Raw genomic sequence first — 122,569 nt, 5'->3', positions numbered from 1 at the left:
CTCTCTCAGCCCCACCTGGAGATGCCTGGAGCCTTCTGCATGCAATCGTTTAGATCCTCTTCCACCGGGCTCTGGCCTCGCCCCCCTGAAGCGGGGTATCTCCAGCACGCCTGTGTAGCCATCCAAATGCAAACCAGGGTAGGCCCTGTTTAGCCAAGGGGACAATTCGTGCCTTCCGTTAGCCAGCTCTCCTCCCCTGGTGACGCTTTTCAAAGGTTGCAAGGGTCTGTTTCCAAAGAGGGCTGGCTCCCCCTAGGGTTGTGGGGCAGGCCCTCAGGCCCTGAAGTATCTGGGGCCACCCTTATTTCCCTGTATTCCAGCCCAGGCAGAGAATACCGTGGACACCGGCACCTTCCAGGGTTGCATCGGAGACTGCAGAAGGCTAACAGCGTGGGAGGGCTGAACCCATCCCTTCTCAAGAGGTAGTCCATTTTGCCCCCTCACGGAGGGTGCCATTTCTAGATCCGCTGCATTAACCCGACGCGCCACTCGCCGCTTCCAGCTCCCCAGGTGATCGCCTTCTCGGGTCAAGCGTGTCGAGCGGCATTAATCTGAAGCAAATGGCTGATGAATAATTGAAGACGGAAAAGCGGCGCGTTCGGTGTGGAAATCAGAGCCCCGCCACCGCCTGGGATTCAGGTTGCAAATTAAAAAGGAAATAAAAATGCAGACTCCTTTATGAACGTTGCAGTGTGTGTGTGTGTGTGTGTGTTTAAAAAAAGAGAGAGATTTGCGGTACTTAAAAGGAAGAAACGCATGCACAAAATTGCTCAACCCAGAGATGTAATTCTTGCGCTGTTAAATACATCTTAGCGGCTGTATTAGCCTGAGGCCAATACTAGTTTTCCGCCCAAGTTTTTTTGATGTTTGAAATAGCAGGGTCATCTTAAATTCAGAGGCCTCTTCCTTTCGGGGAAATACAGGTGTAACCTGGATTTTGTAAGGGTATCTGTTTAAATTCAGAGTCATCTTCTATTTGGGTAAATATGGGTAGTTTCCTGTCGATATATTATCCTCTGTCGTCATTCGAACATGCTTTTTTGGGCTGCTAGTTCCTATTTTTAAATGCAGACGTAACAGATGAAATTGTAGCAATGACGCTCAGGCTGAACGCTGGGCGGGTTGTCAATTCACTGGACATTCCTGCGATTGCTTTAGCTGTAGGTCTCGTGAGAGGCCAGTTGGGTTTGGCATGGAGAATCCCTTCAAAGGAGCAAGTCAGTGCACACAATAGTACTGAGCTAGATGGACCAAGAGACTGACTCTGTATATGGCAGATTCCTATGTTCCCGATTGTTCGGATCCGGTACGCAGGAGGTAGACATTTGCAAAAGGATGCAAAAACAAAAAGGATGTTTGCAAAAACAAACAAATGGATCGTAGAACAAATCAATCCAGAATTTCCACTCGAGGCACAAACGATCAGGCTCAAACTAACATACTTTGGACACATTATGTGAAAACTCAGCTCCCTTGAGAAGGCCATATTGCTGGGGAAAGTGGAAGGAAAGAGAAGAGGACATAGGAACATAGGAAAGTGCCATATACTGAGTCAGACCATTGGTCTATGTAGCTCAGTATTGTCTTCACAGACTGGCAGCGGCTTCTCCAAGATTACTGGCAGGAATCTCTCTCAGCCCTATCTTGGAGAAGCCAGGGAGGGAACTTGAAACCTTCTGCTCTTCCCAGAGCGGCTCCATCCCCTAATAAGGGGAATATCTTCCAGTGCTCACACATCAAGTCTCCCATTCATATGCAACCAGGGCAGACCCTGCTTAGCTATGGGAACAAGTCATGCTTGCAACCACAAGACCAGCTCTCCGCACAACCCCACTTAAGACACACAATCAGCGACCCCACTTAAGACACACAAACCCTGTTTCGTAGACCTGACCAGGGCAAACGTTCCAACAATGGTCTGGAAACGTGTGTCCCCCCGCTAACAGCGATTCCCAGATGTTGACGGCGACGACTCCCAGAATCTATCTATCTATCTCCTGGATGTCATAACCTCAGACTCAACGTGGGAGGAAAGAAAAAACAACGCCACACGAGACGGCCAAGCCAGCTCATGTCAAACTGCTTTATTACATCTTAAATAACAGTACATTTTAATATAGTATCTATCTTGCATCCAGCTTCCTTGAAGTACACTGACTTGAAAATTAAATACAAAAAGAGTGAAGGATACAAGGGTGTGGAGAAAGCTCTACGGAGAAAAGTTTCATGAAGTGGGGGGGGGGGGAGAAGGGGAGGGCTGTGGTGGTTTTTTTTTTTTAATTAAAAAAAAAACTTTTTGAAATGCCAAATCCAGGCCTAAAAACGCGCATATTTTTTTTGGTAGAGAATGTTGCAGAGGGAAAGAACAAAACAAAAAAACCCAGAATGGATCGAAAGCAGCGAGGGAGGCGAAATCCTGATATGGCGGGAGAGAGAGAAAAGCGGAGAAAGTTTGACAAGGGGAATTTTGCTGCCCAAATGCTGTTTGCTTAATTAAAAAGAAAAAAACACACAATTTAATCTGACAGAAGGGCTCATTTGGACAGAGCCAATGGGCGGCTAGGAATTTAAATTTATGAATAAGCATGGTCTGTTATTCCCCGCGCCTCCCCACCTCAAAAATCAAAATCAGTGATTGTTTAAACAGGCAGTTTCATTAAAAAAAAGAATTAAAGGGACGTTGTGCTACTCTGGGGGCGTGCAGAGCTTCAGATGCACTTTTCATTCTTTGTAGATGGCTTATGCACAGAGTAGTGACAAAGAATGGAGAGATCGGTGCAATTGCTACAGCTTTTTTAAACCCAGGTTATTTTTCCTCAAAAGAAAAAAGGAAAAAAAAACACAGATAAGGACGCCTTAGCCTCAGATGCACTTTAGCATTTCTACAGCATGCGATTCTAAAGAGGAACCCAACCCAAGATGGCAAACAGTAAAAAGGAAAGGAAAAAAAAAAGATCGGTTTTCTTTCCATTATTCCCAATTAACTTAGAAAGTTGAAGATCAGTATTTTCAAAAACATTGATTTGTACATTTTTTCATACACAAAGAATCGATGGAATAGCCAAGTGCTGAACAGGTCCCCCCCCCCCCACAAACCCCACAGAATCTGGTTGGTTTGTTGAGATTATAGGGTAGTGTTAGGGTAAAAATGGCCCTCTGACAAGGCCTTAGTAATCCAAAGTAGGCAAAAGTGGGGGGGAAGTATGAATAATGTCTGGGGTGGGGTGGAAAAACCTAGAGTTTGCATTTTGTTTCCCCATAAAAGGTGAACTTTTTAAAAAAGAAAACAAACATTCAATACCATGTACAGCATGTGCTTGGTTATCTTATTTCTTAACATTCTATATATGCAATATTTGTGCAACGATTTGTGACACTAAGACAAAAATTAAAAATAAAAATAAAAATCCAGGGACTAAATTTACAGCATGAACAATTCCAGAAGATCTGGGCTCTGACTCTCTCACCTTGCTCAACATTTTGGCCATAAAAGCAATTTGCATTTTTTTAAAAAAAAGGGGGGGGGGAGGGGAAAGGGAGGGGGAGGGAAGGAAATATGGACAGAAAAGTAGATCTCAATCCTGCTACCAACACGACTTCAAAGTCTGAAAGTGAGATTAAAACATAGGCCCTCCCACCCGCCCAACTCAAAAAAAGTCAGTAAAACCAGATCAACGGTTTGTAATCTTTAAACTACAGTGATAGTTAAAAGCTGTCTCGTTTCACAATGTTTTTATCCCCCCTTTCTCTCTCTCTCTTTTTGTCTGGACATGCTTACACAAGTGTGGATTTTTTTTCTTTAGTTTCCTAGACGAAAAGTGGTCCCAAAAGGAATGCACAATTTATACTTCTTTCGCTATTTGTATAGAACCACAAAAATTCTTCTCGGAGAGATTCATTGTGCTCTTGGATTTTTTTTTCAGCAGTTGCGAGATGGTGATGGTGGCTGGGTGGGACAGGGGAGGGGTCCAAGTTAGTATGATTGGATACGTTATTTGTAAATTTTCAACCGTTGGAAAAATCTTCCAGTCAGCGTGGAGTCCACGGCTATTCTGACACAAACAGACAACACAGAAGTTTGTTAAGCATCAAGATCATCATCAACTTCTAGGGCTAAGCCAGTAAACTCCCCCTTCTCTCTCCCCCCCCCAATTAATTTTGGGGCTCGTGTCCTCTCCTTGCTGCTTTTCCCTGACAAAAGCCAGCTTAAGACTGCACTTAAGATGCTGAAAGTTTTCGCCCGCTGGGACCCCGCATACTTAACTTGGGCACTTCCAAGGGTAACGGAATCAGGCAAGTTACTATTTTTCTACCATTGCAGCCCTAAGCAAATTCTCAAGTCGATATCATCTATACCCACTGACGAGAGGACATCGTCTACTATCAGGTCATTTTTTTTTTTAACAAACTGCTTAAATATTATCGTGTCCGAGATGTGAAAACCCATCTCTGAGAAAGTTTTTTTTAAAAAGTCCAAAGCCACATTTATCCACCCAGGTTTTTAACGAGACTTGTGGTTTTCGATTGTTTTTAAAAGTTGTAATTCCTGTTTTAATTTGTTTGGTGTTGATGTAAGCTGCCCAGAGACGGCCGTGTGGGGGCAGTGTAAAAATCAAATCAAATACAAATTTAAGATGTAGTTCAGCCAACGGAATCAGAAACAGTGGCCAAGAATTCTGATCCCGTCCACGACGCAATTTGTGCATTTGACACGATCTTAAAAATTACAGAATTAAACTGCTTTGATTCCCTCTTTTCACAGAGGTGTCACTTTAATTATTTAGTTTCAATGGACTGGGGGGGAGCATGCACAAGACACTAAAATCTCTGCTCGTTTGGCCAACACAGACCTCTCGATAACCCACAGATCTCCTTCTCTGGCTAGAGGAATGAAGTGAAAACCCCAGAAAGGACGGATTTAGGAGCAGAGGAACTTTACTGCTGCGCCTTAGCAAGCTGCGTTTAATCTCCCTAAATTCCGAAGAGACAATGGCATCTTGAAGGCAGAAATCGGAGGTTCTGGAACCTGCCTCTGTGCATGGGAATGATGCTCGGCGGAGTGGTGGAAGTGGGCGAGTGGGCTTCCCCATCACCAATTCCACCGAAATGAACGCAGGATACAGAGTCGTGGGCCTGCAGCCGGCACAAAGACCTCATGCCGACTGGTCAGTGAGGATGCTCGGGTTTGTGTGAACGTGTGTGGGGCTTACCCACCTCTCCCCACCCCCCCGGGGCTTGGAGGTACCTACAGACTTTAGTTCCAGATCTTGAGGAAGCTATCCCACGAGCCCGTCGCCACGGCCATGCCGTCGTCAGTGACGCCTAAGCAACTGACGCGGTTGTCGTGGCCAGCTAGGACACCTAGAAAGAGAAAAAGGGATGGATAGAGAAGCTTAATTCAACAGGTGCCGAGAATTGTTGATCTTACCCATCTGAAGCCTGAGAAGAGATCCCTGGGGCGTTTGGTCACCCTGTGCTCAAGGCATCATGAGTGTCTCAAGACACACAAAGCATGCTGACTTCTGTCTGTGATGCCACTGCAGCGATTGCTCTTTTCTGGGATGCGTTAAGAATACTGATCAGAATTATATTTTAAGTTTTGGATCTGCCCGTTTTCCCCGTGCGGGTCAAATGGGCAAGCAGATCTAGACCACCGAATTATTAGCCCGACAGTTGCTCTGCTGTGGCAGCGGCCACGCCTCAACAGACGAGGGGGCGGATTTATAGTGTCTCCGTTTTGATTCCAACATCTGTAATGGGGATCCCCGATGACGAAGACAACTCCGCAGTCAGTGTAGGCCAGGGGTTCCCAACCTGCGGTACGCCAGAGGTGCTGAATTACAACGCCCAGCCACAATACATTGCAGCAGGGGATTATGGGAGTTGTAGTTCAGGAACAGCTGGAGGACCACAGTTTCGAAACCCCTCGGGTAGACCAGGGATTCTCAACGTTGGGTCCCCAGATGTTATTGGACTCCAACTCCCATAATCCCCAGTTGCAGTGGCCTTTGGTTGGGGATTATGGGAGTTGAAGTCTAATAACATCTGGGGACCAAACGTTGAGAATCTCAGGTGTAGACAATACTGAGCTAGATGGATCAATGGTACGACTCTGTATACAGCCGCTTCCTTTGTTCCTATATTCACTTGGAATGGGCAGACCCGAGTTCAAATCCCCACTCCACCATGTAACTCACTGGATGACTCTGGGCCAGTCACTTCTCTCTCTCTCTCTCTCAGCCTAACCTACTTCACAGGGTTGTTGTGAGGGTACATGTAGCCATGTATGCCCCCTTCTGGGCTCCATGGAGGAAGAGCAGGACATAAACATGTGTACAAATAAACAGGCAGCTCTGCATATATTTGAGGAACTCAGCATTCCCAACCACCACAATCAATTGCAGCAGGGGATTATGGGAGCTGTAGTACAGGGGTGGGGAAACTTGGCCCTCCGGCTGTGGTCGAACTACAACTCCCATCATCCCCAGTCACAGCAGCCAACAGTGAAGGATGATGGGAATTTCAGTTCAACCCCAGCTGGAATGGGCCATGTTCGCCCACCTCTGGTTCAGCACAATGTGAAGGAGCCTAAAGGGGACATGAAACGCATGCACGCTCGCCTCTCACGGGCGAGGAGTAGTAGTGAGAGCAGGGGACTTACGAATAACGAGGGATATTTATATTCCACTTTTTGATCACAGTTCCCAAAGGGGTCAACATAGATATTGGTAAATAAAATGGCTCCCTGTCCCCAAAGGGCTCACACACTAAAAACGAAACGTAAGATAGACACCCGCAACAACCACTGGAGGGAGGCTATGCTGGGGATGGAGAGGGCCAACTGCTCCCCCTGCTAAACAAACAAATAGTTATATACCGCTTTTCAACAAAAGTTTCCAAAGTGGTTTACACAGAGAAAGACGGAAACAAACAAAGACGGAAACAAACAAAGACGGAAACAAACAAAGACGGAAACAAACAAAGACGGAAACAAACAAAGACGGAAACAAACAAAGACAGATCCCTGTCCCCAAAGGGCTCACACTCTAAAAATGAAACAGAAGATAGATCCCAGCAACAGCCACTGGAGGGATGCTGTGCTGGGGATGGAGAGGGCCAGTTAGCCCCCCCACCCCAATAAAGAGAACCACCATGCTAAAAAGGGGCCTCTTTGCTCTGTTAGCCGGGGACTTCCGTCTCACCTGAACTGCAGTCTTGTGTTAGGTGCAAACTCGGGGGAAACTGGCTTGCTAATAGACTCGGGTTAGAACAAACCAGGACGAAACCAAGGTTCAAATATCCTGCCGTGCTCTCAAACGGAGGAATACAGGAAGCTGCTGCCTACCGAGTCAGACCCTCGGTCCATCTAGCTCAGCATTGCCTGCTCTGACTGGCAGTGGCTCTCCCAGGTTCCAGGCAGGCGTTTTTCCCCCCAGCCCTACCCGGAGATATTGCCGGGGACCGAACCCGAGACCTTCCGCGTTGCAAAGCCGATGAGCCCCCGATGAGCTCCCACCCATCCCGACAGAGGTTTGATAGAGACTCCGAATCGATGGGACAGTCCCTACCAGCCCGCAACGGCCTCCGGTTCCCCGCTCTTGCTTCGCCTTCCGGGCCCCTTCCCCTCGGCGGGCACACCGACCGACCCACTCACCGGCTCTGTCTGCTTTGAGCGTGTCCCACACGTTGCAGTTGAAGTCGTCGTAGCCAGCGAGGAGGAGGCGCCCGCTCTTGGAGAACGCGACGGAGGTGATGCCGCAGATGATGTTGTCGTGGGAGTAGACCATGAGCTCCTGGTCGGCCCGGAGGTCAAAGAGGCGGCACGTGGCGTCGTCGGAGCCGGTGGCAAAGGCGTTGCCATTGGGGAAGAACTGGGGGAGAGCAAGGCAGGGCGGGCATCAGCACACACAAGAGGGGAATCAAGCCCACAAGGGGCTTCGCAGGGGCCGCGGGAAAGCTGTTTGCCCTCCGTCCATAAGATCTCCCAACCGCTTCCAGGGTGATGGGTTATTTATTTATACAGACGGCCCTGTGAGGCCGTCTCAGGCAGCCTTGCTCCGAGTTCCGGGCCCAGGGGAGGTACGTGGGGCCCGGACCCATGGAAGGGCCTTCTTGGTTGCAGCTCCCTCTTTATGGAACACCTTGCCTCCTGGGATTTGGAATGCCCCCTCCCTTCTGCCCTTTAAGAAGCTCCTGAAAACTTATCTATTTTGCCAGAAGAGATAAAAACTTACCTAGTTTTGAGTGAGTAAGTAAGAGAGAGGGTTTTTGGGGGGGTCTTCTCTGTTTTAATTTATGTAAACCGCCTCGCGTCTAGAAACTGATCTAGTTTTTAGAGCGCCTTTTGTTTTTGTTCTGAGCTTCGCTGTTTTAATTTCTGCAGATAGCCTCAAGTCTAAGGAAGCTAGGCGGCCAAGACATTTGCTACATAAGTAAAATAATTACTTAATTCCCGACTCTGAAGGCGTTAGGCAGTTCACAAACGTAAATACAACACACACACACACACACACACACACACACTAAAACAAACTATTAAAACCAAACAATTTAAAACATTCGAAAGATTACTAGAAGCCAGGGATTTTTTTTTTTTTTAAGTGGTTTTAAGGGCTCTTTTAAAGTCTGATCAAGACGTTAGGTCGTGCATATCTATAGGGAGCTGATTCCACAGCCCAGGAGCGACTACAGAGAAGATGTAGTGGGTTAAAGTGTTGGACGGGGGAGAAGCGAGTTCAGATCACCGTTCAGTCATGGAACTCGCTGGGTGACTCTGGGCCAGTCACTTCTCTCTCAGCCTAACCTACCTCACAGGGCTGTTGTGAGGACAAATATAATCTTCGGTATAGGAGTCAGCTGGGGCAGGCAAGAGCATCTGAGCGGGATCAATACTCATAGCAATTTCTGACAAGCTCTGCACCCCTAGAGATGGACGAGAGGCTATAGCAATGCAAGACGTTCGATGGGTAGCAAGACCATCGGCCTTCGGCGGGTTCCCGTGCTCGAACCGTCCCGAGCATTGGCTGCCAAACTAGCAATGGGGTGTTAAAAGCTTTTAAGTTTTCAAAAACTACTATAAAGTGTCATTGGTGCTGCCGGAAGAATGGAGATCAAAACGGGGCAGGAATGGCCTCTAAAGATGACTCCTTCAGGAGAGTATAGCTGTTGCTTCACCGTTGCCCTAATTCCGAGCTGGTCTGGTGGTAGCCAGCAGGAATGGCTCCCTTTGCTAAGCAGGGCCTGCTCTGGTTTGCATTTGAATGGGAGACGGCACGTGGGCGCACGGTCAGATATTCCCCTCCAGGGATGGGACCGCTCTGGGAAGAGCATCTGCCTGCTTGCACGCAGAAGGCTGCAAGTTCCCTCCTTGGCATCTCCAAGATACTGCTGAGAGAGAACTCTGCCTGCCACCTTGGGGAACTCGAAGAGCACCTACATGTTTGCATGCAGAAGGTCCCAGGTTCACTCTCTGGCAGGATCTCCAGATAGGGCTGAGAGAGACTCCTGCCTGCAACCTCAGAGAAGCCGCTGCCAGCCTGTGCAGACCAGGGATTCTCAACGTTGGGTCCCCAGATGCTTTTGGACTTCAGCTCCCATAATCCCCAGCCCCAGTGGCCTTTGGCTGGGGAGTATGGGAGTTGAAGTCCAAAAACATCTGGGGACCCAACGCTGAGAATCCCTGCTGTCGACAATACTGAGCTAGATGGACCAAGGGTCTGCCTGGGTAGACGGCAGCTTCCTACATTCCTGGCTCTAAACCCTTTCCTCTGCGCAAAAATGACTGCAATTTTACCCTAATTGGTTGGGGGGCCGGGCAACAGAGAGAACGCGATCGACTTCCCCCCATCTCTAGGCAGACGCTGCCAAACTGTGAGCAGTTCCACGATGAGCATTCGTCCGAGACAACACCAACGGCCAAAATTCGGAGGCCTGGCTCATGGAAGACATGAATTTAGGGAGAGCGAAATGTCGGTGCAAACACAGAGCTCTCCAACGCCTCACCGTGCATCAAGACACACACACGGCCAGTTTACCATCCCGGCTACCCGCAGGAGTTTCTACGTACGCAGATGGCGTTGATGTCCGACTCGTGGCCGGTGAAGGTCTGCCGGCACATCCCTTCTCGGACATCCCACAGCTTCGCCGAGGCATCGCAGGCACCGGAGACGAAACATTTGGAGTCGGGCGCGAGGGACAGGCTCATGACGTCCCCGGTGTGGCCGGTGAACGTGGTGGTTTGTTGGCCGGTCTCGATGTCCCAAAGGGCGCTGGCGGGAGAAGAAGGGTTGGGGAAGGGCCAGGTGAGAAGGCGGCCAACTGGGGAAACCACAGCCTTCCGAGTAGGGAGTTTTAGGAGCCACAAGAGGGGGTGACTAGTCCCCCGAGGGGCAGAGGCGGGCAAACCCGACCCTCCAGTTTGGGGCGACAACTCCCGGCGTTCCGAGCTGGGGAAGATGGGAGTTGGTAGTCCAACAACAGCTGGAGAACCAGGTTGGCTTGGAGAACTCACAAGGGTGCTGAGAGTCCTCCTGACTCGCCATTAGTTTCAGTGGGAGAACTCTTGAGCAACTCAGCCTGGGGGTGAGCTGGTGACTGGTAACCCTAACCCTAACCCTAAATGTAATACTCTTAAGTGTGTAAGTAAGTGTGTGTGTGTGTGTGTTCATTCATACACACACCAGTTATGAGACAGGCTCCTCTAGTCACTGGTTGCCTTACATCCAAAATAAGCTACTCATAAGTAGTCTTATTGGAATTCATGGGAGAAGTTGCTTTGTTCGATTAATTTCAATGCGAGAACTCGTGGGCAACTTCGTCTGGATGTGAGCCAGTGACTGGAGTAGCCTACCTTACCTACCTTATAACTAACATTCACACATTCACACACACACACCTGAAGGTTTGAGCCAGAAGGGGTGCGTTTGCTTAACGGAAGTTGGGAACTGGGGCTTTAGAGCGGTGAAGAAGTGGCTTCATGGACATTCTCTCGGCAGTCCTGACAGAACCCTGCGAGGCTGGGATGTGCGCGGCAAATGCGGAAGCAAACGGAGGGGAAAAAGGCAAAGGGAACAGAGTTTGCCTGCTACTGTGGTTCCCCCTCGCCTTAGTTCTCAATGCGGCAACGTAGCAGACGCCGCAGTTCTACCGGCTAGAAAATCCACCGACTCCAAAAGCCTAGTTCGCTTCCCTTCCTCAGTGGGAAAGAGACGGCGTCTATTTACAAAACTTTACAGTAGCGATAGCAACCAAGGAGACACACACACCGTTGCTAGTCGGAGATTTGCATCGCCACACATACCCCGCCATGCATCCGTGTGTTTGTCTCTCTCTCGCACGCACACGCACATCACATTGCTAGTCAGAGATTTGCATCCATCTTTCCAAGTCTCTCGCTCTTACGCAGACACACACCCATTGCTATTCAGAGATTTGCATCCCTCTCTCTTTCTCTCTCTCACAGGCACAGACACCCCACTGCTAGTCAGAGATTTGCATCAGTTCTGTTCTTCCTCTCCAGGACTAGTCACTTTCCAAGCGGCTCACGCTACCCCACTCGCTGATGCCGAGGCTTCTTCCAGGAAGGAAGGGAGGCCACGCCCACTTCCGACACCACGCAAAACTCCGAGGAAGCGAGGTCACACCCACTTCCGACACCACGCAAAACTCCGGTTCACCCACCAGTCAATCCCTGCAGAGGTTCTGGTCCCTACCAAGCCCGAGGGCGGGGCTGCACAACTGCAGCCCTCCAGCTGTTTCCGGACTACAACTCCCATCATCCCCAGCCATCGTGGCCAACAGCCAGGGAGGAGGGGAACTCGGGCGTTGCCTGCTCTAGGGTCTGCTCTGGTGTGCCACAGGTATGGAGCTGGTGTGGTGGTGTAGTGGTCAGAGAGTTGGACCAGGACTGCGGAGACCCGAGTTCGAATCCCCGCTCAGCCGCAACACTCACGGAGGGACTGGGCCACTCACTTCTCTCTCAGCCTAGCCTACCTCACAGGTTTGTTGTAGGATAAACGTAACCATGTACGTTCCCCTCTGGGACCCCTGGAGAAAGAGTGGGACATGACGTGCTCGTTTTCCGATTGCAGAGATCTCTTTGAATGGAGGAGCACACAGTGGGGCGCGGTCAACAGCCAGCGCTTTACTGAGGGTGGACGAGAAGCCAGCTTGCCCAGCTTCTGCCTCCCGCCCGTAGGCTCCTCTCTCCTCCCGTAATCTTTGCAAACACACGACTGTTGACCGTGCATCGTTCCCCGACCGGGCGCTCCTCCGAATCCGCTTCGGATCTGCAAACAAGCCTACTGTTTGGCAAGGGCTGTACGCAGTGTGGCATACAGCAGCCTGGGACCCAACACATCACTGTTTTAAGCAGCACCAGGGAACCAAACTCTCCAGAGGAAGGAGGACTCCTTCCGGGTGTGGGGCGTCAGACTTCACATCCGGCACGGCATCACATGGTCACAGGAATTAAGAGGAAGCATTCCACCCCATTTTGGCCGGCGCACACGTCCACCACTACAGTAGCACTACGGGCCTGAGACATAAATCTGGGGCGGCGTAAAAATAGGTAAAAATAGAAAAATAAATAAAAGAATTACCAAGTGGTATCTCCAGAGCTGGTGACAATTTGGTTATCGTCCACGAAACGGCAACATGATAGGTAGCCTGCGATGGGAAGAGAGAGAGAGGGGGAAAAAAAATATATATAGAAGAAATGAAGCCAAGTGCGGCTTAGCAAAGCTGCCAATTCCTTTGGCTTCTCACGCCCACTGCATGTCTTATTAGCTACCACCTTCTCTTCAGCAGCTAGACAGAAATGCAGGCCAGACCAGCGGACCCAATCTTAATACAAGTCCCTGTTTAGGATCACGGAATTTGCCAGTGGCCACAAAGAAGCTCTTTCCATACATTAAATAACTAAAAGAGGACGCAACCCACATATGACTGAGCGGAGGGGGAAAAAACAAAAAACTATGGGGAAATTCCAAGCAGAATCAGGCATGGCATCACTTTGATTTATTTCGATATAAACTGCTTTGGGGACTTTTGTTAAAAAGTGGTATAGAAATATTCATCGTCGTAATAAGCATCCAATTTTCAAGTTGATATTATATACACACTGGTGAAAGAAAATCTACAGTAGGGCCGTATTTTTACAAACCCGTTCCATATTATAACGTCTGAAACGTGCAAAATGGGTCAGTAATGGAATCAGAAACTATGTGCAAGAATTCTGATGCCGTTATAGATGTATTTTGCACATTTCAGACACTATACTATTTCAGAGTTTTGTACAAATACGATCTGCTAGTAGATGTTCCCTTGCCAGTGGGTATATACTGTATTTACTCGAATAGAAGATGGCTCTTGATTTAAGACAACCCCCTAAAAAACACAAAGTTTAAATACAGGTTATATCTATATTTACTCTAAAGGAAGATAACTGAATTTCCAACATCAAAGTAATTGGAAAAAACCTAGTCCTGGATTCAGGAAAATATGGTATAATATCAGCTTGAGAATTTGTCTAGGAACATAGGGAGCTGCCATATACTGAGTCAGACCATTGGTCCATCTAGCTCAATATTGTCTAACCAGACTGGCAGTGGCTTTGCCAAGGTTGCAGGCAGGAATATTTCTCAGTCCGATCTTGGAGATGCTGCCAGAGAGGGAACTTGGAACCTAGAAGCTCTTCCCAGAACAGCTCCATCCCCTAAGGGGAATATCTTGCAGTGCTCACATGTAGTCTCCCATTCAAATGCAACCATGACAGACCCTGCTTAGCTAAGGGGACAAGTCGGGCTTGCTACCACAAGACCAGCTCAGCTCTCCTCTCCAGTCTATGGCTGCAATCACTGAAAAAGTGGCAACATACCTGATTCCGTTACCTTTGGAACTGCCCTACGGGAAAAAAGTGGTAAAATTCCTAATTCCGTTACCCTTGGCGTTGCCCTACGGAAGGCATTCGGCACAAACACCCGTTTAAAGATGGCTCGATAGATTTCTTACTCATGTCATTAAAAACTGGGCCTGGATTATAAATAACCATGCATTGCCGAGTAACCTCAGTTCCCCTCTGTGAGCCGTCCTCAGAGATTTCCCTTTAGTCGGAATCAGCAAAGCCGTGCCGCGGCGGAAAGCCAGCAAGACACAGAGCTCGCCTGAGGCTCCCTCTTAAGAAGCGTTAAAGGTTTTTCCGGAGCCCAGCTGGCCACCTCTGGAGGGAGAGGTCTCCGAGCTGGGCTGCACCTCCCGATCCTGTTTTCTGGCAGAAACAAAAAGCGCCAAGACGCGGCAGCGCTCGTGGGAGGTGAGTGGAAGGCAACCTTGCAAGATGAGACCTCTCCTGAGCCCAATTCTCTCCCGCAGCTCAACTGACGTAAGGACTACCGATCTCAGGAGCCAGTATGCAGGGGCTTTGTTCAATGCATATTGAAGGGAGGAGAGCTGGCCTTCTGGCAGCAAGCATGAATTGTCCCCTCTGCTAAGCAGGGTCTGCCCTGGTTTGCGTTTCAATGAGAGACTACATGTGAGCTGCGTAAGATAAGCAGCTCTGGAAAGAGCACCTGCCCTGCTTACATGCAGAAGGTTCCCAGTTCCCTCCCTGGCATCTCCAAGTAGAGCTGAGAGCGTCTCCTGCCTGCAACCATGGAGAAGCCGCTGCCAGTCTGTGCAGGCAATACTGAGCTAGCTAGAGCAAGGGTCTGACTCAGTATACGGCAGCTTCCGATATAGTGCCTTCTACTGTCCCTACTGCTATCAAGATTTGCCAAAGAGCATCGGGAGGGAGCACACGCACTCACCTGTATGGCCAGCCAGTTCGCGACTCACGCGCACATTGCCTTCACGCGTTTTCAGGTTGTAAATGGAACAGATGTTATCCAGACCGCCACAGGCCACGTAGTTCCCGGACGGGGCATAGGCACAGGTCATGACCCAGGAGGAGCGCAGGGGGATGGCGTGGACCTAGGGCGAAGGACACACCAAGAGTGAGAGAGACAGACCGATCGGACCCATGGTGGAGAAGCCACCAGGAAACTTCTCCAGAGCAAATGGTCGCCGATGTTGCCTCGCCAGGAAGGGACACATTCTTACAAGCACCTTTATTGTCACTCTCTCACACACACACACACACACACACCCCGGCACAACTGCAAGTTTGCTTAGCTACAGCCGGGCTGCGGGGAGATATTTTTAGACGCGACTCCGTCCATGTAATCTATTCAGAGACTTATGAAAATACTAATCTAAATCTCCATTCTGGTTATTGCGGCACTGTCATCCAATTTCCTGGATCGGATGAATACTCTCGGCTGACAAAACTTCCCTTCGCCCCGATTCGGGGGCCGGGGAAGAGTCAGCGGTGGAACCGCGGGCGACGATCAGGCGACCGAGTGGAAACTCCCTCTCCGCTAATGACTTCCTTTGGCACGGAGAGCTGGCCAACTTGCCATGCGCGCTCGCTTGCATTTGAGATGATCTCTGTTGGGACAGGGGCTCCGGTTCAATTCCCCACATCTCGACTTCAGTATCTCAGGGAGCGGGGCTGAAAACATCCCAGCTTGAATCCCTGGGGTTTCCGATTAAAGATTCAAACTTAGAAGCTGGTCTTCGGAGTCATGCTCGCGATGGCTTCCGACTCCAACGAAGTGCCTTCCCTTTCCAAGACATGGGTCCCATGCAGAGTTCCCTGTAACGGGGATCCCCAGAGGTTGCCAATTACAACTCCCATCATCCCCAGCCAAAGGCCACTGCGGGCAGGGATGCTGGGAGTTGCAGCAGGGTGGATTTGATTTAAATCAAACTGATTTAAATCACGATTTAAATCACGATTTAAATCACTAGCAGGGTGGATAAAAATCAATGATTTTTTTTAAAAAATCAAAAAAATCGGATTTTTTTTATTTAAATCAGATTTTTTTGATTTTTTTTTTAAAAAAAATCATTGATTTTTATCCACCCTGCTAGTGATTTAAATCGTGATTTAAATCAGTTTGATTTAAATCAAATCCACCCTGAGTTGCAGCCAGCCACATCTGGGAATCCCGGTTACTGATGTGTCACCAAAGCTGGTGTCACCGAATGCCGACTCTTTCAAGGCGTTGGCCAACCTCTTGTAGGACCGATTCACCCCGAATCACACTCGGCCGAACCGCATTCACCCCGAATCACATCCTTGCCATATCTCCGACTGTTGAAACCTCGGCGTCCACGTGACGTGTGGATCTTGGTTTGTTGGATGTAGCCAGAGCTGAGCTTCCCGGCTGGGCCCTCCCGGAAAGGCCCTGGATGCGATTCCCAAGCTGCCTTGCAGTGCCCTTTGACTGGCAAGCCTTCCCTACGCCATCCATTTTGTAGTCGCTGGGCCTGACGGCCAAGCTGGCAAGCTAACTTCAAAGCTCGGTTTCTATCTATCTATCTATCTATCTATCTATCTATCCATCCAATTAAAAAAATGTTAATAATAATAATTTAATAAGAGTTGGGCATCGCCTCTGCCCGTAGCTTCTGCATTATGTTGAGAGCCTGCCCAGAATCTGGATCTATGGTGAATGCAGTGGCGGGAAGGATATGGAGGCTAATCTCCAAGACATACATCCCCGTCAAGATTTCCTTTGCAAAGAGCTGATGCTGCAGCACATGTTTCTAAAAAGGGATATACCCGCTAACTTCTCTTCTCTCTGTGCTGCTCTGCTGGAGGATCTGCCCTCCAGATGATCCTCTAGGCCAATGTCACTGCCTGTAAGTCTCTGTCTCTCTCTCAATCTCATTCTCAATCTCTCTCTCACACACACACGGCTGCAGAATTCTGCTAGTCTACTAGTCTGTGTGAAAAATGATGCCCGACGAGTGGAAAAAAAAGTCCTGATGAGCAACGTACCAACCTAGCCTGACGAGTAAAACGTTTTGTCTGGCTGATCAAACTTCTTGTTTACGTATTTAACTAATGTTTCAATGTTGTTTTTATCTTGGTGTAAACCCGCCCGGAGACTTAAGTTTTGGGCGGTATAAAAATATGTCAAATAAATAAATAAACGAACTGAGCCAACGTATTTTGTGTGTGTGTGTGTGTGTGTGTGTGTGTGTGTGTGTACGCACCCCGCAGCATTCAAAAGATCCCTTGATAAGTTCTCTCCCTTTGGTCCTGACTTGGTTTGGACAAGTTGCAGTTACGTCATTTATGCTCCTACTCGTCCCTCTCACCTTGTTTGTGGTGTAGCTGTCCCAGATGATCAGTTTGCCATCCTGTGATGCACTAACCAGCAGCCTGGGGGAGGGGAGAGAAAAGAAGAGAAGATCAGGACTCCGAAGACTCCAGAAATGCAGCAAAACACCCCAGCTGTTTTGTTAGGAGCTCGACAGATGATGGTGCACATTAAAACCATGCCTGGAGCTTTTTGAAATGCAAAATGCTTGGCTGCCTTTATGGGAGCTGCCCTTGGAGACTCTTTAAGGTTTGGAGTTCCTAAAGGGGGAAACTAAACAGAGATAGTGTGACCTGTACAGGTGCTCACTGCTGCTAAGCAAGACAATCGACTCAAAGACTAACCCTTGCTAGGTACTTAAAAGCTCGGGGCTCCGGGCCCTGAAATCTGTACACACACACACCCTGGCAAGATTAATTATATAAGTTTCAAAAGTCGAAATACTTGAATACGGCACCTATAAGGGTGGAAGCAGCAGAGGACCAGGTGAGGCTAGGACAGCGTTGGGCAGACCAGGCCCTCCGCCTGCTTTTGAACAGCAGCAATCTTCATCCCCAGCTGGGGATGATGGGAGTTGTAGTTCAACCACCCAGGGCTCAAGGCACTTTCCCCTGCTCTATGCAGGCGCCTCCACGGCTGCCCTTCCTTTCTGGAAGAGGTCATCGAGGAGGGAGGCGACTGATGAGATCTGGGGAGTCATTCATCGGGGAGCCTGAGTCCCATGTGCGAACACCACCCAAGCCACCCACTAAATCAAGGGGTAACTGGCTCTCAGTGTGACCACACGCCATTGTGATGCCTCTCCTGTCCGGAGGAACCAGCTTCCAACCGGAGTACTGAAACATTCCCCGGGCCCGCCCATCGACTCCCCAGATCTTTTCTCTGCTTGAGGACCGAAAGATGCAGGATTCTCTAAGACGCTTAGGCGCAGGGGAGATTATTTAACTTGCATAAACAGGCTCAGGCGAATTAGCAAGATTGCTTTCATGCGATTAGGACGGCTCTCCAGCAACTTCTGCCGAGTCAGTGTTTGCTGAAGGAACATCCACAGGTGTAAAGTAAAAGGGATGACCCACGAAGGTGAAGCCAACGGTTTGGAACGAGGAGGTCTTGTTGACAGTCAGTGCCGTAAATTCAGTCGCGTAATGGAGTAGCAGTAGGAGAGAGGACAGGCCCTCAGCTTTTGCCTACGGGCTTCTTGGAGGCATCTGGTGGGCCACTGTGTGAAACAGGATGCTGGACCAGATGGGCGTTGGGCCTGACCCAGCCGGGCTGTCCTTACGTTCTCAGGATTTGAAAACAAACTGAACGATCCCCACAATGTCTCTGCTGAGTTCTCCAACATCCCTACCACATTTGGACTGTTTTCTCCCCGGAGAAGGGAGCTGTTCAGTGCTGCGATGTCCCCTTGGGGCTAGAAGCAGCACTTCAGTTACGAAGCTTCCCAGGCGGTAATTTGAACTCTGTTCCGACCTTCCACAAGCAGGGGTGGGGAGAGAGAAAGAAGCCTCTCCTCTTACCGGCAAGCAATTAAGCGCCTTCAGCCACACAAAACCTGCAGCTTTCGCCGCATTTCTATGCCCTTGCCAGCAGAGAGAAAAACAAAGGCGGGCGTCTGAGTAAATTCCAGAATTGGGGTTTCAGAGATCTGGGAATGCTGCTGGAAAATAAGAGCACCAACCCAACCCCTGGGAGGTCTAGGGGTGGGCCTAGAGCCCAGGGAAAATCTGGGTGTGCAGGGACCCTTTACGCAGGGATTCTCAACGTGTGGGTCCCCAGATGTAACTGGACTTCAACTCCCATAATTCCCAACCAAAGGCCACTGGAGCTGGGGATTATGGGAGTTGAAGTCCAATCACATCTGGGGACCCACACATTGAGAAACCCTGCTTTGCAGGGAGGCGTTGGGACTGGCCCTTTAAGTTCCAAATGGTCCGAGCCGGTGACTCAACCAAGAGGTGCCTGTGCCGGCCGTTTGGAGGGCCAGCCCCACACCTCTCAGAGGAGAGGCGCAGGGCTGGTTCTGTGGGGAAGAGCGAGGTATAAATGTAAAAATAACCCAGCAGCTACATTGGGAAGGATGGGGGAAATGACTTGCCTAGCGAGCCAGAGGCTGCCGGTTCGAATCCCCGCTGGTATGTTCCCCAGACTATGGGAAACGCCTATGTCGGGCAGCAGCGATATAGGAAAGATGCTGAAAGGCATCACCTCATACTGTGCGGGAGATGGCAATGGTCAACCCCTCCTGGATTCTACCAAGGACAACCACAGGGCTCTGTGGGCGCCACGAGTCGAGACCGACTCGAGGGCACAACTTTAGCTTTACTTTATGTTGGGAAGAGGGAATCGGAGAGAACACCAGGCTGAGCTCTCTTGAAGTAGTAGGAAAGCATACTGGCAATCGCTTGTGTGTCTGACTCCATTAATTCATTATTATTTATTTATTACATTGATAAACCGCCCCGTGCATTCTCCTCCCTCCTGTGGTACGCTGCCCCAAGCCCTTTGGAAGAAGGGGGAATAGGGTTCAGTTGAAAAACAGACCTGACGTCTTGCAAACTCACCTGGAATCGGTTCCCCAGTGCATTGCATAAATCTTAGCCAGGTGTCCGCGCAGTGTCCTCCTAGTACGCATCTGGATGCGGCCCACAGGGTCAATGTTGGCTGTGATCTGGAGGAGGGAGACAGGCAGACATCCCTGTGAGCCCCAAAAAGGTACTTCCCAACAGGAACACTCTTACACACCACCGGATTCCTCGATATAGAACTAAACTCATAAGCATTCAAGCAAGCGCCTTTTGAATTCAGTTCCCCTAGGATAGTTTGGCTAAGGCACCTTCAAAATTGCCAGCCGTGAAAGCTAACAGGAGAGGGCCCTAATCTTGCTTCCAAAATAGGACCCCTTATTTCGGACATCTAGCACAACCATGGTTGAGCTCCACCATAGGGCTGAAGGTCAAATGATTCTTTTTTTGGTGGTAGTACCTACGAATGGAGCACGTTCTTTACAACGTAAAGCTGTGTTTGGGGCTGTTTTTGCTTGGGGGGGGTGGGAAGCCAATTAAGGGGAGCCATGACAGAGATAAAATAAAAAATAGATAAAATTATGCATGGTGTAGGGGAGAGAGAAGTTTAGCTGCCTCTCTCACGGCACTAGAGCCAAGGATGATCCCATGAAACTGACTGCCAGGAAATTTAGGAATGACCAAAATATTCCCCCCGCCCACAGAGCACAAAATTAAGCTATGGAACTCTCTGCCACAGGATATGGCGATGGCCACCAGCTGGGATGGCTTTAAAAGGGGCAAAGACCAATTTTTCAAGAGATCTACCACCGGCTACTAGTCTTGAGGGCTACAGACTACTTTCCAGCAGTACTCCATGATGCTGACTACAACATCCATGATCCCCGCCACCCAAACTCACTGGGCGACTCCGGGCCAGTCACTTCTTCTCAGCCTAACCTACCGCGCAGGGCTGTTGTGAGGATAGAAGCAGGATAGAAATGTAATAAATCAATACGAAAACAAGCCTACCCACAGAGGCTAGTGCTTCATGCCACGAATGAAGCGACTTTGTGGCCCAGGAATGCTTATGCCGCCAGAAAGCTGTTGGAAAGTTCTGTGGCACCTTCGACGCCATACAGGAAAGCGCCCCAGAGAAAATTGAGACACACTTCCTGTCACGCAGCCAAAGGCTTGCATGCTGGCATACTACGGCAAACTCAAGTTTAACACTTGCACTTTCTGTGTGTGTGTGTCTTTTTCTTTTTTAAAAAAGATGTCTCTTTTTTAAAAAAAAGATGTGTCTCTTTCTTTTTTAAAAAGATGCCTGCATATTATTTTTTCCCCTGTCTCCACGCAATGCAATTATTTCGCTCAAGCATTCTTGCTTTGTCTTCAGATCCATCCAGCCGGCTTACGGAGGTCCGGGCTGCCTTCTAGACGGAGAATTCCGACATAATTGCCTCTCTCGGCTGCACGCCGGATTCTCAGAGACTCCCGCGCACCACGTGACCTCGGCCGGCACATATGCAAGGGATTGAAACTGTTCATTCAGCATTTTTTTTTTTTAAAAAGAACTTGGCCAAGCAAGGATATTTCCCATGAATCGTGGTCGAAGGCCGCCTCACAACTCATCGCGCCAGAGAAGAGGCGTTTAAGGGGCCAGCTCCTGCAGCCGTGGTGGCTTCCGAGGGAACCGGCCAAGGTCCTCCCATCTCGCACACAAACCACGACTCTGCTTGGCTCTGGGCATGAAAAGGGATTCGGCAAGGGATTCAGCAGGGCAGCAATGCACTGTGGGATTCAATACAGCAACAGCCCGCGTTGAAAATACGGGCGGCATGGCCAGTTGACAAGACGTCCAATGTTCTTCACAAGTTTTTGTTTCTGAGTTGTACGTTTTTTTTTTGTTTTTTTTTTAAATCAGAATAAAATTTGAGTGCCTTAATGCTGTGACTGCTAGCAGCTGACAAGCAATGCCCGTAACGGCCCATACACTCCAGGCGACTTACGAAAATGAGAACAGCCCTGCTGGTGGATCAGGCCCAAGGCCTAGCTAGTCCAGCATCCTGATTCCTACAATGGCTCACCAGATGTCTCTGGGAACCTCCTAAGCAGGAGATGTAGGCATGCTCTCTCTCTCCTGCTGTTGCTCCCCTGCAACTGGCATTATTTTATATTATTATTATTATTATTATTATTATTATTATTATTATTATTATTTCTATCTCTATACCGCCCTTCCAAAAATAGCTCAGGGTGGTTTACACAGAGGAATAATAAATAAATAAATAAGATGGCTCCCTGTCCCCAAAGGGCTCACATTCTAAAACGAAACATAAGATAGACACCAGCAACAGTCACTGGAAGTACTGTGCTGGGGTGGAGAGGGCCAGTTACTCTCCCCCTGCTAAATAAAGAGAATCACCACGGTAAAAGGTGCTTCTTTGCCCAGTTAGCAGGGGTTCTAAATGGATCTTGCCTCTGAGGCTAGAAGTGGCCTATAGACCTCAGGCTAGTAGCCATGGATAGACCTGCCCTCCCTGCATTTGTCTAAACCCCTCTTAAAGCCATCCAAGCTGGTAGCCATCACCACGTCCTGTGGCAGAGAATTCCACAGATTAATTATGTGCCGTGTGAAAAAAAAGTACTTCCCTTTGTTGGTCCTAAATTTCCTGGCAACTGGTTTCATGGGATGACTCCTGGTTCTCGTGTTGTGAGAGAGGAAGCAAGTTTTATCTCTCCCCACACCACGCAGAGTTTTATAAACCTCTATCATGTTTCCCCTTAGTTGCCTTTTTCTAAACTAAAAAGCCCCAGCTGTTGTACCCTTGCCACTATGTTATGTTAGATAAATATTACGTTATGTTAAATATTATGTTATCATAATATTTGGAAGAACCAAGTCGAGAAGGAAACATAATTTAGATTTCTTCCGCTCCGAGGGCCTTCACTTCTGGAGACACATGCAACAGAGTTCTGGATAAGTTCATTCTACTGATCTTCAGGTACAGACATGCCGCTTGCGACAAGTCTGTGGGCCAGTGCACATATGAACAGCTCTTAACCAGTGCTACAGGACTGCCGGCTCACTTTTTGACAGTTTACACCACTGTTATTGCTAACCAGGGTTTGCAGCCAACCAGTTTGGAAAATCAGCTTCAACCCTGGTTCACCCAACACCTAGGTTAGCAAGAACCAAGATGGTGCCAATGTCAGACTCAACCATGGTTTCCTCAACCGCCTTCTCCAGGTGGAAGAGCACGGCTGAGAATACAACCCTGTTCCGTGAATCACAATTCAGGGATTGTGATCCTGGTTAAAAGATTAATCGGGGTTAGTGAGCCCACCAGAGCTGCTGTGTGAATCCAGAATTTCAGGGCAATCCTGGTAAAACTGTTGTGGTTAAGCCACATTTAACCAGGATTCTTGGGATTTTATTTATTTATTGTTAAATTTATAAACCGCCTTTCATTAAAACAATCCCAAGGCAGTTTACAGCAGAATTTAAAAACAAGATTAAAAAAGTAACACAATTAAAATATCAAGCTAAAAACATAAAACAAATCTGATTAAACAATTTAAAACACAAGCATAAAAAATAATCCAAAGTACAAAGAGCAGCAGCAGAGACAATCATCTAAAAGCCGGGGTAAAAAGCCAGGATGGAGACTGAGGAGCGAATAACCACCGGGAGAGCATTCCAGAGTCTGGGGGCAGCCACAGAGAAGGCCCCGTCCTGTGTACACGACAACCCAGCCTCCCTCATTGTCGGCACCCGGAGCAGATCCCCCTCAGATGACCTCGTCAGGCGGGCAGCAACCCTTGGGAGCAGGGGGTCCCTCAGGTATCCCGGGCCCAAATATCCCAATATCTGGGATTGTGTGAACCCAGCCAACATGTGTCTTTTGCCCCCTCTCCTTCAAAAGCAAAATACGTGCATTACTCAGCAATAAGCGAGGATGATTCAAGGAGGATTATTCCTGGGTAAACAGAAGTATCAGTTGCCCAGAGAATCCCAAAAAGTGAACATGCAGCTAGCCTCCAACGAAGTGTTTCTGCTAAACAAGCTAAAGCCATCACAGCTGCATCTTTATGAAAGCTTCCTCACCCCGATGTGGTTTGAGAACACTAAAGTGCTCCCGATCCAATTTAGAACGGATATAGACTTACCTGGGCCAGTGTGGCATCAGCACATGCTTTCCTCGCATCCTGGAATGAGAGAAAATCAAGAAACACCATGTCAAGAAAGGAGGCGCTCAACGAACACAGGCAGGCAAGAACACAAAGACACACACACAGGAAACATCTGAGCGGACCATTCTTTCTTACAGACAGCAAAGGGGAAAGGCATCCCAGCATTAAAGTTGACAACAGACATGCACACCTCAGGCCTGGAATTCCCCAGAAGTTCACAACCCACTGGGAATTTAGAACTAGAAATTTTTTTGGCCGTCAGCACATCTCGGGGGGCAACTGCAGAGAGTGATTTCGGACAACATCTCTACCCCGCTCCCCAGAGATGGACAAAAAAAGCACTGGTGCATGGGCAGCTTTCTGTGTGTTGTTACCTCCAAACCACGAGGGCAAAACGGCAGCCACTTTTGTACAGGGCAAAGGGGTCAGGGTTCGGGTAACAACGAACACGCTGTCGCACCCTCTGCATGGCATGATCGTCCGAGCACATGCCCGCCAACTGGTATTCCCATTCCTCGGGGAGCATCGATCACGTTTGATAGGGGTTTCGTGTCTCTATACCTGCTTTTCTCTCCATCAACTTTCCCAAGTGGCTTTAACCAAGAGAGCAGAATTACAGACAGCCAAATAGGACACCAAGATCTCGCAAGTGCAAAGGAGGCTAATCTCTGCACGGAACCCGTTTTTGTCTGGGCAGAGACCCAGTGCCTAAAGCTGTACTGCCCATATTTATCCAAACATTAGCCTCCCAGAAATGGATCTTGTTACTGTCGGTAGCCGGCTATAGCAGACAGTGGGGCCCTTCCAAAGCTGACTTTCCTGGAGCTAAACAGATTTAAAGCCAGCAGCCTCACTTAACTGATTTGAAAGGATCATGCCGAATGTGATGTAGCCATAACAACGAATATGTGTGTGTGCAAAGCTCTGCCTTTGGGCAGTCTTATGAGACAGAAGCTTTCTGCCAGTCTCGTACAAGAGGAAGACCGCGTGCTTGACCCAAAGGCCGCAAATAGGTCAGACACCCAACCCCTGCATTTTAAAGGCAGAGCTGTGACCACGACGCACAGAGCGCCACGCGTCCGGGCCGAAACGTGGAGCAGCTAGCCGAAATGTAGCCGTCGGGTCCGTGCCAGAGTAGTCAAAAGAAAATTATTCTAGATCTGAAGAGGCCAATGGCCTAGATCTGCATTCAACTTCCGAAGGAGGGAGAGATTCCCCAAAAGAAAAGTTGGGAGGAACCTAGGAAGCTGTCTTAAGAGAGGAGAGCTGGTCTTGTGGTAGCAAGCATGACTTGTCCCCGTAGCTAAGCAGGGTCCGCCCTGGTTGCATATGAATGGGAGACTAGAAGTGTGAGCACTGCAAGATATTCCCCCACTTAGGGGATGGAGCCGCTCTAGGAAGAGCAGAAGGTTCCAAGTTCCCTCCCTGGCAGCATCTCCAAGATAGGGCCGAGAGAGACTCCTGCCTGCAACCTTGGAAAGACTACTGCCAGCCTGGGTAAATACCGAGCTAGATGGACCTATGGTCTGACTCAGTATATGGCAGCTTCCTAGGTTCCTTATAAAAGTCAGACCATTAGTCCATCTAGCTCAGTATTATCTAGACTAGGGATTCTGGACATTGGGTCCCCAGACGCTATTGGACTTCAACTCCCACAATCCCCAGTCCCAGTGGCTGGGGATTATGGGGGTTGAAGTCCAACCACAAATGGAGACCCAACGTTGAGAATCCCCGATCTTGACTGCCTGGCAGCGGTTCAGGCAGAGGTCTTTCCCAGTCCTACCTGGAGGTGGGGGCCATACCCTCAGGGGTGGGACATCTTCTCAGCATGAAGAAGGTTCCAAGTTCAATCCCTGGTGGCATCTCCAGGTAGGGCTGGGAGAGATTCCTGCCTGCAGCCTCGGAGAAGCCGCTGCCAGTCTGTGAAGACAATCCTGAGCCAGATAGACCAATGGTCTGACTCAGTATATGGCAGCTCCCTATGTTAAGGGCCTGCCTCAGTATGAGACAGCTTCCGATGCTTCTCCGGGTACATACGCCGCACGAAAGGCTGAGAGCATAATTGAGGAAGGGACTCCTAATTAGGAAGTAAAACCAACCCGGGAGATTTCACATCGACAGTGGGCACCATCGTGAACTTCCCACGCACCAAGAGAATACTCTCTTGCACAATCCCCACCAAGTTCAAGGGGGTAGGAGACGTTGGCGTGAACCATGCCTCGGGTTTACTCCGATAGCTCCCCCAGCCCGCTTCTCGCGCTTTTGGTTTCCAAAACAAGGAGCCTCGGGGACCTCCGCTCCGCTCCAGCCTCTCAATATACCTCAAGCGACATTGTGTATTTGTTCTTCGTTTAAACACACAGGAAAGCAAAACAGAGAACATCTCCTTGCCGGAGCCAGATCCTTTCATTATGTTTAAAGAAGTGGAGAATTAATGAAGGCAGGAAGACACGGATATTAATTTCCTCCACCGGTTATGTACACAGAGGGCAAGATAATCTGCAGGACGCCCCTCGACGGCCGTTTATAGGGGTGGATTCCACGTTTGAGCCACTTTACTTTGCTTGGGGAAGGGGGCGGGGAGGGGCGGAGAGGCGGATCGCACGGGCTTGTTTTTGAGGACGTACGCAAGGGCTGCAGAACTTTGGCCCGCCGGCTGTTCCTTCGACTACAACTCCCATCGTTCCCGGTTACTGGCCACCATGGCTGAGGATGATGGGAGTTGTAGTCCAATAACAGCTGGAGGGCCGAAGTTGCACGGGTCTGATTGGTAACACACACACACCCGTTTAGTATCTTTGCTAGGAGCTTGAGGGGAATAAAACACCCAAATCCAGGTTGTAATTAACATGATAAAGTTGGGCTAACAGCATCAAGGAACCACAGGGATGAACGATTTTTGGGGGGGGGGGCGTGTGTGTGTGTGTGTGTGTGTGAGACAGTACATTGGGGGCTGGATTTGGATGTGCAAAGCTCATGGTCTAAATCTCAAGAGCTTCCCTTTTCACCCCCAAACACTAGTCCAGTGATCTCTACTAGTTTTTTCAAGCGGGCGCCACTTTCAATCCAAACCAGGCCCACATATTTTGGCCACTGGAACCACCAAGGGACGGACGCTCATCGTGATTTCTGGCAACGTCTACCACCCCGAGAGATGGGGAAATTGGCAACAACACAGCTGCCCTTGCAGATTTCTCTGCGCTATCAATACCCCCTTCTTCATCCCTACCCCCAAAATTTGAGGGGATAAAACTGCAGTCGTTTTTGCAGAGAGGAAAGGGGGAAGAGTCAGAATGAACAAACCTTTCCCCATCCTGTAAACCCTGGAGGACATGCCCTCATTTCCTTCCTCTTGACAACAGTGATCAATTTCTCCAGGAGTTTTTGCGTTCTAACAAACCGAAAGACGCTTTTAAAACAGGATTGCAACTTGGCCGCTGTAGGGACAATCCCAGCATGGCCACACATGGAAAGCTGAAAGTCCTGCAAAACTATCTGTGGCCTCTTTTCCATCTTTGGGGTGGGGTGGGGTGTTTAAGTCCTTGTCAATCATCACAAGGAGCATTCGTTCCTCCAGATGGTACTGGCCACCCCAGCTAGGTCAGTTTTTGAGCTCTTAACGCGGACAAGTTAAGAAGGGGACAGGCTCGAAAGCTAAAATCTACAAAGACAATGAGCAGTCCAGATTGTGTGAGGGAAGGGAACATTGTCAGTCTGGCTGGGCACGGAACATTGAAACCACATTGGTTTGGTCTGGTTGGGCTTAAGACCTCACACAAAGATGGGGTCCCAGGTATGTCGGGAAACTAAAGGGCATGGAGCCCAGAGGCAAATAAGAGCCTCCCCATCTCTGACAACTTTTTAAAAAGTCTCTCAAGACTTATTTTTTCACCCAAGCTTTTTAACTGGACTGTAGTTTTAAAACTGTTTAAAGGTTTTTATTTTAATCTGTTTTATGTTGTAAACTGCCACCTAATGGCACAGCAGGGAAGCGACCTGCCTAGAAAGCAGCAGGCTGTTGGTTCGAATCCCCGCTGGGGTGTTTCCCAGAGGGCTGGGGGCCCTCGCCACTGGCAAGCCGGCAAGTGGACCCTTCCGAGCGGCCTGGGCAAGGACGAAAGAGTGAGAAGGTGGTTCAAGGAAGCAGGCAGTGGCCCAGAAAGCAGAAGCTGAGGGAACACGAAACTGAAAAGAGAAGCCAAAGGGAAAGCAGGACTGGGGCGAGGCAAGAGGAAGGAAATGAGCCGGCGAGGAAGCCAGGAATGCACACAGTTCCTAGGACTAGAGTAGGGGTGGGGAAACGTGGCCCTCCAGCTGCTGTTGAACCACAACTCCCATCACCCCCTAGCCAAACACTGACTGGCAGGGGCTCTCCGAGGTTTGCAGCCGGATCGTCTCCCAGTTCTACATGGAAATGCCAGGGAGTGAACCTGGAGCCTTCTGCATGCAAGCGCTCTTCCACTAAGCAACGGCCCCACCTCCCAAGTGGGTTGTCTTACAATGCTCAAGTGTACTCTCCCACTCCAATGCAAACCAAGGCCGACCCTGCTTAGCAAAGGGGACCACTCATGCTCGCTACCGGAAGAGCAGCTCTCCTCCGTGAGGAGGCAACGAGGACCAAGCAGGAAAAGGGGCTAATGAGGCACAAATTTCATATTTCATATGTGGATTACAACCAACCAGGAAGTAATTTGGGGGGGTGGTGTATTTAAGTTAGGGAAACTGGCTACCGTCTGGAAAGCTTATGAAAGACAGTTCCCCTCCAGCATACAATGAAGCCAGATTATCGTGACCTCCCAAAGGAGTACTTGGCTGTGACCTCAGGATCGTGAGTCACCATCCACGCCATGCACGTTTCTTACTTCACGGATAAACCAAAGTTGGGCAACAGGTGTAGAGCTATACCCTACAGAGTGAAGTAATGGTTTGAAAACAACAAGAGCCCCCTCCGACAACTATTGGCAAAGTCTCTAAAGACACATTGATTCACCCAAGCTTTATAACTAGACTAGTGGTTCTAAGCGGCTTCACGGTTTTAATTTCTGTTTCGGTTCGTTTTACGGGGCTGTAAAGCACGTCGTCGTCCGCACAGGCGTTGAAGTGTACTGGGCCTAGTCAAACAATCCAAAGCGGAGGAAGAGGAAGAGGAGAGTTGTCCAGCCGGGAGCCTCAACCTGTACTTGTGCGCACTCCCCAGAAGTGTTTGTGTGTCAACAAAAACCAAGGGAGGAGGAGCAGAAAGCGATCGTGTGCTGTGACGTGCTTTGGGCAGATGGTTTTGCATTGGCCATCACTGCCCTATCTAGATCATGGCAAGCACACGATCCCGTTCCCCTCCACCTCCATCGATTCTTGCCAGCACAAGACTGGTTCTCATAGGGCAGGGCTGCTAAACTTCGGCCCTCCAGCAGTTTCTGGACACCAACTCCCATCATCTCCTGCCACAGTGGCCCATAGCCAGGGATTATGGGAGTTGTGGGCCAACATCTGCAAGAAGGCCAACGTTGAGCAGCCCTGACATAGCAACTCATGCTTGCCACCACAAGACCTGCTCTCCTCAAGAGCATGCGCGGGCCAGGAACCCTGGCTGGACACTCCTCTTAAGACAAGTTTTGCTTGTGTGTGAACAGGCTTGACCACCGTAAGCAGTTTTCAGTGCTCCTTCTGTTTCATTGTTGGATTTGACGTTAATGGTGTTTACACTGATTTTGTATTTTATTTTATTCAACTGATATTCTGACCTTCCAAAAATGGCTCAGGGCAGTTTACACTGAAATCAAACACACATAATAATTTTTAAACGCCCCCCCCCATTCAAACCACATTAAAAATCAAAACTAGATATCATCAGAAGTCCGGCTAAAAAACGGGTCTTTTAAGGCTCTCATGAAGGCCTCCAAGGAAGATGAGCCTTCCATGTCCACGGGGAGCGTGTTCCACAACCCAGGGGCGACAACTGAGGAGGCCCGATCCCACCAGATGAACCGGAGGCACCCGAAGAGAAAGGCACTCTCTTAGGTAATCTGGACCTAAGCTAAGTACTATATGTGTGCATGCATACATGCATTTTGTGAAGTTTCAGCTAAATCAGGGCTGTCCCAACTTTGGCTCTGTGGCTGTTTGTTGGACTACAACAGCCAACACCCCCAGCCACAGTAGTCAACAGCCTGGAATGATGGGCATTGTAGTCCAACATCTGCAGGAGGGTCAACTTTGCGGAACCATGAGCTATATATGGTGGCCAGGTGGGGGAGATTGTGTAAAAGTCTCCCCGAGAAGCCAAAAACACTGAAACAGGCAATAACGGCTTGGTCTTCATACATACTCGGATTTGGTTTTTGAGTTGCTCTGCCTCCTGGCGTAACTGGTCAAGTTCACTCATCTTCCCGTGCTAAAAGGTGTGCTTCTCCGACACCTCTCCGATGCTCAAGAAACTGGCGGAGGGAAAAAGAAGAACACAAATTTGAGTCAACGGGACAAAGAGAAAGTTACCTTTCGACGCCTCTTCTTATTTCAGAAGACACACTTTAAAAGCGGCGTGGAAACCAAGATGTGAAGGGAATTTAAACACAGGGAGCTGCCTTCTACCGAGTCGGGCCATTGGTCCATCCAGCTCAGTTCTGCCAACACTGACCGGCAGCATCTCTCCAAGACTTCAGGAAGGAGTCCTTCCCAGCCCTACCTGGAGATGCTGCCAGGGCCTGGACACAGAGGCACTCCCAATGAGCTATGCCTCCATCTCCAAAGGGCAATATCATACAGCCTCCCATTCAAATGAAAACCAAGGTGGGCCATGCTTAGCAGAGAGGACAACTCCCGCTCACTACCACAAGGCCAGCTCCCCCACCCCCACATTCCCACCCCCTTTGATTGATGGATGGATGGATGGATGGATGGATTTCTAAACTGCCCTTCCAAAAATGGCTCAGGGCGGTTTACACAGAGGAATAATGAATGAATGAATGAATGAATGAATGAAGATGGATCCCTGTCCCCAAAGGGGTCACAATCTTAAAAACAAAAAACACCTCCATAAGATAGACACCAGCCACAGTCACTGGTGTCAGCTCTGCTGAAAGAGAAGCACCACGTTAAAAGGTGCCTCTCTGCCCAGTTAGCAGGGGTTAGGACTTTCCCACAGTCCCGATGTAAATCAGCACTTGGGGAATCTTCCTTGGGGCCAAATTCAGGGTGCAATTTTAAGTGAGATCACAGTACGGTGGGAAAGGACTGAACGCCCCCTTTCATACTTGCCCTGATCATCAGGGGTACAGATGTCCCCCCTGAAACATTCGAGGAGGAGGAGGAGTCCTTTTTGCTGAATGCTCCCCAAACCGAATGAGCCACAAACCCCAAAATGAGTTGTTCCTCAAGCTTTCCCTTTGTCTGCGTCCCTGCTGGCCATAATCCTGACCGTTGACGTTTTACGTTAAACACACAGAAACGCAGGACTCAGACAATGCATTTATCACTGTAAACGGCCCTGAGCCTTTCCGGAAGGGTGGTATAAAAATCGAATCAATCAATAATAAATAAAAATCACAACATGCCATTTGTTACTTCAGCTTGCCTCGTGTGAAGGGAGGCGAACTGGTCTAGGTTCCTATATAACATTTAGGTCACAACTATGGAGAAGAAAAAAACTGAAATGGGCTCCAAGGCAACGCAAATTCTAGGTCAGGCAACTCCTAGGCCAGCTCAGTTCTACAACCCATAAAAGTTGCACCAGTTTGCATATTTTCCCCTAGCCGCTCCCATAACTTGCAAAATCAGAACATATGCAAAAACAGGGGATAAAATGCAAACTTGCCATGTTGGCTGCATCCATACGAAAGACAGGCAGCAGAAGCAATTGCATCCAAAGAAGCCAAACAACCACCTATTGATAAACATTTCAGTTGTATAAGAACAACTTCAATACAGCAATGCTGGAACAACTCATTCCATAAAAGGGTTTCCAGTTCACAGGGAGAACGGCTCGTGTGGCAGAAAGCATGCACTGTCCCCTTAGCTAAGCAGGGTCCACTCTGGTTTGCATTTGAATGGGAGACTACATGTACTGGGAACACTGGAAGAGATTCCTCTTAGGGGATGGGGCCGCTCTGGGAAGAGCATTTGCCTGCTTGCAGGTTCCAAGTTCCCTCCCTGGCACCTCCAAGATCGGACTGAGCCCGAGAGGGACTCCTGCCTGCAACCCTGGAGAAGCCGCTGCCAGTCTGTGTAGACAATCCTGAGCTAGGTGGACCAAGGGTCTGACTCAGTAGACGGCCGCTTCCGATACTCCACATGGTTATCAATAAACACAGAGATATCTAATTCCACAAAGAGAAGGGCAATATCCCTAATCATCTGGTTATCCAGACACATCCAAATAAATTAGACGATTACCCAGAGAGGCTTAAACCCTGCCCACCTCGCTGAAGCAGCCGAGAAACTCACAACTTGCTTAATACCTTCTCCGCTAACACTGCACTGAACAGGCCAGGAATGGGAGCCTTTTGCAAACCAGCAAGTCTGAGATTTGCTTTCCTAGAAGTAAATTCTGCTGACAAGGCGTTTTTACAGCCAGAATATTGGTTACTGGCAGTGCAGCGGTCTCTAATTCAGAAATACACGATGGCCTCCATAGCCACCCAAATCCCGATGGTTCCCCCCTCCCTCCACACACCCTGACATGCAATATTTCCAGTTCTTGGGCAGTCTAGGGGTCCAGGATCTTTACACGTATAATTAAATAAAGAAAATGGCTCCCTGTCCTCAAAGGGTGCACAATCTAACAGCCGCTGTGCTGGGGACGGATAGGGCCAGTCGCTCCCCCCCGCTAAATAAAGAGAATCGCCATTTTAAAAAGGTGCTTTTTTCGCTCAGTTAGCAGCGTCCGACTTGCAAATTAATGAAATTAATTCGGTCCAGGCATCCAGTAATTACCAAAGGGGGTGGGGTGGGCAGGTGGGAAGCAAGAATTCTAGTCCTCAAGGACTATCAGCCACACACATTCTCAGCAATAACCCCAAAACCTACTTACACAATAATGAGATTGCAAGAATACAGCCTTTCTGTTTCAGAAGTCCCAACCGCAGTTCTGAGACACAGGCTGTGCACTTCTGCCTCCCGATTATAGTCTCAATGCTCTGTCTTAATAATCTCCTGGCCGAGGTCAGTTACTTATTCAAATCCCGTTAAGACGAAACCTGCGTGCTTGTCCTCTGAACACCTATCCCTTGATTCCCCGGAGAGACGCATTTCAAAATGCTTGTCAGCTGCTTGAGGTGAGGTCCTGCTATTCAGGAATTGCCGGTGCGGATTCGGATATGCCGATTTTGACAATATCGCACAATATTATACAGGAGATAGAGCAATCTGTTGCAATCTGGTTTCTCCTGGTAATTGGTCCGAGAGAAATCACAGCACAGGCCTTGACAAAGGTTTCTTTGGCCCTAGGAATCAACCCAAAAATTTAGGAGCCGGTCTTGTGGTAGCAAGCATGAATTGTCGCCTTTGCTAAGCAGGGCCTGCCCTGGTTTGCATTTGAAAGGGAGACTACATGTGTGAGCACTGTAAGCAGTGCTCCCTCTGACAGGGATTCCCAAATGTTGTTTGACTACAACTCCCAGAATCCCCAAACAAAAGCCACTGCAGCTGGGGATTCTGGGAGCTGTAGTCAACAACATCTGGGAATCCCTGTTAGAGGGAACAGTGACTGTAAGACACTCTTCTCAGGAAACGGATCCTCTCTGGGAAGAGCACCTGCCTACTTGCATGCAAAAGGTTCCAAGTTCCAGATAGGGCTGAGAGAGACTCCTGCCTGCAACCTTGGAGAAGCTGCTGCCAGCCTGGGTAGACAATACTGAGCTAGACGGATCAAAGGTCTGACTCGGTATATGGCAGCTTTCTATGAGGGCAAATGGGCTTCCCTTTATCCCCTTTACACCATTAGAACAGACACAGGAATGCTGGGGGGGGGGGAGGAATCAAGATTTTATTAAGCAACCCTACCTTTGAATATCGTAGTCTGGGCGTCAGGGCTCAAAAAAACCTGGGATTTCTCAAGCCCTGTCACCATAAGAGGCCACTGGAGCTGCCTTGTCCAAATTTCACAAGGGCACAGAAAGGGAGGGACCACAGCCTCCCTTCTGGTTCAGGGACCACGTACTCCAGTGCAAATGCGCCCTGCCCAACTGCACAGATCTCACTAGTTCTGCCAAACCTGGCCCACGAAAAATATTCTGGATTCTGACCTTCCTGGCCTAGCGCTCTGACTGGAGATGCAATTTCGTCACATTTTTTCACCAATTTTTCACCATGCTGGTGGCCCAAAGCTCCGTTTCTCTCGAGCGTGAGTGCGCAGATGCAAGCGACGTCATCAACCAATAGCCTCCTTAAGAACTCGGGTCTCCCCGGTCCTGGTCCGGCACTCTAACCACTACACCACGCTGCCTCTCTTAAATTGATTATCTAAATAAACAAACAGCCAATATCACGGCTAACAGACCAAGGGAGAGCCGTCCCGCGCAAGGCCATCCGATGATCAGAAACCCGTCTCATCTTGCTGCCCGGCCTCAATCCTCTTACCGCTAAGTGCCTCTGCACAGGTAAAGCCGCCTGCTCTGTACAGCGTCTCCTGCTTCCGTGCCGAGCTGGGTCGCCAATCGAAAACTGGTAAGGTCGAGATTGTGGGGCAAGTCACAGGTGGATTTCTCTCCCTCCCTCCCTCCTAGGCCTTCTTTGAGGCTGGTTCTGGCCAGGTGGGGAAGAGCACCCCAAAGGCCTGGATGCCACCAGGAGCTCCCCAGACCAAAAACGGGATCTAATCAATGGAAGAACGACGTGACACGAAGGCGGTCTGGAAGGGGCCAGGTGCACGCTTGCATGACCCTCAAAGCTTTTTCTACAGCGTGTGCAGCAAGTTGTTGGGGGAACGCGCCTTGTGTATCAGGACTACAACTCCCACCTTTCCCATTGACCGCTACGGCTGGGGGGGTGATGGGAGTTGTAGTCCAACAGCTGGAGCCCCAAAGTTACACAGCCCTGCTAGCAAATATATAGTCTATAGGCAAATAATGTAACCGCAGAGGTGTGGAGGAAAGCTCTCAAGCTTTTCTGAGTTCAAATCTCCATTCAGCCACGAAACTCACTGGGTGACTCCTGGACAGTCATGTGTGTCTCAGCCTAACCTACCTCACAGGGTTGTTGGGAGGATAAAACATAACCATGTACACTGCTCTGCGCTCCTTGCAGGAAGAGCGGGATATAAATGTAAATTTATTTTTTAATATATACATATACATATATATATATATATATACAGTGGTCCCTCTACTTACGAAATTAATCCGTTCCGAATGCACATTTGTAAGTCGAAAAATTCGTAAGTCGAAAAGCGGTTTCCCATAGGAATGCATTGGGAACGGATTAATGCGTTCCAGAGCCTAGAAAAAAGACCAAGACCCCCAGTAAGGCTTGCAAACTGCACAGGAACATTTCTTTTCAAGAATAAACAGGCAGTAAACAGGCAGGCAAGTCAAGGAAACCGCATGTAAAATTTGTAAGTCGAGGAAACCCCATCTAAAAATTTGTAAGTCGAGGAAACCCCATCTAAAACCGGATCTAAAACTGCCGTTTGTAACTCGAAAAATACTTATGTCGAGTAGTTTGTAAGTCGAGGGACCACTGTGTGTGTGTGTGTGTGTGTGTGTGTATATATATATATACATACACACACACACACACACACATATACATATATCTATATATTCTTTCATTGTAGTTCCACAGTCAAACATGTAAATGCAAGAAAAAGCAACTCAAATCAGTCTTTTAAGTTCCAAATCGATCCTTTGCAACAAGAGTATGCCACAAGGTTTGACAAATCCCAAGCGCCAAGGAGCCTAGAAATGTAACTTTGCCACGTAGACTAGGATATTCAGTGGTACAGTTATTAAATAAAACCTTTATTTCTCCCTGGCAGTCCTGTTTCTGTTCTAAGTATGTTACTCCTAAGGGGAATAAAGAGAAGTCCATTACCCTTTCCTCGAAACCCACACAATGGGCACCGTGAAGTCTGATAATTTTGCCAATTCCCCAGTATCTGGCTCCTAAAACCAAGCAAGCAAAAATTGGGTTGCTTTTCATTCTGCCTCTAAACCTTATGAAGCCACAAGGAACTGAGAAAGAATGGGAGAAAGGGTTGATCAACATCAGTGTCCCCTCGAAGGCACGCACATGTGTACATGGACCCAGGTTTTTTGACGTCCGCTCAGTTTTAGATCCCACTCAGGTCAGATCAGGAAGGTCCCATTCTGAACGCACATGTGCACACACTGCCTTGACACTGTTGGTCAGAACAAAGCTCATACTACACAGAGATTTTAAAAATTCGAGGGCGTGCTGGTCAACACACACACTCACTCGGTCAAATACTAGCAAAGTATTTCAAGGATTCATGGTGCAGCAGGAAATGACTTGCCTAGCAAGCCAGAGGTTGCTCATACGTAGTGATCATCCCAATGAAAACCAGAGCAGACCCCTGGCTAGTAAAGGGGGCATTTCATGCATGCACCTTTAAGTGGCACAGCGGGGAAACGCTCGACTCACAAGCAGAAGGTTGCCGGTTCGAATCCCTGCTGGTACTAGATTGGGTAGCAGCGATATAGGAAGGTGCTGAAAGGCATCATCTCATACTGCGCGGGAGGAGGCAATGGTCAACCCCTCCTGGATTCTACCAAAAGAAAACCACGGGGCTCTGTGGGCACCAGGAGTCGACACCATCTCAACGGCACACTTTACTTTATAGCCGACCATGCTATGCAAACAAATCTGTGTGGCCCATATTTGAAAAAAACAGAACAGTTATCATTATTATTAGATTTTTATATTGCCTCACCCAGATGGCTTTAGGCAGTTCACAAATATATAAACTAATTTTTTAAAAAACCAAATAACTCATTAAAACAAAATTAAACCCAGTTTTAATGCTTGTTCTTGGCTTAGTCTGGAACCCTGGAGGGAGAGCCCAAATGTGATGTAAAATGAAATTACAGGGACTCACACTTACTCACTCACTCTACAGGGCAAAGGTTTTTACATGTACTTGCCAGTGGACTACAACTCCCATCACTCCCCACTACTGATATAATTAAGCTGCCACTTTCACATGGGGAATTTTGGCTTTGTAGAATACACACAGGCTGCCCTTAAGACCCAAAACCAGTCTCGGAGGAGCACACAGCCGGGGGAGTGGAGCCAGATGTACTCCAGACCAGCAGTCGTGCGTTTGCAAGGGTCAAGGTAGGAGGAGGGGAGAGGAACTCGATAGGATCTACGGGGGCGCGGGATGTCAAGAAACGCCGGTTCAAGTTCACCAGCCAGAAAAAATTTTTTTGCTAGCCGAGATGGTTGGCACATGACTCATCAGGACTGTTTGCACTCGCCAGGCATCGATTATCACTCGTCACAGACTAGTAGACTAGTGGATTTCCTGAGCCCTGAGGATGGGTGTGGCCAACTCGCATTCTGCCCCCAGCATTTTATCAATGGTGGACGGAAAACCATCCTAGCCAGTTGCAGGCTCCCATGTGATCACTCTCGGCTCTTTCTACCTTCAGCTTTTCAAACAAGGCTCCCCTGCTCTGGCTGGGACTGCCTCAGACCCGGTTTGAGGGTCAGGAGAAGAGCCCCAAAATCAATTACTTTCAGATAGCCAATTGGTAATATCCGACCAGTATCCTAAACCTATGGGATTCTATGTCTTCGAATGTTCTGGCCAACACCATAAGAATATAAGAAGCTTGTATTTAGATGACACCAGGATGATCAGACTTTTGGACCACAACGCCAACAGCGTTGGATTGGTCATTTTTTTGTAGATGCACAAACCATAAAGCAGAGAAAGAAAGCAATTGATGGTATCGGGTATACTGCCAATTCTCTCTTCCAATGGAGATAGCTAACCCTATATGATCAGAGCTTAAACAGCATTTTGCAATACAAGCTCAGTCAGGGCTGTTAAATATCTCCTATTCTCTTGAAAGAAAAGAGGGGTCCTTACGTTTTAATTTTTAAAGCATGGTATAGCCGAGATGTTGAAGGGAACGGATATAAACACGGCCTACAGCTTTTCCCTGGAAATATATTTGTGAATTTAAAGAAGAGCCTGACAAAGTTTCTTTGGATCTGGGAATTGGTCCAAATATCTGGGAGGCTGACAGTGGATTCCGGACAAAACTACGAGACTTAGTGAGACACTGCAGTGAGAAGGCAAAAGGGCTTTCCTTTTGCCTTTTTACAATGCAACCCTTAGGACAAAAATAAGGGCTGCCTTGGGACAAACAGAGATTGTATTCAACAACTCTACCTCTGAATGTCTTGGTCGACTACAAGGAATATTTATATACTTTTCAACAAAAGTTCCCTAATGAATAAATAAAGATGCCTCCCTGTCCCCAAAGAGCTCACGATCTAAACATAAACGTTTGCTTTTATTTATTTTATGTTTACATCTATATCCCGCTCTTCCGCCAAGGTGCCCGGAGCAGTATACATGGTTAGGTTTATCCTCACAACCACCCTGTGAAGTAGGTTAGGCTGAGAGATAGGTGACTGGCTCAGAGTCAACCGGCGAGTTTCATGGCTGAATCCGAACTCGGGTCTCCCTGGTCCCGGTCCACTAACCACTACACCACACTGGCTCAACATAAGATAGACACTAGCAACAGCCCCTGCAGGGATGCTGTGCTGGGGTTGGATAGGGCCAGTTGCTCTCCCCCTGCTCAATAAAGAGAATCACCAACTTTAAAAAGCACCTCTTGGCTCAGTTAGTCTTTGTGTCAATGAAAAATTTCAAGGCACCAGGCTCCCTGGAGCCTGGGATTGTGCAAGGCAAGCCCGGTTTTAAAAAACAAAACACTCAAAACGGCAAAAGCCTTTTAACAGTTGCTTGAATACCGGCAAAGCCAATTGTGTGGGTCAGTGGAGTTTATTCTTCCGCACCTTTCGGGGACCGAGGGAGACCAGGTACGAAAGCAATGGCTTGCTGCAGAATCAAGTTCTGCCCCAGAAACGACCGGCTTTTGCATTTTGAGGTCAGCGGGTTGTTTTTTTTTTGGCTTCCGCTGTGTCTTTTCCGGGAGGCAGAAGATCGGAGGATTTGGGTACGTTACTTACACCAGCCGCCATCTGCACAGCTGGCCGGCATCCAAAAATCTGGGTAGCCTGCTTTTGGCAGATCCTGCTGTGAGTGCAGTTTTTCCTCCACAACTTTCGCTAGCCTGGGTTTCCGATGTATTCCAGCCAGCTTTACGGTGCCCGTCGTGGTTTACCCTCATGTTTTAGGGTTTTCACTGACGTGTGTGCACTGAATTCTTGTTAGCCTCTTTGAGTTCCATATTTTGGGGGGGACACTTTTCAAATCCTGTACTTCGGCAAGCCAGTCCTTAAAACTGGTTCCAAGGCCATTCTGGGGGTCTCTTGGGGTTAGAGTGGAAGAAATGGGCCATCACCCCCTTTTAAGTATATAAATATTTGTCATAGTTTAAGTGGACCGGAAGCAGCATCTACGTGAAACAAATTCCTGCTGAAAGCTAACAAAAAACACACACCCTCTTTCCAACAGCCATTCTGTTCATTTTAGGAACACGGGAGGCTGCTATCGAGTCGGACCATTGGTCCACTAGTTCAGAATTGTCTACTCTGACCGGCAGCATCCCTCCAAGGTTTCAGGCAGGAATCCTTCCCAGCCCTACATGGAGACGCTGCCAAGGATCAAAACTGGGACCTTCTGTGGGCAAAGTGGATGCAATAAAACTGAGCTACCGTCTCCTCTCCTAGAGGGAACACAGCAGATGGCGCTCACATGAAGCTGCCCATCCAAATACAAACCAAGGCAGACCCTGCTTAGCAGAGGGGAAATTGCCGATACAGACAACCCTCCCAGCACTTGAAATCCCAAGAAGTTGTCCCTGTTCTCCCAGCCGGGTCCGTGGCGACAGCTGGCCCGCTGTCACACTGCTCTCAGAATAATGTGTTTTCTCTAAATATGGACGTTGGTGTGGCAACAGAGATTATTTTGTCCTTTTTCCATGGTTTCCGTCGACGACAAGATTTGGCGTTTCTGAAGGGAGGTGCAGGGAAGATTCTCGTGATCCGCGCCTCACGCCCAAATATCCCTATAAATAGCCTGCCCGCCAACCTTTCCCACAATGGCCAACGTTTTGCTCCTGACCCCTGTCCGTAAGGCGGCTGCACATGTTCAGATAGCTACATGCTGCTGCTGAGAGCAAAGGAGCACCACCGAAAGGACCCTTGGTGGCATTTTCCCACCAGGTGTCCAGGCCGACACGGAGTCAGGAAAGCCCAAACACAGCTTATGGCCCCATCCTGGCCCGCCGCGTCACAGGTGGCGGGCTGCTAGGTCCCGGAAAACTCGAAAATCCGCTTACGGCGACAAGGCCTGATTCCGGTCACAGCAGGCCTGATTCCATTACCTGTGGAACCACCGGAATGCAAACTCCTCCGTCCTAAGTCGGAGCTGAACACTTTTGTCTTGGCTACAGAGCAGGGAGAGGCAACTTCGGCTCTCTCGCTGTAGCCGGACTACAAACCCCATCGTCCCCAGCGGCAAGTTCTGTGGCGGAGGACAGTGGGACTTGTAGTGCAGCAGCCGCTGGAGCGCCAAGGTTGCCTAGACCTGCTGTAGAGGTTAAATGCCTTGCTCCTACACACACACACACACACACACACACACACACAAAGTGTGGCTCCCAAATTGAACCTGCATGAAGTTCAAAGGGAGCAGAGAGCTGGTCTTGTGGTAGCAAGCATGACTTGTCCCCTTAGCTAAGCGGGGTCCGCCCTGGTTGCATATGAATGGGAGACTAGAAGTGTGAGCACTGGAAGAGATTCCCCTCCTTAGGGGATGGAGCCGCTCTGGAAAGAGCAGAAGGTTTCAAGTTCCCTCCCTGGCAGCATCTCCAAGATAAGACAAGATTATTATTATTTTAAATAAGACAAGATTCTTTTATTGAACCAACAAACTACCAAAGCATACAGTACGTTGCCTGAGAGAGATTCCTGCCTGCAACCTTGGAGAAGCCGCTGCCAGCCTGGGTAGACAATACTGAACTAGATAGACCAAAGGTCTGACTCAGTATATGGCAGCTTCCGATGTAAGTTTCATCCCAAGCCGGATGCTCTGCACAGGTCCCCCCCCGCCAGGCACCATGTGGAGGCGACCATTCCCACTGCAAAGTTCTGTGTTTTGCCCAGCGCCGGGAAAGTGGGAGCCCTCTCGAACCCCTGCGCTCTCTTGGAAGGCATGCACGGAGCTCTGGGAAGCGGAGCCCTTCAGCTCTCTTAAAAGGCTCTCTCGGCACTGAGAAAAGTGCAATACTGTGCAGAGATCAGCAGAGCGGGGAGACGGCTCTCATCTTGGTGGTTTTTGTTTGGGTTTGTTCTCCCGTCGAAGGGTCCCCCCCACCCACCCTTGAAATCTCTGCGGAGATCACTGCACGACCGAACTGCCAAGCCCTCCTGGAACAAATCGCCCGGCGGTTGGAAGACCACCTCGAGCTTTGCACCGAAACGTTAACGGCATTCCCCTAGATCCAGCCTGGCACAATTATTATTATTATTAATAATTTATTTACACACACAGTCAGACAGGTGTTATTGACTGGTTTGTTTTATCCAGACATCGAGTCCTTCCCAAGGACCTGGGATGGCTGAATGTTATTGTCAATGTTGTTATTATTAATTATTATTATTATTAAAACTTTTATACCGCCCTTCCAAAAGGCACAGGTTTACATTAAGACACCATTAAAATCAGCTAATAATGAAAACAAAAATTATAAAGCATAAAACAATGATAGATGCATAGAATAGATGCATAGAACAATGCATAGAAAGGGCACGCACAGAAGCCCAGCCAAATCCTCCATCAAGGAGTGCGTCTGGGATCCATTAGTGCTAATGCAGGGAGGCTCAATGCAAGCGCCAACTTGAGAGCCCTGATGGGAAAGTGCATTAATAGCCATTAAAGGGGGAGGGATGTGCTACTCGCCCCGAAAGCAACACCCCACCTTACAGACAGGGATACTGGGAAACACAAGGAAATGGGTGTGCAGGAGAGAGTGGGCAGATCTCCGGGTTTTCCTTGGAATGGGAAGCCACCGGAGACAAGGAACACAGACGGCAAGGTAGCCGTCAACCCCCCACACACCTAGATGCCATTCAGGGGTCCGCCGTCTCTTCGGCTCCTGGGCTCCATGCTCTGCCTGCAGAAGGTGCCAGGTTCAATCTTTGGCATCCCCCAGGTAAGGCTGGGCTGGGGGAGAGCCGTCGTCGGAAACCCTGAAGATCTGACTCGGTATAAGGCAGCTGACGATGTTCCTCTCACGTCCAGCACACAGCCAGGCCCTCAACAAAGTCCTGAGAACTCAGCGAGGGAGAGGTCCGACATCTGCCGTGCCTCCGGTAAACTTGGATTGATCGCTTCTCTTCCACGCCCGGCACACAGCGGGAGAGATCCTGCGGAGAGGTCTCTGGGACACTCCAAGAACGCTGGAGGATAGGTTTGGGACTCACCAGAGAAGCGGCCGTGGGTAACCCCCAGCCCTGTTCCGGGTTACGGAAGGCCACGGTCCATCCAGGAGCACGAGCTATTCCGCAGCCGACGGCCAGAGTTGGGGGTGGGTGGGTCGTGATTTCCAGACGTTACGACTGAAGCCACGAAGCTAGATGGCTGCTCTGTGGAGCTCAGTTCCAAACAGGGCTGATAGGCCACGGAATCAGAAGCACAATGGGGCAGCTTCACAAGAAAAGACCAACCCACACCCCAAGAAATGTAGAAGAGGGGTCCATTTTGGCAAGCAAACCTCCCTCCAAAGCTTAAACCACACAGGATCCACAAACATAAAATCAACCGATACGCAACATCCAAAGCCCAGATTTAAAAAAACAATAAGCGATTTATGCCAGGTGGCATAATTCACACTAGAAGTACACAGAAGGACCCACCAGAACAGGCCGACACCCACCAAACTTTGGAAGGCCAGGCCAAGCAAGTGAATTTTCAGGGCTCTCTTAAAGGCCAACAGCGAGCCGAAACTGCAGATATCTGCCGGGAGGGCATTCCATAAGCCAAGAGCAGCTACAGAGAAGGCCCAGTTCCGAGTCGCCACCAGACGTACCGGTGGTGACCGGAGACAGACCTCTCCAGATGACCTCAACGTGCAATGGGGATCATACAGAAGGCGGCACTCTCTAAGGTTCAGGGCTTTAAAGGTAAAGCCGTTCAGGGCTTTAAAGGTAATAACTAGGACTCTATATTTTGCCCGGAAACATACTGGCAGCCAGTGCAAGTGTTTTAAAACAGGCATAATATGGTCTCTCTGGGTTGGTGTTTTGAAACAGGCATAATATGGTTTCTCCAGAATCCAATGTAGCTGCCACATTTTGAACTAACAGAGGATTTCTTCAGCCCTGGTGGTGGCGGCAGTAGTCTACCTTGTGTTTCCTTTTAGAGTAGACTATAAGCCATTTGGGGATAAGGACACACCTCTCTCCTATGTCAGCGACTTTGAAAAAAAGCCATTTTTGCTGAAAAGTGGTATATAAATATAGTCACGGTATAGCTCTGCAGCAATATCAAACAGGTCTGACACACATGGATCGCCAGCTTCCGTGACCATGGAAAGACCCGTATCTGCATCCTTGACTTGGCAGTCAAGTTGCAAATCATAAGAGCAAAATAATTTTTGTTCCATTTCTGCCGGTGAAAGAAGAGAGGATGTAGGCGGTTTCGAAACATCAGTCCGACAACGGAAGGTTTCTTCTGCAACACTTGAAGCTCTCTGCTGGAGATTAGTATACAGAATAATGATGAGACATCTAATGCAGCTAAAACATCGCGATTGTCAATATTTTGACTCGCTTGATGTGTTAATAAAGTCAATCAGAAGCCCTGGTAGGAGACTGAAGTTCAGTTACAAATGGTCTCAAACACATAGAGAAGCTCAGGTATTGAATTCGAACCTGATACAGTGGGCCCGCCAGACAAAATCACTGCACCTTTTATAAAGCACATGGAAGAAATAAACAATTAAATAATAAACCCTACTCTCCTTGTGGAGCCCGGAGCAAGACTTTAAAAGTATCACTATAATACTGCTATTCCCATATTAAATTAAAATCATCTTAAAACTCCGCTATGTGTAAACACGCCAACTGAAATTTAAATAAAAACACTGCTCAAAAAAGTATATTTTCCCCCATTTATATCCTGCTCTTGTAGCCCAGGGTGGTTTACATGGTTAGGGTGATTCTCACAACCACCCTGTGAGGTAAGTCAGGCGGAGAGAGAAGCAACCAGCCCAGAGTCACACAGTGAGTTTCATGGCTATACATGTGACATTTCTCTATGATGAAGGGGAGCATATAAATGCACAAATACCAAGTTGAGGCAGGCTTGCAAATAACCACTAGCCCAGATGCTTGTGGTAAGGAAGTCAGTGCTAGGAAACTTTCCCAAAGCGGGTTGTTTCTTTTCTTCTAGGGCGGGTGTGACTAACATTGCAATGCTGGATGTTAACGTTTCAGGACTTCTATAGCAGGCTTCCCTCCACCCAGGGGTGGAGGGCCAGTCTTGCAGCGGCGAGCAGGAATTGTCCCATTTGCTAAGCAGGGTTTACCTTGGCTTGTATTTGGATGGGCAACCACACTCGAGCACCGTCTGCTGTGAGATATTCTGCTTAGCTCAGTACATAGAGCATCTGCTTTGCGTGCAGAAGGTCCCAGGTTCACTCCCTGCCAGCATCTCCAGGTAGGGCTGGGAAAGACTCCAGTCTGAAACCTTGGAGAGACGCTGCCAGTCAGTGCAGACAATCCTGAGCTAGGCGGACCAAGGTCTGACTCTGCAGAAGGCAGCTTCCACACACACACACGTCAGGCCTTTGCTGACAGCAGTCAAACAAGGAAGAAGAACATGGAAAGGTTAACTCCTAGATATTCTTCTTCTCAGGAACGACAGCCTGTCAAACAAAGAGCCTGCTTCTTTTAGGCAGGCTTCCCAAAATATCATTTCTTAATTGTGGGCTTCCTTCTTTCTTGACTTGTGTAACATCCTCTCCCCCATTCCCCGCCAACCTGCACTCCCCCCCTCTGGAGGGGGGAAAAAACCCACACCACTTCTGGCTGCAAACGCATTCACTCCCACTTTGAAAAACCCAAGAAGTCACAAAATCCACGCCATTTTCAGAAGAGTCGCTGGAGCGAGGGAGAACTCCCCCCCTTCCTTCCTTCCTTCCTTCCTTCCTTCCTTCCCCCAGGCTACAGAAGGGTTGTCTTTGAACAAAAGAGTACTTTTTAATGCCTTCGCCTTTTCAGATTGTGCTGGAAAGCGCTGCTGCGTACGTTCCAGCTCTCCAAATTACTGGTTTGTGGCAAGCGTTCCAACGCGAGCTATTTGACGGAACAGCTGCAAGTCAGAAGGGCACCCCGGGTATACTGGCATGTAGGCGAGGACGCCAAAGGTCCCATTTCAATGCAATGCTCACCCACTGGCATTAAAAAAAAAAAACAACCAACCCCAACCAAGGAGGTTTGGGCCATTTATCTCAAGCCTCTAGATTTCAGAATCAACACAATCCGGCAACTACAGGCTTGCTTGTTCCAGGTGATCGCAAACACACACACACACACACACACACACACACACACACACACACACGTTAACGAAGGTTTGTGCAGGCGCAGAAGAAAGCCACGACTATTTATTTATTTATTTGTTTGTTTTTGCATTTATAGACCACCTTTCGTTAAAAGACAACCCCAAGGCGGTTTACAAAAGGACTATGGCGAGGAGAGCACAGAAACCAGGAACCACCGTGGCCATCTGACCCAGGAGGGAAGCTGGTTGTATGGCAGCAAGCACGAATGGTCCCCTGTGCTAAGCAGGGCCTGCCCTGGTTTGTATTTGAATGGGAGACTACATGTGTAAGCACGCTAAGACATTCCCTTTAGGGGAGGGGGCTGCTCTGGGAAGAGCCCCTGCCTGCTTGCGTGCAGAATATTCCAAAGTTCCCTCCCTGGCAGCGTCTCCAAGATAGGGTTGGGAGATACTCCTGCCTGCAAGCTTGGAGAAGCCGCTACCACAACACACACACACACACACAACGGACATTAATATGGCGCTTTCCCACAGAAGTTCCCAAAGCAGTTAACACAGATACAAATCAATAAATAAAACAGCTCCCTGTCCCCGAAGGGCTCACAATCTAAAAAGGAAACACAAGACTGGGAGAGGAGAGCTGGTCTGGTGGTGGCCAGCATGACTTGTCCCCTTAGCTAAGCAGGGTCCACCCTGGCTGCATACAAAAGGGAGACCAGAAGTGTGAGCACTCAAAGAGATTCCCCTCAGGGGATGGAGCCGCTCCGGGAAGAGCAGAAGGTCCCAAGTTCCCTCCCTGGAAGCACCTCCAAGACAGAGCTCAGAGAGACTCCTGCCTGCAACCTTGGAGAAGCCGCTGCCAGTCTGTGAAGACAATACTGGGCTAGACAGACCAATGGTCTGACTCAGTATATGGCATACTGCGTGGGAGGAGCCAACAGTCAACCCCTCCTGTATTCTACCAAAAGAAAACCACAGGGATGAATAACCTGTTTAAGAAGATGTGGGGTTCTCCAACAAGATAATTCACATATCCATTCAACTGGGTTTCGAGTGGCATTTGAAAATACGGAAACGGAAACCACCAGCTTTCCAAACTGTGCATTCTGATTCTAGTGCACCATCTCGCTCATCATACACTGCCAGCAAAGCCACTGAATCCTATCAAAACCTCAGAATTTTCTGTAGAGCCCTCCATCTTTTCAGCGAGAGTTTGGCTTGGCTATCTGCAATCAATGCCAATTTAAGATGCGGAAAGGGGCCTCAGCAGTAGGGCTATGCACGCCCAAGGTCCCAGACTCAATCTGTGGCAGCATCGCCAGGTTGGGTGGGGAAAGACTCCTGCATGAAACCTTGGAGAGCTGCTGCCAGTCAGTGTAGACAAGGCTGAGCTTATCCGGACCAAGGGTCTGACTCGGTTTGGCAGCTTCCTGTGTTCGGTCCCACCCACCCAGTGTGACCTGTCGGAAGGTGGGTGTGGATAATGCAAACCAGGAAAGCACCTGGAAAGCATGCAGCCTTGGCCTTCACTCTTAATATGCCGCATCAACAACCGCCCCTTGGGGGACTTCCGAGCCGTGGAGTCAGCGAGAAAGCACCGACTGCAGAAAGCTGAAGTGGTTTTTATGTCCTTTGTTTGTTTATTCTGGCTTGAACTTGGAAAGTCAGTAAGATGACCCTCAGACATCTCTTCCAAGACAGCCGTATCAATGTTAACGCATCATGATGGCAGGGTGGTGATGGTGGAATGTGACTTAAATAAATAAAACCAAAACCTTATTTTTCTCAGGTGCCAAACTTCCTCTTGATGACCCAAATCTCGGGAGCTTCTCTCGTTGTCAACAACATACAAGCCTCCAGTGAGCGGAGTTGCCAATTAAATCGGAAGGCCTGACTTCTGTTTACCACTGGCGGAGAGGAAAAACACGCTTGGAAAAACAAGCCGGAAAGTTTCATCCAAGGGCTAAGTTGCAGCTGTGCAAGCCGCGAATGCTTTCAAACCAGAGAGATGTTCTTGGTCTGATGTTATGCTCTCTTTCGGAGATCAAGAGGTTGTGTTCGTCGCACAGATGATTCTCTCTCTCTCTCTCTCATATATAGGAAGCTGCCGTATATACTGAGTCAGACCATTGGTCCATCTCGCTCAGTATTGTCTTCACAGACTGGCAGCGACTTCTCCATGGTTGCAGGCAGGAGTCTCTCTCAGCCCTATCTTGAAGATGCTGCCCAGGAGGGAACTTGGAACCTAGATGCTCTTCCTGGAGCGGCTCCATCCCCTAAGGGGAATCTCTTCCAGTGCTCACACATCAGGTCTCCCATTCAAATGCAAACCAGGTCAGACCCTGCTTAGCTAAGGGGACAAGTCATGCTTGCTCCCACCAGACCAGCTCTCCTCCGCTCTCTCAAGACACAGAAAACCCAACGACTGCCTGCCACTTGTCAGGCAGCAGTAATATTCCCGTATGACACACAATAATGCAGGACAGCACAATTGCCCATTTTTGAGGAAGCCACACCCTAAAGCGACACGCAAATCCAGACCACATCCAAGGCCCTAGGCGATGAGGAAGGTCAATAGGAAAAAGGGTGCGACACCTTTAAAGGAGGCGAATCAGAAGGGCAAACCAGAGGCCTGGTCTAACCCACAGACTTTGGGGGCCCAAGTCTAGGGCCTCCACACCCCCTGGGGCGCCCCCCTCCCCGAATCCACTTTAGTCTGGTCTTTGGTGCTTTAATCGCCATGCTGTGCCACAATCCCACGCTAGGCCAGGTTGTGACCTGCACCAGGTGCTCTATCTATCTATCTGATTGATTGATTGATTGCTTGATTGATAAATTTATACCCCGCCTTTCATTAAGAAAATCCCAAGGCGGCTCACAATACAATTTAAACACAAGATTATTAAAAAAGACACATTAAAACACTGAGCTAAAAAATATAAAAACAAATCTGATTGATTATATATATTTACACACACAAACACACATTTCCCACACGTTTCTTTCCCCAGCCCTGCATCTCTAAAGAGGGGGGATTTTTGTGTTTTTATGCTTGTGTTTTAAATCACACACACACACACATATATACACACACACACACACACACAAAAGCATAAAAAGAGAAAAATCCCCCTTCTTTAGAGACAGAGGGGTGGGGTGGGGAAAGAAACGTGTGAGATGGGAAGATGTAAAGTTGTGTGCTGAAATGTTTCTGCTGATGCATATTTGCATAAACAGACCCTGAGCCCTCCAGAACTCACATGTCAAAAATACTGTGTGTGCATCGCTGTGTGTGTAGGGGGTGATGCTTAACTGGTGTGTGGGTGCTCCAAAGGTCCAGGCTCCAAAATTACCTAGGTGCAGCTCTGGGGAAAACCCAAGGGATTTGGGGTGGGTGGGAAGACAGATATGGCCCCGGGCTACCAGGGCCCGTCTGCCATCCCCACCTACCTTTGTGGCCACCCACCATCTGCCTGGTTGCCCAACCAGGCAGACGGAAGAGAGGAGACAGGAGAGCTGGTCTGGTGGTAGCAGCCATGACTTGTCCCCTTAGCTAAGCAGGGTCTACCTTGGTTGCATATGAAAGGGAGCCTAGAAGCGTGAGCACTGGAAGATATTCCCCCCCTTAGGGGATGGAGCCGCTCTGGGAAGAGCATCTAGGCTCCAAGTTACCTCCCTGGCAGCATCTCCAAGAGAGGGCTGCCTGCCCTGAGATTCCTGCCTGCAACCTTGGAGAAGCCGCTGCCAGTCTGTGCAGACAATACTGAGCTAGGTGGACCAAGGGCCGGACTCAGTATATGGCAGCTTCTTATGTAGCCCCTGGTTGTCACCACTGGACTATCGGGCGGTGAAATCTTTACACCATAGTAGCCAGCAAAAGGAGGCCAGTGAGCAGGGTGGCCGGGCGCCAGGTGAAGGGGGTGAGTGGCGGGTGGCAGGGGCTGCCCCTAATCCCACCCTCAACATCACTACGCCGCTGTTTCCATGGGCCAATTTCTGTTCAAAAGGTGTGTAATTTTGAGTGTATTATTGGATAATACATTATTTGTTTGTTGTTTCTCTGTGTAAACCACCCTGAGCCATTTTTGGAAGGGAGGTATAGAAATCGAATCATCATCATCATCATCATCATTATTTACACAATGGGAGAGGGGGAGTGTAATAGATACAAATAGTGTATTTTTAAAAATAAAAAAAATACCTAGTTAAAGTTTATGGAGCGCGCCAGTGTGGTATAGTGATTAGTGTGTTGGACTAGACCGTGGAGACCTGAATTCAATCCCCTGTTCAGCCACAAAACTCAATATTATATTATTATTATTATTATTATTATTACTATTTATTCCATTTCTATACCGCCCTTCCAAAAAGGGCTCCGAGCGGTTTACACAGAGACATAATAAATAAATAAGATGGACCCCTGTCCCCAAAGGGCTCACAATCTAAGAAGAAACATAAGACAGACACCAGCAACAGTCACTGGAGGTACTGTGCTGGGGGGGGGTGGATACGGCCAGTTGCTCTCCCTCTGCTCAATAAGAGAGGCAGCCCCGGACCAGTCACTTCTCTCTCCGCCTAGCCTACCTCACAGGGTTGTTGTGGGGATACAGACAGCCCTGTGGGTTCCTTGGAGGAAGAGTGGGATATAAATGTATACACCAGCATATGCAGAAACAAACAACAAAAGAACACATTTCAATGGTGTGTTTTTATGGATCTTTCAACCTGGATTGCTTTAATGGTTACACTCTTGGCTTGTTTTATGCTGCAAACTGCCGAGAGACTTTGGTAGTGGGCGGGATACACATTTATAAAATAAAAATATTCCAAATGCGGCACAGATTGACTCAGCAATCTTGCAAGGGGACCGCCAGGACCTCCTCATTCCTGGGGTGGAAAGGAAGAGGGGCAGAGAGAGGGGGCCTGCCTCAAGTTCAACACCGAGGCAAGATCTGGACGAGCGATTTCTCAGTTCATCTTTTTGGCCGCTATGCAACACCGGTCCGGACGACTTCCCCCCACTGCGCAGAGGGGGATTCACTGTGGGTATTACCCTATTTTGAATGGTCTATTTCTATGTCGCCGCAGAAGCAGGATTTGAATATTCACCAGCTTTGGTTAGCCCACAGCTGACAAATGCCCCCAACAAACGTTTAGCCCTACACAATTTCAGCGACGACGACTCCTTAGCAGCCTTGCACTTTGATAGATGGGTAAAGAGATCTGGGTGGTGTGGGGCGTAGGGGCAGAGATGAGGACCGAGATAAAATGGCTCGACTTCCAACACAAAGAGATGACTCAGCGTTTGATTAACGCAGCCTTCACTAACCCACTGGCTGCTGCAAAAATTAAAAAAAACAACACACCGTTTTCTGCTCACAATGCAGCGGAATCAGCCCCGTAGATATATTTTTAAAAGGGGCCCGGAGGAAGGAAGCCTGTGCGCAGCAAAGACAAAGAGCGGATCGCGACTGCCGATGAAAAAGTGGAAAGGAATCCGAACGGAGGAAGCCACACCCTGAGGCTCAACACACCACCAGCCCAAGACCACATTTTAAGCACTTTTGTGCACCCCGCAGAAACCCAAACCAGCAGGGCTGGATTTTCCTCGGCATTTCTACACCCACTTTCAGAGCAAGATGGGTTTCTGCAGGACGGCGGGTTGCAACGTTTTAGGCGCCCGAGCACAAGGGCCAGGGCAATATAAGGATCAACAAGAGGAGGCGGCAGAAAGGGCGGGCTGGAATGGAGAGGTGGGCCGATTTCAGGCCACCTCTTGTAGGGCTTATGGGACTTGTATGATCAATTACAAGAGGACCTCGATCTTCACAGGGGTTCCGTCCCATGGTACAACCGCCGATATGGAAACTGTAAACGGTTTCCAGTGGGGAACTGGGGGTTAGGTTCCCAGTTAGGGGGAAACATCAGCAATACATCAATTTGGGGGGCGGGATGCAAGGGAAAAGTGCCCACTGCACTTAGCTGCTCCCTGAAGGCACAATGTGTCCCAGAATGTCCCCCCATCAGCCGGAAACTGACTTTGATTCTTTTTAAAAACCGAGCCATTGTGAGGCTCCGAAATACAAAATGGCAGGCGGAAAAGACCTCTGCAGTCCTTTCCGGCCACCCCCCACCCACGGATACGGCAAGGTCGACATCTCCCCCCTCTGCGTATGCCAAGGTCGGGTGGCTATTACCTGACTGCGAATCCGCTGATAACCTATCCGTGGATATCAACTGCATTATTTTTGAATTTAAAGCCCCATGGTCCAGCAACGTGGATTCGTGGCGGCCCCAAATAATGGTTGGCTAGTGAGCCAAGTCAACGTTTGTGGATCCCGGATACCAGAGCAGACCATCCAACTGAGTAATGCCTGCACTGACCGGCAGCGTCTCTCCAAGGGTTCAGGCAGGAGGCCCTCCCAGCCCGACCCGGAGATGCTGCCAGAGAGTGAGGGAACCTGAGGACTTCCTACATGCAAAGTGGGCACTCTACCACTGGGCTCATCATCCTCATCCTCTAAGAGGAATATCTTATTGGACAGTGCCCACACACGGACACCCATCCAAATGCAAACCAGGGAGAACCCTGCTTAGCAAAGAGCAACAGCAGGAGGAGGAGAGAGAGAGAGCCAGGACCCCAGGTAAGGACCATCCCGCAACATCTGACGGGCACGGCTATGCTGATATTTGCCTTGAACACCAAACGGAAGCCCCACGAGAGAGTATGCCTGGTTAGCAAACACGAGAACCGCCCTGTGGTTCAGGCAACGATTTGCTGTTTGCACGCGCCCAACTCCACCCATGCACAGACAGATCCTAGGATAAACCAGCAGAAAAACCAGAGCGGCTGGGGAGGGCATGGGGTGTCTTTCTGCAACACGACACCTACGAAAAAGTGTCCAAAGCTGAAAGCGGCTGCAGCACACCTACAGAATTGCACTTGGCCTCCTGGAGGAAAAAAGGGAAAAAACCCAAAAACGTTTACCGTGAGGACTCCAAAGCTAGCAGTGGAGTTCCCAAGTGGCAGCTCACCTGGGCCCTGGAGAGTTCATTAGCCCTCACCCTGACGAGCAGAGGCAGATGTACGAAACATCCAAATCAGCATAATTGATACTGATGGGAGAAATCTTTTCCGAGCACATAACGGAGTGTCCATTTTCCCCAAACATTTAGGGAGGAAAATGGGTCTGGTGGTATTGAACATGAATTGTCCCCTTTGCTGAGCTGGGTCGGCCAGTGGTGGGAGATTACTTGTGAATGCTGTAAGATCTTCCCCTTAGGGGATGAGGCTGTAGCTCAGTGACAGAGCGTCAGCTTTCCCTGCGGAAGGTCCCAGGTTCATTCCCTGGCGGCATCTCCAGGTACGGCTGGGAAAGATTCCTGCCGGCAGCCTTGGAGAAGCCGCTGCCAGCCTGTGTAGACAATACCGAGTTAGATGGACCACGGGTCTGACTCAGTATATGGCCGCTTCCTGGGTTTCTCTCAGAGTCCCCAGACTCCAAAGATTTTAGCAGGTTGGAAGCCTGCTTTGTGCTCTGATCAAAACAGAGATTCTCAGAAACAGGAGAGCAAATCCAAACAGAGATTCTCAGGAATATGAAAAATACGAGGAATGTGAGAATGAATTCACCATCCATAAGAACAGCCCTGGTGGATCAGGCCCAAGAAGGCCCATCTAGTCCAGCAACCTGTTTCACACAGTGGCCCACCAGATGCCGCTGGAAGCCTACAGGCAGGAGTTGAGGGCATGCCCTCTCTCCTGCTGTTGCTCCTCTGAAACTGGTACTCAGAGGCATCCTGCCTTGGAGGCTGGAGTGGCCTATAGCCCTGCGACCAGTAGCCCTTGATAGACCTCTCCTCCATGAAGTTCTCCAAACCCCTCTTTAAGCCATCCAGGTTGTTGGCTGTCGCCACCTCTTGTGGCAGAGAATTCCACAAGCTGGTGACGCACTGTGTGAAAACGCACCTCCGTTGGCTGGTCCTCAATTTCCTGGCCGTCAATTTCATGGGATGACCCCTGGCTTCTAGTGTTCTGTGAGTGGGAGAAGAATCCCTCTCTCTCCACTTTCTCCACCCCATGCATGATTTTATAGACCTCTAGCACGTCTCCCCGCAGTCGTCTTCTTTCTAAACGAAACCCAGTCCCAATAACAGTGCATGATCAGGGTGGATTTGATTTAAATCAAACTGATTTAAATCACAATTTAAATCACTAGCAGGGTGGATAACAATAAAAAAAATCCGATTTAAATCAAAAAAATCCGATTTTTTTGATTTAAATCGGATTTTTTTATTTTTATCCACCCTGCTAGTGATTTAAATCGTGATTTAAATCAGTTTGATTTAAATCAAATCCACCCTGGTGCATATAGAGGCCCAAAAACATACAGTCATCTTTTAGTTACTCGACTAGTCGCTAGATTGTCGCACGCAGATGACGACGATTACCAAGCTCTGCCTACTTACGGTTGGTTTCCCAATTAGGTATCCACACTACCATTGGGTTCCCTGTCCTGAAGTCACGGTAGCGAGGACCCTTCTTCCTAATGACTAGATCAGTTGAGGCTCGTAAGCGGAGTTCACCAACGGTTGTGCTCACAATGGATCAGGCGGCTGCAAATTACCACTGCGGGGAGGCATGCTCTCTCCACCCACAAGGACGGATGATTGTTAAGTAGCGGGCACTTAACGCCTTCAGTTGGAAGACGCAGTTGAGCTACAGTTCAATGGCAAAATGCAGGACGCTCGCCATTTTAAGACCGGCTATTCAGAGGTATACATTATTTCAGAGGAACATAGAAAGCTGCCTTGCACGGAGTCAGCTCACTGGCCCATCTAGCAAAGCATTGTCTACTCTGACTGGCAGCGGCTCTTCAGAACCAGATAGGGTTTCAATGCTGGATTTGGAACAGGAAGACCTGAATTCAAATCCCCATTCAGCCACGAAACTCATTTATCTCTCAGCCGAAGCTACCTCACCGGGTCATCGCGAGGATAAGCATAGCCCCGTAACATTGCTCTGAGATCCTTAAGAGGAAAAGGGGGATAGGAGAGCTGGTCTTGTGGGAGCAAGCATGACTTGTCCCCTTAGCTAAGCAGGGTCCACCCTGGTTGCATCTGAATGGGAGACTTGATGTGTGAGCACTGCAAGATATTCCCCCCCTTAGGGGATGGAGTCGCTCTGGGAAGAGCATCTAGGTTCCAGGTTCTCTCCCTGGCAGCATCTCCAAGATCAGGCTGAGAGAGACTCCTGCCTGCAACCTTGGAGAAGCCGCTGCCAGTCTGTGAAAACAATACTGAGCTAGATAGACCATGGTCTGACTCAGTATATGGCAGATTCCTATGTTCCTAATTTAAATAATTAAAATAATAATAAATTGCCTGAACAATGGATGGAGAAAGCAGTGGAAGTCGCACGTCCCTTAAAATAATTTTGAAAAGACACTTCCAATTGTACGTTCACTCACCATGTAGTACGCCCCATTGAAAGCTATGTGGCCTCCTTCAGAGTAAACAGACAGAGAACAGGCTGCAACTGGCTAACAGCCCCAAACCTATGTTTGGACTGGCCTTGGCAGGGGTCAAGGTTTAAATCCGGACTGGGAAAAGGTGAGGACATTCCAATTCTTTTCATTACATTTTCTCCTGCAGGAGGAGGTTGCTTTTATTGCTCACCCCAAGGGCTAAGGACTATACATCCAACAACTTGACTCATCAGGAATTCTCTGATAAAGCCGGAGCGACAGCAACACACAATGATGTGTTTGATCGGGGTTATCGGCAGTTATCAGAAACCTACATACTGCTGCACGTTACCATAAATAATCTGGGTTGTTTCCTGCATTGGGATGGGGGCCACTACGGTCTGGCCGATCAATAAAAATGCAGTATTCCAAAAGCTAACAGGTACAGCTGGACGGCCCCCCAGCTGCCGTTGGACTACAACTCCCATCATCCCCAGCAGCTCATAGTCCAGGATGACGGAGGCTGCCGGCCCACATCTGCAGGAGGGCGAATGGTTGTGCAGCCCTGGTGGAGAGACGTGTTTCCTTCTAACCAACGCGCAGGCTGGGAAAGAAACCAAGCGTTTGTAGCATTGCTTCACATCTGGCAGCGGTGTAAGTCACTTCCTGTTTAGAGCAGGCAGCTCTGGCTTCCTGTTAGGCAGAAGGCCTCGGCGGATACATGAGCACGAACCGGTGAAAACAAAACCGAGACGGGGTTAAGCAGCTCTGACGTTTCGGAGGGGGAAGAACGCGGAGCCGAAGGACTGCAGCGTCTTGCACTCTGGAAATTTAAGAGGCGTTTCTTCGGCCTTGTGCACTTAAGGCTTCTTGCTGAGTTAGTAGGAACGCAGGAAGTTGCCTGATACCGAGTCCGAACCTTGGGCCATCGGTCTCAGTACCGCCGGCACTGACTGGCAGCAGCTCGCCGAGATCTCAATAAAGGGTCTTTCCCAGCCCTACCTGGAGATGCTGCCACAGTGGGCTTGTTTCTTTTTATTTATTTATTTAACATATTTCTATTCCACCCAAAACTTGCGTCTCCAGGCGGTACACAATTAAGAGATCATATACACATTCAAATCATTAACATTCAAATCATTTAAAACCCAACATGAAAAATATTAAAACCACAAATCTAATTCAAAACCTGGGTGAACAAACTTTCGAACCCGGTTCTGCACGCACAGCAGAAGCACTGAGCTGTAGACCCATCACCAGTGGTCCCTCTAATTTTTTTCCCCATCAGCGTGTGGAATGAGTTTTGTTCTGGGCGGCAGTATCAAGGCAGTGTGTGCGCACCATGTGCATTCAAAGCAGGGCCTTCCTGATTGAACCTGAGCGGGATCTAAAATGAATGGAGCGGACATCCAAAAACTTGTGAGCGCACGCACATGTGCACGCCTTAGAGGGAACAGTGCTCAACACCTGAATAAATTCGTCACACAGAAAGCTGCTTTGTACAGCGTCAGACCCTCGGCCTATCTAGCTCATTACTGTCTGCACTGGCGAACCATGGCAAACCATGGTAACCACTGGCGAACTATCTGCACTGGCAAACCATGGAGAATCATGGTAACCACTGGCAAACCATGGTGGACTGCACTGGCAAACCACGGCGGACTACACGGGCAAACCACGGCGGACTGCACGGGCAAACCATGGTAACCACTGGTGAACTGTCTGCACTGGCAAACCATGGCTCTCCAGGGTTCAGGCAGGAGTCTTTCCCAGCCCTACCTGGAGAAACCAGGGTAGTATCTTACGTTTTAGTAGGTAACTGTACTTAGCCTAGGTGCCATGATTAAATAATTTTCTAGGCACCATGGCTCCCTGGCATCTGGGATTTTGAGGTGTCGCCAAACCATTGGCCTGCAGAAAACATTGAGCGGGCTACATATATCCATCTTTCAAAAAGCAAATCCTTTTTCGGGGTGGGAGGTGGTGGAAAAGAAAAATGTCATTCAAGACAGCTCGCTGCCGGTGCCCCCACAGAGACAGGAGCTTGAAAGGTTAAGTATCAGGTTGAAGGAGGGTAGCACCCTGCAGGTCGGCACCCATCAAGAAGCCACAACTGGGTGCCAAGGGGATTCTAGAGCTCCGGCTTGTGCCGTGTGCCGGAGGCAGATGGGGGCAAAGGTCATTGTGGCCACGGACTCTCCGCCTCAAATATGCGCCTCCCCACACAGATGATGCATTATGTTGAAAACGGGAACAAGCTGATCAAGAAGGACACAAGGAGGACGTTCTGTCCCGCCGGAAAACTGCTCGTGCTTTCATGTCTAGATGTAGCAGGCCTGCAAGCCCAAGGTGGCCACTGTGCTGGACTAAGTGGCAACTTAAGCCTTCGCAGAACCCGTGAACCCTTTGCAGAAAGAGCAACATAGGAAGCTGCCATATACTGAGTCAGACCCTTGGTCCACCTAGCTCACTATGGTCTGCACTGACCGGCAGCAGCTTCTCCAAGGTTTCAGGCAGGAGTCTTTCCCAGCCCTACCTGCCAGGAACTGAACCCGGTGCCTTCCTCTGCCTGCACAGCAGATGCTCCGCCACTGAGCAAACAGTCCCACCCACTAAGGGAAATCTCTTCCAGCGCTCAGGGGTAGTCCCCCATACAAATGCAAACCATGGCAGAACCTGCTTAGCCAAGGGCGGCAATCCATGCTCGCTACCGCAAGACCGGCTCTCCTGCCTGGGTGGAGATCTGATTGCAGCGTGAACCCATCCCCGTTCTCTGTATTTAGATGCCACGGAAATTGCAGTTTGCTCAAAATAATGAAAGGAAGCTTTCACACACGAGGGACGGAGGGGTGGGGGGAAAAGCACACCAGCCCAAAGGTCACACTACAGTTTAGTACTGCATCAGAGATCAGCCACTGTCTATTAGCGTTTCCCGGCAACGTAACTGAACCCTGGAACCCTCTGTACACAAGGCAGGTCCTCTACCGGCGAGCGACAGTCCCTTGCCCCCAAATGTTACATAGGACACTGCTTTATACCGAGTCTGACAATTCGCCCATCTCGCTCACTGCTGTCTACACTGTCTGGCAGTGACCGTTCAAGGTTTCAAGCAAGAGTCTCTCCCAGTCCCACCTGGAGCTGCTGCAAGAGATTGCATCTCGGACCTTCTGCATGTAAAACAGGTGCTCTGCTGCTGAGCAACGGCCTCGTCCCCTAAGAGAAGTGCCTTCGCCCATCCAAATGCAAACCAGGGAAGACCCTGCTTAGCAAAGGGACGAGTCAGTCCCTTTGCCCATCCGACTGCAAGCCAGGGAAGACCCTGCTTAGCAAAGGGATGATTCAGTACCTTTGCCCATCCAAATGCAAACCAGGGAAGACCCTGCTTAGCAAAGGGATGATTCAGTACCTTCACCCATCCAAATGCAAACCAGGGAAGACCCTGCTTAGCAAAGGGATGATTCAGGCTCACGACCGCTAGGCCAACTCCCCTCCCCAATTATTATTTCCATCATTTCCTTTAAAAAAACAACAACAGGAGTGATTCGATACGGTGCGGAATCCCACCGGCCTCTCAGCCTTACACGTGCCCGAGTTTTCATATTTAGGAACGTGAAATGAATTCTAGCAGGGCGTGCATCCATCTGCAGAGAAACAGGAACCAAGCTGTGCCAGTTTCAGTGGAGGGCAAAAACACGGCTTGTTTCCCGAAATAGCACCACGCACCAGCTAATCCCGGCCCATAAAACTCATGCTATTCTAGTCACGGGCCCCACTGTGCACTGGCTGACATGCTCGGCTCGCGTGAGTAAGAGGCCCGCATCGCTATTTCCAAGTAAAAGAATGAACATTTTGTTTCCACAGAGGTTCCCAGACACGTTGGACTCCGAGGGATCTTTTTCTGCAGAGCACAGAACGATCCCACTGAATCCGAAAATATGGAACAAAGTAACGTGGAAGGAAGCAAGGGGGCCTTTTCGCTGCCTTCCCCCCCAATCCTCCCATAACCAGGCTAAAGCCGACGAGAAGTCTGAAGGACGTGGAAATAGGAAGTAGTCAACCAGAGGCTTTAAATAAGTTTTCATAGCGTTTGCTTTCCCAAGTATAGATTTTATACAGGCGTCTACAAACCCACTCGCCAGCCCGCCAGCGGCAAGTACTCCTAACCCTCTGGAGAGCAGGACACCCATCACCACACCGCTCCCACCGTTTCTTACCCTCTCCGTGTCCCAGTGCAGAAGACCCACTTCTCTCCGCTGCCTGCACGCAAAAAGGGATCTGAGGGGAAAGCGGGGATTATTGCTGGCTAAAAAGCCACCTAATGGCGCAGCGGGGAAATGCTTGACTCACAAGCAGAAGGTTGCCGGTTTGGATCCCTGCTGGTACTATATCGGGCAGCAGCGATCTCGGAAGATGCTCAAAGGCATCATCTCATCATCATCTTCGAGAACTCTCTCATTCTATTGCCATCCAATCTTGTCAGTATAACCATTCTGAAATATTGGTGCCTGAATGTATTACTTTCCTCCCCCCTTCAAGCTCCTCCTCTCCCATCGCCTTTCAATCTGGTGCTCCTCCTCTCCCATCACCATTCAATCTGGTCACTATTGGTGCCTGAATGTACTACTTTTCCCTCCCCTTCAAGCATCTCCTCTCCCATCGCCATTCAATCTGGTCACTATTGGTGCCTAAATGTACGACTTTCCCCTCCCCCTTTAAGCTCCTCCTCTCCCATTGCCTTTCAATCTGGTCACTATTGGTGTACTACGTTTCCCTCCCCGTCACTATTGGTGTACTACGTTTCCCTCCCCTTCAAGCATCTCCTCTCCCATCGCCATTCAATCTGGTCACTATTGGTGCCTGAATGTACTACGTTTCCCTCCCCTTCAAGCATCTCCTCTCCCATCGCCATTCAATCTGGTCACTATTGGTGCCTGAATGTACTACTTTTCCCTCCCCTTCAAGCATCTCCTCTCCCATCGCCATTCAATCTGGTCACTTATGGTGCCTAAATGTACGACTTTCCCCTCCCCCTTTAAGCTCCTCCTCTCCCATCGCCTTTCAATCTGGTCACTATTGGTGCCTGAATGTACTACGTTTCCCTCCCCTTCAAGCATCTCCTCTCCCATCGCCATTCAATCTGGTCACTATTGGTGCCTGAATGTACTACTTTCCCCTCCCCTTCAAGCATCTCCTCTCCCATCGCCATTCAATCTGGTCACTATTGGTGCCTAAATGTACGACTTTCCCCTCCCCCTTTAAGCTCCTCCTCTCCCATCGCCTTTCAATCTGGTCACTATTGGTGCCTGAATGTACTACTTTTCCCTCCCCTTCAAGCATCTCCTCTCCCATCGCCATTCAATCTGGTCACTATTGGTGCCTAAATGTACGACTTTCCCCTCCCCCTTTAAGCACCTCCTCTCCCATCGCCTTTCAATCTGGTCACTATTGGTACCTGAATGTACTACTTTTCCCTCCCCTTCAAGCATCTCCTCTCCCATCGCCATTCAATCTGGTCACTATTGGTGCCTAAATGTACGACTTTCCCCTCCCCCTTTAAGCTCCTCCTCTCCCATCGCCTTTCAATCTGGTCACTATTGGTGCCTGAATGTACTACTTTTCCCTCCCCTTCAAGCATCTCCTCTCCCATCGCCATTCAATCTGGTCACTATTGGTGCCTAAATGTACGACTTTCCCCTCCCCCTTTAAGCACCTCCTCTCCCATCGCCTTTCAATCTGGTCACTATTGGTACCTGAATGTACTACTTTTCCCTCCCCTTCAAGCATCTCCTCTCCCATCGCCATTCAATCTGGTCACTATTGGTGCCTGAATGTACTACTTTTCCCTCCCCTTCAAGCATCTCCTCTCCCATCGCCTTTCAATCTGGTCACTATTGGTGCCTAAATGTACGACTTTCCCCTCCCCTTCAAGCATCTCCTCTCCCATCGCCATTCAATCTGGTCACTATTGGTGCCTGAATGTACTACTTTTCCCTCCCCTTCAAGCATCTCCTCTCCCATCGCCATTCAATCTGGTTACTATTGGTGCCTGAATGTACTACGTTTCCCTCCCCCTTTAAGACCCTCCTCTCCCAAAACTCCCTTTTGTTGCCATGCCATGTGGTCACTATAACCATTTCGAAACACTGGTGCCTGACTGTACTGCTCTCCCCTCCCCGTTCCTTTCTCCTTCAGTACGTCTTTGCCTGGATGCCACTGTTCAGAACTGTAAACCACTTTGACCACACCGGCAGAGATGCAGCATATAAATGCATGCAAACAAATACTACTGGGAGTACAAATATTTATACACCAATCCCAACAGTTCTCAAAGTAGATAAACATGTTCTCACAAATACAAAACTTGGGGGAAACAAAGAAGACTTCAGAAGCAGGCACAAACCTGATCAAAGTGGGCATCATTCCAAGCCCTTTATCAAGCACCAATATTCATTGTGGTCTCCTACACACACACACACACACACACACACACGTACGTCTTGGAGCTGCGCTTAGGAACCAAGGAAGCTGCCTTATACTCGGAGGATTGGTCCATCGAGCTTGGTATTGCCTACACTGACTGGCAGCAGCTCTCCAAGGCAAACTTCCAGGCAAGAGTCTTTCCCAGCCCTACCTGGAGATGCTGCAGGCAGCTGAACCTGGGACGTTCTGCATGCAAAGCAGATGCTCTGCCACTTGGCTTTGGCCCCATCTCTTGAGGGGAATACGGTACAGCACTCACACACAGTCTTCCCTTCCAAATGCAAACCAGGGTAGACCCTGCTTAGCAAAGGGGGCGATCCATACTTGCTACCCCAAGGCCAGCTCTCCTCTCTTTCTGATAGTATGTGCTCTGGGGTTTGAAGAGAAAAGATACCCCGGACCCACAATCTGTCAGACCACAGTCTCTGCTCTCTCAAACTATTCCATCTTCTCTCCCTTGCACCTGAAATTATTCTGCGGAATACCGCCATGACGCCACCTCAGAACTCACCTCTTCTTGAAGTCCTTGGGACAAACCCCTAGCTCAAGTACTACTACTGAAATAAATATCGGCGTTCTATTTCGTTTGCCCTTTATGGTTAAAGGTAAAGTGTGCCATCGAGTCAGTGTCAACTACTGGCGGTCTTTGGTAGGATACAGGAGGGGTCTACCATTGCCACCTCCCGCACAGTATGAGATGATGCCTTTCAGCGTCTTCATGGTAGCAAGCTTGACTTGGCCCCTTTGCTAAGCAGGGTCCACCCTGACTTGCATTTAAATGGGAGACTACATGTGTGAGCAATGGAAGTTATTCCCTTCAGAGGATGGGGCCACTCTGGGAAGAGCATCAGCAAACTTGCATGCAGGAGGTTCTTCCACATTCCCTTCCTGGCAGCATCTCCAAGAGAGAGACTCCTGCCTGCAACCTTGGAGAGGCCGCTGCCAGTCTGTGTAGACAATACTGAGCTAGATGGACCAATGGTCTGACTCAGTATAAGGCAGCTTCCTATACTCCCATGTCTTTTCCCTTTCCTGTCTCCCTTTTGTCAATTTCTAAATTAAGACCCTTGGGGAGAGGGCCTGTGCTCTCATTCTTTATAAAATATCATATACCTGCATGGAGTATCGTAAAACAAACCAACACCAGAACACCCCTCCTGAGAACCTGGTTGGGTCGTTCAAACCAAGTGAGAAGCAGCCTATAAGAAGGTGAACAAATGATTTAAACTGACCAGGGCCAGCTTACAGGTACAAACTGAGGGAAACCAATGCTTTAGAAATTTTTAAAACGTATTTCACTTTTCATCATTTCACTCAAGAGCAGAGATGCGGGTTTTCTGGAATATGCTGAAACGATGTTTTCCCGGGAAAATTTGCTGATGCAACTTTTCCCCTCGTTTGCATAAAATGTGCATTAGCATTTCCTCCCCTCGAAAAAAAAAAAAAACCACTATACAATTCCCCCACCCATGTCCTAAATAGACTGTGATTTGCATAAAATAGGGCATGTTATCTGACCTATTTATAAAGTTTTTTAAAGACCCAAAATGAACCTCCACCAATATCTTTCCACAAAATTCTCACAGAAATTTCTTACCCCACATCTCTGTCCAGGAGGTCCGTAACATCCTGAAGGAGCAAGGCTTACCTGCTTCACAAAGCATTTTTTGCACCTAGAGAAGTCAGTTCACATTGAAGGTTTTCTAATCTGCTTAGGAGTCGTCACCTTCACTGCTGTCAACCTGGGCAATTGTACCTTGACTGGCATTCGATCTATCACTTTACTAGAAAATACTACTGTATACTAGAAAATCCACCCTTGACGGAGAGGACCCTTCAAAGTCTTGATCCAGGGTGCAATGTTAAAACCACCCCATGGAGGAATAGATGGACCTTAAAACAAGCAGCGAGCTGTATTCCGGGAACCAGTGCGGGCGCCAATTCCAAAAAGGCTTTTTGATAAGAGATCTCTCATGCTGCCGAGAGGGGAGGTTTGCAAAACAATCCCCATGAAATCTAGGGCTCTCCACTGAACTTCAGAATAAAGCAGCAGCATCTAAACTGGAAGGGCGAGGCACAGAAAAGGACCCCAGCCTGCCAAGGCAGGCAAAACACAGGCCACTCATTTAAGCCTGTTACGAAACTCACACTAACTCCAGTGCAAAAAAGTGAAGTTTGCCAGGCATCTGATCAACACAAGTTCTCAAAAGCAACAGAGATCTGTTAGCGATTCAGGCGGTGTGCCAGGCCAAGACCTAGGACTTCGTAACCAGCACATAATCTCCTCTAAACATTAAATAAACTGCCGATCTTTGTTCACAGCACCTTCACCTAGCGATCAGCAATTTGCTTCAGACCATCACGCCCGCCATGAAAGATTCTGCTCCATACAAATGCTACTTGGCATGTACGAATATAGCACTTTCAAGCAGCTTCAATCCGACTTCCAAGAGGCAGGACTCATCTTTAAGCCCAGAGGACAAGGGACCCACAGAATCTCAGTTCCTGAGCATGGTCTAAGGACATACGGTTCAGCTGCCTTGCTTAGGCTTTTATTTATTTGTTTGTCATCTACATAAACCACTTTGGGAACTTTTGTTGAAAAGCGGCATTTAAATATTCGTCGTAACAATTCTTGGTGGGATGGCAAATAAATTGTTTAATAATTGGTTTAAATAAATTGTTGAGTAAATACATTGTTTAATTGGTCTTAGTCTGTTTTTAAGAGTTTTTATTTTAACTGTTAACTTGTTTTAATTGTTTTTATCTTGTTGTAAACCGCCCTGAGCCATTTTGGAAGGGCGGTATATAAATCAAATGAATCAAATGAATAAATGGCAGACCCATGTATACTACTTTTGGGGATAGGGCCATAAAGTTGTCTCGTTGAGTCAGTGTTGACTCCTGGCGACCACAGAGCCCTGCAGTTGGCTTTGGCAGAATACAGGAGGGGTTTGCCACTGCCTCCTCCCACCCAGCATGAGATGATACCTTTCAGCATCTTCCTATATCGCTGCTGCCTGATATAGGCGTTTCCCATAGTCTGGGGAACAGACTAGTGGGAATTCAAGCCTGCAACCTCTGGCAAGTTACTTCCCTGCCATGCCATTAGGTGGCTGTGGATGGGGCCCTATCCCTGTTAATTTCACGTTTTCAATTAATTTCACATTTTCAAATATTAAAATTGAGGTACATGTTAAGACTCGGCGACCAGCTGGCTTCCAAATCATATTGAATCACTACTGGCCACAACAGGGAAGGAGAGCTGGTTTAGCAGATGTGAGCATGAATCGTCTCATTTGCTAAGCAGGGTCTACCCTGGTTTGCATTTGGATGGGCAAAGTTATTCCCATTAGGGGATGGGGCCACAGCTCAGTGGAAAAGCATTTGCTTTCCATGCAGAAGGTTCCAGGTTCAATAAAATAAAATAAATAAAAGTAATAGAATGTCTTGCAGAAGTCAGAACTGGTAAATGAGAGCATAGGGTCTCCAGTATACAAATAACTATTTATAAAGATGTCTGAGCATTGACTGTGTTACTAGTCAATGCTTTTACATGACTAGGGCCACGTCTTTTTAAAATGCCAGGTCTTTCTTTTTTTAAAGCAGATGTGGCATATGCTACTATAATGGTCTATATAAGCCACATGGAAAAATAACTCAAGACAGACAAGGCTAGGGTTTCAGAACAAATTGTTAAAATAATGAGAAGTCAAAGCTTATTTAGGATGGGACTACCACAGTTTGAAGCTCGTGTTCAAACCTTAAACAAGCACTGGCTTTATCCTTCTTTTTCATAGAATCAGGTTTGCTTTTAAGAGAATGAAATAAGCATCTGCATCTGATGAACAGCCTCTAAAATAAAGTGATATTTAACCTCTCTCCCAACAGTAGCAAGCAAAAAGAAAGAGAGAGAGAAGTGCAACAGAGAACAAGTTCAAATAATTTCCGTCTTCCCAGGGGGATCCAAAGGGAGGGAAAAGAGACAAGTAATTCCAGGAATGCATCAAAAATTACTTCTGGTCATTTCAAGTTGAGCCTCTTAAGCAGCTAACTTGTAATTACGAGGCCCGGGAAAAACTCTTCTGAAATACAAGGCCTGATCTCTCTACAAAGCTCACACCCACCCCTTCTGAATAACGTGTGTGTCTACATTCTAGATCACCTTTTTAAATTTAAGTATCTCATTTAAGAAGGGAGGCATTATGTATATGTGCATACATATAATGCCATCTTGTTTTTTCACTGGACTTCAGTTCAGACTTCAGTCGAGCGCCCCTTCTGTTGATTAAGCGAGCACATCAAGTCTCCAGCTGCTGACGGACTACAACCACCATCATCCCTATTGGTGGCTGCGGATGATGGAGGCCATAGTCCAACTACAGTTGGATGGCCCAAGTTGTAGAGTCCTTGGCTACACCAAGGAAGCCCCCCCACCGCTGCCCAACGAGGGAAGGGCGCAGAAACCGTGGAACTAACCCAGAAATCCCACTCCAAGGTGAGCAGCTGATATGACCTGGTTTTGATAAGCAAACCTGGCCCATTTGTTTCAGTGGGGATGCTTATGAGTAACTTAACCTGGATGTAGGTCACTTGGGCTTGTGTGTTTTATCGTCACTTTTTGTTTCCAGTGTACTTTCAACTGCGCCGTATTTTCTGGCAGAAAGGCCGTATCGACGTAAACGCCGCACCATTGAAAAACAGCTGGATTCTAATTCGGGCATAGAGGCCACATCAGCGTAAAGGCTGCAGGCGCCTTAAAGTAACTTTTGAAAATGCATGCGCCGCGGCTTTGCTACCAGAAAATACAGTGTGTTTTATTCCACTGGTTTTTGTTTGCGAGCCTCCAATTGTTACGAGGCAGCCAATAAAAGTTATTATTTATTTAAGCCTGAGACTGGAGTAGTCCATCTCATAGCTGCAGCATTTGAGAGGGAGAGAGAGAACGAGAACGAACACACACCAATTTTAGTGTTACCATTAAGGAGACAGGCTGCTCATAGGAAGCTGCCATATACTGAGTCAGACCCTTGGTCCATCTAGCTTAGTACAGTCTACCCAGGCTGGCAGCGGCTTCTCCCAGGTTGCAGGCAGGAATCTCTCTCCGCCCTCTCTTGGAGATGCCAGACCGGGAGGGAACTTGGAACCTAGATGCTCTTCCCAGAGCGGCTCCATCCCTCCATCCCTTAAGGGGAATCGCTTACAGTGTTCATGCATCAAGTCACCCATTCACATGCAACCAGGGCAGACCCTGCTTAGCTAAGGGGACAGGTCATGCTGGCGACCACCAGACCAGCTCTCCAGCGCACATCCACACTAAGTTGCTCATCAGCAACCGTACTGAAATTCACGGGGCAAGTCAACCTGTCCCATTCCTTTCAACGGAAGGGCCAAGTTCTGGTTTCCCCCGAAACCCGTCAGGCTGTGGGGAGTGGCACTCTGTGCGTCAGGATGGAGCCAGCCAATCAGGAGCAGAGGAGGAGGGTCTTTGCCCTCCGCCCTCCCCTTCTGCAGCGGATACATCGCAGCAGATGCGTCGGCTTCAAGCCCCCGATCTTGAGATGGAGAACAAGTCGTGTGGCTGCAGCATGAAGGTGGCAGTAGGGCTCTGCATGCCCCCAGGAGCCCTTCAAGTACCCCTAGGGGGACTAGCACCCTCTGGCTTCCAACAATTTGAGCCCAAGTTTAAAACGCACCAGAGGGACACGTGGTCCAAACAGTGACTCCTCCTCAGGGAACCGAAGACTGAATTAACCAGTGGTCGCTCCATCCTCCCCCCACCCTCAATTTACAGGTAGACCTTTAAGATGCATCGACTGACCAATGACAAACGGGATGAGGCCGTAGCTCAGTGAAAGTGGATCTGCTTTGCATGCAGAAGGCTCCAGGTTCAATCCCTGGCAGCATCTCCAGGTAGGGCTGGGAGAGACGCCTACCTGAAATCCTGAAGGGTTGCTGCCAGTCAGTGCAGGCGAGTTGGAGCATTGGTCCATCTCGGTATAAAGAGGCTTCCTATGTGAATATCACCAAAGCTCACGATGATCCAAATAGCATCAACGATCACAGTTCCTAAAAAAAGGCCAAGCTCCTGAATCCTGACCTCACCACCATGGAGAACGCAAACACTAATCCGCAAAAGCTTTAGACGTAAGAATGGGGATATAGGGTTGAACTGCAAGCCACAGTGAACTAAATGGTGTTTTAGTTCATGCTTACACCCGGGAGGATCAGGGTTTTAAACATGTGGTTATGACAGATATTTATATAATGCTTTTCAAACAAAGTTCCCAAAGCAGTTTACAAAAAACCCAAACAAAATGGGTCCCCATCTTTAAAGGGCTCACGATCTAAAAACAAACAAACATATGACAGACACCAACAGCCGACACTGGAGGGTTGCTGTGCTGGGGATGGAGAAGGCCAGTTGCTCCCCCCCCACTCAATCAAGAGCATCACCGCCTTTAAAAGGTGAAGCCACCCCCTCAATAAGCAGAGATGAAAAGGTTACACAAGGCAAACACATTTCTATCTCCTTCAGCCAATGAAGAGAACACAGCCACAATTTATGGTTATAACTGCCTTAAGAGGCAGAGATAAATATCAGATGAAACGTTACATATTAATTAGACCAGCTCATGGGTGTGATCTTTTACCTTAGCATACCTTGCCAATCCTACCTTTCCCACTTGCCTCAGGTAAGCATAATTCTCATTAGCGCAGGTACATGCAATTAAAAGCACAAGATCATTCTTTCAAATCCTGATCAGTTGTTTTTTTAAAAAAGATGTTGCTAATTGCCAGTTTCTATTGCTAACATGGTGCACAGTAAAAGCCATCATCAAGAGGGCTCTCTGGTGCTAGAGGGATTGGTTTTGTTAGTTACAATAAAGCATCCTCACAATTCCAGGGCCTTGGGGACCTTTTGGCCAAGCGGCAGGATATAGCCAACAACCAACAAAAGAAAATCAAATGTAATATGAATTTAAGTTACATTTAAAAATCAAAATGGTACCTCCAGTGACTGTTGCTGGTGTCTATCTTGTGCTTCTTTTTAGACTGTGAGCCCTTTGGGGACAGGGAGCCATCTTATTTATTTATTATTTCTCTGTGCAAACCGCCCTGCGCTATTTTTTGGAAGGGCGGTCTAGAAATCGAATAAAATAACTAAATAGAAGGATGTTTCAGAAAGCACATGCACACAGATTTGTCAGAAGGATTACAGAGCATCGCCATTGGAGTCAGGCAGTATATCAATCAATCAGTCATATTTTATTGTAAGCCGCCTTGCAGACCATTTGGTCAAAAGGCAAGTTATAAATCCAAGAAATAAACAGGGAAAAGAGAAAACAAATGTAATCTGTTTTCGTGTACACACAGACACACACACACACACACACACAGATTTGTCAGAAGGATTAAGGCATTTCCTGAATTTCTCAATACGATGAATTGCACAAGTATAACTTTCTTTTGCCATATCATCTGAACTAGTTCTGTGACCCCTTTAGGTACGTCTTAGAGAGCCTCTTTCAATCCAGGGCAGCAGATCCTATAAAAAGCAAGCTCTTTTCCTCTCTATCCCTGACAATCTCGGGTCACCATGTTCTCTTCTTCTTGTTCTCCCGCACATAGCCTCATCGGGTATCGGTGCCCTTTGTTCTTCCATTCTGACCAGTGGTCACGTTATTCCCAATGCCTGGGAAAGCCTTGTCGAGGCAACGCCTTTAAATCCCACTTTGGGAATTCACATTTTCCAAGAAAGCCGGAACCATCAGAATTTCTGTCCTCTCAGCAACTGCTCCCTTACCTTTCCCTTCATCTTAATTCTGGCTTTGACTTTGGAAACTGAATCTGTGCCATAAGTCGCTGAAGTTCCAAATTATAACGGATTCTTTTATCAAGGGCACCCAGCTCTAAGGAAAGGCTTGACAAATCCCAGGCACCAGGGAACCATGGCATCTAGAAATTCAACCCCGGGGCCTGGACAACGACATTCAGGGGTCGAGGAGTTTAATAAAACCTTGATTTGCCCCAGGTAGCCCTCCTTCTGTTCTAAGGATGTTACTTGTAAAGAGGATAAAGAAAAGCCCATTTATCCTTCTTTCCCCACAATTTCTGTCATTAAGCCAATTTTGCCACGCGTCCACTGTCTGGCTCCCAAATTTTTGCACTCTAGAATCATCCATGTTCTCAAACTATTCAGACGCAAATTTTGACTCCCTCCCACCCCACATCATACCTTTTGGGGAGGGAGGGTGTTGAGCGAAAACAGGGTAAGATTTAAGATTTTTCTCCAATACTAACTCAGCCATCTACAGATGGGATTATTCCATTTTCTAAGCCATCAAGCTCGTGCTAATGGGAGCATCAAAACAATATGGAGAGCCATATGGCTACATCTAGATATTAAAATTGAGAATATCAATTACCAATCCACTAATGCAGAGAGGATAAAATCCATGGGCAGTAAGAATTTAATCCAATTCAGAAACGCAAGCCAATCACAACATCCAGGGAGCAAAATCTAGTCGTTTTTAGCAGAACTGTGATTATTTCACTGAAAGTTCTCAATTAATAACAGAATATCTTCTAGGCGGTTTTTAACCTTTTAGTGGGCGGGGAGGCAAGGAAAAAGCAGAAGACAGACCAACTATACTGCTGACACAGTATTAATGAAATCAGTGGGATTATGCCCATTTTAAGTGGAGTTGTGGAGTCAGTCACCTCCTAAATTCAGCTTCGCAAGATGCAAGCTTGCTTTTGAAACTTACAGCTAGGTCACACATTCAAGAGCGTTCACAAAGTTAAATGCACCCTAACTCCACAATCATAGTAAAGCAGAAAAAGTGCTCCCTGAACCTAACCTCTTTCCCTAGTAGTTGAAGAACCTTAACACACAGGAACTGCCAGCCACAGGTTGTCCATCTCTGAAGGAAAGTCAACAAGTATTAATCAACAGGCTACAAAAACTTAATATTTCTCTGGTCATTATAAAGGTAAAGTGTGCTGTCAAGTCAATTTCGACTCTTGGCACACCCTGACCATTATTTATTATCCCCCTAATAGCTTAAAGATAAAATGAATACAAATATCCCTTACACCAAGGGCAAGTTCTAAATTAACTTTGTTTTTAATTATCTCAAGACAAGGTTTAGAGATGAAGTGTCTATGAGGTTATGTTTTGATTTTAGGTGACTAGACCAAGTTTCACAGCATCCAGAGTTCTCTGTAACAGGGATTCCATGAGGTTGTTGACTACAATCCCCTTCATCCTCAGCCAAAGGCCTCTGCAGCTGGGAATGATGGGAGTTATAGTCACCAACCTCTGGGAATCCCTGTTACTAGAGGTGTGCATGAACCATTTGGTTAAGTCCGAATTTAAACCAAATTTGGATCGTCTGGGCCGGCCAGTCCGTTGAACTGGCTCGAAGCAGTTCACCATCAAACCGTTCGAACCGGTCTGGTTCGTGATCAAAGCGGCTCGGCACACCCCTACCGATTACAGGGAACACATCCTATGTTCTTCACAAAATAGCTCATATTCCATACAGCCTGACAAATCCCAGGTGCCAGAGAGTCATGGTGCCTAGAAATTTAACCAGGTCACCTAGACTAGGATATTCAGAGGTAATTTATGTACTAGAACAGGGGTAGGCTGATCTTGGCACACCAGCTGTTAGGGATGTGCACGAACCTGTTCGGAGGCCCTTCTATGGGCCTCCAAACAGGTTCGAAAGACCGGCGGTTCGAAGGTGGCAGGGGATATCTTTAAGGACTGGGAAAGGTACACTTACATCACCCCTACCCCCACCCACTGCAGTGCACCTCCCTGCCACCCCATTGCCTCCTCGGACCCGAAGTGACCGGACGTACCCGGTGTGCATGTGCACATCGAGTGCGTGCATATGCATGAGCGAACGCAACGTGTGCATGCACGTGTGATGAGCGCATGTGCGCCAGGTACTTCTGGTCCGAGGAGGTAATGGGGTGGCAGGGACGTATGCTGCCGGACCCTTTCACACTGCAGTGCCAGCGAGAGAAATGGGAGGGAGTGCACCCTCCCCAGTCCTTAAAGGTATCCCACCCTCGAGCTGAACCCCACCGGTTCCGCGCACATCCCTAGCTGTTGTTGAACTGAATGGTAGTTCGACAGCTGGCGTGCCAAGGTTTCCCGACTCCTGTATTCAAATATTTCTTTGTCCCAGGCCTGCTGAGTGTGTGGGTATTGGCCACTCTTCCCCCCAATTCTGGTCTTAGTTCTTTGAAAAATCCCAGGCACCAGGGAGCCCAGGCACCTAAAAATTTAGCTGTGTCGCCTAGACTAGGATAATCAGAGGTAGAGTCATTTAATCAAATCTCAGTTTGTCCCAGGTACCTTGTTTCTGCTCTAAGCCTGTTCTTTGTCAAGGCAGAGCTGCATAACTCCGGCCCTCCTGCAGATGTTCAACTACAACTCCTATCATCCCTGGCTCTTGGCCATTGGGGCTGGGGATGATGGGAGCTGTAGTCCCAAAACAGCAGGAGGGCGGACGTTATGCAGCCCTGTGTAAAGAGAACAAAGAGAAGTCCCTTCCCCAATGCCAATCACAATTCCGGGGATTTTATCAAGCATCTGGCTAACAGACCTGAAGCAAAACCGTCAAGAGCTGGCCTAGCATCGCAACATCAGCTAGTGTTCCTACACCGCAAGAGGGTCATCTGTGCAGTTCAAACTTTTCCAACCCGACTGACGCGCAAGGCTTCTCATTCGAAATGCATGCCCGCATAACAAGATGCCTGAAGTAGCAGCTGCAAGAAAGGAGAAGGGATAAACAACGACTGACCACAGCCCACAACGACATGCCCTCAGGTTGCTTTACCACCTGCTCTCAGAGAGTCAAAGGCAAAACACACACAAAAATGGACAGAAATTGACAGTTATACTACTTCACCTGCACACAACACACAGTCGCGACAAACAGGCCGTATGCCAATGATCAATAGCAGTTATTCAATATCTACTTTTCGTTTGCAAGTCAACCACAAAGTGCTGGAGTGGAAACAAAAACAGATCCTGACAAACAAACTTTATGCCAAATGCAAAATAAGAGAGGCTGACTAGTTCCGACTACTAAAGTAACTAATATTGTAATCCGGTTTCAGGGGTTTTAATTACTGCAATTGTTATATTGTTGTTTTAAAATGTTTTTAAATTGTTGATTATTGTTACATTGGTTTTGATTTTTGTTTTAGCTCTTTACTGTTTTAATGGTTTGTTTTAATCGTAAACCGCCCTGAGCCATTTTGGAAGGGCGGTATAAAAATCAAATCAAATCAAATCAATCAAAACTCTAGTCCTTAATTTTAATTTTTTTTTTTAAGGCTTGGCGGTAACTTTACCATTCAAGATGTGGCATTTGATTCACTCGCTTGGATTTGAGATTCCTGAAGTTCTCGGATTACCAACAACAAATTTTTGTATACAATATTTGTTGTTGCTGTTTTCAGATTATTGTACTGTTCTTACATCTATATGGTTTCAGGGCTAACCAATTTATTTATTTATACATTTATATCCCGCTCTTCCTCCAAGGAGCCCAGATAAACATGGTTATGAGCCAGCGTGGTGTAGTGGTTAGAGTGCTAGACTAGGACCGGGGAGACCCAAGTTCAAATCTATGTTCAGCCTCATGATACTTGCTGGATGACTCTGGACCAGACATTTCTCTCTCAGCCTAACCTACTTCACAGGGTTGTTGTGAGGAGAAACTGAAGGATGTAGGACACCGCTCTGGGCTCCTTGGAGGAAGAGCGGGATATAAAATGTAATAAATAAATAAGTAAATAAAACCCTGTGAGGTAGCTTAGGCTGAGAGATATGTGACTGGCTCAGAGTCACCCAGTGAGTTTCATGGCTGAATGGGGATTTGAACTCAGGTCTCCGCGGTCCTAGTCCAACACTCTAACCACACCACCACACTGGCTTCCGGTCTGAATGAAAAAAGAAGCCCACATACACTTAACAATTGCCAGGATTCTATCCATTCCTCAGTTGTACTGGGGAGCTATGAAATTACATCAAATTTTTGAATTAACTTTTGGCCCATCAACAGCAACTTTGATGTCAACTGGCATCTCTTCAAACAGGGTGTGAACCCTACCAAAGTCAGGGCCACTGCGGGAGCCATCCCAAATCTGCACACTTTGAAATCTGTTCCATTGAATGAATGTGTTCTGGATGAGTTTCTGCTACAGATTTGAGCCCCCAGAAGGTGGTGAATTGGAAGGGAAATGGTACATTACGGTTTTAGCATAATCGCCTATTTTTAAAACCAGGCTGTACAAGCTACTTCAGTCCCCATTTAATGGTGCAATATTTTATACATACATACATGCATGCATGCATACATATATCTGTGTATGTGTGTACCCACATACTTGCTTTGACAGAGAGGACACAGCCAATATAAAAACTAGGGGAAAGGGTTTTACTAGCCAAATAAAATTTTGCTGCATGTCTTTTTTGCACATAAACGTTTCACTACTGAAAAACGGCAGGGCGAATGCTAATGCAAAAGCTGCCACATATTACTGAGATGTGGAACCAACCTGCATTCCCTTCCCTCACAAACAGGTCACATGTGATCACATTGACAGATTACACAGTTCTACAAATAATGCTTGTACAAGATTTATGTAAGCTCGGCTGTGGATGAAAACTGGTAGCCGGCATGCCACAAAGCAAGATGGGTCTCAAAACTCTACTCGGAGGAGGCTTTGAGGACGTTTAGAAATCAATCAATCATCCCTGTGTCTTTAGGCCACTGGGTAAATATATCAATAAAATTATTCGCTCTCTGCACCCAGGTTTTTATTGGGGGGGACTGAAAAGGATTTTTTAAAAAAATATCCTGGATATATGCCACACCTCCAGCCTCAACAAAACAAATCTGTTAATTAGGATTTTAAAAAGCGGGGGGAGAACAAAGTCAGAAAGGGAATCTCAAAACGCAAGGAAGCTATGATGAGTTTAAAAAAAAAGAAAAAAGCACCGGAGTTGCTTTCCTGCAAACGCCATTTTGTTGCAGTTAGCAGGCCCAGGCACAAAAAGATTCATTCATTCCCAGAAGAAAAAGAAACGAGGGGAGACAAGACCGCCCTCCATAATCTGCAGCCGCTAAGACAACTGAACTATTCACGTCCTCTTTCCATCACCCCCCAAATATAAAGGGGATCCAAGGCAGAGGAAAGCCTTCATGCATACGAGGAATTAAGATTTCATCTTCGTTTTTTCTAACATGCCTTTCCACTGGGCCAGCGGTTTGCCTTTTCTTTCTTTCTTTCTAAACAAGCTTGTGTTTAGGAGGAAAGCGTCAAGAATCTACCACAAACCACCCTGGGCTACGATCACAAACGCCCAAGATTTGGGGTGGGGTGGGAGGAGAGACAGCCGCCTCGCTTCGGTTTTTTCGCTTCGGTTTTTTAATTTCATGCTCTTTCGCCTCGTTCCAGATCCAAAGAAATGGGTGGGGTAAGACCGGACAATTCCCCAGCTTTGCTTTTCTTAAAGACCAGCACCATTTGGGTGCGGGAAAGAAAGGAAAAAAACCCCTATCCTCAGGGAAGCCTGCCTTGCATGAAGTGGGCCCCTAGGAGCAGTTCTGCCACGATGATCACTCAAACCCAAGAATCACCCTGGTTAAATTTTCAGTTCGTTTTCACAAGTGACAAATGGATAGCCAAGGATCCCTCTCTATCATGCTAATCTCCTTCCCGACACAGAAGGGCTTTTGGTAATGAAGCCTGCCCGACCCTCTCCATTCTTCAAAGTCACCATCTGCACACCCCTTTTCCTGATTATATATAATTTTAGGAAATCCAAGTCCGCAAAGAAAGAAAGAAAGAAAGAAAGAAAGAAAGAAAGAAAGAAAGCCTTGGCTACACAACTGCCGTCTCATAAAACCGGCCATTTTTAAAAATTTATTTTTTTTAGAAGTCTTTGGACCAGAACTGTCAACCCAGCCGCCACTCAGAGTTTGATAATAGTGGCAAAATTACACAACGCCTGTCCAAAACAGAGAAGCCCGGCTCCAGGCAGGAGACCCACCTCTCAGAGGTGGCAAGGAACCATTTTCTCCATCCTCTCCCCAACGCACAAAGAGGAGAAGCGCCAAGATCTCGTTTCCTTACTGCATGCAGCACCCTCTCCTCTCTTGCCAGGGGTCCCCTACGGCAGACTTGTGCCCCCCACCCCACCCATTATCCCCCCCCCATTACAATCTCAGCCCCTCCACGTATACTCTCTGGAAACCCTCCTTCCAGCATCCTCTCGGTGGACTTGGCTGCCTTCTCCTCAATACACAGAAAAATAAAATAATAATAATAATAACAATAATAATAATTTTTATTATTATTATAAATCCCCGCCCGCCCCGTTTGTGTCCAGCAGAGAAATACTCCCCACCCCAAACATGTTCTCAGATGGGTGGGACCATGATGGAGAGAATGTAAGGAACACCAAAAAAAAAGCAACACCCAAATGGATGATAACAACAACAACAACATGAATTATAAATTATTATTACTACTATTATTAGGATTTCCTTGTGTCAGCAGCCTTGTGAAAAGCTGGGGGCGGGGCTGAGGACAAAATTGAGGAGCTGGTTTTTGGGGAGGGGGTCAGTAGTAAAAGGAAAGGCTCTGAAAGAACTGGGGGAGGAAGGAGAATTTCAAAGGTGGGGGGGGAAGCAGAAGTCTAGCAATGAGGAAGAAGGGGGCAGAGCAGCAGGGAGAGGGGGCCAGGGAGAGAAATGGGGAAGGAGAGGAGAAGGAGGGGGGAGATGTGGGGCAGAGAGGGAAAGGAAGAGGATTTAAGTCATAAAAGGGGTGGGAGGGAGAGGGGTGGGGAAGAAAGGGAGGAGGGGAGTGAAAGTGTGGGAGGCACAAGGGAGAGGGGGAAACTGATGGGAGGGAGAAATGGAGGCTGGGGGGGGGAATAAAAATTAAAAAGGGAGATGGCGATATAAAAGAGGGAGGGAATGGAAGGAAGGATGGGGGAGGGAACTGAGGGGAAGCCAGAGGAGGAGGAAGCTAGGATGGGGCAACAAAGGGGGGGGGAGGCCCAGCTGTTTAGGGAAGAGGAGAAGGGGAGCAGCAAGGGGGGCTGGAGAGAGAAGCCATCTGGGGAGAGGGAGGTTGTGGGGGGGGGAGGAGGCCCAGCTGTGGGGCAGGAGAAATTGGGGCAGCTATCTGAGGAGGGGGGATTGGGAACCACTATGGGGCTGGAGGGACAAAGCCATCTGGGGAAGTGGGGGGGCTGGAGGAAGGCCGTTACGAGCCTGGCGGAAGAAGCAACTGTGGGGCGGCTAAGGGCCCGAAAGGGGCCCCCATCTGGGAGGCGAGGCTGTAGGGTGGCAAGTTGGGGGGCTGTCTTTTGAAGAGTGGGAGCCTCTAGAGCAGGCAAAGCTGTGTCCAGCTACAGGACTGGAGAAGGAGGAGGAGATCGGGGCCAGCTATTGGGTGGGGGAGGCAGACAGAACAAAAGCGGGGGGGGGAGACTGGGGGCAGCTATGGGGTTTAAAACCAACCAGCCAAGCACCCCGACTTAAAGATGCACAGACAGCCAAAGGGAGTAGAGAAGAAGAGGAGGAGAGGAGAGGAGAGGGCTGCCTCTGTGTGTGTGTGTGTGTGTGTGTTTTGGGGGGGGAGTGGTACCCATCCTCCCCCCTCCCTTTCCCCTGCCCCCCTTTTCTCACCTTCCCCGACGGCCCCGCTCCTTCTCCGGCCCCACCGCCGCCGCCTCCTCCTCCCGGGGGCGGGCAAGACCCCTCAAGACGCCGCGGCTTCTCCTCCTCCTCCAAGTTCCAACGCCGAGCCGAGCCGAGCGGGCGCCGCGGGTTGGCAGCAGCAGCGGCTGCGGGGGGCTGTGCTCGGGCGGGCGCTGCACGTCGCAGGCGCGGCTTCCTCCTGCTGCTGCTGCTGCTGCTGCTGCTCGGGGCCCAGCGCGAAAAGCAGAGAAGGGGGGGAAAAGGAGGGCGGCGGCTGCACCACCACCCCCCGCAGCAGACGGCGGGGCCCCGGAGGAGTCGCTCGGGCGGGCGCGTTTGCCGGCGAGGCTTCTTCTGGGCGGCGCCTGCCGTTCCCCCCTCCGCCCCACTAGCACCGCCGGGTCAGGCTGCCTTCCAGCGGGGCTCAGCTCCGGCTGCCCGCGGCCATGGAGGGACTAGACGGCGGGCGGGTGTGCGGGCTGGGCGCGGCAGGCGGGCGGGCAACGGCGCAGCCACCACCCCGCGGCTTCCTGCTGCCTGGCGGCTGCTGCTGCTGGGCCGAGCCTGGCCCCGCCCCCTCCGCCCGCCCCTGCGGCTGGGCCCGGGAAGCCCCGCGCGCGTGTGGCTCCGCCCCCTTCCCACCCTTCCCCGGACAGAAAAAGGAGGGGGGAGGAGGAGGAGATAAGGAATGAAGTTTCAAAGTAAATAAAGGCAGAAGAAGAAGAAGAAACAGAAACACAAACGCATCATCCCCCAACGGGGAAGGGGAAAAAAATAATAATAATAATAACCACCCCTTGCATCAAATAAATAAAAACACTTCGAGTTTTTTATTTATTTATTTATTTTACACCCCTCTCCCAACGGAGAAGAGGGGGATCCCTTTCCTTCATTCATTCAAGGGATTAATGTGTGTTAAGAAATTGAATCGTCATCATCATTTAAATAAATAAATAAGTCCTATAAATAAATAGATAGATAGATAGATAAATTTCTTTAGCCATTTATAAATGACTAAAACACTCTAATCAAGAACAGAGTGAAGAAGAAGCAGAAGAAGCACTCAGGCATCATCCCCCAACAGGGAAGGGGGGGGAGAATAATAACCACCCCCTTGCATCAAAAAAATAAAAAAAGACACTTTGATAAAATATAAGGATAAAAATAAAATAAACCCTCAGACCCATCCCCCAACAGGGAAGGGGTGGGCGTGGGAATCCCTTTCATTCATTCAAGGGAGTAATGTGTTTCAATCATATAAATAAATAATAAATGAATGAATTCCTATAAATAAATAAAAATAAATAAATGAAATTCCTTGAATCATTTAAATGATTAAAACACTGATAAAATTTAAAAACAACAACACACATCCCCTGTTGGCAACGTCTGTGGACCCACAATTGGGAACTGCGACTATATGGGAACAAATGCATGCTTGTGAAGAGAGGACCCGCACTTAACGGCATCTTCAATCACAATTCCTAACTATGAACTACGTCCTCAACTAAAAATCAGTAGGTAGGAAATGAGCAATCAGATATTGCTGGGGAGAGAATCTGGCTTCTGTCTTGGCTTCTGACATAGCCTTCCTCAAGCATACATTGAGGAAAGTTTTGGAGCAATCATCTGAAAAACAACAGGATCGCTTGGCGGGTTCCCTTTTTCGGTGACGCATCTCCACTATAAAGATGACGAATGTCAAGATTCTATGATGAAACAGCTCTGAAATCAAAAGGATGGAGGACGCTTTCTTCTCACTCTCATTTGGTGGGGCTACATCTGGACAAGGCAAGAGTGTAGGAGTGTGAGTGTGTGTGTGTGTGCGCGCGCCTCTGTGTGTCTTGGAAGCTGCCAGAAAGATGACATGAATTATTGATACTTGATTTTTGTGCGAGGAAAACCCGTGCGCTCTCTGTGCACTGCCATTTTGGGATGCTGAGATGCAGCAAACGAGACTAGTGAGCAGACGGCCAACCGGTCCTGCAGAGGCCTTGTAAGACCCCTTTCCTTTGGGGGGCTTTTCAAGGCAGAGGAGGTGCAAGTTAATCTGGTTGAGGTCTTGGGTGTGACTCCTCGAGGGTCAGAGCTAAGCTGATAAGGGGGCCTGGGGGTTCTGGAACGGATTTTTAGCCTCTGCAAATGATCTCAATCCAAAAAGGGAACTGGGATCTGTATTTGGTTTTACTGCATGGTTGTCTGAACCAGCATCCAGGGTGGCATTAGCTATCAATGTGAAAAGGAGGGAGGGAGATAGACAGACAGATGTCCAAAAAGCTATAAAACCATCAGCAGGGGTGAAAAATAGAGCCTGCCCATCACAATTCAAGCCAAAAGGGCTGATGTCAGATCTGTGTGCATGAACACCAGTCATTCATTCATTCATTCATTCATTCAATTTCTATTCCGCCCTTCCAAAAATGGCTCAGGGCAGTTTACATACAAACAAAACAATTAAAACCAATTAACAATTAAAAACAGAGCCTATAAAACACCATAAAACATTCCAAACCGTTTAAAAACCCTGGAAAACCAGGTTACAGCAAGCTACAGACATTTACAACAAATTAACCACCCTGGAAGGCCAAACAGGTAGGTTCTGAGGGCTCTCCTGAAGGCCATTAATGAATTCAAATTATGCACGTACGAATGAAAACTTGAAAATGTTTCAATACAATGGAATAAGCAAGTAAAAGACCAGTTTTGTGTGATACAAAAGATGCAAACAACTTAAATATGTGAAATTTTCTGAACGTCTCTCATTATCTCTCACTTTTTCCAGTTTCAGTTTCATCATACATTCCATTTTTCACATACAGTATTAGGTTGTGACTATGGCCGCATTCACACATCACGCAGAACCTAGGTCCAATGGACCCGCGGTTCCACTTCCCACCCACCCTGCTCTCCTTGTCCACATTCAGATGACAAGGAGAGCATCCTCTCTGAAGTCAGTGGGACTGCAAAGAGGAGGAGAACTAGCTGCATGGGCTTCCTTCTTGCTTGAAGGACAGCCCGCACAGCCAATCACGGAGGGGAAGAGAGAACAGCTTCCTCCCTCAACTCGACTATGGCTGAATGCAGCCTCCAGTGCTACATTCCAACGGAACAAAGGCTCTGTGGACCCTCGGTTTTGAGCAGCAAAACTCACTACAAGCCGAGGATTCGAATTGGAGTCAATCTTGGGTCGTGCAATGGACGGGACCGGAGTTGAACGCATTCAGACGTAACAGTAAGGGAACCGCAATGCAATGCCCCATCATGTGCGAATTCAGCCATTATTTTGTATATTTGTGGAAGACTGCAGGACAGGGCTTCTTAAACTTGGATCCCCCGATGTTGCTGGACTACAACTCCCATCATTCTCAGCCACAACGACCTTCATTGGGGCTGGGAGTGATAGGATCCCAACTTGAGAACTGACATGGTTAGGTATTTTTAAAATAGTGCTATGATTCCTAAACAATTCTTTTGAGCTTCAAAGCCTATGTCAGGACTTCACAACTATGGCCCTCTAGATGTCAGACGACAACGCCCATCACTCCTGTTGGCCACTGTAGCTGGGGATGATGGGAGTTGTAGTCTAATCACAGCTGGACAAAAGACATTGTGCAGCCCTGCCCTGGCTCCTGTTTTTTGAACATCTGGAATTGACAAGACAGAATAAAATTCTGTATCATGCTTCAAGAAGAGCTCTGAAAGCAGTTTATGATGTTCTCTGCACTTGTGTTTTCTTTTAACCCCCCACCCCGCCAAAGCCTCATTCTTAGTGATTAAAAATATTCAGTAAGCACAGGGGGAGGGAAAAGGGTGGGAGTAGATAATTCAATCTCCCTAGTTACATTCTTAAATTCTACATTCTTCTTTCAGCTTCACTATTTCTCAGGGAACAAAGGATTAAAAAAAACACCCTTCTGAAAATAGTGAATTTAAGAGATTAGCAACAACAGCTTAGTCATGAGGGTTTCTTCTGTGCTGATCTGTGCGAAAAGACCTTCTTAGTCTAATGGCCATAATCACATCTTTCGAAGGAAGAAGAGTGCCCGGATTCTGACAGCTTCCCCTCATTTGATTCCTGCTCTGCTCTTCCGCTTACGCACTTGTGAAGATGTAGCAAGTGAAATGCAATGTTTGAAAGGCCAGATGTGTATCTTACACCTCTTTAAACTCTGCATGTGTGTGTGCGTGCGTGAGATAGGTCCATCTGGAATTTGAACTTCAAACAGAGAACTGTGTTGTGAACATGCACATCCCATTTCGCGGTGATCTCTGAATGTTCGGCTTATACAAATATACAATTCCGTTACTAGAGATCTGGGATTCTAACATGACACCGCACACCTGGGTAGCAGTACTGCATGAAAAACATGATCAAAAGGCAACCACATCACATTCCAATTTTGCAGATGAGGAACACAGAGGCATGTAGAACATCCCAGTTTCAATCCCTGGTAGCATCTCCAGGTAGGGCAGGGGAAAATCCCTGCCTGAAACCCTGGAAACATGATGCCAGTCATCTGGATCTTGAGACAGTTGGCCATGTGCTCCTTTAAAAAGGTAATGTGTGCAGTCAAGTCAATTTTGACTCCTGGCGCCCACAGAGCCCTGGGGTTGTCTTTGGTAGAATACAGGAGGGGTTGACCATGGCCTCCTCCCGCGCAGTATGAGATGATGCCTTTCAGCATCTTCCTATATCGCTGCTGCCCGATATAGCACCAGCAGGGATTCGAACCGGCACCCTTCTGCTTGTTAGTCAAGCAATTCCCAGCTATGCCACTCCTTTACTGCTCTTTCTTTTTATCGTGATCTACATTTTAGATAACTTACGCATTTTGTTTTAAGACATCCAAATAACCCTGATAACAAGTTTTACCTACATTTACTTCTTTCTGACATTCACACTGATGTGGTTTTGTACGGCACAAGCCACACCACCCAGGACAGACTAAAGACGATTTGGGGGCCCCCAGGGAGTGTGGAGGCCCTGGACGTCGGCCTCAAAGTCCAGGCGTAAGAGCACCTCTGTCCATATATAAATATCTCTGCACTGGTTGGGCGTCAGCCTGATGCAGCAGGGCCTTTCTTAGTTTCTTCCTTCCAAACAGTGTGAGATTTTCTCATCTTCCTCCTGCAGGATCTGGAACACAGGAACATAGGGAGCTGCCATATACAGAGTCAGACCCTTGGTCCATCTAGCTCAGTATTGTCTACCCAGACTGGCAGCGGCTTCTCCAAGGTTGCGGGCAGGAGTCTCTCCCAGCCCTATCTTGGAGATGTTTCCAGGGAGGGAACTTGGAACCTAGATGCTCTTCCCAGAGAGGCTCCATCCTCTTAGGGGAATATCTTCCAGTGCTCACACATCGAATCCCCCATTCATATGCAACTAGGGTGGACCCTGCTTAGCTAAGGGGACAAGTCATGCTTGCTACCACAAGACCAGCTCTCCTCTCCTGGTTACAGGGTGGCCCTCCCTCCCAGTCCACAAGGGACCCCTGCTCACCTGAGGCCTCTCCGGAACACCTGTGACTTCAGAAATGAACTGGTAAAAGGTAGGTCTCCAAGCAACAGAAGATGCAGAGAACAACATCTTCTTCCCAACCACCACGCTGGGGACCAGATGACAAGTACTTGCATCGTGTAGCAAGATCATTAGCTGAAAGGCTGGAAAAGATTCCGGAGGGAGTAATTAAAATAGTTGCTCATTAGTGGGGGGCAGGGGTGGTTAAAGTGAAGTCTCCAACCGTAAAAGTGAAAAAGAAAAAGGAAAGGAAAAGTGCAGCAAATAGTTCAAAAACGGGCACCTCTGATCAACTTCAAAGAACAAACAGGTATGAATTTGCAACAAAATGTTCCCGGATATCCTTGGTGCACCGTCGTGTGTGTGTGTGTGTGTGTGTGTGTGTGTGTGTGTGTGTGTGTGTGTGTGTGTGTGTGACACCTAAGCATGGTGAAAGTTTTAGGCACCTTTGCCCCTCAGAAGAAATATTTTGTCTATCTGTCTGTCTGTCTATTAACACATTTCTATACCACCCAAAACTTACGTCTCTGGGCGGTTTACAACAAAATGAAAACAGAAAGTAAAACATGAGTTAAAACAAAAACAAAAAGTTTAAAACATTACAACAATTGAAAATTTTTCAAAGAATATTTAAAAACCGCATCAAAACCATTAAAACAATATTAATTAAAAGCCTGGGTGAACAGATGCGTCTTTAAAGACTTTTTAAAAGCTGTCAGAGATGGGGAGGCTCTTATTTCACTGGGGGTTGTGACTATCTTGAGGAAGTATTCTTCAAGCGGAGAAATTCCCCGCTAGTTATTTTCCAAGCCCACCTCCCCACCACACTTAATAGTTGTCTGTTAACTCCCCTCTGAGTCTGTGAACATTGGGGCTGTTTGGGGTGGCGGGGTTTGCTTGCTTAAGTTTTTTCCTTCAGATTTTTGTGACACCAATGTATCTACAGGGCACTTCAGTTCTGCTGGTTCCTCCCTCTCAAATGGGAGCATGTTCCTTGGGGCAACCCTAGAGAAGGCCCAGTTTTGGGTTGCCACCAAGCGAGCTGGTGGTAGCCGCAACCGGACCTCCTCTGATGATCTTAAGAGGCGGAGAGGTTCATGAAGAAGGTTTTAATTAGATTTATAGTTTTAATATGTTTAATGTTAGGTTGCTTTACCAGGGCAGTAGACACATTATCGCTCCTAAGCGTCCCTTCTGACCTGCTTTAAAAGTGGTCCCTTGGTGTACAGAGGAGTTGCGAGGTCTGAAGCAGGAAGGTAGGAGACAGGTCCCGCCCCCCCCCATCTGACATCAGACCAAAAAATAAATAAAGTTGAGTCGTAAATGATTTAAATGTTAATGATTTCCATATTCATATGACTTTGTAAACTGCCCAGAGACACAAGTTTGGGGCAGTACAGAAATATGGATGTTCAATCAATCAATCGTTCAATCAATCAATCAAGTGCTCTCTTAAAGATCCTGGGCCCAAGCCGTTCAGGGCTTTATAGGTAATTATCAGCATTTTGTATGTTGCCTAGAAATCAACTGGCAGCCGGTGTCGTGCTTTTCAAACAGGAGTAGAATGGTCTCAATGAGTGGCTCCAGTGACCAACCTGGCTTCTGCATTCTGCACCAGTTGCAGTTTCCACACTACGTACAAAGGCAGCCCAATGTAGAGTGCATTGCAGTAGTCAAGCCTGGAGGTTACCCGCATATGCACCACTGTTTTAAGGTCGTTTATCTCCAGAAATGGACGTAGCTGGCGAATCAGCTGAAGCTCATAGAAAGCACTCCTGGGCGAGTTGAAGACAGATCATCCAGGAGAGAATCTATCTATGTGGTCCCTAAGTGTCGACACCAACTTGATAGCAATCAATCAATCAATCAATCAATCAATCAATCAATGTGTTCCTAATGCATTTGGTGGAAGAGTCTGTAGCTCAGGGGTAGAACATCTGCTTTGCGCATGGAAGGCCCCACTATCAATCCCTGGCAGCATCTCCAAGATAGGGCTGGGAGGGACTCCTTGCCTGGAACCTTGGAGACGCTGCTGCCAGTCAGTGTAGACATTACTGAGCCAGATGGACCAATGGTCTGACTCAGTAGACGGCAGCTTCTAAAGACCTCCTGGGAAAAACAAGATCATTTAGAACAACAAAACTCAGCTGATTGTAGATATTGGTCCTATCAACTGTGTTTACTTTTCCAGGCGCTCTGGCTGTTTGCAAAGTCTGTTTTGTGTTGCTTTTAAGTTGGTTGGGGTTCTTGTCTCTTTGCTTCATTCCAATCTGCTCTGTGTACAATCAGCAAAAAAAAATTAAAAAAAAAAATTAGTGGTGTGCAATAAAAAGCAATCAACTGTCCAAAAAAAAAAAAAAGGTATCTTGCCCACCTCTCAGACATGCCAGGGCCCCTGAGATCATTTTCACAGCTTCAGTTCCCCGGGATGTCCCCCTCTCCGCCCTGCCCTTCCTCTTTATTATCTCATTGGGGTTGTAATCTCATTTGCAGATAAGCCTATTTACTGTCTACTCCTCCTCCTGTAAAAGAGGCTTGCTAACAGCCTGCTCCACCTCCTCCCTTTTCTCTGGAAATGGTATCCATTGTTCGCTCCATTTTTGTGGGGAATCCAGCGCACAACCGTTGTCGGATTGTTATATCCAGAGGTGTATCTAGGGAAAATAGCGCCTAGGGCAAGCATTGAAATTGCGCCCCCTGTCCAAACATCTGACACCTGACACATCTGACACTTTCAGATAACTTTACCATAATATCAGCTGAAAGATACAAGTCTGAAGGTCACATACAAGTTACATATCTGAATATGTGTACAGTGACTTATATTATATTAATTTTTTTTTAAAAAAAAATTTTTTACCTGTAGCCCCTTCAGGGGGCTTCCTAAAGGCCATGGGGGGGGGTCTTCAAAGGTTCCCCCTTCCCCCTGATGGCCTCTAGGACCTCACAGGGACCATTTGAGCATGTGCGGTGGTCATTTATAAAAATAAAAATTTTTTAAAAAATAATAATATGGCAGCTGAAAACAAAATGGCCACCATGCATGCTCAAATGGCCTCTGTGAGGCCTGGTATGGCCTAGGGCCTCACAGAGGCCATTTGAGCATGTGCGGTGGCCATTTTGTTTTCGGCAGGCTTTTTTTTTTTTTTTTAATTAATTTTAAGAAATGGCGCCCCCTTCAAGTGGTGCCCGGGGCATGTGCCCTGCCCGCCCCACCCTAGATACACCCCTGGTTATATCTCAGGCTTCCCTCCTTTTTCGTCCCCAGACTTATTGCGCAATCAACCCCAAGATAGGAACACAGGAAGCTGCCTCCGACTGAGTCAGACTCTTGGTCCATCTAGCTCAGTATTGTCTGCACTGACTGGCAGCGGCTCTCCAAGGCTACAGGCCAGAGTCTCTCCCAGCCAGGGACTGAACTCGGGACCTTCTGCATGCAAGCAGATACCCTAGTATCACTGAGCTACAGCCCCGTCCCTAATAAAGTAGGGACGCAGGAAGCCACCTTCTGCTGAGTCATATCATTGATCCATCTAGCTCAGGATGATCTATACTGACGGAGGTTTGCATGTCAGTCGTGCGGCAGCAGCAAAACAGCTCTTTGGGCCTCGGTCCTTTGAATACATTCCTACAAAGTACAGAACTCCAACTCATCATGTGGCGTGCTTTGGATACTCCCAAGCAAATTTGTTCCTGCTAACCACCAAGAGACTTGTGTGGCCTAGGCGGCGCTTGGTTTTGGCACCCCTCCAGACTAGAAGGGAAGAGCTCCTGCTTTAATTTGAGCCACACGGGCTGCTCATTTATGGGGTCGGATGACCAGCCTGTGCTCACGACTAGCTCACGCTGGTTTGAGCATCCAGTGGGGGAGAGTTCCTCAGTCTATTGACTCTAAAACTCTTAACACTGCAGGGCTGAAAAGATGCTGAGGCTGTTCTCCCGAGCAGCCTCGCCTGGGCTTGGTGGTTCATGTGGAGTGCCAGAATCTGCATGGATCTCAGAGCTCTTACCCAGCCTAACCCTTGTGTGCCGAAGAAACGGAAGTCGATCATCTGGGTGAAAGTAGCTGGCGGGGAAACCGACTGCTTTCTTTTCTGCTGGACGAAGAGCCCTGTGGAACGCAAAAGCTTCTCGTCCTTAGCAAATGACGCTGCTGTGGTGCTCCTGCGGGCGTGAAGCCGTAGCTCCAAACTCGAAAGCTCTCTGTCTTTATTCGCCGCACAGAAATGGGACCTGAAGCACCACAGAGCTCCTGACATTTGCTGCCGGCTGTATTGTGTTATTTATTATTTATTAAGGCATAGCAGCATCAGCAGCCTGCTCAGTGGGGCTGTGTCTGAGAGGCATGCTTTCCTCTCCTTTCCCCTGATGTGAGTGGGTGGTATGGAAGGAAAATGGCGCCCGTCATCTTTTGCATTGGTTTCTAAACACAGGGGTTCTGTACTTCCACAAAGCCTTAAGATTCACATTCGAGCTCTGGGCTCATTGTTATCTGGCCGTTGAAGCCCCTTTATATGTATAGCATTGCTGTATTTATTGGTATAGGCTTTTCTCCTACTAATGCCCCTGCTAATTTGGCAAAGAGGCACCTTTTAATGTAGTGATTCTCTTTACTTAGCAGAGGGAGAGTAACTGGCCCTCTCCACCCCCAGCACAGGACCTCCAGTGACTGTGGCTGGTGTCTATCTGATGTTTCTTTTAGATTGTGATCCCATTGAGGACAGGGATCTATCCATCTTATATATTTATTATTTCTCTATGTAAACCGCCCTGAGCCATTTTTGGAAGGGCAGCATAGAAATCGAATAAATAAATAAATAAATAAATAAATAATCAGACCCTTGACCCATCTAGCTCAGTATCATCTACACTGACTGGCAGCAGCCTTCCAAGGCTTCAGACAGAAGTCTCTCCCAGGCCTAGCTGGAGATGCTGCCAGAGACCGAACCTGGCGTCTTCTGCTTGCAAAGCAGATGCTCTTCCACAAAACGATGGATATGCCCGGCAGACACATGAAGCTGCCTACTGAGTCAGGCCTTTCGTCCATTTAGCTCAGCATTGCCCTCACTGACTGGCAGCAGCTCCCCAAGGTTTCTGGCAGGAGTCTCTCCCAGCCCTACCTGGAGATGCTGCCAGGGCTTGAACCTGGGGCCTCCTGTGTGCAAAGCAAGTGCTCTCCCAACAAGCTATGAATGCCCCGATGCACATATGAAGCTGCCAGACCAAGTCAGTCCATTGGTCCACCTAGTTCGGGATGCTATTTATTTTGCTCACCATCACTGGGTGGTGTGGTCGCCCGGTCGAGCACGATAAAAGAATGCAAATGCAACGGCCGGTTGCATTTAAATACATCCGAGGGTGATAATACTACCCACGGCTAACTCTCTTACCAATCGCTCTCGCGCACGTTTGACGCACTCACTCTTTTTTCTTTTGCTGCCTTTCCTGAATGAGGAATGAGGGATGATCGGCCGGGATCTTTTTAATTTGTTGGTTTGGCTGTCTCTGGGATTTTCTTCTCGTTTTCATCCGCCTCCTTTGCTCCCTCCGGCCAGCAAGCCGACAGACCAGGCCGAGCTCACAAAATGCAGCCCTTTGGCACGGCAAACGTTCGCTGTTGCAAGATGACGCAATGATGGGCGGAATGTCGCAATGGGAGAAAGAAAGAAAGAAAGAAAGAAAGAAAGAAAGAAAGAAAGAAAGAAAGAAAGAAAGAAAGAAAAGCCCTGCAGAGCGAGCAGGCCACAGTGCCCGTCTGTTTTCCCAGCGGAGTCTCCAATGGTAAATAGCGTGACTCATTATCCCTCCTCTCAGTCCCAGGCTAACCTTCCCCAGGGAAGCGCTTACGACAGCCATTTGCTAACTCAACAGAAAAGCACGCTCAGCTCAGCTGCATCAGACCTGTAAAGGGACTAGGAAGGATTCCCCTCCGGGTCTTGTCGGCTGGTTCACACACGGCCGGTAAAAGCAGGGCAGGAAGCAGGCTACCCGGAGTTACATGATCATCAGCATCCATGCATTTCCCCAGACATGTCATATATGCAGAACTGCAGGTGTTCTTCATGACAGCCCCCAAAGCCACGCCCACTCATAGCCACCCCCACAGCCACGCCCACCCCCACACAGCCACGCCCCATAGTAGCCACACCCACCCTTACGACCAGATCCCCATTTACTTTGGGAGGGTTCTGTCCCAAGAAGTCAAGGATCGTTTCCTAATCCTACAGAGCAGAAGCGCTCTTACCTCTGGACTTCCGGGGCAAAGCCTGGGGGTCCCCCTGGGGGTCCCCAAATCCTCTACAGTCTGTCCTGGGTGGTGTGGTCACCTGGTTGAGCATTATGATGCTTAATTTGCAGGGAAGGAGAGGAGCTCCAAAGGCCTTTAGGACGGGTCCAGGCTCCAAAATTACCTAGGTGTATCTCCGGAGCTTGAACCTTGGTGTTTAAAACAAAAACAAAAACACACAATTAAAGACACATCTTTTTAGAAAGGCTTTTAAAGTTTTATCCACTGCATATAGCTGCCAGGTTTTGGAGTCCTTGGTTTTTAGCCGTTTACTTAGCACTGTTCATTTGAAACGTTTAGAATGCCTCTCTTTCAAAGGCGGCTTTAGCTTTGGTCTTTTAACTGGTTTAATTTTTATCAGTGCTTTCTGGTTGGTGTTGTATCTATTGTACTGATGGTGTGAGCCAAGCAGTAACGTACTGGAGGAGCAGGGCATAAATGTTTTAAAATTAAATAAATGCATATAGACATTTGTGGCTGGACATCTTTATCAGCCTTTAAAAGAGCCCTTAGGATGCATTTTTTTAGCCTGGCTTTTAGTAGTCTCTGAATGTTTTAAATGGTTTGAAACTGTGGTTTTAACCGTTTGTTTGCTTTTGTTTTTATTGCTTTCCTCTTTGTGAACCTTATTGCCTTTTGAGTCAGATGGTATATAAACAAACAAACAAACAAAAAGGAACATAGACAGCTGCCTTCTACTGAGTCAGACCATTAGTCCATCTAGCTCAGGAATGCCAACACAGGCTGGCAGCGGCTTCTCCAAGGTTGCAGGCAGGAGTCTCTCTCAGCCCTATCTTGGAGATGCTGCCAGGGAGGAGACTTGGAACCTAGATACTCTTCCCAGAGCGGCTCCATCCCCTGAGGGGAATCTATTCCAGTGCTCACACTTCTAGTCTCCCATTCAAATGCAACCAGGGCAGCCCCTGCTTAGCTAAGGGGACAAGGCATGCTTGCTGCCACAAGACCAGCTCTCCGATTACTGCAAAGGTTGCATCTTTCTCTTGTGGCTGGAATGTTCCTCTTCCATTCGGTTCATCCTCCCAGGATACTAACTGACACTAACTCTGGGTGCCATCTTGTGGAGGACTCAGAGGACAGCAGGTGGGATCTGTGGAGATTGGAGGACCGCTGTCTTGGCTTTGGGGAGAACAGTGCAAAGATGTTCTGTCCACAGACACAATACGAGGGATGCCTATGAGTGCATTTCCCCTCAAAGTGCCAAGGTCTAGAAGCAAAGGATCAACGAATGGGCAAATCATTATTCGGAAATGGTGGATGCCACCTTTGAACAACAATCAAAGGTCCTGCAAGCAGTTTACATGGCAAAGTTATAAGACAATAGTTCCCTCCCTGTTAGGGCTGCTAACATTTCATTGCCAGAATGAGGGACACAAGTTGGGGGGGCTGGCTGGGTGTGTGTGTGTGGGGGGGGGGCAGGTGTATGCAGTGGTAATCAAGAGACTATCATTGGCATATATGTAATTGAATTATATGCTATTGAATAATGCCAGCATTGCTGTTATTTAGAACATATTAGGAACATAGGAACACAGGAAGCTGCCATATACTGAGTCAGACCCTTGGTCTATCTAGCCCAGTATTGTCTTCACAGACTGGCAGCAGCTTCTCCAAGGTTGCAGGCAGGAATCTCTCTCAGCCCGATCTTGGAGAAGCCAGGCAGGGAACCTGGAACCAATGGAGGTACTTTTCCCACACAACACCTAATCAACCTAATCAATGTAATTCTCTGCCACAAGATGTGGCGACAGCCAACAAACTGGATGGCTTGAAGAGGGGTTTGGAGAACTTCATGGAGGAGAGGTCTATCAACGGCTACTAGTCGGAGGGCTATAGGCCACCTCCAGCCTCCAAGGCAGGATAGTACCATTTGCAGGGGAGTAACAGCAGGAGGGAGGGCATGCCCTCAACTCCTGCCTGTGGCTTCCAGCGGCATCTGGTGGGCCACTGTGCAAAACAGGATGCTGGACTAGATGGGCTTCCTTGGGCCTGATCCAGCAGGGCAGTTCTTAAGTTCTTAGATGCTCTTCCCAGAGCAGCTCCATCTCCTGAGAGGGATATCTGCCAGTGCTCATACAAGAAGTCTCCCTTTCATATGCAACCATGGCAGACCCTGCTTAACTAAGGGGACAAGTGATGCTTGCGACCACAAGACCAACTCTCTGTGTTCACGTTATACCACTTTTCAACCAAAATCTTCTCAAAATGCTCATCCTGCCACCAAAATGAGGGACAAATGCGGTCCCTATCGAGACCAACATGTCATCCCGGAAACGAGGGACCTCCCGCGTAATGAGGGACCGTTGGCAACCCGACATCCCTGTCCCCAAACGGCTCTGAAATTATTTATTTTTTTACATTTGCACCCCAGTCTTCCTCCAAGGGGCCTAGAGTGGTGTGTGCGCGTGGTTCTGTTTATGCGCACAACAACCCTGTGAGGTAGGTTAGGGCTGACTGATAAGTGACGGGCCCAGAGTCACTCAGTGAGCTTCGTGGCTGCACACACACCCTGGGAGCCCCTTCAAGTACCCTGCTGGGATATAGGTACCCACTGTCGGGAATCTCTGCCACCGAGGAACCCTCCAAAAATGAGGTGGCGTCATGAAATCCCACCTCCGGACACTGCCAAATACTGAAAAAACCAGACTCAACCGCTGGATCTTGCAGCAAAGCCCCGCTGATATTCCAGGACATTGGGATGAGATAAGGAAAGATCAATATAACACGACAGCCCGTTTAGGAGAAGGCATTCCTGCCCAACTTTTGGAAGGCGCCAGATTCTCTCTCCTCCAACAAAAAGCCCGCAACGCTCATAAGTGGACGTCTCTGCCCAGCCCAACGAGGAGAGAGCAGAGACCAAGGCGGTGGAAAATGTGTGTGTGTGTGTGTGTGTGTGTGTGTGTGTGTGTGAAGAGAGAGAGAGAGAGAGAAAGAGAGAGGCTATTTTTAGTCTGGATGCGAGGAGGGCACATGCGTACACACATCATCCCTTTCTCGGCACAAGGTAATTTTATTTAGACACTTCTCTCTCAGCAGAGAACCCAAGAGGGGGTGCTCAATGCCTTGAAATAAGGAGGCGGCTAGAGGTCTCCTCTGAGGTGCAAATGGAAGAAAGAGAGAAGACCAGCTTGCCACAGCAAACACAAACAGAAGCCAACAGCTCCTGAATAAGTCAGTTCATTGATCACACACGGTTCTTGCGATGGCTTCGGTTTCCCGTCCCCCCACGGACTCAAACGGAGAATAGCCACTCCAGTAAATCTAGGCAGAATGCAGTTCACTGCAGCAAAGAAGGAGAATGTGGGAAGGGGATGATTGGGGTGGGGCACTGTGTGTGTGTGTGTGTGTGTGTGTGTGTGTGTGTGTGTGTGTGTGTGTGTGTTTTGCCAGTTTAAAAAAAAAAATGTCCTGCGAGCAAAGCTGGCCTGCCCACTAGGCAAAGCAAAGGAATCGCTCTGTGTGTATTTTTATTTATTTATTTATTTATTCAATTTTTATACCGCCCTTCCAAGCTTGTTCAGGGCGGTTTACAATTAAAAAACAGAAATCATTAAAAACTATTAAAATAGAAATACAAATATAAACATCAAATTTAGAAACATCTTAAAAAACAATTAAACTATCAAAACAATTAAAACCCTGAAAACCGTGTGTGTGTGTGTGTGTGTGTGTGTGTGTGTGTGTATTGCCAGTTTTAAAAAAAATGTCCTGGGAACAAAGCCGGCCTGTCCACTAGGCAAAGCAAAGGGATCGCCTAGGATGCCTGACTTGGGGGGTGCCTAAACAGTGCCAGAATACAGCACTGCCAATCAGAGGTGCACCTAGGTAATTTTGGAGCCTGGACCTCAAAACCTTTGGATTGCCCCCCACCCCCACAATGCAAGTTAAGCATCATCTCCCCACCCCACCCCACCCAGTATTTTTAACATATGGGTTGTTGAGGGCACAAAACATCAATGCAACTTACAAGCATCTAAGAACATAAAACAGGAATGTTGATGCCGAGGTGCACTCAGGTCATTTTGGAGCCTGGATCTAAAGCCTTTGGAGGCCCAACAACTGACCCACCCCAACTGTATTTTTAAGACATTTTTAACGTAACCAAACCATCCAGGACAAACTAAAAAGGATTTGGAAGCCCCCAGGGGACTTCAGCCCAGAAATCCGGGGGTAAGAACCGAACCGGGGGCAGGGAGTTTCGAGCCAAACCAAAACCGGACCACCCCCTCCCGGTTCAAACCTGGTTCAAATTCGAACCGAACCGGGCAAAGTGGTTTCGTGCACATCCCTCATTACCTAGGTACACCTCTGAATGAAGCCCCCCCCCCGCCCAGGACGCTAGGCCAGCTTTGGCCTCAGCTGCGTTTCCCCTTTGCTTAGCTCCACTTGACTCCTTCAGAAATAATCCCAGGAGGTTGTCATTTTGCCCGCGTCACTGGAATACCGGCTTCCAGCGCTTGCACGTCAGACACAGAAACAAAATTGCTCTCTCTTGCCTCTCACTCACTCTCCTCCTCTTCGCCAGCCCTGTGCGTCGGCACACAGATCCCAGGATTTCTGCTTCGAGAAACTGCATACTCAGCCACATAGAAGGCAGCTCTGAATTTAAGACAACCCCGCTTAAAAAATGCAGGCAAAAAGGTATTTGCCCTCAGAGAAGAGGATTCCAAATTTAAGACGACCTGCGGATTTCTAACATCAAAGAACTTGGAAAAAACCTAGTCTTGGATGCAAATGAATAGGAAACTAGGAAGCTACCATATACTGAGTCAGACCCTCGGTCCATCTAGCTCAGTATTATCTACACTGACTGGCAGCAGCTTCAATGAGGTTGCAGGCAGGAGTCTCTCTCAGCCCTATCTGGAGATGATGCCAGGGAGGGAACTTGGAACCTTCTGCTTGCAAGCAGGGAGGTGCTCTTCCCAGAGCGGCCCCCATCCCCTCAGGGGAATATCTTACAGTGCTCACATGTGGTCTCCCATTCAAATGCAAACCAGGGTGGACCCTGCTTAGCAAAGGGGGCAATTCATGCTCGCGACCACAAGACCAGCTCTCCTAGGTGCCCCATTAAAAAAAAGATGACAGATCCAAGGTTGACCCCATTAATTGTTAATTTCCCCCCTCCCGTGATTAGCCTCACTATCCATCTTCCCCTCGACACAACGGCAGTCAACACAGCGGCTTTTCCTAGCTAATAGCTTTCAATCCCCTCGACGGTGTTCTAAATACATTTGCCCTCCGCCCGGTCTCCTTATTTGGCTGGCAGCTCAGACGCCGTTTGCTCCTGGGACTACCAGCCACCTGGCGTGCAGAGGGCCAGCAAATCCTTGAGTGGGGAGAACAAGAGGTGTTGCGTTACAACCCTACAGTTTTCCTCCTTTGCTTCAGGAAAGAGAGATCTGTGCCTACAGGGTCTCCGCGACATTTTCTCAGACTTGAGGACAGAAGTGCAGAAAAGAACACGGATCAGACCCCGATTAGAGATAAGAGAGCTGGTCTTGTGGTAGCAAGCATGAACCACCCCCTTTGCTAAGCAGGGTCTGCCCTGGTTTGCATTTGAATGGGAGACGGCATACGAGCACTGTAAGATCTTCCCCGCAGGGGATGGGGCCGCTCAGGGAAGAGCTCCTGCATGTTTGCATGCAGAAGGTCCCAAGTTCCCTCCCTGGCAGCATCCCCAAGAGAGGGCTGAGAGAGACTCCTGCCCGAAACCTTAGAGAAGCCGCTGCCAGGAAAGTGTATTTCCAGAGGGAAAAGAATCTAGAAGGAAGGAGGCAAAGTCAGGCAAAAGAAAAGAAGAAATGGATAAGAAAAGATGCGGTGAGAGCTTCCTAGTGTCCAGCTTTCTCGCCTCCACCCACTGTGCCCCACTCTCCTCCCCCTACGGCAGTAGCTATTTCCTTGCTACATCCATTGAAATTGCCCTTTCGAATCCCTTTCTCATAAAGAGAGTCCTCAGAGGTGGGGAAAAGCTTTCCCACTTGCTTATTTCCACATGACTGGGACGTCTTAGTGCTATGGTACGGCGGAGGATAAAAGTCTCTAACAGCACAGGGCGGCTCAACTTTGGCACAACTCCCATAATCCCTGGCTATTGGTCACTGTGGCTGGGGATTATGGGAGTTGTAGTCCAAAAACCGCTGGAGGGGGCAGTGTTGAGCAGGCCTGTAGCAGGGTGTGGCTTTGCTCTTGTGAACCCCGCCACATCGACCATCAGCAGTAAAGGATTCAGCCGTCAAGAAATATGGCGTAGACTAGCACTTGGTAGGGTTGCAATGAAGGCCTTGGAAAGGATTTCTAGATTCCTTGTCGTGTCTACACCTACAAAGATTAGAATCGTCCGGACAATGGTTTCCCCCCATGACATTCTATGGATGAAATAGCTGGATTTTGAATAAGTAAGATAGAAAAAATATTGACGCTTTTGAACTTGGGTGTTGGAGAAGACTTTTGAAGATACCACGGACAGACAGGAAAAGAAACCAATGGCGCATAGAACAAATCAATCCAGAATTCTCACTCGAGGCACAAATGACCAGGCTCAAACTATCATATATCAGACCCATTATGTGAGACCCAGCTCCCTTGAGAAGTCCATCATGCTGGGGAAAGTGGAAGGAAAGAGAAGAAGAGGGCGACCAGCCGCAAGGTGGATGTACTTGATGATGACAGCAATGAATGCACCACCGAGAAACCTTCAAAGCCAAGTTAAAGACTCATCATCCTGGAGAGAATCTATCTGTGTGGTCACTAAGAGTCAACACTGACTTCACAGCACTTAATCATATCAATTGTTATTGTTCTATACTTACATGCCACTTTGGTTACATTTGTGGAAAAGTTGGATAACCATTAAATGGTCACAAAATACACCCTCCACTCTAAAAGTGGAGTGGAGTCATTTAAGTACAAAGATTGTGTTTAAGTACAAAGATTAGTAATCGGTCTAGTAATAATAACCATTGCTTATTAGTAGGTATAAGCACTAGCAATATTGCTAAAAGTATCAGTAGCAAAGTATTACTATCATAGCTTTTACTATGTAAGCTACTTCGTGAACATTCATGGAGAATATTTATCTACTGCTTCAACTTTTGTTGAAAAACGGTATATAAATATTTGTCGTATTCACGTCGCAAAGCAATAATTCGGAAGTCTGTTATTAAAGCCAGGGTGCTGGAGTGTATGGACGGGCTGGCGAGACCCAAGTTCAAATCCTCATTCAGCCATGGGTGACTGTGGGCCAGTCACACCTCTTTCCGCCTAACCAACCTCACAGGGTTGTTGTGAGGATTCACCATAACCTTCTGCACTGCGCCAGGCTCTTTGGAGGAAGAGCGGGATAGAAACGTAAACATAGATAAAGAAAGTGTGGTTACTCTGTAGATGAATCACAATCCAAATTTTATCGGGAATACGGGGCAATACTGGCCTACTCTGCAGGCTTGTTGTAAGGCTGAGATAACGTACCTCAAGCTTCCTTGAACGCTTGAAGGGCTGTATCAGTCCTGACCACGCAGCTCCCTCTGAAACTGATCTGAAGGCCTTGAGGATGCAGCAGATGTTTCTCTGGTCGCGGGATTCCTCCCAAAATAGGGGCCTCCATCTTCACATCCAAAAAAGGCTTCTAAGATTCTCATTCCCCTGGGTACCGAGGGCTGATAGCTTTCTTCTTAGCTGTAAAAGAAAGCCACTCCAGTCTCCATCCTCGCCCCCAACTCCAGCAGGCTCAAGACCATCTTCTCAAGCCAGCCGGAACCCACAGAGAAAATGGTGAGTACCTCGTCTTCAGCGGCTACCGCTTGATAGCCCCTCAGAAGTCAACAATTTTGTATAGGCAGGTGTACCCCGCTGGCTCTGACCCAAAGGACTGTGAGTGGAAGAAGAACGTGACCTAGTGTTCTTCTGTGAACATTTCCGCAAATGCTGAGAGGAGAACCCCCCTCCACCCGCCCGACACGCCCCTGCCCATATTTTTAAATTTTGCAGCAAAGTACCAAAGAAAACGATGCCGAAATGATTTTGATGCCAACTCACCTGCAGGAGGATTCGCAACAGGGATATAAAAAGCTGCTGGCCAGAGGCAAACCCTTGGTCCATCTAGCTCGGTACTGTCTAAACTGACTGGTAACGGCTCTACAAGGTTTCAGGCAGCAGGGCTCTTACTGGGACTTAGCAGGACTTCGAGGCTCTTAGTGGGACTTCGGGGCTGAGGTCCAGGGCCTCCACACCCTTGGCCCCCCACCAAATCCTCTTTAGTTTGTCCCAGGTGATGTGGTTGTCGTGCCGTGCCCGGTGTGACCTCTACATTAGAGACAGAGCGGGGAGTAGGGAAACAAATATGTGGGATGGGGAGATGTTAATGTTAGGTGTTGAAATGTTTCTGCGAATGCATATTTGCATAAAGATACCTGGTTTTGTATCCTTACGTGCTGGGGGGTTTCGTTGCTGTTTGTGTCCTCAACAGCCCACGTGTTAACAACTCTGCCTATATCATCCCGTTTACATTTTATTTCCCCTTTATTGAAGAATCTTCCTGGCCACACGGATGATTTTTATCTTGATTATTTGCTGTCCAGTTTGACCCGGTTCGGTTTGAGTCCGAACCGGACTCGAACCGGACCGAACATGTTTGGCTTTAGACCACCCGAACTAGGACCCCTGTCTGGCTTGGGTTTGAGTCAGTTCGAGGTTCTATTTATAAAATCTATATGTAAATATATTTTAAAAAATAACTCACTGCCGGGTCCAAGTTGTTTGCCGCCCTGGAAGATGCAGTGCTGAGTGGGTAAGGTAGATATTTGGGGGCTCCAGCGAGGGGTGGGTGGGTGGGGTGGTGGCTCCAAAGGCCTTTAGGTCCAGGCTCCAAAATTTCCTAGGTGCATCTTTGTTCCCAGCCCTACCTGGCGATGTTTCAGGCTGTGGTCTTTCCCAGCCCCACCTGGCTCCTTGGAGGAAGAGCGGGATAGTAATGTAAATAAAATTTAAAAATATTTTTTGTAAAAAGAGAACATTTTCAGTTGTATGATCGAAAATTCTGCTTCTTTTCCAAAAAAATTCCATTGCTCTTAAAAAGAAAAGGAAGAAAAAAAGGGGGGGAGAGAAGGGGAAAAGAAGAAGTCATCCAGAGAGGCAGAAGGAAGCACACAGGATCCTAAACTATTCGAGGACGAGCCTGCCCTCTAGTGCTTGCTTCCAGTTTGAGCTCAAAGCTGGTTTGTGTATGGTGAAGGATGACCAGGAAACTTACTCCATATTCCTAATGGGCTTTTAAAAAGGGAAATCCAGACCTGCACTGCATCATGGTATGCGAGTGCAGTTCTGCATGTCGAAGGTCTCGGGTTCATTCCCTTGCAGCGTCTTTGGGGACAGGGGGCCATCTTTATTTATATCCATGTAAGTCGGGTTTTTTGTGAACTTTTGTTGAAAAGCAGTATATAAATATTTGTCATATCCGTATCCGTAAATCATTGCTTCTGCAAAGTAACAATAATTGCTTCCACAAAAGAAAGATGAATCGGATTCTTGAATCGCCTATTGGTAACTTTTCATACGTCAGGGTTTGGTCTAGTTCCAGATAGAAGCCGTGCTGGATTTAGGCACAAATGAACACCGAATTCAGACAGAACAGGAAACCGGAGGTCCCTTCGCTTCTGGTTTCCTTGGACATGTGTCCGAATTGGAGAAACCGGGGTTGAAGGAGAGAAGGGACACACGGTTTCCCTTCCTAAATTCCTTCAGTTCAGAGTGGGGTTTGGCAACCTCAAACTCCGGTTCTGCAGCACCAGCGTTAGATCCGAACACTGGCACCACAGTTTTGGACCCACAAAACTGTCAAGAAGGAAGCCCACACAGCCAGATCCCCCACCTCTCTCCTTTCCACCCGAAAGCCGATGGGATGGGGTGGGGGGAACGGAATCACCCGTGGTTCCATGTTATATCTGAAGGGGGCCTAACTAAGCTACAGCTTAGGGCAGGCCTACTCAACTTAGGCTTCCCCAGGGGTTTTTGGACCACAACTCCCACAATCCTCAGCCACACCAGCCAATAGCCAGGGGTTATGGGAGTTGTAGGCCAACATCTGCAGGAGGGACGATCCTGGCGATTGGCCACTGTGGCTGGGGATTATGGGAGTTGTAGTCCAAAAACAGCTGCGGGGGGGCAGAGTTGAGCAGGTCTGTATTAGGGCCTCCACATGTCAGAATTGGGCCCTGGATGGATGTTGAGTTCATGTGTCCCCCTTCCCCGAGCAGACCGAAACGCTGACCCCGGAGCAGATCACGGAGTACAAGGGCATCTTTGAGATGTTCGACGAAGAGGGGAACGGCTTAGTGAAGACGGCCGAGCTGGAAAGGCTCATGAGCTTGATCGGCATCAACCCCACCAAGCGGGAACTGGAGACGATGGCCAAGGACGTGGACAAAGACGGTAAGCACGACACGGAGCTAGACGGACCAAGCGTCTGACTCAGTCGGAGGCAGGTTCCGACAAGGCAGACCGTACACCAGAAACACAGGCCCAGGCCCCAGTGATCGTCTCTCTTCCTTTTGCCCAGGTAAAGGCAGCTTCAACTGTGACGGATTCCTGGTCTTGATGGGCATCTACCACGAAAAATCCAAGAACCAGGACGAGGAACTCAGGGCAGCCTTCAAGGTCTTCGACCAGGAGCACAAAGGCTACATCGAGTGGAACACCTTGAAGTGGGTACCTGGAGGCAGCTCTGAAGAGAGTCGGGAGACACCCCCCCCCTCCACAGTAGCTCTTCATGGCTTAGTCTGACAATGGCAAACGTATGATCCACCCACAGCTCTTGGCTCTCCCAGTTAAGCAGAACCTCCAGCTTTAGGAGTAGTGTACCAGATGCTTTGGGCAGACAGTGGCAGCTTTCCCCCTAGGTATCTGGCTGACCACCGTCAGAAACAGATGGCTGCATTAAGTGGATCTGACCCAAGCAAGGCAGTAGCTCTTTTAAGAAATTCCATGGAGTCGTGGGCTGAGAGGATTAGACTCATCCATTGGCTATCATGGGCCGCGGCCGGCATGCAGAAGATCCCAGGTTCAACCCCTGGCAGTACATCCATGTTGGAGTAGGAAAAGCCCCTGCTGGAAACCTTGGAGAGCTGCTGCCAGCCAGTGTAGGCAATATTGAGCTAGATGGGCCAAGGGACTGACTCAGTAGGCAGCTGTTTCATTTGTGAAGAAAGGTCCAGAGCTCAATGGTAGAGCACCTGCTTTGCAATGTTCAACTCCTGGTATTTTCAGGTAGGGCAGGGAAAGAGCCTAACTTCTCTTGACACTTGGAAAAGAATATTCTCCAATTCTATTTTTTTTTCTCAATTACCCTTCATCTAGAAGGGGTGAGAATAGTTCAGAGCATTATTTACATTATTATTATTATTATTATTATTATTTTACATTTATATCCTGCTCTCCCTCCAAGGAGCCCAGAGCGGTGTACTACATACTTGAGTTTCTCTTTCACAACAACCCTGTGAAGTAGGCTAGGCTGAGAGGTGATTGGCCCAGAGTCAGCCAGCTAGTAGCATGGCTGAATGGGGATTTGAACTCAGGTCTTCCTGGTCCTAGTCCAGCACTCTAACCACTACACCACGCTGGCTCTAGGCAAAGGATAATTTTACACTCCAAAAATCGATTCGGATAATATTGTTTTCCAACTCTATGAGAATCCCGTTTCTTGCCATTTAGGTATGTGCTGACGAACGCTGGGGAACCCCTCAATGAACACGAAGCTGAACTCATGATGAAGGAAGCAGACAAGGACGGGGATGGGACCATCGACTACGAAGGTATTGGGAGCACAATTCCATCCATGTTTGCATTGCATTCTGGTTATCTTGGGACAGAAAATGATTAGGCTTGACTACTGCAATGCACTCTACATAGGGCTGCCTTTGTACGTAGTTCGGAAACTTCAGTTCGTTCTAGGGATGTGCAATCTGGCTCAAAATCGAGCCGGCCCGGTTCGGAGGTTCACACTCAAACCGAACTGGGGGCGGGGCTCGGTCTGAAGTCCAGTTCAAATTCCAGTCAAGCCACACACACACCCCCAGCTCCAAACACACGCGGAGGCATTTGCGTCACCACTGGTTCTGTGCATATACGATTACGGCGAGTACTTGTATATCGCTTCTCAACCAAAGTTCCCAAAGCAGTTCACATAGATATAAATAAATAAATACAATGATTCCTTCTCCCCAAAGGGCTCACACTCTAAAAAAAAGCAACATAAGATAGACACCAGCAACAGTCACTGGAGGGATGCTGTGCTGGGGATGGATAGGGCCAAAAGCTCCCCTTCTGCTAAATACAGAGAAACACCTCTTTTTAAAAAAGGTACCTCTTTTCTCAATCCCCTACTTAGTTCACAATGCGGCAGCCAAATTGGCCTCCAAGGTAATCCAGAGAGACCATAGTATGCCTGTTTTGAAATAGCTGAACTGGCTGCCAATATGTTTCCGGGCAAAATACAAAGTGCTGGTTATTCCCTTTAAAGCTCTGAACGGCTTAGGTCCGAGTTACCTTAGAGAATGCCTTCTTCGGTATGATCCCCACTGCATGTTGAGGTCAGCTGTTGCGATTCATCTCCAGCTGCCACTGGTGCGTTTGGCGACGGCCAGAGACAGTGCCTTCTCTGTAGCTGCTCCTGGGCTGCGGAATGCACCCCCCAAAGAAATGTGTGGTCTAGAAACATTACTGACAACATTATTAAGAGAGCCCTTAAAACTTATTGTTTTGGCCTGGCCTTCCAGGGTTTTAAAACTGTTTTGCTTTAACTGTTTTAAACGGTGTTGGACTGATTTAGATTTTATGGTTTTAAGTTGGATATTTAGATGATTATGTTTTGGTTTGGTTTTGTAAACCGCCCGGAGCTGTTGGAGTGGGCGGTATAGATATGTAACAATAAACAAAACAAATACAATATTAGGGAGAGGGAACTATTAGCAGAAGACCAGCCATACCAAAGCAACTGGGATTCTCCCCCCCGCTGCCCCATTGCAAATTTGACTTGATGTTGGAGAATCAGGAGACCTTACCCACAGATCCACAAGCACAATCCAACTTCCCTTCTGTCTGACTCTGCCTTAATATTGTTTCCAAAACAAGGTTTGGCTTTTGTGCATGGATCTATCGAGGGAGGCTTGCAGTGCCTCTGATCTTGCAGCAGAGGGAGACAGAAGGCAGTGTTTCTTTCTGCATCCTTCTCTCGCTGAACCAATTGCAAGACCGCTTTTGCTAAGGATATCCAAAGTGTAGAGGGGTGTGTGCATACACACAGTGCCAGATTAAATAATTAAGAGAGGAGAGCCAGTCTTATGGTAGCAAGCATGAATGTTCCTCTTTGCTAAGCAGGGTTCACCCTGGTTTGCATTTGTAAGGGCGACTCTATGCGGGAGCACTGTGAGATATTCCCCTTAGGTGATGGGGCTGCTCTGGGAAAAGCAACTTCATGCAGGAGGTCCCAAGTTCCCTCCCTGGCAGTATCTCCAGATAGGGCTGGGAGAGACTCCTGCCTGCAACCTCGGAGAAGCCGCTGCTAGTCTGTGTAGAAAGTACTGAACTAGATGGACTAAGGGTCTGACTCAGTATTTGGCAGCTTCATATCTCTGAGGGGAACTCAGGGGCTGTGCTAAAAGCACCCAAGATAAGATTTGCAAAGGGATCTGAAAGAGGTAAATATGTATCTTAGTAAGCAAAAAAAAAAGTTAGTTTGCACAGGGTCTCCATACTGTTGGGGGAGGCTTTTCTGTTCTTGTTTAGGAAAAAAGCAGGGAGAGGAAAAAATGGAATAGAAGAATAACCGTTTCTGCTTTGTTTTCTATCCACAGAGTTTGTGGCAATGATGACAGGGGAATCCTTTAAGCTGACGCAGTAAGGCCTTTTGGAAGAGATGCCTCCTTGAAGAAAATGGCCCCATCCATATCCCTCCTGCCCACCTCGGCAGGCTTTATTCCCTGCAAGGTGAACAGACTACCTTTCAGGTGACTGGAGGGGGAAATTACATATATATCCATCAGGCCCCAAACCACAGCATTTTTAAAAACTACAGCAAGAAGCTGCAAGCAAAGAGGGGGTGATGGAGAACTTCTCCCAGAGCACGTCTACACTACGGAATTAAACTGGTTTAAGAGTCTCTCGCGCGCTCATGGGTATGATCGTTTTATGAGCCAAGGATGGGCGGGCTTTAACCGAAAGTGATTATCGAACCCCGGTTCCCAGGGTTCTTTGGGAGAACTCACAACCGGTGTCAAGCCAACAGAAGTTCGGAGTGTGGGCGGTTTGTGCGTGCCTGATCCCTCAAGCAAGACATGGGGCAGTTCACCTGTGGTTAGGGCCATTAATAAATTGTACTTAAAAAAAAAAAAAGCTTTATTCTCTGTGTGGTTCTGCTAGGCATCGCGCCAAAGCTGGAGAGAGAGAGGAAACTAGAAAAAGTTGACCCCAGATGTTGGACTACCACTCCCATCATCTGCAGTCACAATGGGTGATGGGAGTGGTAGTCCAACAGCAGCTGGAGACCCAAGTCTGAGAACTCCTGGCTGGCTGTGAAGCAAGCGGGGTTCACACGACCACAGCCATCACAGAATAACTTGCTGCTAAGTGTGTGAAATGACTCCCTAGATGGAGCTGCTTTGTACTGAGCCCAGTCCTTGGTCTAACTAGCCCAATATTGGCTACTCTGGCTGGCAGCAGCTCTTCAGATTCCAGGGATCAGCGTCTAATACTGATACTGGCTCCTTGAAATCCTTTCGAGATGCCAGAGGAGGAACTTGGATTCTTTCACTTACAAACTACATAGGAACATACGATCTGAATCAGCCTTATACCAAGTCAGACCATTGGTTTATCTGGCTCAGTATCATCTACTCTGATTGGCAGCAGATCTCCAAGGTTTCAGGCAGGAACCTTTCCCAGCCCTACCTGGAGATGCTGCCAGGGAGTGAACCTGGGACCTTCTGCATGCGAAGCAGATGCTCTAACACTGAGCTATGGATGCTCCCGATGGACATCTGATGCTGCCAACCTGAGTCAGATCACTGCTCCATGCAACTCAGCACTGTCCACCCTGACCGGCAGCCACTGCCTAAGGTTTCAAGCAGGTTTCCTTCCTAGCCTGGTCTGGATACGCCAAGGATTGAGCATGGGATTGCCTGCATTCCAGATCTCCTGAGTGGCCCTCTGCCCCCAAACTTTCTATACCAGTTCAGCCCATCTAACACAGCACTTCCTACTCTGGCTGGCAGCAGCTCTCATCACAAGCAGAGGCACTGCCCGCCCAAGCTGGCAGCTGAGATCCTTTTAGGGGAGATGCCATGGATTAAACCCAAACCCGGGGCCTTCTGCTTACAAAGCATGTACACAGAAGCCCTGCAGAGACAGCCAGTGTGGTGTAGTGGCCCGCACACTGGGCGAGAACTGGGGAGATGCAAGTTCAAATCCCCATTCCTCCAAGTAACTCACTGGGTGACTCTGGGCCAGTCCCTTCTCTCTCAGCCTAGCCTACTCCACAGGGTTGTTGTGAGGATAAACACCACCATGCACGCAGCTCCAGGCTCCTTGGAGGAAGAGCGAGATATACAAGCCCTGCTGAAATGAGACTGTTGACCCGGCTGTCCTAGGGCTGGAAAAGGAAACTTCTGTCACTCACCTGTCCTGGAGGCGCTTTCAGCATCTGATAGCGCTGGGAAACACTGTGTTTTTTAAGTTGGTCCAGATTTCTGACGGCAATGGAAATCCCCGAGGAGGAAGGATATGAAATGCCCCGAGTCTGAAACTGGAGCTCTCGGGGAAGAATGCAAGATACGCACAGAAGGAAGGTGTAAAGGGCAAGGCCCACTCAGCCGAGAGCATGCCGAGATCCACACTCGTGTTGCATTTAGGGAGCATTTTTATTGGGTGGCGAGAACCCGGGAGTGGCCGGAGAGCCGAAAAAAGCAGTCCAGGCAGAATCCTTAGAGCCAGGGCTTCCAAAAGCGACGAGCACCTTAATTTTCATTTGGTGCGTTACGATGGGCAACTAAGCCGGCCACTGGTTGTGGCCCATTTCTGAGTGGGGCTGGAAATCTGCATCTTGGCGGAGTTTTAATTTTTCTCTATTCATTCAATTTATATACCACCCTTCCTGAAGTGGTTCAAGGGAGTCTATATTAAAATCAAATACAGAACTCTCTAATATTCGGTATTTTTATCAATTTTTTTTTAAAATCAAGTTAGCACCTTACTAGAAGCCCCGATTTTGTGGGGTGGGAAATTAGCACCATCACAATTCTTTGAGTGGGGCGGGAAATTAGCACCTTACCAGAGGCCATCATACGGTCCCAGGTTCCCTCCCTGGCAGCATCTCCAAGAAAGGCCTGAGAGAGACTCCGGCCTGAATCCTTGGAGAAGCCGCTGCCAGTCTGGGTAGACAATCCTGAGCTAGATAGACTGAGGTTCTGACTCTGTATAAGGCAGCTTCCTATAACTTTGCCGTAGGGCAAGCAGGAGCTTAGAAGACAAAACCCTGATTTCCGTGCCCACCCGCCCAAAAAGAACACCCCACAGATGAAGGCCTGATCAACAGGTGTACATTTGATAATAATAAATGGAATTGAACGTGTGTACATGGACAGCTAGAAAAACAAACAAATGGATCATAGAACAAATCAATCCAGAATTCTCACTCGAGGCACAAATGACCAGGCTCAAACTAGCATACTTTGGACACATGATGCAAAGACCCAGCTCCCTTGAGAAGTCCATCATGCTGGGAAAAGTTGAAGGGAAGAGAAAAAGAGGACGACCAGCAGCAAGGTGGATGGACTCGATGACGACAGCCATGGATGCCCCACTGAGAGGCCTTCAAGGCCAAGTGGAAGACAGACCATCCTGGAGAGAATCGATCTATGTGGTCGCTAGGAGTTGACACCAACTTGACGGCACTTAATCAATCACATCGAACATGTGGAAGAGAGACAAGGCTAATAAAGAAAAAAAATAATCTCCCCCTGCGTCAAAACAGGAAGGAATAGTTTTTAAATCAAGAGCAGACACCAGAAGAAGAAAAAAAATCAAAACATGTGGATGTATACTATTCTATTTCATAGAACTCCAGCACTCCTGCTGTTGATGGACTACAACTCCCATCACCCCTGGGTACTGGCCACTACGGCCAGGGATGATGGGAGCTGTAGTCCAACAGGGCTGACGTTGTGCAACCCTGATAGGCTGAAGCTACCCTCAGTAGATCTGCTCCCATTTCTCTAATTGTGCCTTGATATAGATTCCCCAGTCTGGATTTTGTAAGAAAGAAGTATTTAATAACAACAATGAAATACATACAAACAGTCATTAAGGCCTTGCACAGCACTGCTAGATTTTGCACCCCTTTCTCCTCTGGTGGAAGAAGATTCACAGTTTGCATCCTTGGCAAAATCCGTAGCCGGCGCAGGTTGAAACGCTATACATTTCTAAATGGGTGCCTGGAATTTGACCAGGAAGAAACCAGATCTGCGGACCAGGAACCAGTGCCCGGGTATTGTGATGGGGACATTTGTCGGAACAGATTTGACCTTTAGGTCAGATCCAGACCCCCCAGATCCTGAGACACAACGGCACCTTGAAAAATCCATCACACGCATCCAGTCCAAATGCCGGGATGTCAGAGACTGCTTGCCGTTACATAGCAACGAGCTCCATACTGCAGCAATTTGCTGGACTGTTCTATCTTCTGGGTAGAAGATCTCGCAAATTTACACTTTGCCTCGTTTTTTGGAGTCCGAGGAAACAGCCCCTCTTCAACGCCTGCTCAGAGCCAGTGGCCGGATGCTTTTCTGATCACCCAGCCTAGAGTCCTCATGAGGGGACAGGCACCAGCCACCTCTCGCCCACAGAGGGCTGAACATGTTATCCTTGAAGACTGCCTCGTGAAGTCACAGGGGATATTCCTTCCATCCAGCAGATCGCCGCATGGGCCAGACAACTGGGTCTCTCCAAGTGAACCAAATATATAGCTTCTCCTCACAGCTGGAGTACTCCTCACTGTCCATATTCACTTACCACCCTCCAAAGAGGGGCTGCAGCTATGATTGTCCTTCCGCGGAAGCTTCCGGAACCGCCGGCCTGCCCGCGGAAGCTTCCGGAACCGCCGGCCTGCCCGCGGAAGCTTCCGGAATCGCCGGCCTGCCCGCGGGTCCTGCCTCAGAGCTGCAGTTGGGTGGCTCGGGTAACACCGGGGGCTGGTTCTGATCTTCTGGGGCCATCGGTTGTGAGGCGGCATCCTTGTCCAGTTTGGGGCCCACAATCGGGCCGTCGACGCCCGGCTTGGCCATTTTGATGGCCTCGTCGTAAGATGGCGGCAGTTCGATGGCGTAGAGGCTGTACGCAGGAGGGGTCCCCATATTCCTGTCCATCTCCCGGAAGGGCAGCGGAAGTGGGAAACTCTGGGGGTATTGGACAGAACTGTATGCTGTGGGGGGAAACACAGAAGTGGGAAAATGATATTAGGGGAGCAGAGCTGGTCTTATAGTAGTGAGAATGAATTGTCCCCTTTGCTAAGCAGGGTTTACCCCATTTTTCAATTGGACAGATGCTACATGTGAACACTGGAAGATACTCCCCTTAGGGGATGGGGCCATAGCTCAGTGGTAGAGCATCTGCTTTGCATGCAGAAGACCCCCGGTTCAATCCCTGGCAGCATCTCCAGGTAGGGCTCAGAGAGACTCCTGCCTGAAACCTTGGAGAGCTGCTGCCAGCCAGTGTGGACCAGAGGTTCCCAACCGGTGGTACTCCAGCTGTTGCTGAATTACAACTTCCATCACCCTGGGGATTATGGGAGTTGTAGGTCAGCAACATCTGGAGGGCCAAGTTTGCTCATTCCATGTTACGTAGTCATTGTTCTCTAGGAAGTAATTGGGCCAGTTCGGACATCATGCAGAACCTCTGTTAAATCTTGGTTCTGTGCAATATTCAAGACTCGGGACCATGCACCCTACACCTTCTTGCCCTCTTGGTTCCATGCAACATCCCCAAAGCTCTGGATCGTCCACTCGCCCCTCCCTATCACCATGGAATTCCACCTCTGATCTCAATTAGAAACAAATGAAGTTCAGTTGCAGCATCCGAACCGACCGATCTCGGTCCGAACCGACCGATCTCGTTCCGAACCGATTTCCATGAAATAGATCTGGATCCGAAAGCCGCTTCGAACCATGGGTTCAGGGCTCCGTTTATTTCAAGCAAGCCGATCAGAATAAACCAGGACCGGTCGATTCGGACACCCCAGCTGATCCTGGTTTGTATCGATGAAGCAGAGATTTCTCTCCTCCCCCCCATTTTCTGACGCTTAGATGAAAGTTGCACGTGTTGAAATGGAGACAGCCAAGTCCCAAACACCTTGCGGGAATTCTGTACACACTCACAGGTCACGGTGCTGTGGGCTGTGCTGTCATGGTCCATGGGGATGATGGTGAGGTCGGGGGCGTGCGACGGGAACGCCTGAACCGGTGGCCTCTTCTTGCGGCAGCAAAACTTCACACAACTGGCGCCGATGCCGCACATTAGCAGCGTGAACACCGTGAGCAGAATAAGCCTAGAAAGGATAGAAATCAAAGCAATGAGCGTCACATGAATACATCTAAGTCTATATTGCCCAAAGAACATAGGAACCTAGGAAGCTGCCATCTACTGAGTCAGACCCTTGGTCTATCTAGCTCAGTATTGTCTTCACAGACTGGCAGCGGCTTCTCCAAGGTTGCAGGCAGGAACCTCTCTCAGCCCTCTCTTGGAGAAGCCAGAGAGGGAACTTGAAACTTTCCGCTCTTCTCAGAGCAGCTTCATCCCCTGAGGGGAATATCTTGCAGTGCTCACACATCAAGTCTCCCATTCAGATGCAACCAGGGCAGACCCTGCTTAGCTACGGGGACAGGTCATGCTTGCTACCACCAGACCAGCTCTCCTCTCCAGCCATTCTGTAGAACAGGGATTCTCAACGTTGGGTCCTCAGATGTTACTGGACTTCAGCTCCCATAATTCCCAACCAAAGGCCACTGGGGCTGGAGATTATGGGAGTGGAAGACCAATAACATCTGGAGACCCAACGTTGAGAACCCCTGCTGTAGAAGATTTGGGATGGGCTAAAGAAAGCACTTCTTCACACCCCACACCATGGTGGGGGAGGTAGTTCAGGATATACGGGTAGATTTCTGGGCCACTTGGCGTAAATTAGCAAGTGTTTTGCTTGGGGATTCTGGGAGTTGTGGTCAGCAACATCTGGGAATCCCTGTTAGAGAGCTAATCTCATGTTAGCAAGCATGAATGGTCTCCTTTGATGAGCAGGGCTCACCTTGGTTTGCATTTGGATGGGTGACTGCATGTGAGTACCGTCTGCTGTAGGATATTCCACTTAGGGGATGGGGCTGTAGCTCAGTGACAGAGCATCTGCTATCATGCAGAAGGTCCTAGCTACACTCCTTGGCAGCATCTCCAGGAAGGGCCGGGAGAAACTCCTGCCTGAAACCTTGGAGAGCTGCTGCCAGTCTGTGTAGGCAATACTGGGTAAGACCGACCAATGGCCTGACTCAGTCGACGGCAGCTTCCTATCTTCCTATAAAGAAAGTGAATTCCTCACGGTACAGCCCAGTGACGCATTCCGAGGACGGGAACGATACAAACGGATGTCAAAATAAAAGCAAACCCTCCATGCCACAGGTTGAAACCAAAAGATTCTCAAGCTGCTTACCCAGAATACTGTTACACAACTCTTTGAGCAGCCGGTGTCGACATTGGAATTCCATCCTGTGCTCTTTGCCTCTCGGGTTTAAGATCCAGGAGGTGTGGCTGCCAGTTTGGCATCCTGGAATGGAGAAAATCTAGGACGGGTCCCAGAGGCCAATTTCCCCCACTGACGTACCCACTAATGACAGGGACCAGCCCAGACAGGTCGGCGGAAACTTCACTCCTGTTAACTGAGCACAGAGGTACCTTTCAAAACAGGGCAAGCCCGAGGCAAAGTTTGACTCGGGCAACACCCTCTCAGCAAAGAAGTGCAGAGTCTTGGCTTTAACTGGAGCCATGCCGAATGCTCACCGATGAGGGGGTCATAAGCGACCCCATAAGTGAGGGGGTCATAAGCGACCCCTGCAGACGGCCAGCAAATGACTAGTCCACGCTCATTTGAGGATACAGTGGGAGAGAGTTCTCAGTCGATTCTGCAGTTCTCCAGATGTTACTGAACTCCCATCACCCTCTGCCACAATTTATTACCGCCTGGGATGATGGGAGTTGTAGTGCAGCGGCATCCGGAGAGCCACATCGATTGGACCAGTTGTACACTCCCCCTCCTTCGCTCCGATTCTAATGCCGACGTCAGCTTTCATGCTGCAAGATTTTTACTCTAGGGCTCACTTTAGGAGGAAGCAGATGGTGAAGTCTGTAACATAAATTCCTAAGAAGCGTGCTGGTTTCTGAGCTGGATGTGTAATCCGCGAATGACTCCGGTCGTTTTAGAGTCAGAAGGAACGGCTCTGAGAACTCTGTATTTTGTGGACTGTTCTCTGGTCTTGGACCGTAATAATAAAGAACTGAGAGGAACATCCAAGAATCCCCGGTTACAGGGATCATGGATGTTCCCCCCGTAAGCTGTAAACCTTTCAGTCCAATCGAATGGAGCTGTTCTTAACGGTTTTAACCCCCGTAATCAGGTTGTGAACCAACAGGGTCTGAGAACAGGTTTTGTGTCTGTTTAGAGATGCTCTGTGTAAAAATGAATGAATGAATGAATGAAAGTTTTCCCTTTTGAAAACTTTGTTTATCCATTGTTTTGAAAACAATGAATGAAATCCAGTTCAAAGAGATCCAGTTAAACCAGAGCTACAGAGTAACTCTAGATCCTCACAGCTAGGCCTCCCCCCCCCCCCCCGCTTTTCTTTTTTTGCACCATTTAGAAGCGGATGCAAGGAGCATTTTGTGCCATTTTGACACCTTCCTCAAGGGCAGAACTCTTGACTCAAGCCAATTCAGATCTGCATGTCAAAGACAACTCACACACAGACCAGGACAGGAATTTTGAACTGAAATAACATTCCACCCCAGGGAGGAGCAGGAAGAAGAGGAAACCATGCCTCAGCTCCACCCCTGCGAAGCATTGCTGAGCTGTCCGTCAGTCCCTTGGGAAAGCCTTATTTGGAGCTCAGAGGAGCAAGAAACACTTCAGTCTTATTTGTCATCGTGGGGAAACCTACCTAAGCATCTCCGGTGAAGTAAGCAATTCATGAATGGGTCCTATTTGCATAAGACGGGGAAAACCTGGAGAGGTCAGGGCATGACCCGTTGACATGCCAGTGACTCTGAATCACGTGTGTGTGTGTGTGTGTGTGTGTGTGTGTGTGTGTGTAGCGGATGGCTGTGAGTTGGAAGGGGTCAATTCGACCCCAACGCTGGGAGAGCACCAATCACCATTTCACCACCCATTCACACCAGTGGTCCCTCAAATTTTTCTCATCTCTGTGCGGAATGAGTTTTGTTCTGGGTGGCAATAGCAAGGCACTCTGTGCGCACGTGCATTCAGAGTGGGGCCTTCCTGATTCAACTTGAGCGGGGTCTAAAATGAACTGAGCGGACATCAGTAAACTTGTGAGCGTGCACACATGCGCACGCCTTAGAAGGAACAGTGATCCACACCTATCGTGTGTGTGTGTGTGTGTGTGTGTGTGTGTGTGTGTGTGTATCCGAGTAAAACCCAAACCCCTCTTTACTAGCCGAATACAAAGATGGAAGCCAGGTTCAGACCACCACCTAAGCCAGGGATGCACAACTCTGGCATTCCAGCTGTTGTTCAACTACAACTCCCAGCATCCCCTGCCATTGTGGATGGGGATGATGAGAGTCATAGTTCAACAGCTGGAGAGCCAAGGTGGTCAACTTCTGATCTAAGCCCCAATTTTGATGCTTCAAGGGCAGCTTGAAAGCTAAGCAGACCACCATAACACCCAGGGATTCACAAACGCTGCTCCCCAGATGTTGTGCAACTACAACTCCCATCACCCCCCAAATGCAGCAGCAGGGGACGATGGGAGTTGTAGTCCCACAACAGCCAGGAAGCAACGTTTATGAACCTCTGGGTTACAAACGATTACTCAGGACCATAATATGATCCTGCTATTCAGTAGAAAGCTGGAGATAAAGTTGTCCCAGTACTTCCTTTTTAGATAGCAAAACAAGGACATTCATTGTCAGAGGAGCAGGAGCTGAGTAAGCCGCGACTGAAAAGTAAACAGAAACCAAAGAGTCTCTCTCCCATGACGGCGAGAGCAATCCGATAGACAAAAACTCACAACAGTCTCCGCTGTCCTACTAAACTTATATTTGCATGCTGTCAACCGGAAAGGAATGGCACTATAAAGATGTCATGGGGACAGGGAGCTGCCTCCTGCCCAGTCAGATGGTTGGGCCCACCTGGCACAGGGTAGTCTGTGCCGACTGGCAGCAGCCCGATGAAACGATGAAGCTGCCAAACCGAGTCTGGCCGCTGGTCGATCCAGCTCAGTGTTGTCTACACTGACTGGCAGCAGCTCTCCCGGATTTCAGATAGGGCTCCTTCTCATACCAGAGTGAACCCAGGACCTTGTGCAGGCAAAGTAGATGCTCTTCCACTGAGCTATGGATGCTTCCAGCTCAGGCTCTCGGTCCATCTAGCTCAGCATCGTCAACACACCCAGGCTGCACAACTTCAGCCCTCCAGCCGTTTCTGGACTACAGCTCCCTTCACCCCCCGTGTCCCAGTAGCCAGGGTTTATGGGAGTTGTAGTCAGGGTTGCCATGCCCCCCGGAATTTAGGGTAGATTTTGGATCCTCCACCTGGATTTCAAATGCACTGCCTGGATTTTACTCTGGATCTGATCACAGGGGAGGGAGGAGAAGGAAAGGGAAGTATATAAATTTGTCAAATAGGAAATGCAAATTAGCTGCCACACAATTTGCATAGTATGCAAATGAGCACATCATTGTGCATAATATTCAAATTAGGCCACCCGAGTTGTAGTCCAAAGCAGGTGTCTTACTATCAGGCTATGGAGGCTCTTGATGAACTTTGGCTGCTGCCAAAGCACTGGCCCACCTCTTCAGTACTGCCAGCACTGGCTGGCAGCAGCTCACCAGCATTTTGGAGAGGGGGTCTCTCCCAGGCCTGCCAGGAGATGCTGCCAGAGGTTGCAGGGTCTGGGGCCTCCCGCATGCCAAGCAGATGCTTAACCACTGAGCTACGGCCTCGGCCTCTGGTGGTTCGCGGATTTCCCAGGACGTCTGGAGGCAGAGCTTACGAAGAAGAGGAGACAAAATGGATTTAGACTCACCAGACATACCACAAGCTTGTCCAGCTAGTCCCCGGTTGATTGCACCTGGAAAGGAAGGCAAGGAAACAGGCCGTCATTCACAAAGGAGATCCAGGTACATCGTTTTAGGAATAATATCAAACAACCCTATTAGGCAGGCTGGCATGATCCTTTGCCTATTGTAGCCTGGGGCAGCGACCGATGCCAGAGCAGCGAGAGGGGAAAAGCAGCTTGCCTAAGATCACTAGGGAGCTCACGGCAGAGGTAAGACTCGAACCCGTGATCAACGGCTTCTCCCTTCAGCCAGGATCCAATGCTCGCTCTAGCTGGTTGTAGCTTTAGGCAAAGAATATAGGAAGCTGCCATATACTGAGTCAGACCACCGGTCCATCTAGCTCAGTATCGTCTACTCAGACTGGCAGCGGCTTCTCCCAGGTTGCAGGCAGGAGTCTCTCTCTCAGCCCTCTCTTGGAGATGCTGCCAGGGAGGGAACTGGGAACCTTCTGCTCTTCCCAGAGTGGCTCCATCCCTTAAGGGGAATATCTTCCAGCGGTCACACATCAAGTCTCCCATTCATATGCAACCAGGGCGGACCCTGCTTAGCTAAGAGGACAAGTCATGCTGGCTACCCCAAGACCAGCTCTCCTCCCATGAGAAGAAGATGCAGCCATAGCCGGTGAGTCTCTCTTGTATGAGAGAGGAAGTTGACTACATATGGAGGAAGCGTCTTATTGAAGCTGCCAAAAGCTAAACCAAAATTGCACCCAAGTGTTAAATACACAGATACACAAACACTGCTCGTCACCTCTCTCATTTTGAGTTTCCCAGCCATAGATCTAAGACAGGGGTTCTCAACCTTGGGTCCCTAGATCTTATTGGACTACAATGCCCAACACCCCCCGCTAAAGGTTGCTGCTGCCAGCACCAGCACCACCCCTGCTTAACGGGACCCAAGATTGAGAACCCTTGATTTGAGATAGAACTGCCCAACTTTGGCCTGCCAGCTGCTTATGGACTACAACTCCCATCATCCCCCACTGAAGGCCACCCAAGGATGAGAGCCCTTGATTTGAGACAGGACTGCCCACTTCAGCCAGCCAGCTGCTTTTGGATTACGTTGCCCAACATTCCCAGCCGGAGTGGCCACTAGTCAGGGATGACGACTATTCATCCAACTTCTGCAGAGGGCCAAAGATGTGCAGCCCTAAGAGATACAAAATCTGTTTTGACTGGAGACCATTCACATATACAACAAAGGACAAGCCCTCCAATATTGCTCTTTACTTACTCTTGGGGGCCAGTACAGTGAATCACAGCAAAGGAAGGGGTTGCCTAAGCGGAAAGGGAAAAAAAAAAAGATTTAGTGCAGAACAGATAGCAGTTCCTCCAAGTAATTGCTTCTTGCTTAACTGTGGGGTCTTCCCCAAGGCTCTAACTAGGAGTTCTCAATCCTAGGTCCCCAGATGTTGTTGGACTAGAGCTCCCAGGGGCCAAATTGGCCCCTGGGAGTTGTAGTCCAACAACATGTGGGGACCCAGGATTGGAAATCAGAAGAATTACCTGGATAGATTAGACCAAACTTCAATCCATTCTAGCTTTCTGGCTTCCAACAGTATCATGCCAGAGCTCCTGACTACTAGTCACAAAGGCGATTTACTTCCAGGTTCAGAGGTACTTATGCCTCTGAGCCGTGGTGTGGAAAATGGCCCACAGAAAATGAAGCTACGGAATGAAAGAAATTCTCACCAATCTGTTTTCCCATAAAGACAGTTCTCCATTTCTAAACACACTGATGTTACGAAGCAATGCACCATAATGAATGGACGCCAATGCAGATCAGGCAATTAAAAGTTGTAATTCACGTCTCCCTCCGGGTGATTATCCTTCAGCAGTGAAAGCGAGCATGTGCGTGCACTGATTTGGAAACCGGCGAATCAATCAATCAATCAATCAATCCAAGCAATACATAATAATCTAAGCCAAAAACATTATATATTCACTGGATTGGTTTTGATTCAGTTTCATGTCAAACAGAAAGTGAAAGTGAAAGTAAAACAACTGTTAATTATGATCTTGCTTTTAAGCACACACAAGTGTGCATTTCTGACAAGGTCTCGCTTATGTGTTGAGTTGGGGGATATTTGCGTAACACACTATTGTGTTTAGTATCCCACGCTATTGTGCGCCATCCTGAAACCTTTATCACTATTGTGATTTTTAAAAAAAAAAAACATTTCCCTATAAAGCTTTGGTTTTGTTTCTATACAACAGATCAACCACCCTAACAATGCTTTATTGGATTTCCCTTCCCCCCTAATCAGATATTGCCAAATATTCACAGCCACTAAGATGATGTCTGAGGTACTATTTATACAGCATACAACATTAGCACGAGATCCATATCTGAGCTTTGTTTACTAAATACGCAAGTTAAATATAAACAGACCAGATCGCAATATGGAGGTCACTGGAGAACTTTCTGGAAGGTTTTTCCAGTGCACGTTTTTGCAGAAAACCCACACCACTGCCTCCCAGGACCACATGCTGGGATATAAGGGCAAATCAATGGTATTGCCGTGAGCCTCTGCTTCTGGGCTACGAAAGGCATCTAGTTGGCTAGTGTGGAAAACGAGAAGCTCAATTAGACATGCATTTGGTTGATCTAGCAACTCTTCCCACGGTAGCAGATGTTGCACTACAGATCATGCCCAGCTCCTGGCCACTGTGGCTGGGGATGATGGGAGTTGTAGTGCTACAACAGCTAGAAGGCCAGAGTTGTGAAGCCTGTTTTAAATGAATACGAGACAAGAATTGAAAATTGCAGAGCCCTTGTATAAAGGCTGGGTTAGGAGAGAGACCATATGGATTTCTGGCTAATTTCTGGTGGATTACTTAATGCTGATGCTGGACTAAAACTGGGGAACCAGGGTTAAGAGCCCTGGATTTTGAGCCTGTTGATAAGAACAGCCCTGCTGGATCAGGCCCAAGGCCCATCTAGTCCAGCATCCTATTTCACACAGTGGCCCACCAGAGTTGAGAACATGCCCTCCCTCCTGCTGTTACTTGCCTGCAACTGGTACTCAGAGGCATCCTGCCTTGGAGGCTGGAGGTGGCCTATAGCCCTCCATTCGTGCAAAGAGAGCTCGACATTCGTGTTAAGTAGAGAGCAGGCTAGCAATATGATACACGGGTTTTGCCTCCACTGTCAAGATATGCTTGCTTTGCAGATTTAAAGACACAGTTGGTGGACTCCCAGTGTCACCCAGCTAGTCTCATGGCTGGATGGGGATTTGAACTCGGGTCTCCCGTTCCTAGTCCAGCACTCTAACCACTACACCACGCTGGCTGTCTTTATTATTCTCTTTCTCTGTAAACCACTTTGAGAAATTTTGTTGAAAAGCAGTAAACCGGGGAAATGTCTATTTTTTCCCCTGGAGAGAGGGGAAAGTCCAGACTGAGTTCCAATTTGTGCACACACACACACCCTTCTGGATTTAAGAGAACTGGCACACCACCCAGATCAACACACCCACCCGGTCCTGCTGAAAAGGTGCACATCCACAGATTATTTGTGAACGACTTCATTTGCAAATCGCGATCCTCCACACACACTGCCTGAGAGCAAGAGCCACGGATCCAGTGGGGTTCCCTTCCAAGTCAACACCCAGAGGGATTGCTCTGCTAATGGATCAAGGGCAAGGCTCTGGATCTCCCTCCCACCCCCCATTGAGGAAAACTGGATATCATGAGGTATGCATCTCTCTCTCTCTCTCTCACACACACACCCGGAGTGGAACCGGATCTGCTCGGAAGCCGCTTGCTCAGCAAGTACAAGGGACACCCTTCGAATGCCAAAAAGGAGCGAAAATAAGATACCTTAAAGAGGCATAAGCAGGCAAAGTCAGGGCAGAGAAAGGGGGAAACGCCTAAGAGCCGAGCTAGTACTATATAGGTAGCTGGGCGACTCCCCAAGAGCCCAAACCAGCGAGGTCGTTGCAGAAACTTTCCAGACTGTGAACAGCCACACACAGAAGGGTTGGGTGTGTGTGCGGAATTTATTCTGTGCCAGGCAGCAATCGCACTCCCACCCCACCCCTTTTGGGGGGAAACCAAGCAATAACGCTCAGAGAATCCCAAGACCACCGCACCAAAGAATCCAAATCCAAGCACACACCAAAGAATCCAAGTACCCACCTGCAACAGAGCGAGAAGCAACAGCCTGCAGAAGCGGGAGCTCCTGGCTCGGTGTAAAGCAGCCATGAGAAGCAGAGAAAGCCGGGCTCCCGCTCCCCAAGGAAGCTCCCTTTGTCTCTTCCCAAAACAAAGGCTGCTTGCTTGGCTGGCTCTCCCGCTCCTGCCTTGAGCACACACACTGCCCGGGCAGGGAGGAGAAGGCAGGATAATATTGCTTCTCTGGAGCCACGCCCCTTCCCCAGTCGCCACACCCACTTCCCCCAGCCCGCCACGCCTCCCACGCAGGGCTTTGTTCTTGTTGGGCAAAGTGAGAGTGAGGATGGGGAAACGGGTGGTGGTGGGGGTTGCACTCATCCAGCAAAGGAGGCTGGAGCTCAGCTCTGCGGCTGTCCGTGACTGGTGTGTCCACGAGTCAATCAATGGCAGAGCCAATGGGAAAGAGGGAGAGAGAGAGAGAGCCTGCCCTGCCCACTCTGCTTGGCTTTTGGGGGGTACATCGAATAAGCTGCCTTCTACCGAGTCAGACGCTTGGTCCATCTAGCTCAGCGTTGCCAGCATGGACTGGCAGCAGCTCTCCGAGATTTCAAGGCAGGCGTCTTTCACAGCCCTGCCTGGGGATGGCTGCCTGGGAGTGAAACTGGGACTTTCTTTGAGCCAGGCAGATGCTCTACCCTCTCCTATAAAAGGTGCCTTCTACTGAGTCAGACCCTATGGTCCATCTAGCTCAGCGTTGCCAGCACGGACCGGCAGCATCTCTTCAGGGTTTCAGGCAGGAATCTCTCCCAGCCCTACCATTAAATTCTGCCAGGGATTGAACTGGGACCTTCTGCAAGCTCCTCCACTTGGAAAACTAGCACAGACAGATACATAGGAAACTGCCTTAAACTGAGTCAGACCCTTGGTCCACCTAGTTCAGCATTGTCAGCACTGACTGGTAGAAGGTTTTGGGCAGGAGGAGTCTTTCCCAGGACTCTCTCCTGCCATTGCTCCTCTACAACAGCCTGGAGGTATCATATAGTCATCAAGACTAGTAGTCCTCCATGAACTGTTCTAAATCCCTTTCTAAAGCCATCCGGGCCATCACCACACCTTTTGGCAATGAGTCCCACAGATATATATTTCTGCACACTGTGAGAATCGCTTCTATGTTCCATCATCATAGCTTGTGGCAATGAGTCCCACAGATACAGTTCTACACGACGTGAGCATATTACTGCTTTTTATCCACCCTTATTCTCCTGCTGAGCCCTTTCATCGGATGATCCCCGATTCCTGTGAAAGGGGGAGAAAAACTCCTCTCTCCACACACCAAGCATCATTTCATAAACCGTAAACATGTTCTCCTTTAGTCACTTTCCGCCTATCCTTAAAGAGCCTCAGATGCTGTAGCTTTTCCTTGTAAGGAAGGTGTTCCCACCTCCTTAATATTGTGCGGTGTTTTGTTTTGTTTTTAGCCCCAACCAAGCCAAGATCTTTCTGGTTGGGACACGCATGATCAAGTATCCTTTCTGAAATACTGGAAATACCCAGTAATCACATAGAGGGAGGAAGATCTCATGCTTGTGTGGATGTATGTGTGTGTGGATGTTCGCTTCCTGGTTTTCATAGGGCATTGGCGAAGCACCAGCATCACAATCATGAGTTCCTTCACATTACACGCCCTCGGCACTTCCTCTAGTGGTGAACAGTTCCAAGGGTGCCGGGCTTCTGGGATACTGGCTTCTTCTGGAGGAGAGATCACTAGTGCAGCTGGGTATGTTTAGGATGCAGGAGAGATGACAAAGGGGAGATATCAGAGCTGGGTTGAAATGGCAAAGGAGCAGATTTAAGCTAGACATTAGGAGGCATTTCCCGATGGTAAGAGCTGTTCACCGGTGGAACAGCTTGCCTCATGCAGTGGTGGCCTCAAAGAAAACCTTTGCTGGAGGTTTTCAAACAGAGCCTGGAAGGGATGTTGGAGCAGATTCCGGCACCGAGTAGAGGGCGTGGGACTAGAAGACCTCTAGAGTCCCTTCCAGCACCATAACCCAATGACCCTATGCAGGGGTGGACTAGATGACCTCCAAGGTGTCCTCCCACTCAAAAATCCAACGATTCTACAGTGTCTTTGTAACACGATTTATTTACAAATAAACACACGGAGCATGTGATACCGATCAAAGAGGCAGGGTTCAATCTATTTCCCCCCAGATGAATGCCCTCAACCCCAAAGGCATGCAAGCACACGCCCACAAGCCCAGCGTTGCTGGTCCAGGCAGTGCACAGGTAAGCAGAGTGGGCAGCATGGATGTTGTCCCAGACTCCGGAAGCCCCACTACGCGGTGCATAACAACAACCCCACAACAACCCTGTGAGGTAGGCTCGGCTGCGTGAACGGCCCAGAGTCACCCAGTGAGTTTCATGGCTGAATGGGGATTTGAACTCAGGTCTCCCCAGTCCTAGTCCAACACTCTAACCACCACACCACACTTGGCTTTTGAAAACACACCTGTTCCATCAGGCTTTTCGTTTACGACGCTTTCACATTTTATTTATGGGCATTTTCATCTGTTTGGTAGGACTCTTGGGTTTTGGGTGGTTTGTTTACATTGTTTTAGTGGTCTGTTTACATTGTAAACCGACCGGCGATTTTATACACGTTTATACATATAAATGCGTTAAACAAAACAAAAACAATAATGTAAAAACCAAACTCGATGAAGTGCATCCTAAAACAAAACAGCATATTAAAATGCATATAATATCTTTTAAAAGTCTCATTTTAAGGCGTGTCATGGAGCCCTAGGACACTGAAATAAACCAGCTCATGCTTACTTTTTCTCTAGGGAGAATTATGTCACTGGCCTCCTAAGCTCGCCTCCCATCATCATTTCCCCCATGAGATCATTTGTTCTGGTTGCCTAAAGGAGTATTTTTGGAGCTTGGAATGTGCACACAGCTCCACTCGCATCATCATTAGGCTATTCACAGAAAGGATGGCATTGCAGCCCAGCCGGAGAAGGGGGTGGGAGATTTTCCTCCAGCAGCTGACACCCTGACTCGTGCTTCAGATGCATGTCAACAGCCTGAGTCACTAAACACCAGGGGAAACATACACAAGGGAGCAGAAGACCTTTGGGTGAACGGATGGGACAGAAAGAAATCCCAGTGGCAAAGAGACAGCTTTGCTGCAGACCCTGATTGATAGTTCGGAACGTAGGAAGCTGCTGCATACGGAGTCAGACCCTTGGTCCGTCTAGCTCAGTATTGTCTGCACAGACGGGCAGCGGCTTCTCCAAGATTACAGGCAGGCAGGCGTTTCTTTCAGCCCTATCTGGAGATGCCAGGGAGGGAACATAGGACCTTCTGCAGGCAAGCAGGCAAATGCTCTTCCCAGAGCGGTCCCATCCCCTAAGGAGAATATCTTTCAGGGTTCACACGCGTAGTCTCCCATTCATATGCAAACCAGGGTGGACCCTGCTTTGCAGATGCTTTTCCCAGAGCGGCCCCATCCCCATCCCCTAACTTATAGGGCTCACATATGTAACTCCCATTCAAATGCAAACCAGGCTGGACCCTGCTTAGCAAAGGGGACAATTCATGCTTGCTACCACAAGGTCAGCTCTCCTACCATAAAGGAAGGAGAGAGAGAGAGAGAGAGAGAGAGAGAAAGAGAGAGAGAGAGAGAGAATGTATGCACACAGTAAGCTCCTGCATACTGAGTCAGGGCCTTGGTCCATCTAGTTCAGTATGGTCTACCCTGACTGGCAGCAGGATTTCAGACAGAGATCTGTGTTGCATGCAGAAGGACCCAGGATGGATTCCTGGCAGGATCTCCATGTAAGCCTGGAAAAGATCCCCGTCTGAAACCCAGGAGAGTCACTCCCAGTCAGTGTAGACAATTAGGGATGTGCGAACCGGTCCGGATCCGAACCGAACCAGTAGGTGGTTCGAACAAAACCAAAACCGAACCACCCCCTCCTGGTTCGGACCCGGTTCAGATCTGAACCGAACCGGGCGAACCGGTTTTGTGCACATCCCTATAGACAATACTAAGCTAGATAGACTGATTCAGAATAAGGCTTTGTGTCTTCCTATGTTCAATCTGCTTTTTCCTGTCTGGGCAGGACAGCCTGGACTCACCATTTCAACAACTCCCTAGAACAGAAGCAGGAAGGGCCTTAGGGAATCTTGGACCTTGTTTCAAGTGGATCTCATTCTAATGATCTCACCAGCACATTCGCATCAGATTAAAGGTCCATCAGACCCCTCTTTCCCAGGCCGACAGATGCCTCTGGGAAGCCCACAAGCCAGGTTCAACCAAATACTGCGTCCCTTAAGGGAGTGCTGGATTGTGCAATTTCAACACTGCTTGGTCCGATAAAGTCGTTTTACCTGTATCTCGAAAGAGCCCAAGATGCATTCTCCTCTTTTAAGAGCTGGCATATTTACTTCTGGGTCAGAAGGCCACAACCTGCATTCTTTCCTAAGGGGGGGACACACAATGGAGAGGAAATTGGCATGGCTTAGATGAAAATAATAAAATCATTTGGATTCCATTGCCGGGGGAGGGGGGAGAGCGAGAGAGAGCACGCAGAAACACACAAAGCTGGAGCAGACAGGCTGGCGATTATCTGGCCTCGGGGAAACGAGTGAGGAAACGAGACTTCCCTGGATTCTCAACAGAGAGCTCTGTAGACTGGACTCAAGAAAGGGCCTGCGATTCTGTAATAAGGAAGAGAGCCCAGATTCTGCAGCACAAAGCCAACAATTCTGCAACTGCTCTAAACACTGCATGATGGTTCTAATGTTGTATAACACAGTCCTCATTTGCAGAATTTATTCTTCTAATCATGGGGAGGCAAGGAGCTATACAGGGCACTATGGACAGACCATCGGACAATGGAAAATCTCATTCTGAGATTTCATCAAGTATGGCCTTGGCTCTTCAAAACCAGGAGGGCTAGAAACCTGATTTACCAA

General features: G+C 48.5%; 3 protein-coding genes across 7 annotated transcripts; 1 reads left to right on the top strand and 2 right to left on the bottom strand.

The window, feature by feature from the left end:
* Positions 1-2,069: 2,069 nt before the first annotated feature.
* On the bottom strand, positions 2,070-77,284 carry GNB1 (G protein subunit beta 1). 4 transcript variants are annotated; one of them, XM_053281049.1, is made up of 11 exons: positions 77,254-77,284; positions 30,234-30,342; positions 23,885-23,923; positions 19,772-19,878; positions 17,206-17,269; positions 14,805-14,967; positions 12,600-12,666; positions 10,067-10,268; positions 7,655-7,871; positions 5,246-5,361; positions 2,070-4,052 (listed from the first exon to the last, which is right to left on the bottom strand). In XM_053281049.1, the coding sequence occupies exons 2-10, from the start codon at positions 30,288-30,290 to the stop codon at positions 5,255-5,257; spliced, it is 1,023 nt and encodes a 340-aa protein (XP_053137024.1). In that variant the 5' UTR covers positions 30,291-30,342; positions 77,254-77,284; the 3' UTR covers positions 2,070-4,052; positions 5,246-5,254. The 4 variants fall into 4 exon arrangements, with proteins under 4 accessions (XP_053137024.1, XP_053137025.1, XP_053137021.1 ...); XM_053281050.1 differs by having other exon boundaries at positions 2,070-4,047; XM_053281046.1 differs by having other exon boundaries at positions 5,250-5,361.
* Positions 77,285-88,430: 11,146 nt separating this feature from the next.
* CALML6 (calmodulin like 6) lies at positions 88,431-103,413 on the top strand. The gene is made up of 5 exons (XM_053281326.1): positions 88,431-88,564; positions 99,341-99,515; positions 99,643-99,787; positions 100,794-100,894; positions 102,935-103,413. Exons 1-5 carry the CDS (start codon positions 88,436-88,438, stop codon positions 102,979-102,981), a joined length of 597 nt encoding a protein of 198 aa, XP_053137301.1. The 5' UTR covers positions 88,431-88,435; the 3' UTR covers positions 102,982-103,413.
* Positions 103,414-106,383: 2,970 nt separating this feature from the next.
* TMEM52 (transmembrane protein 52) lies at positions 106,384-117,897 on the bottom strand. 2 transcript variants are annotated; one of them, XM_053281566.1, is made up of 6 exons: positions 117,608-117,897; positions 114,702-114,745; positions 113,435-113,479; positions 108,506-108,675; positions 107,268-107,553; positions 106,384-107,237 (listed from the first exon to the last, which is right to left on the bottom strand). In XM_053281566.1, exons 1-6 carry the CDS (start codon positions 117,671-117,673, stop codon positions 107,168-107,170), a joined length of 681 nt encoding a protein of 226 aa, XP_053137541.1. In that variant the 5' UTR covers positions 117,674-117,897; the 3' UTR covers positions 106,384-107,167. The 2 variants fall into 2 exon arrangements, with proteins under 2 accessions (XP_053137541.1, XP_053137540.1); XM_053281565.1 differs by having other exon boundaries at positions 106,384-107,553; positions 117,608-117,896.
* Positions 117,898-122,569: the final 4,672 nt, after the last annotated feature.

Source organism: Hemicordylus capensis, chromosome 16 (genome assembly GCF_027244095.1).
Source record: "Hemicordylus capensis ecotype Gifberg chromosome 16, rHemCap1.1.pri, whole genome shotgun sequence".
In the NCBI taxonomy this organism is placed as follows: domain Eukaryota; kingdom Metazoa; phylum Chordata; class Lepidosauria; order Squamata; family Cordylidae; genus Hemicordylus; species Hemicordylus capensis.
The sequence above is the reverse complement of the archived record's forward strand: the minus strand, read 5'-3'. Positions and strand labels throughout refer to the sequence as shown.

Coding starts and splice junctions, on each gene's coding strand:
- GNB1 (XM_053281049.1), bottom strand. CDS start 30,290: ATGAGTGAACTTGACCAGTTACGCCAGGAGGCAGAGCAACTCAAAAAC. Junction 19,879..23,884: donor CTGATGCCACACTGGCCCAG/GTAAGTCTATAT, acceptor TCCCTCCTCCAG/ATCACAGCCAACATTGACCC. Junction 14,968..17,205: donor ACAGCTACACCACAAACAAG/GTGAGAGGGACG, acceptor CCTTCGCCCTAG/GTCCACGCCATCCCCCTGCG.
- CALML6 (XM_053281326.1), top strand. CDS start 88,436: ATGGGAGAAAGAAAGAAAGAAAGAAAGAAAGAAAGAAAGAAAGAAAGA. Junction 99,516..99,642: donor CAAGGACGTGGACAAAGACG/GTAAGCACGACA, acceptor CCTTTTGCCCAG/GTAAAGGCAGCTTCAACTGT. Junction 99,788..100,793: donor ATCGAGTGGAACACCTTGAA/GTGGGTACCTGG, acceptor CTTGCCATTTAG/GTATGTGCTGACGAACGCTG.
- TMEM52 (XM_053281565.1), bottom strand. CDS start 117,673: ATGGCTGCTTTACACCGAGCCAGGAGCTCCCGCTTCTGCAGGCTGTTG. Junction 108,676..113,434: donor ACAAGCTTGTGGTATGTCTG/GTGAGTCTAAAT, acceptor TATCCTTTCTAG/GCTTATTCTGCTCACGGTGT. Junction 107,554..108,505: donor AGCCCACAGCACCGTGACCT/GTGAGTGTGTAC, acceptor TTCCCCCCACAG/CATACAGTTCTGTCCAATAC.